We start from the raw sequence: 121,896 nt of genomic DNA, 5'->3' as shown, positions 1-121,896 counted from the left end.
CATGCACACAGTTTGATTTTGGGGTTTTTTCTCTATACCTTTTCTCCTTTGTGTGTGTGTGTGTGGGGAAAGCAGAGTCTGTGTGTGGGGGGGAAGCAGTTTCTGTGGGGGGGAGCCAAAGGGGGCTTTTGCCCATTCTGCCGAGGGGGTTGTGCCCGCTCGCCTCTGTGGGAGTGTGTGTTCTGCTTTTAAAGTTTTAAAGTTTAAAGTTGAGTCTGTTCGGTGGCTAGCAAGTCTCTCTCCGCTTGGCACCCAGGCAGCATCTCCTCCTCCTTGGTTTTTTTAACGTTTGGGGTTGAGCTGAGCTGTACTGGTTTGAGGGGGGGCTTCGCCCGTTCTGCAGATGGTGTGTGCCCCCTCGCCTCTGTGGGAGTGTGTGCTGTGCTCTGCTTTTGTTTTTTGCCCCTAGCCTGGTGTTGAGTGCGATGGTGCGGCTTGCGTGAGTCTCTCCCCGGCACCGCTTGGCAACCGCACCTCCTCCTCCTTGGTTTTTTTAACGTTTGGGGCTGAGCCGTACTGGTTTGAGGGGTTTTTTTCACCCGCTTTGCCTGCGGGGGGGGGGTGCCCGCTCACATCTCTCTCTCCCTGGTTTGAGGGGGGGCTCAGTTGTGTGTCCTCAGGTTTTCCCTCATTCATAAAATCGGTTAGGTCTATTTTGATGCTCGCTCAAAACTGGTTTTCAAATTGTGACTTAAACAATACATTTGCCCGGTCCCAAGACTCCCGACTCCCGAGTCCGATGCAAAAGGGTAAATTCCACCCCACCTGCTCCTTATGCATAGCTAGCGCGCCTCTGTCCCTTTCCATGGTTTGCAAACTGCCAAGATCGTGTCATGTGTTGCTTTGCATGGTTGTGCAAACTCCGGGTCCGAACGGTCTATTTATTTCTATTCATTCCAATGGGCGGAGGAGGGACCCCTTCTGGGACCCATAAGTCGGGACCCCCTGCCACAATCTTTACAAAACTTGGGGGTTCTTGCAAGAAGGGTCCCCTGAAGCTACACTGAAAGTTTGGGACCTCTACCTCCAAAAATGCTCCCCCTGGAGCCATGGAAAGCCACGAATGTGTTTTTATTCACTTTATTCCAATGGCGATTTTGGGGGGACCCTTTCCAGGCCCCATATCTCGAGACCCCTTAACTCAATCTTTACAAAACTTGGGAGGTTCTTGCAAGAAAGGTCCCCTAAAGCTACACTGAAATTTTGGGACCTCTACCTCCAAAAATGCCCCCCTGGAGCCATGGAAAGCCGTGAATGTGTTTTTAATGGCTTTATTCCATTGGGCAATTTTGGGGGGACCCCTTCCGGGCCCCATATCTTGGCACCCCCTGACCCAATCTTTACAAAATTTGGGGGTTCTTGCAAGAAGCTACGCTGAAAGTTTGGGACCTCTACATCCAAACATGCCCCCCCGGAGCCACAGAAAGGCGTGGATGTGTTTTTAATGGCTTTAAACAGCCGATTTTCCCCCCGAACTCCGACTCTCGCACCGAATTGCACGGATCCGAATCGGGGGAGTTCAGACTTTGGCATTTCTTAAATAAAAACAGGCTGAATTTTGCCGATTTTTTTTCCCAACAGCCCTAATGCCCACCCTCCAGTAGACCAAAACAATAGGCCGGTCCGAGCTGTTCTTATTGGTCATGAGACTGGTCTCGTAAGAACATAACATAAGAACATAAGGAAAGCTGTGCTGGATCAGACCGAGGCCCATCAAGTCCAGCAGTCTGTTCACACAGGGGCCAACCAGGTGCCTCTAGGAAGCCCCCAAACAAGGCGACTGCAGCAACATTGTCCTGCCTGTGTTCCACAGCATCTGATATATTAGGCATGCTCCTCAGATTTTAATGGACCATGGATCTGATTCAGTATAAGGCAGCTTCATGTGTTCACATGTTCATGTGTTCATGGTTTGACTGAAAGTAAGCTGTGGCAGCCATTTTGTGGCTGGCTCCGCCTCCTGTGGCAGCCATTTTGTGGCTGGCTCCATCTTTCATGGCAGCCATCTTGTGGCTGCACCCACCACACTGAATCAGATTCCCAAAAGGTGTCCATGGGCTCAAAATGGTTGGGGACCCCTGTTTTAAAGGAGCAGATTCCTTCCTAGAAAGGTGGCCTATAAGGCTCTTCTTTGAAACCTCCAAGACAAAAGACAGATGCCCGAGAGCATAAATCAACATAGATTTTATTGCCGTGAAATGTTCGTTTTAATGTGGTCATCGTCGTTATAGATGCATATCAAACGGACAAGTCATATAAGAAACAGAAATATAATGGGGGGGAATGCGTTTCCACCACCAAATTAGAAATTGGAACATTGAAACAGGGGAGGGGGAGAAGAAACAAGGTTTGCCTCGCTTGTGATGAAGTGCTTACTCACATTTAGGTACAATTACAACAGCTGCCGTACAGGACGGAACCCATTATACAAAAGGAAAGTCGTTTTTCTATATATATATATTAAAATTTAATATCAGTTAAAGAAACTCAGATTTGACCTTTATCTGACATAGGAAAATGCCCTCCTCTTCCCAGTCTCACAACCAGTGCTTCTACTGAGCCCATAGCACAGCCAGGAGAAAAAGAACAGTGGGAAACGAATGCTTCCAGTAGAATCTGTGTTGACTCGAATTTTCTTCATGCCGGTTCCTCTTGACCTTTCCGCTGGAGCAGCCATGTTCTGCCTCGGGAGGCGAAGATTACATCCAATTTGTCCCGATTAATCGGCAGCTCTGATTCTTTGTTTCTGGAGCCCATGATGGTTTTCTAAGGTCTTTTTCAAGGGGGGAAACATACTCAGGACTACATGGGGAGGGGGAGGGGGGCATTTGGGGTAGCAATTTTAAAAAAATGCCATCATGTTAGTGCTTCTATAAAACAACCATGCCTGTGACAAAATTCCAAATGAAGAGCTGAGTCAGGGGTGGTATTTACAAAGAGATTTGAGTAGATTGTCCACAGCCCCTGGACGTTGCAGTTTTATAACACACCAAGTTAGAATTGACCATGAGGGTCATTTCACCCAATATGTGGTAGCAAATCTGTTTTCACTGCCAAGCATATACTTGGCAGAGGGCTGCCCCCAAAGGGACTCATGCACTTGTACGATACCCCAGGTTCCAAACATATGTTACATTTCTAAATGTGCACTTTAAAAAAGGTTCAAATGTAAGTATTAATGCTTTCTGGCTGGAGAAAGAGAGATAGCCATCTGTTAGTACAGAGCTTACTAAGAGTAGCAAGGAAGCAAAAGATTTTTTCAGGACCAACAATGTCTAGGGCTCCAATAAAATTCTGGACAGCACTGAAGAATTAACAGGGCGCTCTTACACAGAGTTACTCCAGTCGAAACCCACTGCAGTCAAGGTGCCTAGAGTGGACTAACTGTGCATAGGATTGCCTTTGAGTATTACGAGTGGAAGATATAATTGCCTGGGGAACGAGGGACAACCCTTCATGACAAAGCCCATGAATTCCAAATAGGACAGGTCTCAAACATTCGTTCGTTTTTTCTACCCGAAAAGCTATACAGCTCGCTCATGAAGGTACAAAGGTAACCCGAGACACCTGACCATTAATGATGTTCACCACAATAGTATTGGAATGATGGCCACTTCCGGCCTATAACCGGTCCTGCCAATGACACCGTATCTGTCCGTGAGAATATCTCTGAGGGCCAGATTCCATCTTCCCTTGTTCCACAGGGAATCTGACCATTATTCCCACCAAGCAATTATTCTAAAGTCTAAGGTACTACAGCACAATAGTTTGTCCCAATGGTTTGGAGGGTAGCTACAAGATTCACACAATCGTAAATTTCATTTTAATAACGTTGACATGAGATGCGCCATGAAAACCAAGCACCACATCTTAGCTATCGAGAATTCTATTGACTTTGATGACACCATCTTTGTACCCATTTAAGTTCTTTTTTGGGAGCACTAAAACAACTGTCTGCGTCTTAAGAGCTTTGCATCTACACATAAGTGCTAAGAGTGCAATCTTAAGCAGAGTTACACCTTTATAAGTCCATTGAAGCTGATAAGCTTAGGAGGGGCTAACTCTGCTGAAGATTGCATTGCAACACAGCTGTCCAAACATGCTTGGGCCTTCCTCATCTGAGATCACGGTCAAGTTGAGCAAACTGCCCCCGGCCTCTGTGAATGCTGTGCGTTGCTACACTGAGATCCGATAATAAGCTAGTGGCTGACTTTTGCAAAACAAAACCGAATCCACCTTTCTTAGGTCAACAGCCAATTTGCTGTGCCCGGTGGGATGCTGAAGTCGTCCCTCTTCTCGCATGAACAAGCAAACCACAGTTTGCAATTTCCCAGTTCACAGAAATAAAGTTAGATTTTGAATGAGTCCTGATGTGGCAATGATTAGAAAAGCAGACCACTTGCATATGCTAGTATTTTGCAAAAAACAAACCAAAACTCAGGTGCTGGAAAATTATCAGGGCCAGTTCTGATGGTTCCCAACAGGAGAAAAGAACTGGGCGGCTGGCAAATTCTCAGGGAATGCTCTCATGGATTTAGGGTTGCTAACTTTTCCATTGGCCGTTGTTACTGCATGTTGACAAACAGACTGATTCTTTAGTCTGAGTGTCACCTGTTAATTCCTGCATCACCTGTTAAAGGCACAGTTACATGAGCTGGTTGAAAAAGAATAAGCAACATGTCAGACAATATAATCTGGGGCATGTTTCAGGGAGAGTTGTCTAGATTTGGAAAGATTTGTGAGAAGGATTTATTGTAAAAAGTTATTGGAAATCCATACTTTCTGCATACCAGGCTATCGGTGTGTTACCATTGAAATGGTGTCCTAATTTCTGCAGAAGGGAAATGGCAAGGAGGGGCAGAGAGAGAGGATGAATTATTGAATGAACAAATGAACGAATGAACGAATAAGTGGACAGACGGATGAATGGATAGATGAATGAATGAACAAGTGGTTGGAGGCTTCTAGCCCTGGTATGCATGAATGATGTCATCTGTGCATGCCAGGGCCTATCTGAAAAATTTGACTTTGGAATAGCAATCTAGTATTCCAGTTGATGCCTGAAAAAATAACCTGGATGTCCAAACTGGCTTCAAATCAGGATAGGGACAACTCTCTCGTCCTTTGTGCAGACCAAGCTCAGAAGAGAATAGCAAGAACAAACTTGGTAACATCTAAAGTTTGAAAGGTCAGAAGCATGAAACCTGTACTTCGTTTACCACAAAGTGTTTAATTATGGCTCCTACCTCTTTGGCTGATCTTGACATGCCTGTTCAGATGATGAAAATGTGTACAGTGAATATATAGGCGATGGGGAGGATGGGGAGTTGGATCATGCCATTCTCCCAGTTTGACATATATTCACTCAACTATATGAACAGTCCCTATGCACAAGTTTATGTATGTACAGTTTATACCCATCTAGGGAGTCATGTATACAATCTAGTGAATGTGCGTAGGTCAGAGATGTGAATTTTTGCCACAATCCATCCTCCCCATGGACATTCACATTACATATTTTGATTATCTGAACAGAGGTACAAGTTGCCATTTCCATTCTGAATTTCTTAATTTGCTGGCCGGTAGCAGACTCTTCGTACATGAATTTATCGTCTGGGGACACCTAGAGTCTTAGTCACATTACTAAACACGTTCTTGAAAGGGGAGGGATGAGGAAACATCATGAAATCAAGGCAACACAAAAGACCTCTTCAGCCACTTACACTGTTCCATCAGAGCATGCAGCTAAATGTGGTTTGCTGCAGAGATGGGATTAAGATGCTAAGATGAAGGGAAAGAGAGCCAGAGGCTCAGAGTAGAGGTCAGGGCTCTTCCTCCAGTGATAACCTTCCCACAGTGGTCTCCAAAGCTGCTGCTCAAAGTGGAAGGACTAATCCTCGACAGACTTTGGCATAACCCTTGTGTGGATTAACTGTGAATTCCCAGTGTGCCCCCACCCAGTAATGCAGTGTTCTGTTATTCCCCAGAACGGCAAGTTTTTTCGTTTCCATTCCAGGCACTCTTCCGCATCGTCTCTAAAGGGCAACAAGAAGAAGCACTCGTTTCTCTTTCGTCCATCCGGCGGGTGGTGTGATCGCAAGTTCGTTGAAGAGCAGCACAGCCCTGGTCACTGTATTTTCAGAGTCCCTCTTTTCACAGTCCAATAGGGGGAAAAAAACATTTCAGGGCTTGCCTGTAACCACTAGGCTTCTGCTGCTTCTTCCAAAACCAGAAGTGCTAAGGGGGGGGGGAGATGTCAGCGTCCCGATACAAATGGCCAAATGTATGTGCACACGCTCACACCCACCCACGCACACAAAACAGTTTAGAGCAATGTTTTTTAAAAGTGACAATTTCCATCACGAGTTTCCTGTACATTGCCATTCTTAGAGTCAAGTAAGGGCTAGTGTCGCTATTCTGAAACCCCGTTCTTCCCCCCCACACACACACCATTCAGTTTGGTCCACTGGAGATAATTCACCCTCAATGAGATATATATAGCGAGAGACATAGATATATATGTATATAGATAGATATATGTTTCTTTAAAAAAAATATCTGCAGGGAGGTTCTCTGGCAATAGATTCTGTTTGATGTAGCTAGTCTGTCTTTTCTGTTTTGCCCTCTTTCACGGCAGCCTCTGAAGTTTTCCGCAGGGGGGCTTTCTCCGAGTTGGCGTGTCCTTGCCCGGATTCCGCCGTGCCGCCATTTTTGTGTGCCGTGTGTTTTTCCAAGTAGTTCAGCATCTCACTGAGGACAGTTTGGAAAGTGCTTAAGGCAGCACATATTGCCGGGGTTCCAAAGCCGTGAGTGATCAAACTGCAAAAGCAGAAAAAGAGAAAGAGAGAGAGATCGAAGATTTTATTGTACGTAGATTTTTTTCCATTATGCTGCAATTCAGGACTTGGCCACTAAAATATTTATCATTGGCAAGGGAGGGGGAGGGAGAAAATCCAAGCTAGATACAACTTCAAAGGTTGGATTTCTGGTAGGAAGGGAAGAAGAGGAAGAGGAGGAAGAGGAAGAGGAGGAGGAGGAGGTTTTTATATGCTGACTTTCTCTGCCACTTAAGGGAGAATCAAATCGGCTCATAATCACCTTTCCCTCCCCACAACAGACACCCTGTGAGGTAGGTGGGGCTGAGGGAGCTGTGACTGGCCCAAGGTCACCCAGCTGGTTTCGTGTGTTGTAGTGGGGAAACAAATCCAGTTCACCAGATTAGCCTCCGCCGCTCATGTGGAGGAGTGGGGAATCAAACCTGGTTCTCCAGATCAGAGTCCACCGCTCCAAACCACCGCTCTTAACCACTACACCATGCTGGTGCAGTGTCGAAGGATGGAAGGGTAGAACTCTGTTTGGGATAGCACACTCAGTCACCCACTAGATCCTGTACGCCCTGCAGGAATTCTGCAGATACAGGAGTACTAGAGGGACTCGTACCCCTTGGATTTCTAGTTCCATTTGGGGAATCTATTGTTCCTTGTCTGATCTGCCTGCTGGGTGGGGATGACCTCGCTCCAAACAAAAAAAAAATCAATCTAGGAAAAATCTTGACATCGCAATAGAAGCGTCACCTGCCAAAACAGAAAAGGGCAGAGAGGCACGGATAGGAACCTCTCTGTACTTGAAGGGCTGTCATATAGAGGAGGGTGCCGAGTTGTTTTCTGTTGCCCCAGAAGGTTGGACCAGAACCAACGGGTTGAAATTAAATCAAAAGAGTTTCCATCTAGATATTAGGAAGAAGTTAGAGTGGTTCCTCAGTGGAACAGGCTTCCTCGGCAGGTGGTGATCTCTCCTTCCCTGGAGGTTTTTAAGAAGAGGCTAGATGGCCGTCTGTCAGCAATGCTGATTCTGTGACCTTAGGCAGCTCATGAGAGGGACGGCATCTTGGCCATCTTCTGGGCATGGAGTAGGGGTCACTGGGGGTGTGGGGGAGAGGTAGTTGTGAATGTCCTGCATTGTGCAGGTGGTTGGACTATATGACCCTGGTGGTCCCTTCCAACTCTATGGTCTATGATTCTTCTATGATTCTATGATCTTGAACTCTACTCTGACCAGCAGCGGCTCTCCAGCATCTCAGGCAGGGGTCCTTCACATCACCTACTTGCCTAGCCCCTTTAACTGGAGATGCCAGGGATTTAACCTGGGACCTTCTGCATGTCAAGCAGATGCTCTACCACTGAGCCACAGCCCCTCCCCTAAGCAGTGCAGGAAGAGACATAATCTGTTGGAGATCTCCAGCTACCACTTGGACGTTGGCAACTCTACTTGTATAGCAACTCAGCGTGTAGAATGAATGAGTTGGCCAGTGATATAGGTGGTCTGAAACATGGCATTCCTCTAAATAGAACTCTTGCTTTACAGATTCTTTGTCAGTGCCAGGTGTTGACTGCCGGATTTACTATCAGTTGGAATAAATCATTTAACCTATGAATAAAAAGTGTTGTCAAGAGTATCATGGGGAATAAGAACATTTTCTTCCCGTATCATATAGGGTGTTCTGAGCTCTTTGGATAGCAGCGAGCCGGTACCCAATGCCAGCGTTTTTTAGTCCGCGTGTGGTTTAGCATATGCAACCGTTTCTGGAAGCTTCATGGAAGAGAAGTCGCGGTCATGTTTTAATGATATACATCCATGGAAAACAAAATTAGCCAAATCGGCCCCTAGACTTGGACTCTGCTTTGGCAGCAACTACAAGGTCTCCGGTACCCCCACCTCACCCCTCTACCCCCCAGGCTGTCAGAGCTCAGAGCAATGGAAATTCCTGCATTCTCTATGGGAGAAAAGGAAGTATAAGAACGGGATGCCACCATCTGTCTACCCCCAGTTTCCAATATTGGCCAAGTCTGGATATTTCCTGTGACAGAAGTTGCTATCAAATATTTACAACAAGCTGTGCCTGATGGATGAGTTTCAAAGAGGGACAAGTTCTCCTACGCCCTGCTCATTCAGAAAAGTATTGAAACCCACAGGCAGCTCCATAGGACTTACAGAGTGTCTACCCATGACCTTAGGCAAATCATAAGAGGAAGGGCATCTTGGCCATCTTCTGGGCATGGAGTAGGGGTCACTGGGTGTGTGAGGGGGAAGTAGTTGTGAATTTCCTGCATTGTGCAGGGGGTTGGACTGGACGACCCTGGTGGTCCCTTCCAACTCTATGATTCTATGGCCCCCGCCCCAATGTTATCTTCAAAAAAACTGTTGTATGTTCTTTGCCATAGTCCATATATGAAACTGAGGCTAACATACTTTGGTCACATTATGAGAAGACTAGACTCAATGGAAAAGAAAAGCATGCTAGGAAAAGGAGAAGGTGGAGAGAAAAGAGGAAGACCCAACATAAGAAGGATTGACTCTATCAAGGAAGCCATAGCTGTCAGTTTGTAAGACCTGAGCAAGGCAGTTAACAAGAGAACATTTTGGAGGCATAGACTATTCATGGGGTCTACTTGTGAGCTGATACACTACACATTATGGCCATTAGAGTCAACAATGAGCAAAAGTGGAATATCATCTCCAGATGGTCACCTGTCAACCATGCTGATTCTATGACCTTAGGCAGATGATGAGAGGGAGGTCACCTTGGCCATCTTCTGGGCATGGAGTATGGGTCACTGGGGGTGTGGGGGGGGAAGGTCGTTGTGAATTTCCTGCATTGTACAGGGGGTTAGACTAGATGACCCTGATGGTCCCTTCCAACTCTATGATTCTGTGATCTGGAGAGTAATTGGTAGCCAGTGCAGCTGCCACAAAATTAGATTAATATGAGCTGACCGTGAGTGAATCGTAACAGTAATGTTTCTGATAAAAGTAACTTTCTTTCCAGTTTCTGCACAGAAATGGCACCAGCTGTTTTCACCAACACCTCCAACATCTCAAACCTCTGCATTCCCATCACTCCACAATTGGACTTGAAAAATCATACCTGAAATGCGTTAAATGTCTCTGGATGTCAAGGTCTAATATCGGGGTGGGTCTGGAAGATCCCAAAGGTGATCTGTCTTGGCTTAGCAAGTCCTGGAATTCTTTGCAGATTTGCCTAGAATCGGAAAGGAACGCAGAAGGGTTTAGCAAGAAGGGTATGCCGAGTTGTCAAGAAAATGGTCCGCAAACCACATCGCCCTGAGATCAGTTGTAATAGAAGGAGATCTCCAGCTGGAGGTTGGCAACCCTATGCACGAATTATATAATTTTTAAAAAAATGAAAAGAAAGAAACATTTTCAAATCATGTGGGCCACGAACTGGTTTCAAATGATAGCTGGGGTGGTTGAAATCTTGACAGCATCAAAACACAGCCCCCCAAAATCTAGTGTGACAACTGGAAGCAAAAAACGGCAGAGCCGTTTTTATCCATCCTTTTTTCAGGGGGGGTTCTGTCACAATTGGCAGGAAGAGGGAACTTCTAAAACAGGGCTGCAGTTAGTCTTAAGTAAATGTTTTAAGATTCTGTTTGGTCTTCAGAACCCCAGGAGAGCGATCATTCTTCATCGTTCCTTGGGGAAGAGAAAGGCCAGCGAGAGGCCTATTTGCCTCTGGTGTGTTTGTGCGTTTCAGAACTCCGGATTGCCATCCCAGTGTCGAAATGGTGGTTTCTTTCCTCTTGTATTAAGTCACTTGTGTGATTTTTGGACCACTGCGTGCTGGTATAGCCAAAGGGGATTCTTTGAAGAAGGGTTAAGCATCAAGTAGGAACGGAAATCCCCCTTTTCAAGGAATCAGAAAGCTCGACATTCACAGAAGCCTTTGATATGGCAGAAGATATCTGCGGTCGCCACGTCTCGTCTCTTGAGCTCGACATCTTAGCCACTGAGGATGTAAAAAAGGTATTAGGGGTGGAACTGGGAACCCCGGAAGCCTCCTTGCACTTTATCTGGAGGAATTAATTCGTAGGGTAAGCCAGTAACCAGAGGTGCTGAACTCAATTGTTACGGGGCTGGATATGACAGAAATGTCACTTGGTAGGGATGGGCCATGCCTCACCAGTAGGGCTGTCAATTCGGTTCGGCCCGAACTGAAAATCAGCCGAATTTCCCTTGATTCGGCGGTTTTTAGTTCGGACGGATCCGAACTCAAAACTGGCGGGCAACCGGGGGGCCCGAATTCAGCGAGTTCGGGAGTTCGGCGAATAAATTCGGCCAATTCGGCCGTCAGTAAGCAGCATAACCGTCAGTAAGCAGCATTCTCCTCCCCCGGCCAATCGGTGGCCAAGCTGGGTCTTCTTCTGGCCAATCAGTCAGGATTGAGTGCTGGAGGAATCAGCTGATGTGCGGCCGGCCGGGGAAAGAGAGAGAGAGAGGGAAATCCTCATGTGTGTGTGAGGGGGTGCTTGTGCACATTCGCTCCTTTCCGTGGCTGCAGGGGGCGCATTTTTTGGGGTACCGACCCCAAACTTTCAGGGGATATTCAGACAGGTTTTTTTAAGAGACCACCCAAGTTTTGTAAACATTGGGTCAGGGGGTCCCGAGATATGGGCTCCCCCCCTTTTTTCTTTCCATGGCTGCAGAGGGCGCATTTTTGGGTGTGCCGACCCCAAACTTTCAGCGGAGCATCAGACTAGGCTTCTTAAGATACCCCCCAAGTTTTGTAAACATTGGGTCAGGGCCCCCCGAGATATGGGCTCCACCCCTTTTTCCTCTCCCCCCTTTTCCATTTTCGTGGCTGCAGGGGGCGCTTTTTGGGGGGTTCAGCCCCCAAACTTTTGTCATAGCTTCAGAGAATCCCTCTTAAGAGACCACCCAAGTTTTGTAAAAATGGGTTCAGTGGGGGCTGAAATATTGGCTCCCCCCCTTTTCTCTTTCCATGGCTGCAGGGGGCGCATTTTTGGGTGTGCCGATCCCAGACTTTCGGCGGAGCTTCAGTCAAGGCTTTTTAAGAGACCACCCAAGTTTTGTAAACATTGGGTCAGGGCCCCCCGAGATATGGGCTTTCCCCTTTCCCCTATTGGGATGAATGGATCACCCTCGAGAGATGCATACATATGGATCTTATATTGGATACAAATGGAATCATATTGGATTACCCAGCCTCCCAGCCCCTCCTGCTGGAACAGAAGTCAGCCACAGTAAGACCCCTTTGGGGGCTTTAATCTATATTTTTTCTTTTCTGTGTGTGTGGGGGGGGAAAGCAGAGTCTGTGTGTGTGTGTGGGGAGGGAGCAGTTTCTGTGGGTGGGGGGGGGAAGCCAAAGGGGGCTTTTGCCGGTTCTGCCTGGGGTGTGTGTTCCCCCTCCAGTCTCTCTCTCCCTGGTTTGAGGGGGGGCTTCATTTCTATTCTTCAGGTTTTTCCTCATTCATAAGATCAGTTAGGTTATTGATGCTTGCTCAAAACTGGTTTTCAAATGGTGACTTAAAGAATGCATCTGCCTGGTCCCAAGTCCAATGCAAAAGGAGTCATTCCACCCCCTCCTGCTCATTATGCATAGCTAGCTGCCTCTGTCCCTTTCCATGGTATGCAAACTCCCAGGTGTCAGGTATTGCTATGCACTGTTGCAAAGGTTTTGCATTGCGTGCTTGTGTTGCTTTGCAGTTGTATTGTTTTGCAAAATTCTTCACACCTGCCCCGCCCTTTGCATATTTGCAAAGGGGTTGCTCTGCAGTTGTGTTGCTTTGCAAAGTTCTTAGCACCTGCCCCGCCCTTGCTCTCATCAGCTGTTTGTCGGCCGGGAGCTTTGTGCGTGGGCGGCAAGCTCTGCGGAGAGATCCACATTAAGGGTGGGGGGGACCCCTTTCAGGGCCCATATCTCAGCCCCCCCTGACCCAATCTTTACAAAACTTGGGGAGTCTTTCAATATACGTCCTTTGAAGCTCTGCTGAAAGTTTGGGACCTCTAAGCCCAAAAATGCCCCCCCCAGAGCCGCGGAAAGGCGCGGTTGTGTTTTTAATGGCTTTATTCGGCCGAATTTTTTCCCCGAACTTTGAATTCCCGCCGAATTGAACGGATCCGAAGTGGGGGAGTTCGGACTTCGGCACCTACCGAACCCACAAGGGCCAAATTCGGCCGAATCCGAACTGTACCGAATTTTTTTTTTTGACAGCCCTACTCACCAGTTCAAATCGAGAGAGGGGAGGATGGCTGCCTTGGATGGCTCGCGGGACGGATAAGAGCTCTCAAGTAGGGTTGCCAACCTCCAGGTAGTAGCTGAAGATCTCCTGCTATTACAACTGATCTCCAGCCGATAGAGATCAGTTCCCCTGGAGAAAATGGCCACATTGGCCATTGGACTCTATGGCATTGAAGTCACTCCCCTCCCCAAACCCCACCCTCCTCAGGCTCCACCCCCAAAACCTCCAGCCGGTGGCGAAGAGGGACCTGACAACCCTACTCTCAAGGGGCCAGATATGGCCCACAGGCCTTATGTTTGACACTCCTGCTGTAAACAGATGCGGAGGGGAGAGCCAGAGTGGTGTAATGCTCAAGAGTGGTGGACTCTAATCTGGAGAACTGGGTTTTATTCCCTGCTCATCCACATGAAGCTTGCTGGGTGACCTTGGGCTAGTCACAGTTCTCTCTAGGGTTGTCAGCCTCCAGGTACTAGGTTGTGAGGTAGGTGGGGCTGAGAGAGTTAAGAGAGAACTAGAGTTGCCAGGTCCCTCTTTGCCACCGACGGGAGTTTTTTTGGGTGGCGCCTGGGAAGGTGGGGCTTGGGGAGGGAAGGGAATTCAATGCCATAGAATTTGATGGCCAAAGCGGCCCTTTTCTCCAGGGGAATTTATCTCTATCGGCTAGAGATCAGTTGTACTAGCGGGAGATCTCCAGCCACTACCTGGAGGTTGGCAACCCTAAAAGGGTCTGCATGACCTAACATCACTTTTTCAAAGTAAAGGTAGTCCCCTGTGCAAGCACTGGGTCATTCCTGACCCCTGGGGTGTTGTAACATCCCGACGCTTACTAGGCAGACTTTGTTTATGGGGTGGTTTTCCGTTGCCTTCCCCAGTTGTCTACACTATACCCCCAGCAAGCTGGGTACTGATTTTACTGGCCTCAGAAGGAAAGAAGGCTGAGTCAACCTTGAGCTGGCTACCGGAACCCGACTTCCATCGGGATCGAACTCAGGTCGCGAGTAGAGCTTTTAACTACTGCAGGACTGCAGGTTACCGCTCTGCGCCACAGGGCTCCTCACTTTTTCAAAGGGGAATATCAATCTGTTGGGTTTGGACTTACTTGGTTGCTAGGATCATCTTCTTTCTGGCCGTCTGTTCCTTCTGTTCCATGTGCTGCCTGGCGAGATGTTCCCCCACTGCCTTGGCTGGGAATTCTGTTTCGCAGGTGTAGCCAAAGTCTCTGGCCAAGTGGAGAGCTTCCCCTGTGATTGGAAACAAACCAATCAACAAACCAATGAGATCATCTTGCACGCAGATGTTGCACTGGGTATGAAATGTAGAATTTACAGACAGTGGCGTTGTCAGTGGCTATTTACCAACAATCCCCAAATGGCAAAGGGAGCTTCTCTAGGCAGTACAAACTTGCCCCCTAACTATACCCAGAGAAGGCCATTTCAGGCCAAGGTGCCATAGTTATTCTCCCATCCTATTGCTTGGATCCCAGGGTAAATTTTCACTGATGGAAAGAGGTGAGGAGGGGCTTTTTGCCAATTCTTCTCACCTACCACCAAACTTAGGGTTGCCAACCTCCAGTTACTAGCTAGAGATCTGCTATTACAACTGATCTCCAGCCAATAGAGAACATTTCCCCTGGAGAAAATGGCCGAGTTGGCAATTGGACTCTATGGCATTGAAGTCCCTCCCCTCCCCAAATCCTGCCCTCTTCAGGCTCCACCTCAAAAACCTCCTGCCGGTGATGAAGAGGGACCTGGCAACCCTAACCAAACTCCAATACACCCCTCTCACTGATCTGAGGAGTCTCCTGTCCCTCAGGAGACAATATGGGGATATAGTCTCTAGGTCAGACCATTTGTGATAGGATTTTGATTGGAACATAACTATTGATCAGGGATCAGGCAGATTCATGGAGGAGAAGTCCATCAGTGTTCTGTCCCTTTAATAGGGGCTTAATGAGATCTTATTTACCTCCATGGCGTAACAAGCTTCAGCTGCCCATCTGGGCATACTTAGGCCATTTATGCTTGGTAATTAGCAGCGCATTCCAGGCTGAAGTGCCCCACATATTTTTTCATGCTGAGCCATCATTACTTAAGAGCCCCTTTAACGTGACCTTTTGTGTTTGCTCTGCCCACGCCTCGAAGAATCCCCTCAAGGAAGCATGCAAAATCACAGCCACACGTTAGCTACGCAAACGTCGGTTGCTAATGGAAGGAACGAAGGAGCAGGTGAGTTGGGGGGGTGGAATTTCTCCTTTCGCATTGGGACCGTGAATAGGCATTTTAAAAGTCTCATTTGAGCGAGCATCAAAACTGACCCGGCATAAATGGCCTTAGTCTCTTTTAAAGAGACGGGACATTTTTCTCCAGGACTGTTGGCAAGCCTATGCAGTTGTGGCATTTGCTACACTAGCGCCAGATCCCTGCAAAGTGATGCTCTGCACACAGCTGTCAACATCTCAGACTGTGTATACCAGTCCTCATTTTCCCCTTGGTGTCTGATTACCCGAGTGTTTTGTGTGTTTGTGGTAATGATTTTTCCCACCTCCTGCTTTCCCATGCTTATTGATTGTGTGAGCTACTACCGTTTCATTACCATGGAAGTCTGCCTTCAGTGAAAGGCCGAGGGATCCGCCAAAGAAACAACAGCAAAAAACGACCAGGGCCAGCAAAATCTTTCTCCAAATATTCCCTTCCCACCCAGAAAGAATGTGTACTATATGCAATGGCATTCTAAGGAAATTGTCTATTAAATAGCGGGTTGCCAACCTCCAGGCAGAGACTGGAGGTCTCCTGGAATTACAACTGTCCTCCAGCTGACACAGATCAGTTCTCCTGAAGAAAACAGATATGGAAGTTGATCTCTATGGCATTGTACCCTGCTGAAGTCCCTCCCCTCCCCTCCCCTCCCCTCCCCTCCCCTCCCCTCCACTCCACTCCACTCCACTCCCCTCCCCTCCACAGTAGGGTTTCCACCTCCAGGTTGGGAAATAACTGGAGATTTTGAGGGTGGAGTCTGAGGAGGGCGGGGCTTGGAGAAGGGAGGGACTTCAGTGCCAAAGCAGCCATTTTCTCCAGGGGAACTGATATCACCTGGAGATCAGTTGTAATAGCGGTAGGGTTGCCAGCCTAAAGGTAGTAGCTGGAGATCTCCTGCTCTTACTGTGGATCTCCTGCAGATAGAGATCACTTCACCTGGAGAAAATGGCCGCTTTGGCAATTGGACTCTCTGGCATGGAAGTCCCTCCCCTCCCCAAATCACGCCCTCCTCAGGCTCCGCCCTAAAAACCTCCCGCAGGTGGCAAAGAGGGACCTGACATCCCTAACTAGTGGGAGATCTCCATCCACCACCTGGAGGAACAACATGGACACAGTTTCGTTAAATGCAACATGAGCCACAGTGCCGATGTTGCATTTGCAAGGCTGTATTGATGGGGGCCCTAGCTCAGTCTTGTCATATCTTGGAAGCTAAGCAGGGTCAGCCCTGGTTAGAACTAGGATGGGAGACCACCAGGGAAGACCAGGATTGCTAGGCAGGGGGAAGCAATGGAGAACCACCTCTGAACATCTCTTGCCTTGAAAACCCTCCAGGGTCACCATAAGTCAGCCATGATTTGATGGGGGGAAATCAGTGTGGGTAAAGTAAAAGAGAAAGTGCCAAAGCAGGACTACAGCTGAACATCAAGAAGACAAAAGTAATTGCTACATGAGAATTACACAACTTTAAGGTTGACAATGAGGAAATTGAAATTGTTGAAGACTTTCTATTCCTTGGCTCCATCATCAACCAAAAGGGAGACTGCAGCCAAGAAATCAGAAAGAGATTGAGACTGAGAAGAGCAGTCATAAAGGAGCTAGAAAAGATTCTGAAGTGTAAGGATGTGTTGCTGGCCACCAAGATCAAGTTAGTTCATGCCATTGCATTCCCTATTACTATGTATGGGTGTGAGAGCTGGACAATGAAGAAAGCTGATAGGAAGAAAGTAGATTCCTTTGAAATGTGATGGAGGATTGTGTTACGGATACCATGGACTGCCAAAACAACAAACCAGTGGGTTATAAATCAAATCAAGCCTGAGCTGGCCCTAGAAGCTACAATGACTAAATTGAGGCTGTTGTATTTTGGTCACATTATAAGACAAGAGTCCCTGCAAAAAACAAAGATGCTAGGAAAAGTCGAAGGCAGCAGGAAAAGAGGAAGACCCAACAAGAGATGGATTGACTCTATAAAGGAAGCCACGATCCTCAGTTTGCAAGATCTGAGCAAGGCTGTCAAAGATAGGATGTTTTGGAGGACGTTGATTCATAGGGTCGCAGTGAGTTGGAAGCGGACTTCACGGCCCTTAACAAGCTCAGGGATCCCCCCCCTCGTGCCCTGCTTCCATTCATAAGGAAATGGACAGTTTCCAAAACCTGTATCTTTGAATGATCGCCTTTCACCCAGTGTTTTTCACAAGTGGTACATTTGCCATGAGTTGGAAGCGACCTGAGGGCACTTAACACACACACAAAGTGAACGGTGAAGAGCCCAGGCACAAAATCCTCACCCCACTTTCTGGCCCGGTGGTAAAGAACCACTCAACTGCCAGATTTTAACAGGACAGCAGCATCTCCATGGTACGAACCCAAGAAAAGGGGCATTGCTTTTTAAAACATACTTCAGTCATTTTGATCTTGATTAATTTATTACAAGCCATTTGGATATTTTGGGAATGTTTCCTATCCCCCAAGATAGCGTTTCTTTTTCTATGACCAACTAGTAACTTTTGCTTAAGGTATACATTAGCTCACAGTCGCATTGATAGCAGGAAAGGCAGGATAGAAGTATTTTCTTTTTAACTGTGGATAATGTAAAATCTATGGAATTGTTTGTTTTCTCTTTACAGAAAGAAACCCCTACGGGCCGGTGGCTGTGCTTCGGGGACATTGACAAGTAAGGTGCAAATGACGATTTCTTAAAAGGACAAAGTGATAGAGTCACTTCTCGGTGCATCCTGCCAACAAAAATGTGCAGTCAAGGTGGAATTTCACCCACCCCCCACCAATTATTTCCAAAAGAAATTACATACAGGTGTGCTGTCAAGTTGCAGCCAACATCTGGTGACCCCAGCCAAGGGGCTTTCAAGGCAAGTGAGAAGCAGAGGCGGTTTGCCATTGCCTTCCTCTTCAGAGCCTTCCTTGGTGGTCTCCCAAGTACCGACCCTGCTTAGCTTCTGAGATTTGATGAGATCAGGCTATACTATGCCATCTTCCCTCCCCACAACTTCACTCTTAAGTACATATGCTCTGTCAACTTTACTCTTAAGTACATATGTGCTGGTCAGTTGAGTTATGGTGACCCCAGTTTGGGACTTTCAAGGCATGTGAGGAGCAGAGGTGGTCTGCCATCACCTTCCTCTGCAGAGCCTTCCTTGGTGGTCTTCCTTCCAAGTACCAACTGTGCTTAGCTTCCGAGATTGGATGAGATCAGGCTATACCACACCACCTTCCCTCCCTTAGTGTGTGTGTATATATATATGTGCCATCAAGTCACAACTGACTCATGGTTATGGTTGCCAGGTCCCTCTTTGCCACAGGCAGGAGGTTTTTGGGCTATACCATGCTGCCTTCCCTCCATCAAAAACACATTGACTGATAAATAAGTAAATAAAGAGGAATGGTCATTTTGGAATCATTATGCAAGTACATTGGTTGGGATTTGTGGTTCAGTGGGTTGGATACTGCCTACGCCTTCTGACTATGGTAGTGCTACTATCCAAAAGCTGTTTCATGTGTGGGAGGGGATTCCCGGAACTGTGGGAAAGAGCCGTTGTTATGAGAACAGGCCCAAGGGTTGCAACCTAAGATAAAGTTAGAAAAGGCATCCATTTATTCATTGATGATTTGTTAAAATTAGCTGCAAAGCCCTTAGCTAGTCGGAACAAAAATTAAAGACAACTATTTGCCATATGATTTTCATTTGCTTTTTGCTGTTTGTTTCAAAGTACATTAACTTTACCAGGGGATTAAAAACCTCCCCTGGTCTCAATGGCACAGCCTTGAACACTCAAACGTGCGAAGCTGCCTCGTACCGAATCAGACCATCGGTCCATTGCAGTCAGTATTGTCTACTCAGACTGGCAGCTGTTCTCCAGGGGTCTCAGGCAGAGGTCTTTCACATCACCCACTGCCAGATAATCTAACTGGAGAGGCCAGGGATTGAACCTGGGACCTTCTGCATGCCAAGCAGAGGCTTTACCGTTGAGCCACGGCCCTTGCCATGATCACAAAGGTATCTGCGAGGAAAGTTGAAAACATCTCCCAGGAAAACATATAGATTGTGCGTTCATTTCGGAGAGACTGAGTGTTCTTCTTTGCAACAAACAGGTCCCCCAGAAGAGTCTCTTCCATTTGCTTCGCAACCCCGATGCAAAGGGCTCTCTGACCTCTTTGTTTTGAGATATCCTGCATCCTGTTTCATCCTCTGGGCAGAAAAATGAAGTTTGCCCCTTCCCCCTCCCCTTCCGCGAGCTTTTCTGAGTAAGACTGCACAACGGGCCAACATTATGCAGGCGAGGAAGAGAGGGTAGGAGAGAGAGAGATCAGCTTCCTCCTCCGAGGCCCACTTTTGGCTTTCGCTCAGGATAGGAACATCCCTCAATTTGGGGGGCAGCCCCAGGAGAGCTGCATGCTGTTCCTCACACCTGCCGGCAGAAGCCTGTCAAGGTACGCAGCCTCGTCCCTCCAGTGGGGCCTTTCAGAGCTCTCTGTCTCCGCTCAGCTCAGCAACTGTCCTTTCCAATCATGCAAACTTTCCTGGCCGGTTGTCAAACAGCGGCAGGGAGGGAGGGAAAATGTCTCTCCGGCTCAGCATGGGCTCAGGCTGCCTGGCTCTCCATTGGGAGGATGAACGCCGAACGAAGCGCCGAGGCGATTTCAACCTTCAACAGCAAAGTGTGCAGGCCTCCATGTGCAAAGTTGCTGTTGCTTTTCAGGGCAGCAGTGAAACTAGGCTTGCCAACCTCCAGGTACTAGCTGGAGATCTTCTGCTATTACGACTGACCTCCAGCTGATAGTTCCCCTGGAGAAAATGGCCGCTGTGGCAATCGGACTCTATGGCATTGAAGTCCCTCCCCTCCCCAAACCCAACCTCCTCAGGCTCCGCCCCCAAAATCTCCCATTGGTGGTGAAGAGGGACCAGGCAATCCTAAGTGAAACAGAACCAAAAGGGTGTGTCACCTCTGATGAAAGAGCCCCTGGGCCCATCTGAAAAATGCTGTTTCATTGAAATCAATGGGCTTTGAATAGGGTTGCCAACCTCCACATAGAGGCTGGAGATCTCCTGCTATTACAACTAGGGTTACCAACCTCTAGATAGCGGCTGGAGATCTCCTGCTATTACAATTGATCTCCAGCCAATAAAGATCAGTTCACCTGGAGAAAATGGCCACTTTGGCAATCGAACTCTATGGCATTGAAGTCCTTCCCCTCCCCAAACCCCACCCTTCTCAGCCCGCTTAATTTGTTAAAATAAGTATAACTTGCTATTGGCTTAGCTGCACGTTCATTATAGTTGTTATTATGGTCCCTTTAAATCCTACAAGATCGGTAAGCTGAAGAAGATTTCGATCGAAACGCGTCCTTGCGACAGACCCTACTGTGGACCTTCCTTGTTACAGTTATTGGTTTCGCTACTCTTTGTGATTATTTTCATATAACATATGTGTTTTTTAAACACATGTGTAGTACCTATGAGCCTTTGGCTTTGTTAATAATATTTTTGACGTCTTAAAATCAAGCCTGTCTTGCAACGGACCCTATTGTGGACCTTTTTTGTTACTGTTATTGGTTTTGCTACCTGTTGTGATTATTTTCATATAACATATGTGCTTTTTAAGCATATGTGTAGAAGTATGAGCTTTTGGCTTTGTTAATATTTTTGACGTCTTAAAATCAAGCCGGTTGGCTATATTTGAGTTGTGATTGTAAGCAATATTAGCCTTAAGCCCTGCGAGGCTACCACGAGTATTTGGTTTTGTTGTTAGTGATTCTTTTAATAATTTAATAATACATGCTTACAACTTTTTTTGGCATTTGATGTTGCATATTTCAGTTTTGAGCCACATGCTGCCCCCTCATACAGCTTTCACTATTTGCTGCATAGGTTTTCTAAACCTCCAGGTACTAGCTGGCGATCCCCCGCTATTACAGCTGATCTCCAGCCAATAGCGATCAGTTCACCTGGAGAAAATGGCCACTTTGGCAATTGGACTCTATGACATCGAAGTCCCTACCCAAACCCCGCCCTCCTCTGGCTCTACCCCCCCAAATCTCCAGGAATTTCCCAACCTGCAGCTGGCAACCTTATGTTTAACACTGCTTAGAATGGCACTGTAAGATTTCTAGGGTGGGACGCTGTGGATCCGTTCCGCCAGCAGAGGCACAACTGCAAGCGAGTCTCTTTCTTTTGTCTCCAGCTGCCCTACTGGTGTGCCAAGGCCCCGGCTCAAAAAGGTAGCAAAGATAGCATTACGGAATGGCGCTCCAAACTCCTACCTTCTACCAAGGACGTTAGGAGGGTGACGTTCGCTGCTTTCCTCCTGCCCGCTGGCAAATTGAGGCCCAGTCGGTCTAATTTCTCTCTCAAGCAACGGCCCCCGTTCTTGGATTTTGCCCTGTTGGGGAGAATGGGGAAACAAAAAAGACGCTTTTGTTCGGTTGATCACCCTCTTCCCGTTTTTCTATTTCAAAAAATTACTATTATACTTTATTACGGTCAAAGACCAGCATTAAAAAAAAAAAAAATCTCAGAAGCAAATATAAGAAATAAAATCAAAATACAGTATATTCTATATAATTAAGTTACATTGAATTATCGTTATAAAATCTAATATTGATCTAAAATCAAAACTAATATTCAACCTTCAGTTGCTTTCACCATAGAATGTCTTATCCTTGTTGCTATGAAACAGAATTTTGCAGCAAGTTTGGTGACTTTCAGGTCGTTATCTGAGAAGAGATTTTTAACATAAAATTCCTCTGTGCGACTACGTAACTTTCTTAATAGTGGTTGGATCAGCTCTCTCCAGATACCCCAATAAAACATGCAGCATAAGAGGAAGGCTGTCAAAGATAGGACATTTTGGAGGACTTTCATTCATAGGGTCGCCATGAGTCGGAAGTGACTTGACGGCACTTAACACACACACACACACACACACACACACACACACAAGAGGAAGTGACCAATTGTTTCAATCTCATCTGTGCTTCATGGGCATATTCTCTGATCAACTGGTATCTTATGATATCTGCCTTCTAATAAGGCTGAAGGGAGGGATTTTTTAAAAAATTGACTCCGGTGTCTGCCCAGAGTTTTGAATCTCCAGTTGACAACTAAAGAGGCCCGCAGTCGACAGAAACTCTCCAAGCCAAAGTCAAAAAATGAGAATGCTGAATGGTACAGTTCTATGCAGCATTGCACCCTTCTAAGTCCATTCATTGATTTATTTCCAGTATGTACTGTCTCCCTTTCTCATTGAGATGCAAGGCGGATGACACAGAGTGAGTAAAACTCAACCGACAGCCTGGAACAACCCATAATAGGGGCTGAAACAAAGCTTTGGCAATTGGCACGACCTGTCAAACTGTACAGAAATGACATGGTAAGATGGTACTTACAGCAACAGATGGTAAATACCATGTGTGTGTGTGTAAAGTGCCATCAAGTCGCAGCTGACTAATGGCGGCCCCTTATGGGGTTTTCAAGGCAAGAGACGAACAGAGGTGGTTTGCCAGTGCCTTCCTCTGCATAGCAACCTTGGACTTCCTTGGTGGTCTCCCATCCAAATACTAACCAGGACTGACCCTGCTTAGTTTCTGAGATCTGACGAGATCAGGCTAGCCTGGGCCATCCAGGTCAGGGCAGTAAGTACCATACACAGTAGTATAAACATTCAGCTAAACATTCGGAATTACTTTCTTTTGGCTAATAGTTAGGAAGAACTTTCTGACAGTCTGAGCAGTTCCTCAGTGGAACAGGATTCCGGGGCGGGGGGCTCTCCTTCCCTGGAGGGTTTTAAGCAGAGGCTAGATGGCCATCGGTCAGCAATGCTGATTCTGTGAACTTAGGCAGATCATGAGAGGGAGGGCAGGAAGGGTTGCGTCAGTGATTGGCTCTCGTGGCCCTTTCTTTCATGTCCAGGGTAATGCTGATCGCCACTTTGAGGTCAGGAAGCAGTTTTTCTCCAGGCCAGATTGTCCAGTAATTCTGGAGGGGTTTTTCCCCCCCCCCCCCATTTTCTAAGCTTGGAGCAGGAGTCACGGGGGGGGGTAGTTGTGAATTTCTTGCATTGTGCAGGGTGCTGGACTAGATGAACCTGGAGGTCCCAACTCCATGATTCTATAGTATGGAATCCTATGCCTTTATCAAGCATCTTTCTGAAACGTTTCGCTATAGTAGTTCATTGAGAAGTGCATAATGAATGAAAGTTTAAATAGGGCAACAAAGCCCTGTTGATTTGTCCATTTCATCTAATGTACGTTGCGGCAGTCAATTATCCAAATTGGATTGCTTTAAAGGTCGGGGACTGCCTGGATCTTTTCTTCTTAGGGTTGCCAGGTCCCTCTTCACCACCGGCAAGAGGTTTTTGGGGCAGAGCCTGAGGAGGGTGGGGTTTGGGGAGGGGAAGGACCATAGAGTCCAATTGTCAAAGCGACCATTTTCTCCAGGGGAACTGATCTCTGTCGGCTGGAGATCGGTTGTAATAGCAGGAGGTCTCCAGCTAGCACCTGGAGGTTGGCAACCCTATTTCTACTGTTTATGAGCCCTACCAGTCACCAAGCACACAACCATACACCAATTATTAAGCAACTTGCTACCATAGTTTTCTCTTACACTTAACTCTAGAAGCAGCTGCTTTTTCACCATGCAATGGTCGGGTACTGCGGAATTCAGATAATCAGGTATGAGTCAGTTGCCACTCCTGGACTTCTGAACAGTGACTTTTAAGTTCGTAGACATCAGTGCCTTTTATGCAGGGATGTTTCCCTGTGGTCACCTCCGCCGACTGCTTCAGTGGTCGCCTCGCTCTCCCCGCGTTTTTTGCCCGTACTTTCCAGAATCTGGAAAATGCGGGCAAAATGTGCAGGGAGAGCAAGGTGACCTCTGCCAGTTGGGAAAGGCATGCCTAATCAAAAGGAAGCCCCAAAGCAGTTGGCGGGGGTGACCATGGGAAAATGTCCGTGCATAAAAAGTCTACCCAGAGCCATTCCTCCTCCCCATCTGTTTTCTTTTGCCAAGGGGGCTCCATAATTCACCAAAACAGCTCCAACTAGCACTTCTCTTTTAGCTAGTATTTCTTTCTTGCTCAAATCATGCTTCTCAGAGGAGCTCCAAATTTAGGCATCTGCTATCTTCAAACTGGAAGTCCAGTTGCGATACTACATTGAGGTCAGTGGGCTAAGAAAGGCAGAACTCTGCTTGGAACAGAACTGGAAGTTGTCCAGTAAAGAGTTTGGGTCAGGACATGCTGGGCATTTTGTCTTTCTTCATAGAGAAGGACCCTGACCCAAATACACTACTACCCAGCAACCTTCTCCTCTTCTGGGGCCTTCTTCTGGATGCCAGGAGAAACCGTAGTTTATGCAACAAATTCTGGTTTGTCGGCCAGATGTCAGTAACACACCCTGGCTGATGCACAAACCCCAGTTTGTCTGCTCCAGCAGGGAGGACATTTCCATCTCCCTCCCACCTCCGCACTACTCAACAAACCTACACACCGTGAATTTAAGTATTGCAGCAAACCACACATGAGCGCAAACTGCTGTTAGCAAACCGGCAACAGATCCCAGCTTGAAATCCCAGTTAGGTGAAGAAGAAGAAGAGTTGATTTTTATATGCCGACTTTCTCTACCACTTAAGGAAGAATCAAACCGGCTTACAATCACCTTCCCTTCTCCTCCCCACAACAGACACCTGTGAGGTAGGTGGAGCTGGGAGAGTGTGACTAGCCCAAGGTCACCCAGCAGGCTTCATGTGGAGGAATGGGGAATCAAACCCAGCTCTCCAGATTAGAGTCCACCACTCCTAACCACTATAACATGCTGGCTCTCAAACATAACATTACACTCACATTGGCCTTACCTTCTCAAAATACCCCCCAAGAGAGAGGCATTGAGGCATTCTGGTGGGGACAAGCGTCTCTTCACTTCTGCAATGGTAACCTTATATTTCGAAGTGGAGCTGAGCAGAGATAAGCGGCCGGGAACCGAGCAAAAGAGATCTGTGGGGTTAACAACACATGTACCACCTGAAAGAGAGAGAGAGAGGCCATATATTAAGAGAGGAACTCAAGGGTCTGAGATTGAAATATCTTCAGTTCATAGTTGAGGGAATGTGTATGCACTTGTTAGTTTTGTCACATTGAAAAATGCAGATTTAAGAATTGCTGGTTTGGAATAAAAAAAAAAAAACAAGAAACCAAACATTGCCTTCCTCTGCAGAGTCTTCCTTGGTGGGTTCCCTTTCAGCATGGTGTAGTGGTTAAGAGCGGTGGTTTGGAGCGGTGGACTCTAATCTGGAGAACCGGGTTTGATTCCCTACTCCTCCACATGAGCGGCGGAGGCTAATCTGGTGAACTGGATTTGTTTCCCCACTCCTATGCACGAAGCCATCTGGGTGACCTTGGGCAAGTTACAGCTCTCTTAGAGCTCTCTCAACCCGACCTACCTCACAGGGTGTCTGTTGTGGGGAGGGGAGGGGAAGGTGATTGTAAGCCGGTTTAAGTCTCCCTTAAGTGGTAGAGAAAGTTGGCATATAAAAACCAACTCTTTTTCTTCTTCTTCTTCTCCGTACCGACCTTGCTGCTAAGCTTCCGAGCTCTGATGAGACCAGGCTATACCACGCCGCCTTCCCTCCCCTGGACTATACTACAAACAGTAAATGAGGGGTCTGCATAAGGGTGTAATGGGTGGTGGTGGGGAAACCCATAAGGGAACCATTCTTTTTAAAGCAGACACATGGAAATGAAGGGTCTCTTTGCCTGTTCCAAAGCAATGCATTAACCACCAAATCAGGGGCGATATTGAGATGGCTACTCTCTTCAATACCCAGTGTCTATACGTTACAGCTGTTTGAACTTTGACTAGCCCAAGGTCACCCAGCAGGCTTCATGTGGAGGAGTGGGGAATCAAACCCAGGTCTCCAGATTAGAGTCCACCACTCTTAACCATTACACCACTCTGGCTCTACATCAGGCTATACCATGCTGCCGTCCCTCCCATTTGCAGGGAGTCTTTTGCAACTCTTATTTCTGTTTATCCAGATTTCCAGTGATGCAGACAATGGGTAAATGAGGTTAATTATACTGGAAGGCGCAATTCTTGTTTACGTTTGTCTGTAGGCAGATAAGAGACTCGCAGGCAGTCGGAGATATTCCTATTGCGATGCAAGAGACAAAGAAAGCCTGCAGTTTGCAAACAATGAAGCGATGCCTCGATGAAATATTCATATTTCTCTTTTACAGTCCCAGCCATATGGGCACAAACAATTTGTGCTGAATAAATAATTGCTCCTTTAATAGGAAGACATTATGTTCCCACCTGCGTTGGTGTTTTCCGTGTGGGTTTCCGTTCTGCTTCAAAACACAACAACAACCCCACCTTACCATACCAGGCTTGAAATTGTCACCCAAAGTCATCCTGTTTAAAGCAATACGAGGAACTAACAAAGGGCTCAGGTGGGCATATTTATTTATGAATGGTTAGAAACAATGGCCAGAATGTGGAGAATGGGTTAAGATGCTCTCTGGAGATTTGGGCACACCTAGAAGTATTTTTTGCCATTTTCTCTCCACGCAGGAGATCCCTCTGCTGTACGACACTTCCATTTCAAGCGGTTGGTGTTTAACTTCAAAGCCCTTCCTGACCTGGGACTAGGGTTGCCAGCCTCCAGGTGCTGCTAAATATAGCCTGTGACTGCATCATCATCCCATGTTATTCCTGATTGGTAGGGTTGCCAATCTCCAGGTACTAGCTGGAGATCTCCTGCTATTACAACTGATCTCCAGCCGATAGAGATCAGTTCCCCTGGAGAAAATGGCCACTTTGGCCATTGGACTCTATGGCATTGAAGCCCCTCCCCTTCTCAAACCCCACCCTCCTCAGGTTCCACCCTAAAACCCTCCCGCTGGTGGTGAAGAGGGACCTGGCAACCCTACCTAGGGCCCACCTACTTGAAAATCCACCCCTCCTCACATTGTCCCATGGCAGGTTGGCTCTCGCCATCAAGGCCGATTGGCTATGCTCCTCCTATCTATTCAAATTTCAAATACCTTTATTGGCATAGTACAATTTACAGTATATAAAAGGATAAAAGTTAAAGTAAAATAAAATCCCTCCTATCTATAGGGTTGCCAGGTGCCCGGTGGTGGCAGGTAAAATCCCGCCAATCCACTGGGTTACCCAGAAGCAATGCGGAAGCTCTGGCAACCTCGGCTGAAACTCTATGGAAACCATAGAGTTTTGGCTGGGATCGCTAGAGCATCCGCGTCTCTTCCGGGTAAACCCGGAAGTGACAAAGGCACGTTGTGCAGGGTGTGCGCGTCTGCTGCACCATGCGTGCACGCACACCGCGCACATCCACCATGCCCCCCCAAAGCTCCCGCCGGTGGAACTGCAGGGCCTGGCAAGCCTACCTATTTAAGGATGTGCTCTGTAATAGCCTGGACCCTTCAGTGCCTGCAAAACAGTAGGGTTGCCACCTCTGGGTTGGAGCATTTGTGGAGATTTGAGGATAGAGCCTGGGAAGGGAAGGGTTTAGGGAGGGGAGGGGCTTCAGTGGTGACCAGAACTGTACACAGTATTCCAAGTGTGGTCTCACCATAGATTTGTGTACCCTCCAAAGCATCCATTTGCTCCAGGGGAAATGATCTCTGTTTGGTGGTCACTTGTAATTCCGGGAGTTCTCCAGGCCCCACATGGAGGCCTGGAATTACAAGTGACCCCTCGTAAAAGAGCTTCCCGGAGGAGGCTGGAGGATGGCTTTTAACTTCCTGGCTTCCTGGTGAGGCTGAAGAATTATTCCACAAAGAGTTAGCAGAAGACTGAAGTGGGCCACTGGGATGTTAAGCATTGAATGTGTCTAAAGTAGTGTTTTTAATGGTTGTTTTAATGTATTTATTAACAACATGGTGTAGTTTTTAAGAGCAGCTGAATCTGGACAACTGGGTTCAGTTCCCCACTCCTCCACATGAAGCCTGCTGGGTGACCCTGGGCTAGTCAAAGTTCTCTCCAAACTCTCTCAGCCCTACCTAGAAGAAGAAGAAGAGATGGTATTTCTATGCTGACTTTCTCTACCATTTAAGGAAGAATCAAACCCGCTTACAATCACCTTCCCTTCCCCACAACAGACACCTGTGAGGTAGGTGGAGCTAAGAGAGTGTGACTAGCCCAAGGTCACCCAGCAGGCTTTGTGTGGAGGAGTGGGGAATCAATCCCGGTTCTCCAGATCCAAGTCCACTGCTCCAAACCACTACTCTTAACCACTATACCATGCTGGCTCTCTTGTGAGGCACCTACCTGTTCTGGGGAAAGGAAGGTGCCTGTTCTGGGGAGAGGACGGGATTGTGATTGTAAGCTGCTTTGAGACTCCTTAAGGTAGAGAAAAGTGGGGTATAAAAACCAACTCTTCTTCTTTTTACTCAAGTTTAGACGGTTTTAGCAACCTGAATACTCCTGGCTAACCTGAGCTCCTCAGAAGCTTAAGCCGGGTCAGCCATGGTTAGTGGTGGGATGAGATACCACCAAGGAAGACCAGGGTTGCTATGCATAGGAAGGCAATGGCAAACCCATGGCAAACCACCTCTGCTCACTACAGCTTAGAAGTTAAGCATGGTTGGCCAAGGTTAGTACTTGGATGGGAGACCACCTAGGAAGAACAGGTTGCTATGTAGAGGAAGGCAATGGCAAACCCATGGCAAGCCATTCTGCTCAGTAGAGCTTGGAAGCTAAGCTTGACTGGCCAAGGTCAGTACTTGGATGGGAGACCACCAAGGAAGACTAATGTTGCTAGGCAGAGGCAAGCAATGATGAACCACCTCTGCTCATCCCTTGCCTTGGAACTCCATGAGGGGTTGCCATAAGTCAACTGCAACTTGATGGCACTTAATTATGATTTTATTGTATTTTCTTTAATTGTGACCTGACTTGGTCAAGAAACAAGCGGGCTTAGAAATATTTTCCAATAAGTTACAAACCACTCTGGATTTCTCCTGCCTTGTCCATTTTCCAAAGTGTCTTTCCTTGAGTGGAGTGCGTGGCTACTATTCCATAAAGAACCGCTTAAAGCTGCCTTCGGCATCTCTGGACTGAGGTTGCCAGCCAGCCTGGGGATCAAATGCCCTGTCCCTTTTAGAAGAAGAAGAGTTGGTTTTTACATGCTGACTTTCTCTACCTTTTAAGAAGAATCAAATCGGCTTACAATCACCTTCCCCTCCCCACAACAGACACCCTGTGAGATAGGTGGGGCTGAGAGAGCTCTAAGAGAGCTATGACTAGCCCAAGGTCACTCAGCTTATGTGGAGAAGTGGAGAATCAAACCCAGTTCTCCAGATCAGAGTCCACTGCTCCAAACCACAGCTCTTAACCACTACCTCACACTGGGCAGAGAAAGCTTTTCATGGGCTGAAGTTCAATCCCATCACCCACTAACTGCTTGCAGATCAAATTGATATTCAAGTGACAACCTGAAGGATAGGTTTGCAAACCTACTTTGAAAAGAAGTCGCAGACTAGAAGAAGGGTAAATATGTTTAGGTGTGGGTCATTCACCAATAAATTATGTTATTCTCTCCTTGACAGATTAAGAGCAAAGTGGTCCATTGAGGTTTCCCCCACAGGATGGAAAGAAGATATGGGATAAGGTCTGTCTGTTGGTTATCAGCATTCAACTCGGCAGGGCTCTCTTCACTGAACACCAAAGCAATAGTGGAACAACCCATCCATGGAACAAAGGGAATATCCGGACCTAAACCAGGGAGCTCTTGGGACTTCCAATTGATGCTGCCCTTGGCTGACTTCTTGGTAACCTTCCATGAACATCATTGTGGTCTTTGTCATGGACCTTGATCTGGTGGACCTTGGTCTGATCCAGCATGGCCTTTCTTATGTTCTTATGTCATCTGGGCACCCTTGTTTTTTTATCCCTTATAATATCTGGTCTTATTGGTTCTTGGAAGCTATGCAGGGTCACCCCTGGTTAGGACTGGGATGTCAGACCACCAAGGAAGTTCAGGGTTGCTACGAGAGGCAGGCAATGGCAAACCACATCTACCCTGACCTGGATAGGCCAGACCAATCTCATCAGATCTTGGAAGCTAATCAGGGTCAGCATTGGTTAGTACTTGGGTGAGATACCCACAAGGGAGTCCAGGGTTGTTATACAGTGGCAGGCAATAGAAAATCTCGTCTGCCCTGACCTGGATGGCCCATGCTAGCCTGATCTCATCAGATCTCAGAAGCTAAGCAGGGTCAACCCTGGTTAGCACTTGGATGGAAGACCACCAAGGAAGTCCAGGGTTCCTAAGCAGAAACAGGCAATGGCAAACCACCTCTGTTGGTGTCTTGCCTTCAGAACCCCAAGAAATATTTGGGAGGAAATGCATCGGGTTCTCCTTTACCCCTTGAATAGAACAACTTTGCATGGAATGAATGAATCACATTCACTACAACATAAGCTTAATTAGAAAATGTCACACTTCATTTTTTCATAAATTTTGCCCAAGAAGGATTTGAAACCCCTGGAGTTTGGAATATCGATATCGATTTGAGACTTTGAAGGGCAGCCATGAAGGAGCTAGAAAAGATTCTGAAGTGTAAGGATGTGTCACTGGCAACCAAGATCAAGATAATTCCTGCCATAGGATTCCCCATTACTTATGTATGGGTGTGAAAGTTGGACAATGAAGAAAGCTGTTAGGAAGAAAATAAATTCCTTTGAAATGTGGTGTTGGAGGAGAGTTTTATGGATACCGTGAATTGCCAAAAAGACAAATCAGTGGGTTATAGATCGAATCAAGCCTCAACCGACCCTAGAAGCTAAAATGACTAAACTGAGGCTATTGTACTTTGGTCACATGATGAGAAGACAAGAGTTACTGGAAAAGACAAGAATGCTAGGAAAAGTTGAAGGTGGCGGGAAAAGAGGAAGACCCAACATGAGATGGATTGACTCTATAAAGGAAGCCACAGCCCTCAATTTGCAAGACCTGAGCAAGGCTGTTAATGAGAGGAAGTTTTGAAGGACATTGATTCATAGGGTCGCCATGAATCGGAAGCGACTTGACGGCACTTAACACAAACACATAGATACAGATATGGATACACAGAACCTTTGTGTTTTCATCCCCACCACAACCCTTTGCTGCCCAAAGCTTTAAGCTCAAAACCTCTTAAATCAAATGTCTGGGCCAGGAAGTGACCGGAAGCGGTTGCTTTTGGCCATAGTTTACAGAGCACAGTGCTGTTTTCCTGCTTCCAGTCTCAAGGTACATGAGAGTTCCAGCACTGAACGCTGGTTGGGGCCAGGGTATTGCTGGGTTCGTGATGTACAAGCCCAACATTCTCCAGCTGAGTTGTCACTCCTGAGGGCTGGGCTAACTCTTAGGCCCAAGACACTAGGCTCTCAGACAAAGCAAGCTGGTATTGTGTACATTATCACAAGAGTAGACAGAGCATCTGAGCTGGTGTGGACTTCACAGGCACAGTGGAAATCAGCAGCCCAGTAGCTAATCTCTCCTCTTTCTGGGACACCTGAGTTTTACATCTGCTTAGAAGTAACTGCATGAGTGAGGTGAAGAAGAAGAAGAAGAAGAAGAAGAAGAAGAGTTGGTTTTTCAATGCTGACTTTCTCTACCAGCTAACCATCTCCTTCCCTTCCTGTCCCCACAACAGACACCTTGTGAGGTAGGAGAGGCTGAGAGAGTACTGAGAGAACTACGACTAGTGCAAGGACACCCCACAGGCTTCATGTGTAGGAGTGGGGAAACCAGCCTGGTTCACCAGATTAGAGTCTGCTGCTCACGTGGGGGAGTGGGCATCGAACCTGGTTCTCCAGTTTAGAGTCCACCGCTCATGTGGAGGAGCGGGTGTTGCAGTCTCTGACATAAACGATGATGGTTTGTTGTACATGTGCAGAATTCTTCACTACAAAACTAAAAGCTACACATACATACGATTGAATTATTATATAACTAAAGATTTAGTTACTGTTAAAAAGAAGAAACTAAAGCCTTTGGTTTCATTAAGCTTATGTTTCTGAAATACACTAACAGATGACAGGAGAAAAGCTTTACCTTCCTGGTACAGGAGAAAAACATCTCTATCTTCTTAGTACAGAAGAAAAGCTCTTTCAACTTTCTAGTGCAGAAAAGCTCCTCTTCATATGTTATCAGCTCTAAGCTGTCATTTATGGAAATATTTTCCCATTTAAGGTTATTTAATGCTAGCTAATGCAATGTAAGCTATAAATTGTGTTTTATGATTTAACTGTGTAGACATTATACTATTGATACACAAATGACAATAATGAATGTGTCACGTGCTGGAGATGAGAATGATGTTAAAATTGAGTATGTGGGGTTATTATGAAGCTCAAAGCTGATCGTTTATATTTTAGTAAAATAGACAAAGAGGATGAGGATGTCCAAATATGGTCTTATAAGTGGAGCTTTCTTGCTCCAGAGTTACATTTTAACTGTATGGTTACAGAACCATCCTGGTAACAGGTGTGCAGGATCTTTTGTACTTCCTTTTCAAAAATCATTTATACTGGTTTCAAACAGTATAAATACAGGCACAGTAAGACTAGATTTTAAGACCTCAATCAGAGTGTCTCAGAAGAAAGGCTACTGGTCTGTATGGCTTTAAATATTATTCTAGATATTGTGAATTAGATACTTTGAACTAAATCAGAGTTATTTGACTATTACATTTGAAAAGTTGGATTTTAAAACTGAATAGTATGTCTTGCTTGCTTTTACTGCATACTTTGTAACAGAGTGTGAAGACTTTGTAACTTGCATTTACACATTTTTTACTAGAAGTATATCAATAAAAAGACTTGCTTTTTAAAAGTAAGTAAAGTCGCTGAGTCCTGCTTTTGTGACTGGCTGAAAAAGATAACATATCACTTCTCAGGAAATGATCCATTCTAAGAGCCTAGTCACTTCAACAGCACGACCCGCTTCACGGGGAATCGAACCCGGTTCTCCAGATTAGAGTCCACTGCTCTTAACTGTTACACCACGCTGGCTAATCTCTCCTCTTCCTCAGATGCCCCAAGGTTAACTGCATTCATGTGATTTTTTTTCCAGACTCCAGGTTTCCATTTGGCTCCCTGTCTCAGAAAACGAGGGCCGCCGTAGTCTTGAAATATGAGCAATTCTCACGTATCACACGATTCCTCAGCAAGTGAATAGCTCGATCCCTGAGCCCTAAACAAATGACAAAAATACTCCTGGAAGGAACCAGCCCAGCTGTTTGGGATGTTCTCTGATCCTGGCCTGGCAAAACATTTAAGGATCTGCTTGACTTCTATCCCAGAATCCTAGCAAGATCCATCCAAAACCACAAATATTCAGCTATCCTTAAGGAACAAAGGCCTTTATCATATTTCACAATCCCAAACAATTACATTACAACTGTTCTTGGCTGGCTGGTAGATGGTCTATATTTTCCAAGAAAATATAAAAAGTGTCCCGGTGGACATTATGTTTTAGAAAAGCAACCAATCTTCTTAAGTGGAGCCTTGATGTGATATAAATAAAAACAATTATATAAATAGTTGTTTGTAATGGGGAAATCTGATAAATTCCTACAAAACTACTTTGTAGAAAAGAGTAAGAGTCTAGTAGCACCTGAAAGACTAACAACATTTCTGGCAGGGTAGGAGCTTTCATGAGTCACAGCTCACTTCTACAAAAATGCTTTGTAGGAATTTATCAGATTTCCCCAAGAAGCGAGCTGTGGCTCACAAAAGCTCATACCCTGCCAGAAATTTTGTTAGTCTTTAAGGTGCTGCTGGACTCTTGCTCTTTTCTAGTGCTACAGACAAACACTGCTACCCATGGAAAACTTTTTTGGTTTATTTCTGAGTAAGCACACAGAGGATTCATCTGTGCTTGGAAGAAAGCATTCTAAACAGCAAGCAGACATTTTAAGAGGAAGGTGATGCTATCCTGAAGCTCTAGAAATGGCCTGCTTTCTTCACCCGATCACCTGTTTTACCTGACCCATAAACTACACATTCAGCGTGGCGTAGTGGTTAAGAGCGGTGGACTCTAATCTGGTGAACCAAGTTGGTTTCCCCACCTCTACACATAAGGCCAGCTGGGTAACCTTCAGCTAGTCATAGTTCTCTCTGAACTCTCTCAGCCCCACCTACCTCACAAGATGTCTGTTGTGGGAAGAGGAAGGGAAGGTGATTGTAAACTGGTTTGAGACTCCCTTAAGTGGTAGAGAAAGTTGGCATATAAAAACCAACTCTTCTTCATCATCATCTTCATCTGCGGCAACATCTATGTACAGAGGCCGGTAGAGGCACACAACACCTGCATAGACCAAGAGCCTGCTTCCATCCAGTTCTCTCTGGCTTCTGCTATCCTCTGCAGTGCAACTGAGTGTTCTACCTCCCTTGGTGGCAACCAAGAATTGGGACCCAGACCATCAGGCGTTCCTGTAATCCCATGCAACATGAAGCACAGGCGCATGAAGCAGCATCTCTCTCTTGGAGAAATGCTTCATTTCGTTCATTCTGAATGTGACACCAATTTCATGATGTGGTCACATGAACACATGACGCTGCCTTACACTGAATCAGACCCTTGGTCCATCAGTATTGTCTGCTTAGTATTGTCTGCTCAGACCGCCAGGGTTTCAGGCAGGGGTCTTTCACATCACCTTCTTGCCTAGTCCCTTTAACTGGAGATGCTGGCAATTGAACCTGGGACCTTCTACAAGCCAAGCAGATGCTCTACCACTGAGCTACAGCCCCTCCCCAAATGAACACACGAAGCTGCCTTCTACTGAATCAGGCCCTTGGTCCATCAAAGTCAGTATTGTCTACTCAGACCGGCAGCAACTCTCCAGGGTCTCAGGCGGGGGTCTTCCACATCACCTACTTGCCTAGTCCCTTTAACTGCAGATGCAGTGGATTGAACCTGGGGCCTTCTGCATGCGAAGCAGATGCTTGACCACTGAGTAACAGCCCCTCCCCACAGTCCAGGGAGCAATTGGCGGAGACCGAGAAAGTCTTCTTTCTTTGTTTCCCTTCTTCCAGTGGTGGTAGCGGTGGTGATGGGGAGGTGTTACATGCACATAGTTCAGGGAACTTGTTTAAGACCAGGAGAATGAGCCTTTCGAATTAAGTCACACCACAGTGGTGTGGTCCTCTACTTGGAAGTAAACCCCACTGGTTTCAACAGAGTGCCATGGTTCTCTAGTGTTTCCCAATATCTGACCACGGCTCACTTCTCACCTTGCTTAAGGAATCAATCTCTAATGCCGTAAGATCCTGGGAACCCCATAACCCAATAACTCCCTGGTTCTATCCCATCTACTTTCCAAGGGCCTTCATTGGGAAGGGGCTGTGGCTCAGTGGTAGAGCATCTGCTTGGCATGGAGAAGGTCCCAGTTTCAACCCCCAGCATCTCCATTTAAAGGGACTGGGCAGGTAGGTGATGTGAAAGACTTCTGCCTGAGACCTGGAGAGCTGCTGCCGGTCTGAGTAGACAATACTGACTTTTGACGGACCAAGGGCCTGATTCAGTATAAGGCAGCTTCATGTGTTCCACACAATGGGCATGATCCCAGAAAAGTGGCCCACACCTAATTCTCTGGCAATTAGTGAAAAGGAATCATAGAATCGTAGAGTTGGAAGGGACCACCAAGGTCATCTAGTCCAACCTGCTGCACAATGCAGGAAATTCACAACTACCTCCCCACCCCACACCCCCAGTGACTCCTACTCCATGCCCAGGAGATGGCCAAGATGCCCTCCCTCTCATGATCTGCCTAAGGTCATAGAATCAGGACTGCTGACAGATGGCCATCTAGCCTCTGCTTAAAAACCTTTGCTTAAAAACCTAGGAAGTGTATCCTAGGTGCATTTTCATGGGACTAAGTCACTGGATTCAGTGGGACTGCAGAAAAGCAGGTAGAATTTATGTGGCATGTCACTTTACCATGTGCTGAGATCCCATTGATTCCAGGGCAATTTAGCACAGCCAACGTTCTCTGAATCATAGAATCACAGAGTTGGAAGGGACCACCAGGGTCATCTAGTCCAACCCCCTGAGCAATGCAGCAAATTCACAACTACCTCCCCTCCCACACACCCCAGTGACCCCTGCTTCATGCCCAAAAGATGGCAAACAAACCCCTCCAGGATCCCTGGTGAATCTGGCCTGAAGTAAAATTGCTTCCTGATCCCAAAGTGGTGATCGGCATTTCCCTGGGCATGGAAGAAAGGGCCATGAGAGACAAGTACTGACACAACCTTTCCTGCCCTCCCTCTCACTATCTGCCTAAGCTCACAGAATCAGCATTGCTGACAGATGGCCATCTAGCCTCTGCTTAAAAACCTCCAAAGAAGGAGAGCCCACCCCCTCCCACCCCACCCCTTTCTAGAAGTATTGCTTTCAGCCCAAACCCTAATCTATTTTGAAACAAGAGCTAGTTACTAAGAGGTAGAGAGTCAGTGTGTCAGACTGGGACCTGGGAAACCCCGGTTCGAATTCCCATACTGCCATGGAAGCTTGCTTGGTGATCTTGGGTCAGTCACATACTCTCAGCCCTGACCCCGGCAAGGATTTGGATGGGAGACCTCCAAGGAACACCATGGTCGTGACGCGGAGGCAGGCAATGGCAAACCACCTCTGAACGTCTCTTGCTTTGAAAATCCAACAGGGTTGCCATAAGTCAGCTGTGACTTGACAGCAATATAGATATCAAAACTGTTAAGAAATGTATTTTAATCATCTTCATCCTCATAACTAGCACTTTCTGTTGGAAGAGCTGCAATGTCTAGCAAGCAAAGGAACTGAGAAGACCCAGCAGGGGGAGGCCAAGCTGACAGATGGCCATCTAGCCTCTGCTTCAAAACCTTTGCTTAAAAACCTAGTGAGGGCTGTAAGGTTAGAGACCTTACCACCCTTTTTTTCACACCCCTTGTCTGTCCTTAGACTGATATTCTTAGGGGACCATTTCCTCCTCCTTCTTGGAAGTCATTCTACCCTCTCTCTCCCTCCTTAGCTAGATAGACAGCTAGGGGCTCTGTCTTTCAGCTTTCCTATCCTAAAATGTAGTTCCCTCAATAAAGGCCACTTTATCTTCAGTCAGTGAGTCTGACCCTTCTCTGCGTACTTAGCATACTCTGCCAACACTTTCAGTACCCTGCCTGTTTTATGTACATTATCTCCATAGCTCTCACAACAACCCCATAAGGTAGACCAGCACCCTCACATTGCAGAGCCAAGCCTGGCTTTATTTGTGGCTGAGAGATGGTTGAACCCAAAGACCTTCTTACCCCAGGCCCATTCTTTTTGCTAGGGCAACTCTTACAAGCCTAGAGAAAACAGTCCAATCCACACAACCTAGCTATACTCAAGTCTTCAGGGTGATGCTGCTTTACTTCTGCGTTGCAGGGCCATCTGTTTCAAATCCCTTTGGCAAAGCCCTTTTTTCAGGGCGCTTTCACACATGCCAAATAATGCACTTTCAATCCACTTTCAATGCCCTTTAACTATCGTTTGCAAGTGGATTTTGCCAGTTCACATAGTCAACTCCAGCTGCAAAGTGCATTGAGAGTGGATTGAAAGTCTATTATTTGGCATGTGTGAAAGTACCCATAGTCTTGGGAATCTGAAGAAGAATAGTTGGTTTTTATATGGCGACTTTCTCTACCGCTTAAGGAAGAATCAAACTGGCTTACAATCACCTTCCCTTCCCCTCCCCACAACAGACACCCTATGAAGTAGGTGAGGCAGAGAGAGTGTGACTTGCCCAAGGTCACCCAGCTGGCTTCATGGGTAGGAGTGGGGAAACAATTCCAGTTCACCAGATTAGCCGCTCCAAACCACCGCTCTTAACTACTACACCACTCTGGTCCCCATTTGGGGACCCAACTGTGCTGAAGGGGAGATCAGGCTACCTGTGAACCTCCAGTTCAGGGCCACCACTGTTTTTTGTATGAACAACTGGGTTCCCAAAGGTTGGGTGGAGAAAGACTAAATAATATAGAGAAATGTGTTTAAATGTGACTGGTTGATACTAGTATGCACACTTTGCATGGAAGGCTAATGTAGCCCAGAGAAGAACGACTAGGATGTATTCCATGACAGGGGGCTCTTTAATTTGATCAAACATATTGGGAACAGTGTCAGATTGGAATACAACCCCAACACACATACCTGGGCAGTTGTAATTCTGTTATAATACTGTTATACATGTTGCATAATGTGTGCATTACAAGGGATTTTATTATGCCACTGGGCCAAAAAGCGTTGAGTTTGTGGTTTAGGTTTATCAACCTGTGTTAGTTGCCATTGTGCTTTCTTTCAATACCTTATTTATTTATTCCTCATATTTATAGCCCACCCTCATTCCCAGCAAGTTGGGCTCAGAGCGGGTTATGCACAATAAAATATCAATTAAAACATACCTTAAAACCTCGTAAAAATTCTGCACTCCATATAATTAATAAACAAGATGGCATTCAATACCAATAAACAGCAACCACTCAAAAAACCTGACCAGGCAGTGAGCCCCCATAAGCCAGTTGGGGGAAGGATGGGGAGGCCAGCAAATGATGGCAAGGGGGAATAAACTTGTATATATGTCATATATATACAGAGGAGGGCGACCGGAATGGTTAAAGGTCTGGACTCTATGCCCTATGAGGAGAGTCTTAAGGAGCTGGGGTTGTTTAGTCTGGAGAAGAGAAGGTTAAGGGGTGACATGATAGCCATGTTTAAATATTTGAAGGGATGCCATGTTAATGAGGGAACTAGCTTGTTCTCTGTTGCTTCAGAGACTAGGACATGGAGTAATGGAGCTTTTGTTTTGGGGTTGGGTCTCTCTTTCCCGCTTTTTGTTTGTTGACTTTTGTGTGAACAAGACAAGGGGAGTCTTTTCCAGCTTCAGCTCATGCGGTTTTCTGACGACTTGCAGGGAGGGCTGCGAGGGGGGGGGGAAACCCCTACCAAAGGACCAGGAATGCAGTGCGCAAGTTGAAAAGGGTAAAAACAAAAACGCTCAACGCTACCGACCACCATTGAGCACTGTGGATTCATTTATGCATGGGAGGTTTTGCCCTGGATTTGCCACTCTTTATATGCACATTTATCCCATCTAGATTCTCAAAAAAATCAACAATAACCCCCCATGCAAAATCTTGAGATTTCGGATGGGGAAATGTGCATCTAGAGAGTGGCAAATCCAAGGCAAAACCTTCATGCATAAATGGCATGGGGACTTTCCTTCTGTGCAAAGACGCCTCGGATCGGGCCCGGCAGCTCCTAGACCCGGCGATCGCTCACCTCTGGTTCCATCTATACTGCGGCCATCTATACTGCGGGCCATCGGCTCTCGCCAGAACTGCTATCCGACGAGGGAGAAACGCTGCCATAGAACTGAATGTTGAACGGACAAATAGTTCGGGGCGAGTTCTGGCTGTGGGGGAGGAGATTATTTCCCCACCCCATGCACATCGAGTCGTCAAGACGGTCAAGTGCCCAAGGCAAGCCAAGGGCAACCATCCTGACATTCTCTGGAGAAGCTTTTCTCCCTCTCTCATCATATCAGAAGCGGAGACATGTGCTGAACCTGATGGGGAGAGATTCAAAACTGATAAAAAGAAGGATTTCTTCACACAACGCATAGTTAAATGGTGGAACTCCCTGCCCCAGGATGTGGTGATGGCTGCCATCTTGGAAGGCTTTAAGAGGGGAGTAGACATGTCCATGGAGGAGAAGGCTATTCATGGCTAACTAGTCAAAATGGATACTAGTCATCATGATGGATTCTCTCCAGGATCAGAGGACCATGCCTATTAGATGCTGTGGAACAGAGGCAGGATAATGCTGCTGCAGTTGTCTTGTTTGTGGGCTTCCTAGAGGCACCAGGTTGGCCACTGAGTGAAAAGACTGCTGGACTTGATGGGCCTTGGTCTGATTCAGCAGGGCATTCCTTAGGTTCTTATGGAGGAGAGGGCTATCCATGGCTACTAGTCCAAATTGATACTAGTCATGATGCAGACCTATTATCTCCAGAATCAGAGGAGCATGCCCATGATATTAGGTGGTGCTGTGGGACACAGGCAGGATGGTGTTGCTGCAGCCGTCTTGTTTGTGGGCTTCCTAGAGGCACCTGGTTGGCCACTGTGTGAACAGACTGCTGTACTTGATGGGCCTTGGTCTGATGCAGCATGGCCTTTCTTATGTTCTCAGGGTCCATATTAGCCAAACCAGCACTCCCCCCCTTTTTTAAACCACACAAAGCCTGCGTATTCCAGCCGCTGCGTTCACCGCCAGCTTCTTATAGCTTCCTTCTTTTCTCTTTCTCGCTCCCCTCCCCCTTATTGTTGTGACTCCATTTGAAACCGGCTCGGCTGGAGCTATTAATTAAACAAGCGCATTAGAGGTTTTTAATGGGACTCAAATTGCTTTCTGGAAAGAGGGAGGGAGCCGCGTTAATGACGATGCATTAAGAGCAAATTATACGTATTATAGGATTATCAAGATCTGGGCAGATAAGAGCCGGAGACTGGGGTGGGAATTGGAATAGGAAGGGTGGGAGGGAGAGACGGACTGACAAGGCACGAAAGCTGCCGCGCTTGGTTTCCAGAAAGTCGAGGGGACAGGGCAAGGCTGGGACAGCTCGGCTGGCGCGCTGGGCCAGACGCCCTGCTCGGAGAGATGCGCTCCCGGCTCATTCAAGGGCTCAGGGCGTACGAAAAAGAGGGAGTGGGTTTAGGGCATGGCAGGAAAGGGATTTTCAGGGGAGGTGGCAGGAAAACCGGTGCGGAGGGGTTTTTTTCCCCTGTGTGTGTGTAAAGTGCCGTCAAGTCGCAGGCGACTTATGGCGACCTCTTTTGGGGTTTTCATGGCAAGAGACTAACCGAGGTGGTTTGCCAATGCCTTCCTCTGCGCAGCAACCCTGGACTTCCTTGGTGGTCTCCCATCCAAATACTAACCAGGGATGAACCCTGCTTAGCTTCTGAGCTCTGACGAGATCAGGCTAGCCTGGGCCATCAAAGCCAAGACTCCAGGTTTGGGAGAGGCAGGGCTGAAAGGGGCGGGGGGGGGGGAGGAGAGAGAGAAGGAGCCCAGAAAAGAAAGGATGGAAATGAACAGGGGTGGGAAAAAAATTAACAAGAGGAAATGGGGACTATAGAATGATAGGATGATAGATCGATAGACGAGAGGTACAGAAATAGAAAGAGATATACAGAAACACACAGAGAGGGGGGGGATGGAACCTGGGACCTTCCGGGTGCCAAGCAGATACTCTACCACTGTCAGCGAGGGCATGCAATCGGACCCTGGATAGCGAGGTGACTTTCGTTTCATCTCTCCTTCCCGTGGGAAGGAAGAGGCAACAGCCAAAAGGCTCGAGAGATCTCCACTTCAAAGTGACTTCCTGATTGTAATCCTGCTCTGATCTTAAGGTGTGAATTCTCTCTCTTGGTATTGGGGAACCTCTGATGTTTTGCATTTCAAAGATGTTACTTGTAAACATGCTAGCTTGTGTACCCTATAAGAATACCCTCCAAATGATTTGGCGCCATTGTAACGTTGTGTTTCATAGGTTACTGTACCCTTCCTTTCAAATAAATTCTACTTTAAACTCTCTGCTAACGTCTGGAGTAAAGTTGATGATTCCTGAGAGGCAACGGAGTCCTAGAACCTGACAGTCTAGAACCTGACAACCACTGAGCCAGGGCCCCTTCACTAGTAGGAATAAAGCTAGAAATCGCCAAGCCGCCTACTGGTGTTCAAAGATGCTAAGTAGGGATTGTAGATGTAGAGACGACGGCTGAAGAAAGACGGTTTCAACGAAATCGAAAGTTGAAGTCTGATGGAAATGGAGCGGGGATGTGGCTTAATGTCTTCTCGAATCGCCTCCGGGACCGCTCCTAAATGCATCTGCCCGAAACTCCATTTTATTTTTGAAACCCCCCCCCCATTTGAGGACCGCAGTTTAAGCCTTACGACTCAGTAAGATTTATTCCCGAGTCCACGGGCATAGGGTCGGTTCAAACCTCAGCTGGGGGGACTCATTCAACTCTCCCCTGCATATGGCGGGGGAAGGCCTTGGTCAAGGCCGGTACTGTCTCCTCAGACCTTGGGAGTTACTTCCCAGGAAGCCTGCGCAAGATGTCTTCACCTTTGCCGGAGGTGGCCAGAGGATCTGCTTTTTTCCCCTGCGCTCCTTTGGGCAGGATCCTGCCAGAACCTCTGGCAAAGACCCTTCTGCATTTCCCTTAGGTCATAAGAACATAAGAAGAGCTATGCTGGATCAGACCAAGGCCCATCAAGTCCAGCAGTCTGTTCACACAGTGGCCAACCAAGTGCCTCTAGGAAGCCTACAAATAAGACGACTGCCGCAGCATTATCCTGCCTGTGTTCCACAGCACCTAATAGAATAGGCATGCTCCTCTGGTACTGGTGAGAACAGGTATGCACTATGACTAGTATCCATTTTGACTAATATCCATGGATAGCCCTCTCCATGAAGCACATGAACACATGAAGCTACCTTATACTGAATCAGACCTTTGGTCCACCAAAGTCAGTCTTTGTCAGCGAGGGCATGCAATCGGACCCTGGATAGCGAGGTGACTTTCGTTTCATCTCTCCTTCCCGTGGGAAGGAAGAGGCAACAGCCAAAAGGCTCGAGAGATCTCCACTTCAAAGTGACTTCCTGATTGTAATCCTGCTCTGATCTTAAGGTGTGAATTCTCTCTCTTGGTATTGGGGAACCTCTGATGTTTTGCATTTCAAAGATGTTACTTGTAAACATGCTAGCTTGTGTACCCTATAAGAATACCCTCCAAATGATTTGGCGCCATTGTAACGTTGTGTTTCATAGGTTACTGTACCCTTCCTTTCAAATAAATTCTACTTTAAACTCTCTGCTAACGTCTGGAGTAAAGTTGATGATTCCTGAGAGGCAACGGAGTCCTAGAACCTGACAGTACGTTACAATCCCAACCTTTTTTGTTTTCGGGTTAGAAGTAGTATTAGGATGTCGGCACCACCCTCGGTCCCGCTCAACGCGGGAGAGGAGCTTCGGCAGACTCCCGCTGATATTGAGGTTGGTCAAGGAGCAGCGACCCCGGAGCAGCGCCCACCCGGGCCTACCGATGTCCCTGGGAGGCCGACGTGGACCCCCCGATTCTCGGAGACCGGGCAGCGGCAGAGAGCAGCGTCAGAACCAGGAGGCGACTTCTACCGGGGACCGCTGGCCGCTTGGTATGGAGAAGGAGAAGGGTGGAAGGACCCCACGCTCGCTCACACCCCGACCCTCACTGCAGAAGCGGCCACTCTGATACGCGGACAGAATCAGATGCTCGTTCTGCAGAATCAGGACCTGCAGACTCAGCTAGATACCTTGCAGCGAGACCTGGCAGCCGTTCTAGGGGCAGTGAGGGGGCTTGGACAGCCCGTGCAACAATCCCAAACGGGTTCACGGCCGACTACAGGACCGCTCGTTGTTGGGGAGGCTCCCACGCCCAGACGCCCTACGGCCAGAGACCTGAAGGTATCTTTCGACGGGTCCAGCTCACAGTTGTCTCACTTCTTACTCCAAATCTCCGGCTTTATGAAGGACCAGGGGGAGACCTTTGCCTCGGAAGAAGCTCGGGTCAGGTATGTGATCAGCCTGCTGGAGAAGGAGGCAGTGGAGTGGGCAGTGACGGCGGCAGAAACTATGCCCCGAGTTTTGGCATCCCTGGATGAGTTCTTGTGCGCTCTACGACGCCGGTTCGAAGACCCCCACCGGGGGGAAAAAGCAAAGATTGCCATGCGTCGTTTGAAGCAGGGAACCCGCTCAGTAAGTGAGTATGCACAGGACTTTTTATCTTTGTCGTGCAAGATAAGGGAGTGGAGTGAGGCCACAAAGGTCCAGCATTTCCGCGAAGGGTTGCGGTGGGAAGTGCTGGATGGCTGTTTGACTTTGGGAGATCCAGAGTCAGTGGAACAGTGGGTAAATTTGGCAGCTCTAGTGGAGAACCGCAAGCTTACCCTCCAGTTCTCCAAGGATCGTCCTTCGAAGACGATCCCTATCCCGCCCACGAGAGGGGACAGCGCAGCAGGTCCCCGGCGAGAGGGAAGACATCGAGGAGTCTACAGTCTCGACAGGGCACGTCGGTTCAGGGAGGGAGCTTGCCTTCAGTGTGGGAAGATGGGTCATTTTGCAGCAAGATGTACCAACACGCCGTCAGAAGGGACGAGCAACAGGGCGACACAAGAGCGGGAGGCGACACCACCTCGGAACCTGGAGCACAGGAGAGCGGAGGGGACGAACGGTCGCCGGGGGGCGGCGGCCCTGCAAGCGGAAACCTCATCGGATCTCCACAACCGTGGTACCCGAGATAGCTTCCGAAGCCCCTCACCGGCAAAAAACGAGGACGGCCTTCTGTGAGGGAACCGGCACAGAGGGCACCCTTGGAAGAAACCAAACCGGATCCATGTAGGGTGAGTGACCAGGGAGAGACATTGCTGATACCTGTTGTATTACGAAATCCCCAAGGGGGGGAACCGGTGGCCGTTGTGGCTATCGTGGACTCCGGGTGCTCCCGGACCCTAATTGATCAGGCGGTGGTAGAACGTCTGAAAATTGGGACTCGAGAACTGGATCAACCCTTACATTTCCATCAAATGGATGGGAGTGACCTGCGGGGGGGCCCGGTTCATTTGCACACTCGCAAGATGTGGCTGGGGGTGGGAAACCACTGGGAACAGATCCACTTCACGGTAGTGCCTAAGATTTCCTACCCGGTGGTCCTCGGCGTTAATTGGTTGGCGGGACATAACCCGAGCATTGACTGGGAACAAAGGCGGGTGGTGTTTGGAGCTCCTCAGTGCGAAAAACACAGCCGGGATGATTTACCCGGAGGCGAAGGGGGAAGCGCCGCTGCCTTGGAGGAACCCACGTTGCCCCCAGAATATAGTGATTTCGCAGATGTATTTGAGGGGACGGACTGTGACTTATTGCCTCCTCATCGCACTACGGATTGTGCCATCGAACTGATTAAGGACGTTAAACCGTCCAAGGCCCGAGTTTATGCCATGAGTCCTCAAGAGAAAGCAGTGCTGCGAGAATTTCTGGACAAGAACTTGGAGCGGGGCTTCATACGACCGTCCAAAGCTGCATTTTCTTCTCCCTGCTTCTTTGTGAAGAAGAAAGGTACATCTGATCTCAGACTGTGTGTAGACTATAGGGGGCTTAACGCGATTACTGAAACTAATGCCTACCCCCTTCCATTAATCCCAGACCTCCTGAGTGTGTTACAGGAGGGTTGTATTTTCTCGAAAATTGACCTGGCGGAAGCCTACTACCGGGTCCGGATCAAGGAGGGGGATGAAGCTAAGACAGCCTTTTCTTGTTGTTATGGGTTGTTTGAATTTTTAGTCATGCCGTTCGGTCTGTCTGGGGGGCCCTCGTGCTTCATGCAATTAATTAATGAGATTCTACACGATCTCCTATTTAAAGGTGTGGTAGTCTTTTTAGACGATTTGCTCATTTACTCCAAGGATCCCGCAGAGCACAGGGAATTGGTGCGGGAGGTGTTGCGTCGTCTAAGGGACAATCATTTGTATGCTAAGTTATCAAAATGTGCATTCAACCAGGACCAATTGTCGTTTTTGGGTTATGTGATCTCGCCACAAGGGTTAAGCATGGATCCGGAGAAGGTGCGGGCAGTGTTAGAATGGGAACCTCCCAGAACTCGCAAACAGGTTCAGCAGTTTTTGGGGTTTGCGAACTTTTATAGAAATTTTATTCAGGATTTCGCTCAAATAGCTTTGCCTATTACTGATTTGCTTAAAACCAAAGGGAAGGGGCAAGGGGCCACTTTTGCACAATACCAGGTACCTTGGACCGCCAGGTGTCAGGCGGCTTTTGAAACTCTTAAGGAGCGCTTTACCTCTGAACCCATTCTGGCGCACCCAGATTGCTCCAGGCCATTCACTTTACAGGTAGATGCCTCGGACAAGGCGATGGGAGGCGCACTCCTTCAGAGGGATGATCAAGGGAGGCTTAGACCCTGCGCATATTTTTCTAAGAAGTTCTCTGGTCCTGAACTAAACTGGCCGATTGGGGAAAAGGAAGCCATGGCAATTAAACATGCGCTCATGGTTTGGAGGGAGCGGCCGAGCCCTTTGTGGTTTGTACAGATCATCGGAATCTCGAATCGATTTTGGGTCAGCGGAAGCTGTCCGCCAAACAAGTACGTTGGTCGAGTTTTTTCTCTAAGTTTAACTTTACCATCAAACATATGCCTGGGAAAGAAAATTGCTTAGCAGACGGACTGTCTCGCATGCCGCAATATGAGTGTCAGGTTGAGCGGCCGGTGGGTTCTCTCTTCACACGGGAACACCTGGGTTTGACTCCAGAGGGGAATAGTGCAGGAGTTCTGACCAGAGCACAAAGCCGCGCGGCGGCACAAGACTCGAGTTCGAGTCTCCCTCGAGATGTGGTCGCTCCCACCTCCTCATCCCCAGCAGTCCCCGGAGAACTTTCAACCACAACCGCTGGGGAGGGGGGGGAAAGCTCCCAAATAGAGCGAAGGGACCAGGCTGAAGGGCCGATACCCATCTCCTTGCCGGGGTCGGATGTTGCCATTCCCCGCCTCTGGGCAGTTCCAGAAAGCCTCCCGGAGGTAGTCAAGAAAAGGTGGGGGGAGGCTCTTCAACGGGAGCGGGAGGAAGAATCTATCCCAGCCCAGGTGACGGACAAAAACGGTATCTGTAAGAACAAACATTACGTGCCCAGGGAACTGAGGCGGGAGATATTGGAACGGAGCCACAGTTCAACAATAGGGGGGCATTTTGGGTTTGCTAAATCCTTACACCTAATAAGAAGACAGTTTTGGTGGCCTGGGATGCGCCAAGACATCGAAGTATTTATCAAATCCTGCCCTGTGTGCGCAACTAGTAAACGTTTGATGGGAAAACCCCCGGGATTATTAAAGCCCCTAGAGACTCCCGAGGCACCCTGGCAAGTGATTGGGATGGATTTCATAACAGACCTCCCATCCAGTCAGGGGAAGACTGTCCTGTGGGTAATCACGGATCTTTTCTCTAAGCAAGTTCATCTCGTGCCGTGTGAAGGGATGCCATCTGCACATAAACTGGCTCGCTTGTTTGTGCACTGCATATTCAAATTGCACGGATTTCCACGGAAGGTCCTGAGTGACAGGGGCTCCGTGTTTGTGTCCAAGTTCTGGAAAGCGTTCTTAGGAATTGTAGGTGTGCAGTTGGGTTTGTCATCTGCCTATCACCCCCAGACGGATGGGCAGACCGAAAGGGTTAATGCGGTGATGGAATGTTATTTGCGTTGTTTTGTTAATTATCACCAAGACAATTGGGTTGATCTGCTGCCACTGGCAGAATATGCCTACAATAACTCGGTGCACTCTGCAACCGGGGTGAGCCCATTCAAAGCAGTTTATGGAATGGATTTTGGACCATTAGGGGCTGTACCTACCCCACCAGAAGGCGATCCCCCCGAGGTGTCTAAATGGGCTCACACAGTGAGGAACACTTGGCCCTGGCTTGTAAAAAACCTGGAACAGGCTAAAGACAGGTACAAACTACAAGCAGACAAACACAGAACACCTCAGTGGGAATTGAGGGTCGGAGAAAAGGTGTATCTTTCCACTAAGAACCTCAGGTCTTTACGCCCGTGTAAAAAATTGAGCCAACGGTTTGTGGGCCCATTTTCTATCTCCAGAGTTATCAATGAGGTTACGGTAGAGCTGGAGCTACCCAAATCCTTACAAGGGGTGCACCCGGTGTTTCACGTGAGTCTACTAAAGCCCTTTCTACAAGCACCAGAATGGCACCCCGAACCCGAAGCGGCAACTCCCATCATGGTACAGGGCGAACGGCACTTTGAAATCTCCAAGGTGCTCGATTCTCGGAGGCGCAGGGGCCGACTGGAATATCTTGTGCGTTGGAAACATTTAAATTCCAGTCACGATGAGTGGGTGTCCGCTGTTCACGTACAGGCTCCAACCCTTGTAGCGGATTTCCATCGCCATTACCCGGACAAACCAGGAAATCTGGAGGGGGGGCCTTTGGGGAGGCGGAGTGTCAGCGAGGGCATGCAATCGGACCCTGGATAGCGAGGTGACTTTCGTTTCATCTCTCCTTCCCGTGGGAAGGAAGAGGCAACAGCCAAAAGGCTCGAGAGATCTCCACTTCAAAGTGACTTCCTGATTGTAATCCTGCTCTGATCTTAAGGTGTGAATTCTCTCTCTTGGTATTGGGGAACCTCTGATGTTTTGCATTTCAAAGATGTTACTTGTAAACATGCTACCTTGTGTACCCTATAAGAATACCCTCCAAATGATTTGGCGCCATTGTAACGTTGTGTTTCATAGGTTACTGTACCCTTCCTTTCAAATAAATTCTACTTTAAACTCTCTGCTAACGTCTGGAGTAAAGTTGATGATTCCTGAGAGGCAACGGAGTCCTAGAACCTGACAGTCTTGTCTACTCAGACCGGCAGCGGCTCTCCAGGGTCTCAGGCAGAGGTCTTTCACATCACCTACTTGCCTAGTCCCTTGAACTGGAGATGCCGGGGATTGAACCTGGGACCTTCTGCATGCCAAGCAGATGCTCTACCACTGAGCCATGACTCCCCTCTTCAAGCCCTCCAAGTTGGCAACCATCACCACATCCTGGGGCAGGGAGTTCCGCAGTTTAACTACAGCTTGTGTGAAGAAATCCTTCTTTTTATTAGTTTTAAATCTCTCCCCCTCCAGCTTCAGCAAATGACCCCGCGTACTGGTATTAGGAGAGAGGGAGAAAAGCTTCTCCCTGTCCACTCTCTCCAAACCATGCATCATTTTATAGACCTCCATCATGTCTCCCCTCAACCGCCATCTTTCCAAGCTAAACAGCCCTATGCGTTTTAACAGCTTCTCAAAGGGCAGTTGGTCTCAGGCTGTCTGTCTCTGAAGCGTTGACTGAGGCTCAAGGAAGCTCAGACCTTACCAGAAATTTTGTTTGGCTTAAAGCCGGACTCTGGTTTTTCCCCACCCCTTCTGTCTAGGGCCATCTGCTTCCCTCTTGTTCCCTCGCGCTTCCGTCCGCCCGGTCTGGACCAGACTTAAAGGACCATATTCATCCTAGAGTTCTTCAAGAACTCAAATGGGAAATTGCTGAACTTCTAACAAAGATATGTAATATGTTCCTTCAATCAGCCTCTGTACCAGAGGACTGGAGAATAGCCAAAGTAACACCCATTTATTAAAAAAAAAAAAAAAGGTTCCAAGGGGGACCCAGGAAATTACAGGCCAGTTAACTTAACGTCTGCCCCGGGTAAATTAGTGGAAAGCATTATTAAAGATAGAATTGTCAAGCATATAGAAGGGCAAGGCTTGCTGGGCAAAACCCAACATGGCTTTTGTAAGGGTAGGTCCTGTCTCACTAATCTATTAGTGTTTTTTGAAAGTGTCAATAAGCATGTTGACAGGAATGAGCCTGTGGATATTGTGTATTTGGATTTCCAAAAAGCTTTTGACAAAGTCCCCCACCAAAGACTGCTAAGCAAACTTCATAGTCACGGGTTAAGACGACAAGTCCTCTTATGGATTGAGAGCTGGCTGAAAAATAGGAAGCAGAGAGTAGGAATCAATGGTCAGTTCTCACAATGGCGGGATGTGAGCAGTGGGGTGCCTCAGGGATCTGTGTTGGGACCGGTGCTTTTCAACCTGTTCATCAATGACCTGGAGTTGGGGTTGAACAGTGAAGTAGCCAAGTTTGCAGATGACACCAAATTATTTAGGTTGGTTAAAACAAAATAGGATTGTGAAGAGCTCCAGAAGGATCTCTGCGTACTGGAAGAATGGGCATTAAAATGGCAAATGAGATTCAATGTGTGTAAGTGTAAAGTGATGCATATTGGGACAAAAAATCCCAACTTCACATATACACTGATGGGATCTGTGCTGGCAGCGACAGACCAAGAAAGGGATCTTGGGGTGGTAGTGGATAGCTCAATGAAGATGTCAACCCAGTGTGTGGCTGCTGTAAAAAAGGCAAATTCCATGCTGGCCATAATTAGACGAGGAATAGAGAATAAAACTGCTGATATCATACTGCCCTTATACAAATCTATGGTGAGACCACACTTGGAATACTGTGTACAGTTCTGCTCACCGCACCTAAAAAAGGATATTACAGAGCTTGAGAAGGTGCAGAAAAGAGCAACCAAAATGATTAGGGGACTAGAGCAAGTGTCCTATGGGGAGCGGTTAAGACGCTTAGGGCTGTTTAGCTTGGAAAGAAGGCGGCTGAGGGGAGACATGATAGAGGTCTATAAAATTATACATGGTTTGGAGAGAGTGGACAGGGAGAAGTTTTTCTCCCTCTCCCATAATACTAGAACACGGGGTCATCTGCTAAAGCTGAAGGGTGAGAGATTCAAAACTGATAAAAGGGAGTATTTCTTCACACAACGCATAGTTAAATTGTGGAACTCCCTGCCCCAGGATGTGGCGATGGCTGCCAGCTTGGAGGGCTTTAAGAGGGGAGTGGACATGTTCATGGAGGAAAGGGGTATTCATGGCTGTTAGTTAGAATGGATACTAGTCATGCTGCATACCTATTCTTTCTAGTATCAGAGGAGCATGCCTATTATTTTGCGTGCGGTGGAACACAGGCAGGACGCTGCTGCTGCACTCGTCTTGTTTGTGGCTTCCTGGAGGCACCTGGTTGGCCACTGTGTGAACAGACTGCTGGACTTGATGGGCCTTGGTCTGATCCAGCAGGGCCTTTCTTAAGTTCTTATGTTCCAAACACAGCATCTGCACGGGGATCCATCCTGCCGGAATCTATTGTGCGCCCCCACGCCGAGAATTTCAAAGCCGCGGAGCTTTAAAAAACATTTTTGGACTCCAGGTTCCCTCCCCCATGCCTGTCCCCCCACCCCCGACTCAAGAAACTCTCTTCTCCTCCCCACCCCCCCAAAATGAATGAGTCATTAGGCTGGAGTTCCATCATTGGGGAGGGGCCGTGGCTCAATGGTAGAGCATCTGCAGGGCTTGTGGAAGGTCCCAGGTTCAATTCCTGTCATCTCCATTTAGAAGAAGAGTTGGTTTTTATATGTTCACTTTCTCTACCACTTAAGGGAGAATCAAACCGCCTTACAATCACCTTCCCTTCTCCACCTCTGTGAGGGAGGCGGGGCCTGAGAGAGCTCTAAGTGAGCTGTGACTAGCCTAAAGTCACTCAGCTGGCTTATTGTGGAGGAGTGGGGAGAAAACTACCTGGTTCACCAGATTAGCCTCCGCTGCCCATGTGCAAGAGTGGGGAATCAAACCCGCTTCTCCAGATCAGACTCCACCGCTCCAAACCACAGCTCTTAACCACTACACCTCGCTGGTTAAAGGGACTAGGCAAGTAGGTGATGTGAAAGACCCCTGCCTGAGACCTTGGAGAGCTGCTGCCGGTCTGAGCAGACAATACTGACTTCGATGGACCAAGGGTCTAGTTCAGTAGAAGGCAGCTTCGTGGGTCCGTGTGCCCATGAAGGGCCTCAAATTAAAACCGCAGATCTAAGCGCTGCGCGGATCAAAACAGCTGAGTTTTCTCATTGCGATGACGAGTCTGGGATTTAAGTAAACCCCCCCCCAAAAAAAGAGCCCCCATTGAAGGAGGCGCTTCATTGGGTAGGCACTGTTATGGGTTGTTGTTGTTTTTCCCTTGACAGACGCCCAGGCTTTTAAGAACCCCCCTTTTTATTGCTTTTTATTTTATTTTTTTAATCAAATAAGATCTGACAACGTTCCTCGCTCGGCGGGTCCTCTCATGTCAGTCACCTCGAAGCGATTTGACAAACTCCAGATCTCCGGGAAGAAGAAGAAGAAGAAAACAAACCAGGAAGGGTTCAGATCATATTAATTCCCCCAAAATGTGTTTTGATTCAAAGTAGTTAGTAATATATATATTTTTTTTGGTTCGTTGCCGACGGCAATCGGGAACCAGAGCTCGCCGGTCGCCCGGGCCGCCTTCGTCTCTCCATGGCCCGGGGGCGAGAGAGGCGTTTAAGGCTTCTGAAATTAGCCCGGGGCGGAGGAAAGCGGTTGATCATAAAGCCAAACGAGAGCCCAGGATTCCCACAGCCCCCCCTTTTTTGGGGGGGGGGAGAGCTTTTGCCGTCTCCTAAAAAGACAGAGGAGGGCCAAATGTCACCGCCTCGACTCTTTTTAAAATCCCCCAAATATTGAATGTGGGGAGGGATCCGCCGGCCCCTCCCGAGGGTGGGTTCAAGATCCTCATTCGAAAAAACCGGTTGGACAATTTTCCAAGGCGGGGGGGGGGAGAAATCCCATCTCTACCAGGTCTCAGATTGAAAGTTACAGCTCGGAGAAGAATTCCCCAAGGGGGAAAGAGGTCTGAAATAACCCCTGGGTGGGGGCTGGTAGAGGTAGTCCCCTGTGCAAGCCCCGGGTCATTCCTGATCCATGGGGTGACGTCACATCCCGACGTTTGGGCAAAAACGCAAGGGAGGTTTTGCCTTGGATTTGCCGCTCTCTACACGCACATTTTCCCCATCTGAATTCTCAAAAACTCTGCATAGGGGCTTATTGTTGTGAGAATTTGGATGGGGAAAATGGACATTTAGAGAGTGGCAAATTCAAGGCAAAACCTCCCATGCGTTTTTTCCTTGGTTTAGGGGGTGGTTTGCCAGTGCCTTCCCCAGTCATCTTCCCTTTACCCCAGCAAGCTGGGGAAGACGTGAGGGGCGGTTAAAACACTTAGGGCTTAGCTTGGAAAGAAGGCGGTTGAGGGGAGACATGAGAGAGGTCTATAAAATGACGCATGGTATGGAGAGAGTGGACAGGGAGAAGCTTTTCTCCCGCTCTCCTAATACCAGAACGCGGGGTCATCTGGTGAAGCTGGAGGGGGAGAGATTCAAAACTGATAAAAGGAAGGATTTCTTCTCGCAAGGCGTAGTTAAACTGCGGCACTCCCTGCCCCAGGATGTGGGGATGGCTGCCAACTTGGAAGGCTTGAAGAGGGGAGTGGACATGTTCATGGAGGAGAGGGCTATCCATGGCTATTAGTCGAAATGGACACTAGTCATGATGCATGACTATTCTCTGGAGAATCAAAGGAGCATGCCGATTATATTAGGTGCTGTGGGACACGGGCAGGGTGGTGCTGCTTCAGTCGTCTTGTTTGGGGGCTTCCTAGAGGCACCTGGTTGGCCGCTGTGTGAACAGACTGCTGGACTTGATGGACCTTGGTCTGATCCAGCAGGGCTTTTCTTATGTTCTTATGGGTATGAAAGAGGGGGGGGGGGGTCACGATTAAAAACCAGAGCCCAGCCCTGTATATTGAAGGTTGCTTTCTTCGCCAGCGATTTTTTTGGTGCTCTTTTGAAAGGGGCGATCTGAATATTCCTCTTTTTTAAGGCGAAGGCGGCGCAGCTCTTATCCTATACAACATTAATATGATCTCTGCAGACTTGGGGTCCCCGGGAAGATTAGCATATCAAAGGCGGCGCCCGGGGCTAGAGAAGCTATCGATACGCTCGCAGGAGGGGAAATAAAGATTATTGGTGGTGATGGGGGGCGAAGGGCCGGGCTGCAGGGGAGATCCGGCTGCCCGTTAAGTGGAAGCGATGGCCGGGGGAGCCGGGCCGCCGAACCGGGGGAGGGCGTCGGCTCCGGCGGATCATTAGCTGGCCGCCCCCCACCCCACCCGCCCCCATTCATTCGTTTCCCGAGTCTCATTAAAAAGCAAACAAGTCGACTCGGGGGCCGCGTCTCAGCTGGGACGGGCGAATCCGGGGAGGGGCAGGCAAAGGGCGGAGGGACTGGTGAATTTATTAATATATGTACTTCCTGGAGAACAATAGGGACGTCCTACTGGCCGGGCCGGAGAAGCAGGCACCCCCCCCCCATATATATTTATTCCTTTTAGGTCGGTTTTCTTTCATTCATACTTCCCTGTTTCTTATGAGTTTCCCTCTCTGTTTCTGATCAGTTTGTAGAGTTACATTCCTCTCCTGCTTCTAGGAACTCTGGAGTTAGAATCATCTGGTCTTAAAAGTGTGAGATGGTCATAGGTTCTCTCCCTCTCTCCTTCCTTCCTTCCTTCCTGTTCCTGACACCAGACCCCACAACATATCAGGGCAAGCGCCCCTGAACCGCCCTGTATCCTTGTGACGTTTAACACGAGAGAAGCTGGGTTGGTTCCGCAGCTGCGTAAAAGGCCCTGAGCCGCGCTTTGTTCCGATTGCTGCTAAAACAGAAACCTCCCCCCCTCCTTTTTGAAGTCGTACAAAATATGTGTATGTATTTTGAATATACATTTGAAACTTCTCGGCTCTCCTTTGATATCTCTTCCTGACTTCAGCGAGCGAGCGAGAGAGAGAGAGATGGAGCCGTCGAGCTCTTAAGATCAGTCGAGAAAGAGCCTTGCTCCCCCCCCCCTGGATTTCCTTGACTCTCCATCTTTAAACCCTTGAATTACTCGATCGCCTTTTGAAAAAACCGAGGGGGCGGGGAGAGAGAGCGGGCCGGCCGTCTTTCTTAACTACAGTCAGCCACTCAGGTAATTGGGAGCTCCTTACCAGGAGAACTTCACTCGATAAGGAAAATCTCCTTCAGACGGGAGATTAGAGTCTAGTCAGGCGGCGGAGAAGCCCCCTCTCCCAATTTCATGGGCATCCTTTCCAAGAACGACCCGACTCAAAGATTCTTGTAACGAACAGGTGGCGGAATAAATCTCCCCCCCCCCTTGTGGAAGAAGGGGCGATGCATGAATGCAAGAAAGCGCAGCGAACAGAACCCAAGCCCCAGAATCCCAGGGAAAGGCCTCCTTCCAACCTGGAACCCTTAAAATCGGTGTCCTATTTTCGTCCCCCCCAACCCCAGTTCCTCCGAAGTGCGCCGATCCTGAACCACACCGCGCAGGGAAAGGGTCGAAATGCTCGCACCAAACCCAGAAAGGGACAGCCGTGTATAAAGACAGGGTATAAAGCAGTGTACAAAGACAACCATTTGCAAAACCTATTCAATGTTCGAAGGAGGATCTGGCTTTCAAGGGGATCAGCGAGTGACATCCGATCAAAGCGTCATTCGTTAATCCGCGGGTGAGCGCTGCGGCTTTTAAGAGCCCTGGCTCGCGAGAAGCGCTCTGACCTAAAGTCTTTGCGGGCTCTGGCTTTGTGGATCGGGATCTAGTAGAAAAGGCTCTGCGGGGAACCAAACGGAGCGGCTTCGCGGCTGCACTCGTGTTTACGCATGGGAGGTTTTTGCCTCCGATTTGGCGCTGTCTAGATGCACGTTTTCCCCGTCCAAATGCTCAAAACTCAAGAAGAAGAAGCTTTTGAAAATTTTATTGCTGTTTTTATTGTTTTATTGGATTCCAGGAGGAGGAGGAGGAGGAGGAGGAGGAGGAGGAGGAGGAGGAGGAGGAGAAAGAAGAAAAAGAAGAAGAGTTGGTTTTTATATGCCGACTTTCTCTACCACTTAAGGGAGACTCAAACCGGCTTACAATCACCTTCCCTTCCCCTCCCCAAAACAGACACCCTGTGAGGTAGGTGAGGCTGAGAGAGCTCTACGAGAACTGTGACTAGCCTAAAGTCTACCAGCTGGCTTCATGTGGAGGAGCAGGGAAACAAATCCAGTTCACCAGATTAACCTCCACCGCTCATGTGGAGGGGTGGGGAATCCAATCCTGTTCTCCAGATCAGACTCCACCGCTCCAAATCACCGCTCTTAACCACTACACTGCTACACCACCCCCTGCAGAGTTTTGAGAATTCGGATGGGGAAAATGTGGGTCTAGAGCAGTGGTTCCCAACCTTTTTTTGACCAGGGACCACTAGGACTTTTTTGTTCGGACCCCAAGGTTCAAAATAAAAATTCCTGGAATTTGAAAATAAACTTTAATCATAACTGTTAGTTAAACATTAAACTTAGAATTATATTTGAATATATATATTTTATAATAGAGAACTTTTAATTGAAAATATTAATTTATTATGGGTTTATAACTTTGTTTCGCGGACCTTAATTTAGTTCTCGTGGACCCCTGGGGGTCCATGGACCCCTGGTTGGGAACCAGTGGTCTAGAGAGAGGCGAATCCAAAGCAAAACCTCCCGGGCAGAAATGGCTGTGACCCGCAAGGAGCTGTCCGTTTCAGCACCACCCCTCCGCGGCCTCTCCAGTCCCGGTCTCTTCAGAGCAGTGGCTCTCAGCCTTTTTTTTTGCTCCATTCCCCCCTTGCACCATTGTTCAGAATATAATTCCCCCCTTCCAAAGACCGTCATAAACTTTATTGACTGCCGCAGATTCAATTAAAAACAAACTACCATTTTACAGATTGTACATAATCTACAGGACGTCAGACTTTGCTGAATAGTGGTCCCCATTCCCACCCTGGAACCCTAAAATCCCACCCCCGCAGGGGGGAATTCCCCCCTTGCTGAGAACCTATGCTTTAGAGCCTCCCCTCTCCCCTTTGTTTCCAACGACCCAATTCTACTAACGGCATGTTTTCCCGAGTTTTGTGAGTCGGGTTATTGAACCACACTTAACACTTATTCCAAGAACACTCTTCAACCCCCCACCCCCGCGCCTTTCTCAGATCCTCTTAGGCTTCCTCGGAACAAAAATACCCAAAACGGCGGAAGGGCAGAGAAAGGAACGGGTAGGTGCACGGGAAGGACTTTGCGCTGGCTTCAAAGTCAACCTCATCTATTTCGGGTGGAAATGCCCGCAACCGGGCTCCTTCCACGTAGTGTGTTTTGGATAGGCGCGTTAAGACATTTCTCGGCCGAGCAAAATGGTTGTCGATCAACCCGAGCGAAAATACCTACTCCCCACCGTTAGAAGAATGAAATAGGTAAAATAAAACAAACCCTATTAACCACCAGGTTTCAAAAATCAATGATGGAAATGAATCAGTGCCACTTCTAGCAAGGAAATAATGTCCGGCTCCTGTCAAATTCTAATTAACATTCGCTCTCTCCTCAATGTTCTATGGGGGAATCGTGTTTCTTTTGGCGTATACTTTGGGAGATATATACCCACACCCACACCAATTCAGGTCACCTCCCGATCTTAATTCTGAAAACAGTTCTCTTTCCTGTTTGGGTTTTTGTTGTTGTTATTCTTTGCCCATATTACATCCGATCAGAAAGGGGACAACGCCCGCAGACTACAAAGCCGACTCCTCTCTCTGAAGTCCCAAGTCTCTGGGATTCGTTCACACGAGGCGATCCCTTCACCTCACCCTTTCAGGCTGCGACTGCAGAGCCGTGGCGGAAGGACTATCCTCCCTCGCCTCCCATTTCAGGCTCCTGATATTTTCAAAAGCGGGCAGGAATAAGATCCAGATCTCTTCCCCGCTTGACTTTTACCGCTCGTGCATTTCGGCCTTAACCCGCCTCCTCGTTTAGTTCGACCTGCTGACAAACCCTTTCTAGCGTTCCCCACACACCGACACCAAAGCCCCAGCCTCGAATTGGAGTCGCTTGGAAACCAACGAAATAGGCAAGGCAAAAAGGAGAAGATGACGCCAGCCGGCAGAAAACGCATCTTTCGTCTGCCGGGTCCCCATACATTAACCCGATAGTCTCATTGAATAAAGGGCGCTTTCACACATGCCGAATAATGCACTTTCGATCCGCTTTCAACCCGCTTTGGGGCTACCGTTGACTGTCTGAAATGGCAAAATCCACTTGCAAACGATCGTTAAAGTGCATTATTCAGTATGCGTGAAGGCACAGATATAAATCAACCCGACTGTATCAGTGAATAAAGACCGGCCTAGAAACTTCAGAATGCCCCCCTTTGTTGGAAAACTCTTCTTCCCAAGTTGATTCCCAAGAGGTCTTATTAAGAGTCCACTGAAAAACAAACACGCTTGGGGGGGGGGGGAGAGATAGACAGGTCTCACCAATTTGGGGGGGGGGAAACACTGTTTGGATTTGGGGTCCCATCGGTTATCCCGGAGAGCATTTTTAAAACGGGTGCACAAGAAAGCCATGGATATATTTTTTTAAAAAAAGAAGAATTAAAAATGGGTTTTGCAATTCGCTTACCTCTCCTTATCACTCCACCTTGACCGTTCAACACCAGCCCGCACTGGGCCTCCACTGAGCCCTTGAAAGAGAAAAGAAAAGAAAATGAGATATAAAGCCGTCGAGGTCGAATAAATGGCCTGCAGGGCCTGGAATAATTTGTTGGAGAAGACCCTGAATTCTGACCGCCGTCGAGGGAGCACTGACGAGGAGATGGAATTGCAATGCCTACCTAGATCGTTACCCTACCAAATCGCATTTTTTTAAAAAGCGTCCCTGTATGTTTCAGAACGGCAGAAAGGGACAGCTCCCTCTCGGAATAAATAATCCCCGTTTCACATGTTCTCAGATATGATGATCTTCTGTTTTGGGGTGATTGACTGACAGACAGACGAAAAAGGAAGTATGGACAGACAACCGTTTCCAAAGGGGTGTCTTGGCGGGGGGGGGGAATTATTCTCAGAAACGAACGGGATGACATATCTGTAGGAAACCCCCCCCCCCACTCTCTCTCTCTCTCTCTCTCTCTCACACACACACACACAGGCAACTATTGTGTAGAGATTTCCACCTTGTTAGGTAAGTGTGGCGTCCCTATTGCTCGGAATTAGTGTCAGCTTGTAGGAACAGACAGGCCTAAAGATGGGGTGGGGGTGGGGTTGGAGACTGCACAGAGGGGGACACCCGCTAGGCGTTCCCAAGTTCCCTCGCTGATCTAAACTGCCGTATGGAACCGTGGCGCGCCGGGAGAATTTCCCCATCGACTTTTAATGGGGCGAGGATTGTCCCACGTATTTACTCCGCCGATGGGGCTCACCCCAAAGTCCCCCGTCTCTCTGGAAGAGGTTAGCGACCCTATTTCTGGATTTTCGGTACTTGTTGGGATGATTCTTTTTTTTTAAAGTCGAAATCCTCCCTCCCCCCTCCGAACTTCGACCTCTAAATCCTTTGCACAATTGCAATGTGTTAAAAGACGCGTTTTCCTTTACAAACAAGCGAGGGTGGGGGACTTGAAAGGGACCTTTAAGGGTGTTAACCTATTCAACAGCCCGTGAGGAGTTAAGTACATGCGGAGAAAGAGTCGGTGCATAATAATAATAATGGGGGGGGGGGACACCCTACTTCACAAAAAAAATCTTTACAGTCTTCCCCCAGAGCCTCGGTTTTGGCCATATTGAGGCTGGCCTAGAAAAAAAAGGGGGGGGGAGAAACCCTCCCTTTTCAAGGCCTCTTTTGAGTTTAAGTGTTCTGCCTTAAAGTGATTATGAAATCAATATGGAGAAAAACTGGGCGACTGAGCATAAATTAAAGCGCTGACGGGAAAAGGTGTGACAGTTTCCTTTGTTGGCCATGGAAAATCTTTTTAGGGGGCTCAAAGATGCCCATTCCGACTCCAGCGCTCCTTGCATCTGTTCGACTGACTTAAACAGCCGTCCCAACGCCGGGATGTTCACTTAACATTCTGAGCAGGGGGAAAGTATATTTACATTTGTTGCATCGGGAATGAGGCATATGTTGATAAAGAAAATAGACCGGGAAGGGGGTGGGGTGGAGAAAGAAGACTACAAGACTGGCCGAGAAGTAATCTTCAAGCCTCTCATACTCTTTCCACGCTTGGGGGGGTGGGGGGGAATGGCTGGCGCTAAACATTCACGATGAAATTAACAAGCGTTTTCAGGGTGAAATTAACAAAGTTTTCAAGGGTGAAATTAGCACGCGTTTTCAGGGTGACATTAAAAAACCTTTTTCAGAGTGAAATTAACAAGATTTCCCCCCCCCCCAAGGTGCAATTAACAAACCGGGATTGCTAAGCAGACCAGTCCGGGTGAATTTGGAGCCCCCCCCCACGCCCCACAACACACTTGCCCAACCTCACGACATCTGAAGTGCCAAGAGATTTTTCAAAAATCGTTTCACGTGCGCTAGCTTAAGCAAGCCTCCCCGAAAAGACCTATCGCGAGTGGCAACTGAAAAGCTTCACAGGTGTTAGTTTATACACGGGAAATCTTGTGGGACTCTGAGACCGTACTGGACTCGAATCTGCGCGCCCTCTTTTTCTCTTACTTGCTATTTTTAATACAGCTTTGGAATCTAAGAAAGGACCGAATATAAAATTATTTTTTAAAAAAAGTGTGTGTGTGCATGAATGCATATTTTTATAACGGGTCCCTTCGAATCAATCTGCCATTCTGTTCTTGGGATGGGGGGGCGAGGGCGGAGAGGGGGGGTCGGAGCGAAACGTGTTGTTTGGTCGGATGACATCGCATAAATGACCAGTTGAATGGCGCTAAGTCGAAAATTGGATAAACTACGGTGCTTTTTCTTCGCCCGGGATTTACGCATTGTCCGAGGCCTCGCAAACGTCTCTAATCCCTTCTTTTGAGGGGGGAAAAAGACCAAGCCTTTGTGCCCGGCCTTGGAAAAAAAATGTACAGCCCCCAAAAAGAAAAATCACCCGCAGACGTGGTTATATATATATAAAAAGGAGTAAATAGGTCTTATTGAAGCTAAATAGTGAATGGCAGATTTGGGAGACGGGTGGGGGCGAACATAAGGGGGAGTCCTTGTTGAGAATAGGAAGGGGGGAGAGAGAGAAGCGTAGAAAATTGTGGAATGGGTTTGGAGACGGGAAGTCAGTTTGGAGGGAGACGCTCTTCCCCGGCCCGGTTGATTTCCAGCGCGATCCTATTCAGAGTCGCTCCAGTCTGATCCCATTGGAATGAATGGGTTTAGGCTGGAGCAGCTCTCCTTTGGATTGCGCTGTGGATCTTGGTGTCGCTGCCAAGGTGAGCGAGGGGGGGGGGGGCTTTGTTTCCGCAGAGCCTGAAAAGCATTCTCTTATTCCACTCGGTTGAGAGAGGAGAGAGCGAGCTTTTGGATGGAAGGGAAGACCATTCCCGACCTGCTCGTTCTGGGTTATTTTAAGGACTCCTTAATGCCCCCAATAAAACCGAAGTCTGCCTGAAAAGAGAGCCAAGCGCGCCTCGCACCCCCCAACCCCCGAAACCCAGCACCCAACCTAACGGCCAGGAGCTCTCTCCCGCGTCTCGCTTTCTACTTGTCAGTCTCTGAACTCCAACTCGGCAATACTCAAAAAAAGGAGGGCGTGTTGGGGGAAGAAAGGGGTCAGAAACAAAATAAAGCAGATGGCCACAAAGAGAGAGAGAGACGCAGCCAGGGGAGGCGACGGGCGAAAAGTAGGTAGATGCCAGGCGGTCGTAGGGCCAGAAGGAATAAGATGTTCGGCTGGGCGAACCGGGTGCCGCATCTCCCTCGCTTTGGCCATTCACGCACGAGAGGTTTCGCCTTGGATTCGCCCCTGTCTAGATGCACCTTTTCCCCACCTGAATGCTCAAAACTCTCTCTCACCGCATCCCAACCGCCCTGGATGGCCGTTTATGCCTGGGAGTTTTTGCCTTGGATTTGCCGCTTTCTAGATGCACATTTTCCCCACCCGAATTCTCAAAACTCTGCAGGGGGGCTTATTTTTGAGTTTGGAGAATTCAGATGAGAGGGGGGGGAGCGTGTCTAGAGAACTGCAAATCCAAGACAAAACTCCCAGGCAGAAATGGCCCAGATTTGATTCAGCAATATATAATTATTAAAATTTATATATATATATATATATATATATATATATATATATATATATATATATATATATATATATATATATATATATATATATATATATATTACTTTTATATATTAAAAAATCTGAAAGAAAATCTGAGAAAAAATCTGCCTGTCTTCGTTTTAAGGAGGACGGGAGGGATTTTCTTGTTTGTTCGTTTGTTAGGGAAGGGATCGCCTTTTAGCGGCGGCGGACTAGGTCTAAAAATATGGGTTGCCCGGAGACAAAGAGAGCCCCCACCCACAACTATAAGGCTCTCATTTAATTTTTAATTTTAACATATTGCCTAACGTTTAAGGGGGCCCAGTTCACCAGGGGCCCACAGGGCCCACTTGCCGCCGGGCAAGCTGACACCGGCCATTTATGCCTGGGAGGTTTTGCCGTGGCTTTGCCAGTCTCTAGATGCACATTTCCCCTATCCGGATTCTCAAAACTCTGCAGGGGGGCTTATTGTTGAGTTTTGAGAATTCAGATGGGGAAAATGCGCATCTAGAGCAGGGGTGGGGAACCTTTTCCCCCACCAAGGGCCATTTGGATATTTATAACATCATTCCCACCATACAAAATCATCAGCTTAAAAATTAGCCGACCAAGCCCCAAGCAGGCACCTGCCCCAGATGACCCCCCACCCACGGGCAAGCAGGCAGGCATCCAACGGGTGGCACACTCGCCCACCTGGCTGCACGGGATGGTCTGTTGCACCAGCTGGGTGCCCACAGACCCTCCGCCTTGAAGAGAGGCTATTCCGCCTTGAAGAGAGGCTATTCCTATCGGTGGGAGGGGAAGATCACCAGTCTGCGATCCCTCTGAGCGAGAGATCTACCAGAACCCACCAAGGGCCAGACCAAATGATTTCGAGGGCCTGAAACGGCCCCCGGGCCTGACATTCCCCACCCCTGAATTCGAGAGAGAGGCAAATCCAAGGCAACACCCCCCCCCCCAGGCATAAATGGCCACAATGGCCTGTCTGCCACTGCCTTTTAGGACAACCTCAGGCCCGGGGAGGGGTTCGCGGCCTGCCAGACGGCGGGTTCCTTCCGCTGGGGCCGGAGGGGAGGTTGGGCGCACCGTCGGGGCGCACGAGAAGCCGGTCCCGGGGGTGTCCAGGCCCGGCCCGACGGCGGGGGCGCGGGTCCCCCCTTTTTTTTACCTGCAGCTCGTCGGCTCCCGAGGCGGCCAGGCCCAGGCCGGGTCCGGGCAGGAGCCTCTGGTCGGGGTGCATGCCATACTGGGAGCCGTGGCTCATGAGCGACAGGTCGTGGCGGCGGTAGGCGTCGAGGCAGCCCAGCTCCCGCCGCTGCTCGTCCAGGCAGGAGGACTTGAGGGCGCGGGCGTTGTGCAGGTTGATGAAGTCGGCCGGCTCGCCATGGTGGATCTGCTGGTAGTACTGCTGCGAGTGGTGCAGGGAGTTGAGGGAGTAGGCGTCGGGGGTGACGGCCGGGTGGCTGTGCTGGAACTCGTAGTGGAAGGACTGGTGGTGGAGGGGGGTGTACTGGTGGTTGGCCGAGAAGTAGGGGGAGGCGAACTCGCTGCCGGTGGCCGAGTAGGTGAGCGGCGACGAGGAGGAGTAGGCGACCGTCGAGTTGGCCACCGACTCCAGGCAGCCAAGCTGCATCAAGCGGTAGCTGTTGGAGCCGTCGTGGCGGATCTGCAAGGGAGAAGGGAGACGGTCACCCCAGGCCGGCGGCAGGCGGGACATGGGGGAGGGCGGCGAGCCCCGCCGGCCCCGTCCCGCATCCTTCGCCCCCTAGCTGGGGCGCCTCTGGTCGGAAGAGGCCCATGGAAACCTCCCCAGACGCTCGGGTGGGAGCCGTGAGGGTCTGTCGCTAGTCTTTTTTGGAAAGGGGGGGGGGAGAAAGAGAGAGAGAGAGAGGCAGAGAAAGAGAGACCCCTACATATGGGAGCCGGGAGCCCTCGCCGTCCAGAAACCCGGCTGTTCCTCCGAGGGCTTGGATCGGGGGCGCAAGTCACCCAGCCCCAGAGCCGTAAAACTCCACTTGGGTCTCGCATTCCAAAGGCTCGCTCGGATCCTCCCGCGATCCTAACCCCCTCTCCGGCTAAAGGCGGGTCTCTTCCCAGAAGAGGCATGGCCGTGCTCGGCGGATCTCGGCTCCTTATCCGACTTCAACCCTACTCGGTTTAAAAATAATAATAACAACACCCCCTGCCAAAAATCTCTCCTCCCGACCACCTGAGCAGGAGTCAATCCATTCTCTCTCTCTCTCTCTCTCCCCCCCCCCCCCCGCGTTTTCCATTTGGCTCTCTGGCCTCAACCCTACTAGGTTTAAATAATAATAGTAATAATAATATCCCCTTCCAAAAATCTCTCCTTCCGACCACCTGAGCGGGAGACAATCCTTTCTCTCCCCCCACCCCCCCGAAGTTTTCCATTTGGTTCTCTGGCTTCTACCCTACTTGGTTTTAAAAAAAAACCAATAATATCCCCTTCCAAACATCTCTCCTTCCGTCCACCTGAGCGGGAGTCAATCCTTTCTCGTCCCCCACCCAAGTTTTCCATTTGGCTTTCTGACTTCAACCCTACTGGGTTTTAATAATAATAATAATAATAATAATAATAATAATAATAATAATAATAATAATAATATCCCTCTTCCAAAAATCTCTCCTTCCGACCACCTGAGCGGGGGTCAATCCTTTCTCCCCCCACCCCCAAATTTTCCATCTGGCGCTCTGGCTAGGCTTGATATTCTCTCTCCCGCCACACCCAGCCTCCATTCCCCGAGATTATCGGGACTCCAAGTCGGTTTGGGTTCCTGCGCCTGTTTGAACGCGGCGAATGGGGCATCCCGGTTGATGGCGACAGATGTCATAACGAATTTTCGCCTTTCCCTTCTCCGAGTCCTCGCTCTGAAGCCGGATTATAATTAGACCTAACGGTCCAATGCGGATTAACGAAGAAATGGAAACAGGCGCACACACGGGCACGCTCCACCATACACACACGCACACCCGCGCGCCGTCTCCCTCGCTCGCACACACACACAAGCAGAGACACACAAGCGCGCACACACGCATATACACACGCGCGCGAACACACGCACACACAAAATACCTCCGCATCGTGGACGAGTCCTGGGAAAGTCGTTGACATTTCGGGTCCTCCGAAAGAGGCTGCGGGTTCAATCCCCGCTCCAAATTTTTACGAAAAAGGAAGGAGGCAAAAAACAAAACAAAAAAACAAAAAAACAAGAACACCGCACCAAGCACCAAAACCCACAAGAGTTGCTCTTTTTTAAAAAAGCCACGAAACGAAAGTAAAAAAAATCCAGTTTCTCTCCTGTTTCCCACAGATGGGGGGGGGGGAGAGAACAAAAATGTATTTATAAATACACACAGGCTTCTATGTCTATCTAGAATATTTCTGTCTGAATCACAGAAAGGCTTCGGCGGTCTGTCCGCATAGCTGGCCGGCTTTTTTCTGCCGCACACCCTTTTCCCCAAAACCTGGAGGAACAATTTTTTCCCTCTGCACAAAAGCCGCTCTCCGGATCAGATTTTGTACTTGCTGGGTATTTCTTTGGCTGATGTCGTAGGTCCCTTGGTAATATAGAAGTTTTGAAAATTAAGCATCAGCACCGAGAACTGGGGAGGACAATAGATAGAGCGGCTTCATCCCAGGAGACAAGGAATAAATATTGTATCTTCCCCTAATAAGGAACTGGAGTTTCTTTCAACGTTTTTATACATTTTTTCCCCTTCGCTCTTTTAGAACGGGTTTTTTTTTTCCCCTCTCTCTCCTTTTCTACCCTTAGCCTGCCTAAACAGGGGGACCTGATCTCTTCCGAGCAAGGCCTTTCAAAGCAACCGTTTATTGGGGAATAAAACAGAAAACAGGCTCGATTAATTTCCAAGCCTTTTCTCCTCGGTGGTATGGGTTGTTTTGTTTTGTTTTGGAATGGCTGACCCACAACCGATCTGGGTCGTAGAAAACGGGATTCTCTCCCCATCTCTCTCTCTCTGAGTTTAACGCAACGCGTTTATATTATTTTGTTTAAAGGAAGAATAGATGGGATTTATACACGCGCGCACACCCATAGCCTAATTCTTTTAAATGGGGCAATTTAAGATGAAATCACGGGGGTGGGGGTTAGAACGGGTATTGCTAAGAAAGGATTTCTAAGTGTCCCCCGAATGCTTTTTGGAAACCATACGTGCACATATCGGGGAAAGGATAGAGCGAAGATGTGTGTTTAAAGACAACCGAGTCAAGGAGGCTTGACTCTGGAAAGCTTACCCCCCCCCCCCCAGAATCATGTGTAAGGTGCGACTGGAGTCCAATCTCCCTATTTACACACACACACACACACACGGCTATTGTGAACCAAACACATGCCGTGAAAACTGGGGACGGGTCAAGGTACATGTACATCTCCAGGATATGGCTTTGTTTTCGTGGGTGTGTTTCGGGAAACTGAGGCAGGGCGCAGGCGAAGGGCTCCCAGACCGCGGAGCTCCACGCGTCCATTGCCGAGCCGATTTCCCATCAGGCCCCAGATACGGTTTCGGGAGGCTGGCTGCGCGTTCTGACATGCGAGATCGCACCCGAGTGGTCTCCCTTCTCTCCCCCTCCCTTCCACCCAGGCTGGAAATCTGTTGCTCTCTGCGCGCTCCGAGGGGCGAGGGGCGCCGCCTGCCAGCGCTGCTCCCCGCGGAGGGCGACTCCGGGCTGCCAGGCGCGGGGATGGAAGCGGGTGGGAAAAGGCGCTTCTTAATTGCCCGTTAATTCGGAGCGCTTTTAAGTCTTCCAAAGCGCGAAGGTGTCTTAATAAGAAGCCGCCGGCAAAAAGACATGTGGCCTGCCTCTCTCTCTCTCTCTCCCTCCCCCTAAAAAAAAGGGTCCAGGTTTGGGGAGGGCTTCTTGGTATCTGTTCAGGCAAGCTAACAGGAGCTGTCATTCAAGCGCGCTGCTCTTTATACAAATGGACAAAGGCACACGACTAGAATTGAAATGCATTGTCTGAAATGGAAAAGTGCGATTATCCAGGCGGGCGCGGGGGTCAGCCGCAAACGCACTCTGCCCCCCCTCTCTTCAACACCCCCCCCCCCTCTGGAGCGGGGCCCTGGCGGCAGAGCACTCCTTCTGAGCCTCCTTGGTGGTGAGAGAGAAAGGAAAGGAAAGGAAGGAAGGAAGGGACAGAGAGAGAAGGAATGAAGAAAGGAGGAAAGAGACAGAGAGAAGGAAGGAAGGAAAGAAGGACGGAGGGAGGAAAGAGAGGAAAACGAAGGAAGAAAGAAAGAGAGAAAGAGAGAAAGAGAGAAAGAAAGAGAGAAAGAAAGAGAGAAAGAAAGAGAGAAAGAGAGAGAGAAAGAAAGAAAGAAAGAAAGAAAGAAAGAAAGAAAGAAAGAAAGAAAGAAAGAAAGAAGGAGGGAGGGAGGAAAGAGAAAGAAAGAAAGAAAGAAAGAAAGAAAGAAAGAAAGAAAGAAAGAAAGAAAGAAAGAAAGAAAGAAAGGAGAAAGGAATGAAGAAAGGAATGAAGAAAGGAATGAAGAAAGAAAGAGAGGGAGGAAAGAGAGGGGGGGAGGGGAAGGATTTGATTTCTATGTTTTAAGGTAGTTTAATCAAACACGCGTCATAAGTAGCCACAGAAATATCTGATTTCTCCAAAGTGGCTGACCTGTCGGGGGAAAGTCTGAGCAGGTCTACTCGGCTGTAAGTCCCCCATTCTTCACCCAGATTTATTCCCAGGTGAGGGCTTGTGCAGATGGCGGCCTGAGTGAAACCGGTGAACGAGTGGAAACACACTGGTGTCAGGTTCTAGGACTCCGTTGCCTCTCAGGAATCATCCACTTTACTCCAGACGTTAGCAGAGAGTTTAAAGTAGAATTTATTTGAAAGGAAGGGTACAGTAACCTATGAAACACAACGTTACAATGGCGCCAAATCATTTGGAGGGTATTCTTATAGAGTACCCACACTAGCATGTTTACAAGTAACATCTTTGAAATGCAAAACATCAGAGGTTCCCCAATACCAAGAGAGAGAATTCACACCTTAAGATCAGAGCAGGATTACAATCAGGAAGTCACTTTGAAGTGGAGATCTCTCGAGCCTTTTGGCTGTTGCCTCTTCCTTCCCACGGGAAGGAGAGATGAAACGAAAGCCACCTCGCTATCCCGGGTCCGATTGCATGCCCTCGCTGACACTCCGCCTCCCCAAAGGCCCCCCCTCCAGATTTCCTGGTTTGTCCGGGTAATGGCGATGGAAATCCGCTACAAGGGTTGGAGCCTGTACGTGAACAGCGGACACCCACTCATCGTGACTGGAATTTAAATGTTTCCAACGCACAAGATATTCCAGTCGGCCCCTGCGCCTCCGAGAATCGAGCACCCTGGAGATTTCAAAGTGCCGTTCGCCCTGTACCATGATGGGAGTTGCCGCTTCGGGTTCGGGGTGCCATTCTGGTGCTTGTAGAAAGGGTTTTAGTAGACTCACGTGAAACACCGGGTGCACCCCTTGTAAGGATTTGGGTAGCTCCAGCTCTACCGTAACCTCATTGATAACTCTGGAGATAGAAAATGGGCCCACAAACCGTGGGCTCAATTTTTTACACGGGCGTAAAGACCTGAGGTTCTTAGTGGAAAGATACACCTTTTCTCCGACCCTCAATTCCCACTGAGGTGTTCTGTGTTTGTCTGCTTGTAGTTTGTACCTATCTTTAGCCTGTTCCAGGTTTTTTACAAGCCAGGGCCAAGTGTTCCTCACTGTGTGAGCCCATTTAGACACCTCGGGGGGATCGCCTTCTGGCGGGGTGGGTACAGCCCCTAATGGTCCAAAATCCATTCCATAAACTGCTTTGAATGGGCTCACCCCGGTTGCAGAGTGCACCGAGTTATTGTAGGCATATTCTGCCAGTGGCAGCAGATCAACCCAATTGTCTTGGTGATAATTAACAAAACAACGCAAATAACATTCCATCACCGCATTAACCCTTTCGGTCTGCCCATCCGTCTGGGGGTGATAGGCAGATGACAAACCCAACTGCACACCTACAATTCCTAAAAACGCTTTCCAGAACTTGGACACAAACACGGAGCCCCTGTCACTCAGGACCTTCCGTGGAAATCCGTGCAATTTGAATATGCAGTGCACAAACAAGCGAGCCAGTTTATGTGCAGATGGCATCCCTTCACACGGTACGAGATGAACTTGCTTAGAGAAAAGATCCGTGATTACCCACAGGACAGTCTTCCCCTGACTGGATGGGAGGTCTGTTATGAAATCCATCCCAATCACTCGCCAGGGTGCCTCGGGAGTTTCTAGGGGCTTAATAATATCCCGGGGGTTTTCCCATCAAACGTTTACTAGTTGCGCACACAGGGCAGGATTTGATAAATACTTCGATGTCTTGGCGCATCCCAGGCCACCAAAACTGTCTTCTTATTAGGTGTAAGGATTTAGCAAACCCAAAATGTCCCCCTATTGTTGAACTGTGGCTCCGTTCCAATACCTCCCGCCTCAGTTCCCTGGGTACGTAATGTTTGTTCTTACAGATACCGTTTTGTCCGTCATCTGGGACGGGATAGATTCTTCCTCCCGCTCCCGTTGAAGAGCCTCCCCCCACCTTTTCTTGACTACCTCCGGGAGGCTTTCTGGAACTGCCCAGAGGCGGGGAATGGCGACATCCGACCCCGGCAAGGGGGTGGGTACCGGCCCTTCAGCCTGTTCCCTTCGCTCTATTTGGGAGATTCCCCCCCCCTCCCCAGCGGTAGTGGTTGAGAGTTCTCCGGGGACTGCTGGGGATGAGGAGGTGGGAGCGACCACTTCACGAGGGGAACTCGAACTCGAGTCCTGTGCCGCCGCGCGGCTTTGCGCTCTGGTCAGAACTCCTGCACTATTCCCCTCTGGAGTCAAACCCAGGTGTTCCCGTGTGAAAAGAGAACCCACCGGCCGCTCAACCTGACACTCATATTGCGGCATGCGAGACAGTCCGTCTGCTAAGCAGTTTTCTTTCCCAGGCATGTGTTTGATGGTAAAATTAAACTTAGAGAAGAAGGTAGACCAACGCACTTGTTTGGCTGACAGCTTCCGCTGACCCCAAAATAGATTCGAGGTTGCGGTGATCAGTACATACCACAAAGGGCTCGGCAGCCCCCTCCAGGAACTGTCGCCAAACCGTGAGTGCATGTTTAATCGCCATTGCCTCTTTTTCCCCAATGGCCAATTGAGTTCAGGGCCCGAGAACTTCTTAGAAAAATATGCGCAGGGTCTAAGCCTCCCTTGATCATCCCTCTGAAGGAGTGCGCCTCCCATCGCCTTGTCCGAGGCATCTACCTGTAAAGTGAATGGCCTGGAGCAATCTGGGTGCGCCAGAATGGGTTCAGAGGTAAAGCGCTCCTTAAGAGTTTCAAAAGCCGCCTGACACCTGGCGGTCCAAGGTACCTGGTATTGTGCAAAAGTGGCCCCTTGCCCCTTCCCTTTGGTTTTAAGCAAATCAGTAATAGGCAAAGCTATTGAGCGAAATCCTGAATAAAATTTCTATAGAAGTTCGCAAACCCCAAGAACTGCTGAACCTGTTTGCGAGTTCTGGGAGGTTCCCATTCTAACACTGCCCTCACTTTCTCCGGATCCATGCTTAACCCTTGTGGCGAGATCACATAGCCCAAAAACGACAATTGGTCCTGGTTGAATGCACATTTTGATAACTTAGCATACCAATGATTGTCCCTTAGACGACGCAACACCTCCCGCACCAATTCCCTGTGCTCTGCGGGATCCTTGGAGTAAATGAGCAAATCGTCTAAAAAAACTACCACACCTTTAAATAGGAGGTCGTGTAGAATCTCATTAATTAATTGCATGAAGCACGAGGGCCCCCCAGACAGACCAAACGGCATGACTAAAAATTCAAACAACCCATAACAACAAGAAAAGGCTGTCTTAGCTTCATCCCCCTCCTTGATCCGGACCCGGTAGTAGGCTTCCGCCAGGTCAATTTTCGAGAAAATACAACCCTCCTGTAACACACTCAGGAGGTCTGGGATTAAGGGAAGGGGGTAGGCATTAGTTTCAGTAATCGCGTTAAGCCCCCTATAGTCTACACACAGTCTGAGATCAGATGTACCTTTCTTCTTCACAAAGAAGCAGGGAGAAGAAAATGCAGCTTTGGACGGTCGTATGAAGCCCCGCTCCAAGTTCTTGTCCAGAAATTCTCGCAGCACTGCTTTCTCTTGAGAACTCATGGCATAAACTCGGGCCTTGGACGGTTTAACGTCCTTAATCAGTTCGATGGCACAATCCGTAGTGCGATGAGGAGGCAATAAGTCACAGTCCGTCCCCTCAAATACATCTGCGAAATCACTATATTCTGGGGGCAACGTGGGTTCCTCCAAGGCAGCGGCGCTTCCCCCTTCGCCCCCGGGTAAATCATCCCGGCTGTGTTTTTCGCACTGAGGAGCTCCAAACACCACCCGCCTTTGTTCCCAGTCAATGCTCGGGTTATGTCCCGCCAACCAATTAACGCCGAGGACCACCGGGTAGGAATCTTAGGCACTACCGTGAAGTGGATCTGTTCCCAGTGGTTTCCCACCCCCAGCCACATCTTGCGAGTGTGCAAATGAACCGGCCCCCCCCGCAGGTCACTCCCATCCATTTGATGGAAATGTAAGGGTTGATCCAGTTCTCGAGTCCCAATTCTCAGACGTTCTACCACCGCCTGATCAATTAGGGTCCGGGAGCACCCGGAGTCCACGATAGCCACAACGGCCACCGGTTCCCCCCCTTGGGGATTTCGTAATACAACAGGTATCAGCAATGTCTCTCCCTGGTCACTCACCCTACATGGAGCCGGTTTGGTTTCTTCCAAGGGTGCCCTCTGTGCCGGTTCCCTCACAGAAGGCCGTCCTCGTTTTTTGCCGGTGAGGGGCTTCGGAAGCTATCTTGGGTGCCACGATCCGATGAGGTTTCCGCTTGCAGGGCCGCCGCCCCCCGGCGACCGTTCGTCCCCTCCGCTCTCCTGTGCTCCAGGTTCCGAGGTGGTGTCGCCTCCCGCTCTTGTGTCGCCCTGTTGCTCGTCCCTTCTGACGGCGTGTTGGTACATCTTGCTGCAAAATGACCCATCTTCCCACACTGAAGGCAAGCCCCCTCCCTGAACCGACGTGCCCTGTCGAGACTGTAGACTCCTCGATGTCTTCCCTCTCGCCTGGGACCTGCTGCGCTGTCCCCTCTCGTGGGCGGGATAGGGATCGTCTTCGAAGGACGATCCTTGGAGAACTGGAGGGTAAGCTTGCGGTTCTCCACTAGAGCTGCCAAATTTACCCACTCTTCCACGGACTCTGGATCTCCCAAAGTCAAACAGCCATCCAGCACTTCCCACCGCAACCCTTCGCGGAAATGCTGGACCTTTGTGGCCTCACTCCACTCCCTTATCTTGCACGACAAAGATAAAAAGTCCTGTGCATACTCACTCACTGAGCGGGTTCCCTGCTTCAAACGACGCAGGCAATCTTTGCTTTTTCCCCCCGGTGGGGGTCTTCGAACCGGCGTCGTAGAGCGCACAAGAACTCATCCAGGGATGCCAAAACTCGGGGCATAGTTTCCGCCGCTGTCACTGCCCACTCCACTGCCTCCTTCCCAGCAGGCTGATCACATACCTGACCCGAGCTTCTTCGAGGCAAGCCTCCGCCCTGGTCCTGGTCCTCATAAAGCCGGAGATTTGGAGTAAGAAGTGAGACAACTGTGAGCTGGACCCGTCGAAAGATACCTTCAGGTCTCTGGCCGTAGGGCGTCTGGGCGTGGGAGCCTCCCCAACAACGAGCGGTCCTGTAGTCGGCCGTGAACCCGTTTGGGATTGTTGCACGGGCTGTCCAAGCCCCCTCACTGCCCCTAGAACGGCTGCCAGGTCTCGCTGCAAGGTATCTAGCTGAGTCTGCAGGTCCCGATTCTGCAGAACGAGCATCTGATTCTGTCCGCGTATCAGAGTGGCCGCTTCTGCAGTGAGGGTCGGGGTGTGAGCGAGCGTGGGGTCCTTCCACCCTTCCCCTTCTCCATACCAAGCGGCCAGCGGTCCCCGGTAGAAGTCGCCTCCTGGTTCTGACGCTGCTCTCTGCCGCTGCCCGGTCTCCGAGAATCGGGGGGTCCACGTCGGCCTCCCAGGGACATCGGTAGGCCCGGGTGGGCGCTGCTCCGGGGTCGCTGCTCCTTGACCAACCTCAATATCAGCGGGAGTCTGCCGAAGCTCCTCTCCCGCGTTGAGCGGGACCGAGGGTGGTGCCGACATCCTAATACTACTTCTAACCCGAAAACAAAAAAGGTTGTGATTTGTAACGTACTGTCAGGTTCTAGGACTCCGTTGCCTCTCAGGAATCATCCACTTTACTCCAGACGTTAGCAGAGAGTTTAAAGTAGAATTTATTTGAAAGGAAGGGTACAGTAACCTATGAAACACAACGTTACAATGGCGCCAAATCATTTGGAGGGTATTCTTATAGAGTACCCACACTAGCATGTTTACAAGTAACATCTTTGAAATGCAAAACATCAGAGGTTCCCCAATACCAAGAGAGAGAATTCACACCTTAAGATCAGAGCAGGATTACAATCAGGAAGTCACTTTGAAGTGGAGATCTCTCGAGCCTTTTGGCTGTTGCCTCTTCCTTCCCACGGGAAGGAGAGATGAAACGAAAGCCACCTCGCTATCCCGGGTCCGATTGCATGCCCTCGCTGACAACTGGTCTGTCAGGGAGGAGGAGGAAGCGGGCAGATCCGGGCCCAGGTGGACGGCGTGGCGCTGTACCCTACCGAGATCAACCCCCTCCCTAAACCCCACTCTCCCAGGCCCCACCCTCACACCTCCGTTAGTTCTGAACCCGGAATTGTCAACCCTATGTCGGGCGGAAGGTGCTTATGTTGGTTTCTGTGTCACTTGGAATTGACAAGGGAGGGAAAGGAAAGGAAACCTAAACAGCAAAAAATAGCAACCCCATAGAGGGAAATCAAGAAGAAGAGGAAGAGGAAGAAGAAGAGTTGTTTTTTTATATGCCGACTTTCTCCACCACTTGAGGAAGACTCAACCCGGCTTACAATCACCTTCCCTTCCCCTCCCCACAACAGACACCCTGTGAGGTAGGTGAGGCTGAGAGTGCTCTAAAAGAGCTGTGACTAGCCCTAGGTGACCCAGCTGGCTTCATGTGGAGGAGTGGGGAATCAAACCCGGTTCTCCAGATCAGAGTCCGCCGCTCCAAACCACCGCTCTTAACCACTACACCGTGCTGGCTCCAGTAAAGGATTCGGATGTGTGCTGAAGGCTACAATCCTGTGCGCGCTAACTGGAGAGTAAGCCCCGTTAAACTCAGCGGGACCGACTTCTGAGTAAACAGGCATAGACCCGAGTAGCGCCCGTGGGGTTGGGATCTCCTGCCTCAGCCTTTCGGGCGTTTCGCGCTCGGGCAGCGACGAACCCGCCGGCCTCTGCCTCCGTGCGCTTTTACGCAAGACGGCCCCCGTCCCTTCCAGCCCCTTGTTGGGCATTCCTTGTGTGTGTGTGTGTAAAGTGCCGTCAAGTCGCAGCCGACCTATGGCGACCCCTTTTGGGGGGTTTTCATGGCAAGAGGCTAACAGAGGTGGTTTGCCAGCGCCTTCCTCTGCACAGCAACCCTGGTATTCCTTGGTGGTCTCCCATCCAAATACTAACCAGGGCTGACCCTGCTTAGCTTCTGAGATCTGACGAGATCAGGCTAGCCTGGGCCATCCAGGTCAGGACTGGGCATTCCTTGGATGTCCCTTGAAAACAAATCACGCCTGCAGAACCTTCCCCGAGCGAGGAAGGCAAGGACTGCAGGAGGTCGCCCGGCCCCTTCAGGCTGGCCCGGGAAAGAGTCTGGGTTGATTTCCTGGGCTTTTCGGTTCGCGGTGGGTGATCAGCTGCGGCAGAGATACTGGCTGGCTCCCCGGGCCAAACGCGCATGACACGGACGGGTACCCGTGGCGCTCTGCCCAATGCTTCCGTTCCCCAGCCACACAACACTCACAAATAGGCAGCCACCATCCGTGGAGGAGGAGGAGCCGGAGAAGAAGTCTAGCAGTTAAGAGAGGTGGTTTGGAGTGGTGGCCTCTGATCTGGAGAACCGGGTTTGGTTCCCCACTCTTCCACAAGAGCGGCAGAGGCTAATCTGAAGCCAGCTGGGTGACCTTGGGCTAGTCACAGCTCTCTTAGAGCTCTCTCAGCCCCACCTACCTCACAGGGTGGCTGTTGTGGGGAGGGGAAGGGAAGGTGATTGTAAGCAGGTTTGTGTCTCCCTTGAGTGGTAGAGAAAGTGAGCATATAAAAACCAACTCTTCTTCTTATCTAAGACCTTGTGAACCAGTTGAAAAAAAATCAGACAGCTGTGTAGCAATTTTCATTTGTTTTACACAAGACCTTGTACAATGCCTTGCTGTATTTCTTTAACCTATCCTATAGTCATGTCTGTGAGAAAATGTTGGTTTTCTTTTCCTGGAGATTTCCAGGGGAACTACTCAACAGCAAAACTGCTTCCCACTGACTTCTTTAGCAGTTCTCTGAAAATCTCCCATATAATACATGTGTTGTCCTATGAAGCCCTGCTCCCTGACCGTGAGGGCCCAAGCTGTCTCTATCTTGTCAGATCTGGCTGCAAAGCAGGGGCAGCCCTGGTTAGTATTTTGATGGGAGACCACCAAGGAAGTCCAGGTTCATGACGCAGAGGCAGGAAATGGCAAACCACCTCTGAACGTCTCTTGTCTTGAAAACCCTACAGGGTCACCATAAGTGGGCTGCGGTTTGTCAGCACTTCCCACCACCAATTCATAGGGTCAACATAAATCAGGAGTTACTTAACGGCACTTAACATATACACATCATGAAGTAGGGTCCAAGAAGTAAAATATATGCTATAGAGTAGCCACCAACTCATGGTGACCCCATAAAGTTCCATCCAATGGAATTCTCGAGGCCTGAGATGAGCAGAGGTGGTTTGCCATTGCCTGGCTCTGCATAGCAGCCCCGGTCTTCCTTGGTGGTCTCCCATCCAAGTACTGACCCTGCTTACCTTCCAACTGTGATAAGATCAGGCTAGTATTGGCCATTAAGGCTGCTATGAAAACTAGGATGCCCGGAGTAGAAAAGGGCAGGAGTCCAGTCGCGCCTTGAAGACAAACAAAATTTCCGGCAGGGGATGAGCTTTCGTGAGTCACAGCTCAGAAGCTCATATGTGTGTGTGTGTGTGTGTGTGTGTGTGTGTGTGTGTGTGTGTGTGTGTGTGTGTGTGAAGTGCTGCCAAGATGCTTCTGACTCCTGGCGACCCTATGAATCAATGTCCTCCAAAATGTCCTCTCTTTAACAGCCTTGCTCAAGTCTTGCAAACTGAAGGCTGTGGCTTCCTTTATAGAGTCAATCCATCTTTTGTTGGGTCTTCCTCTTTTCCTGCTGCCTTCCACTTTTCCTAGCATGATTGTCTGTCTCAGTGACTCTTATCTTCTCATAATGTGACCAATGTACGACAGCCTCTGTTTAGGAATTTTAGATTCTAGGGTCAGTTCAGGCTTGATTTGATCTATAACCCAGTGATTTGGGGTTTTTGGCAGCCCAGGGTATCCATAACACTCTCCTCCAACACCACATTTCAAAGGAATCTACTTTCTTCCTATCAACTTTCTTCATTGTCCATCTTTCACACTCATAGAATCATAGAGTTGGAAGGGACCACCAGGGTCATCAAGTCCAACCCCCTGCACAATGCAGGAAATTCACAACTACCTCCCCCCACACCCCTAGTGACCAGAAGATGCCCAAGATGCCCTCCCTCTCATCATTTGCCTAAGGTCACAGAATCAGCATTGCTGGCAGATGGCCATCTAACCTCTTCTTAAAAACCTCCATGGAAGGAGAGCTTACCACCTCCTGAGGAAGCCTGTTCCACTGAGGAACCGCTCTCACTGTTAGAAAATTCTTCCTAATGTCTAGACGGAAACTCTTTTGATTTAATTTCAACCTATTGATTCTGGTCCGGCCTTCTTGGGCAACAGTACATAGTAATAGGAAATACAGTGGCATGAATTAACCTGATCTTGGTTGCCAGTGATGCATCCTTACACTTCAGAATCTTTTCTAGCTCCTTCATGGCTGCCCTTCCCAGTTTCAAACTCCTTCTGATTTCTTGGCTGCAGTCTCCCTTTAGGTTGATGATGGAGCCAAGGAATAGAATGTCTTGAACAATTTCAGTTTCCTCATTGTCAACCTTAAAGTCAAGTAATTCTCCTATAGTCATTACTTTTGTCTTCTTGATGTTCAGCTGTAGTCCTGCTTTGGCACTTTCTCTTTTAACTTTCAGCAGTAGTCGTTTCAAGTCTTTGCTATTTTCTGCCAGTAATGTAGTATGATCGGCATATCTCAAATTGTTAATGTTCCTCCCCACAATTTTCACTCCACCTTCATCTAAATCTAATCCAGTTTTTCAAATTATATGATGCTCATACCCTGCCAGAGATTTTGTTAGTCATTAAGGTGCTACTGGACTCTTGCTCTTTTCTACTGCTACAGACAGACTAACATGGCTACCCACTGAATTTTTTTTTGGATTATTTCTGAATAAGCACACAGAGGATCCATCTGTGCTCGGAAGAAAGCATTCTAAGCAGCAAGCAGATCTTTCAAGAGGAAGGTGACGCTATCCTGAAGTTCTAGAAATGCCCTGCTTTCTTCACCCTATCACCTGTTTTACTTGATTGATAAACTACACATTCAGTGTGGTGTAGTGGTTAAGAGCAGTGGTTTGGAGCGGTGGACTCTGATCTGGAGAACCGGGTTTGATTCCCCACTCCTCCACATGTGTGGCGGATGCTAATCTGGTGAACCAGGTTGGTTCCCTCACTCCTCCACGCAAAGCCTGCTGAGTAACCTTGGGCTAGTCACACACTCTCTCAGCCCCACCTACCTCACCGAGTGTCTGTTGTGGGGAGGGGAAGGGAAGGTAACTGTAAACCGGTTTGATTCTCCTTAAAAGGTAGAGAAAGTTGGCATACAAAAACCAACTCTTCTTCTTCCTCCTCCTCCTCCTACATTGAAAACACTACTGGGTTGCCATATGTTGGTTGGGATTTGAGGGCTCTTTCTACCACTCTAAAGGGTGAATAAACACCAATCATAAAACATGTTTCCTTAAAGCTTTGTGCACATAAGGCCTAAGAAGAGGAATGCCAAAAAGCTACTGAGAGTTCAGAGAGAACTGTGACTAGCCCAAGGTCACCCAGCAGGCTTCATGTGTAGGAATGGGGAAACCAACCCTGTTCACCAGATTAGAGTCCACTGCTTTTAACCACTACACCATGCTAAACAGGAACTGTGACTTACATTCACAATGCCCGTCTGGAGAACAAGCATCTCAACTCCACTTGGTTTCTCCCCCCACCCAACTCCAACTTGCAGCCTACCACTCTGCTCAGGCACATTTGAGGCCTTCTTCTGGTCCAAGGAGCCATCACATGAACACATGAAGCTGCCTTATACTAAATCAGACCCGTGGTCCATCAAAGTCAGTATTGTCTACTCAGACCAGCAGCAGCTCTCCAGGGTCTCAGGCAGAAGAGGTCTTTCACATCACCTATTTTCCTAGCCCCTTTAACTGGAAATGCTGGGGATTGAACCTGAGACCTTCTGCATGCCAAGCAGATGTTCTACCACTGAGCCACAGCCCCACCTCCATCCTTCAATAGAAGACACTCTTCTGCATGAGGGAGGCCACTGAAGAAAGTGGAAAGTTTCCAGCTTGGCTGAGCAGAGTAGCAGGGTACAAGCCACAGTCTTCAAGGAAAAAAGGTTGGGATGGGGTCATGGACAGTATCATAGTCACCTCTAAAGAGTTGTCTCCAAGCTCTCAACTATCACATCCCTCAAGAGGGGCCAACATCCAGCATGAAGTACTTGCTGCTGTTCCATCAAAAACACGAGACTGACATTGTTTTCGAGATGCTCTTCAGTATTTGAAACAGACCCAATCATTAAACTTCTCTCTGGTAGTGGAGAATGAAAACATCTGTAGACTGTGATGTATTAAAGATGCACCTTATATTAGGATCATTCATAATTGATGCAGACATTGCAATAAATAATACAGTGTCAGCTTCCTTAGATTATTGAAGATTTAGTGTGCTCGTATATTTATGCGCTGCCAGTAACAGCAAGCATGTCTCTTCTTCTAATTAAACACACAGAACTTCCCCCTGCCCCCCGCCGGGTGTGTTTAAATAAAACCAAGATTGTGGTATAAACTCAAAAATAATTTATGCAAAGAGAAGCCTGACATTCGGCTTACCCCTGAGCCCTATCTTGAAGTCATTGGCTTACCCCTGAGCCCTATCTTGAGAGTCAGCGTGGCGTAGTGGTTAAGAGCAGTGGTTTGGAGCAGTGGACTCTGATCTGGTGAACCTGGTTGGTTTCCCCACTCCTCCACATGAAGCCTGCTGGGTGACCTTAGGCTAGTCACAGTTCTCTCAGCCCCACCTACCTCACAGGATGTCTGTTGTGTGGAGGGGAAGGGAAGGTGATTGTAAGCCGGTTTGAGTCTCCCTTAAGTGATAGAGAAATCGACATATAAAAACCAAGTCTTCTTCTTCATTTTCATTTGTGTTACAAAAGATGCACAGCACAAACCAAGTGGTGTGTTGGAAATGTAATGCTTCAGATGGACCATTTTCATGTTCGGTGGACTGGTCTGAAGCTGCAATTGTACTGTAAGAATATCCACCATGAGCTTCAAAAGATGATTCAATTACATTTTTCCCTAGATCCAAAGAGCATGGTGTTAGGCATTATGCCGTAGAAGAAAAAAGAGGGGAATAGAACCCAACCTAGAAAACAGAAGCTGCAAGAGGAAGTGGAAGTTGGGGGAAAGTTGTCATTCCTCTGTGAATGACAGAATGCCCAAGTAAATTTTGTGAAGGTCCAATAGCCACAGAGACATCCCGGTGAACATTGGTAGTCTCCGAAATGACATTGGGAAGCAATCCTATGAAGGTCTACTCAGAAGTAAGTCCCATTTTCATCAAAGGGGCTTAAATGCAGCATAAAGTGAAACTAGAATTGCAGTCTGTCCAGCTTCCGACAAATGGGGACATATACCAGTGAATACTAGGAGACCCCCAGATTCATATGGGATTGTCATAAGAACATAAGAATCTAAGGAAGGCCATGCTGGATCAGACCAAGGACCATCAAGTCCAGCAGTCTGTTCACACAGCGGACAACCAGGGGCCTCTAGGAAGAAGTCGTTTGCCATGGCCTGCCTCTGGGTAGCAACCCTGGACTTCCATGGTGGTCTCCCATCCAAATACTAACCAGGACTGACCCTGCTTAGCTTATGAGATCTGATGACATCAGGCTAGCCTGGACCATTCAGGTCAGGGCTAGATCAGGTCAGGATATTCACTAGGCAGGTATCAATATATATGAGGTTAACATAAGATGAAAATCCATGCTGGATCAGACCAAGGCACATCAAGTCCAGCAGTCTGTTCACACAGTGGCCAACCAAGTGCCTCTAGGAAGCCCACAAACAAGATGACTGCAGCAGCATTGCCCTGCCTGTGTTCCACAGCACCTAATATATAGGCATGCTCCTCTGATCTTGGAGAGAACAGGCATGCACCATGACTAGCATCCATCTTTACCAGTAGCCATGAACACCCCCCTCCTCCAGGAACATGTCCACTACCTGCTTAAAGCCTTCCAAGTTGGAAGCCATCACCACATCCTGGGACAGGGAATTCCACAAATTAACTATGTCATTATTTCCATGGGAATGCAACACTCACTTGCCAATTTCTGGAAGACAACTTATTTTGGCTTTTTGTCCTTGTGCTGTTTTTAGGCCTACATTTTACTAGTACCACTCCTTATGCAGAAATGTGGTGCTATTAATATATATATATATATATATATGTTTAAGCAGCTCGTTTCTCAAGAGTATGAACAGCTCGAACAAATCAGTTTTTATGATTAAGGTGTGTGTGTTTTTTTGTAAAACAAAATTGAACACATATTTATTCATGGGGTTTAAAACATGAGTCTTTTATTGACCCAAGAATCCAGGATGGTTGCAAAAGAACTAAAACATGTGGAGGGTTTTTTCCATCACTAATTCAGAATTCATGCCTTTCTGGCTATTAAAATGCATATGAGGCATTCCCCAGACTGAAGCCAGCTACTTCAGAGACAGTGGAGTCCATGAGGGAGTGTGTATTTATGTTTTTTTTTAAATATATATTTTAATTTTCCCCCATTCATCATAATAACCCGTGAATAAAATCAAAGGATTCTGTTTCACAAGTATCACAGAATTAACAATTAAAATGATATGGGGGAAAACAACCAACCAACCATGCAATCCAGCATCAAGATTTCAACTTAGAATGAGAAGATTGCCTTCCTTTTTAATTTGCAGGCGGAAGGAAGAGTCACTTTAGAACTTCTTGATGTGTATCCCCCATCCAGTATAATGAGGGACATGCATAGTCCGAAAACTTTGTGGTGAAGTGGGAGAGATTGAACTTTGGTTCCTACTGCAATGCGCTGGAGATCAGAAAAACCACAGAGTGAGACCTTTGCAAACAAAGTGAGATTTATTGTCACCCGGGCAGGAGAGGTCTGATTGACGTCTCGAAAGGTACAGGGACATTCAGTACATTATATAGTTCTTCAAAGGATACGTATCCTCGTACTATAGGCTGAGAAGAATAACACAATGATATCATATAAATATGTGACATTAAGTTAAGATTAAGCTGACATTAGGTTGACATAAAATATCTGAATGTAGGGGACTTTCCAGTATTTACTTTTGCTGATGTAGAGGTTACAGTTCTGTTATTCTGTCCCAGCTCCCTTAATGATTACCCCCTAAGTAAACATACAGCAGCTCTTCTCTTGCTCTAATTTTGCAACAGAAGCAACTTCCTAAAATCCATAATCTAACCCATTATTTTATTCAGTTTCTTCAATTAACTAATTCCTCTTCAGTGGAGAGCTTGCAGAGCCTTTGTCCATCATCTTCCAGACCTCTTGGAGAACAGGAGATGTGCCACAAGATTGGAGGAGGTCTTCTTCTTCTACTTCTTAAATAAATATTTGAGTTTCCATTGTGTTTCAAACGACAGATTGAAAAAAGAATAGCGAAGCCAGAATTGATCACACCAGGTAATTTTTTTCCCTTGGAGAGCTGTTTCGCCTGTGACAGAGGGAGCAAAGCTAGATTTGCCATAGAAGAAGAAGAAGAGTTGGGTTTTATACCCTGCTTTTCTCTACCTTTAAGGAGTCTCAAAGTGGCTTACAATCACCTTTCCCCCCCCCCACAACAGACACCTTGTGAGGTAGGTGGGGCTGATAGAACTGTGACTACCCAAAGTCACCCAGCTGGCTTCATGTGGAGGACTGGGGTAGCAAACCCTGTTCTCCAGATTAGAGCCTGCCGCTCATGTGGAGGAGTGGTGAATCAACTTGTTCCTCCAGATTAGAGTCTGCCGCTCTTAACCGCTACACCACTCTACAAATGTAGAATGGCATCCCAGGCAATTTTTTTATAGGAGAGGAACCTCTCAGGGGTTAGTTGGAAGTGGGGAAGCAGTAAAGGGAGGGGGTGGACCCATGGACACATGGAACTGCAGAATGGGGGGGTCCGGCAAGGTTTCTTCCTGTCCCCTATGCTCTTTAACATCTGCATGAAACCGCTGGGTGAGATCGTGCGGAGATTTGGGCGGGGTTCTATTCAGTATGCAAATGACATTCGGCTCTAACTTGCACTTCCAGCTGATCCTGGGGAGGCTGTAGAAATCCCGAAGTGGTGTCTGGAGGCAGTTTTGGAGCCGAGGTGGACCAACAAACAGAAGCTTGATTCCAATAAGGCAGAAGTGCAACTGGTGGGCAAAAGGCCCAACCTGAGATTTAAGATGTCCCCTCTTCTGGAGGTGGTTGCACTCCCCTTGAAGTGTTACCCTAAACAGGTTTGACCCTGGTGCTGTTGAGAAGAAGAACAAGAAAAAAAGGGAGGAGGAGAGAAGGAGGAGGAGAAGAAGAGCTGGTTTTTATATGCCGACTTTCTCTACCACTTAAGGAAGAATCAAACCGGCTTACAATCACCTTCCCCCCCCCTCCCCACAACAGATACCCTGTGAAGCTAAAGCTGGAGGGTGAGAGATTCAAAACAGATAAAAGGAAGTATTTTTTCACACAACACATAGTTAAATTGTGGAACTCCCTGCCCCAGGATGTGATGGCTGCCAGCTTGCAGGGCTTTAAGAGGGGAGTGGACATATTCATGGAGAAGAGGGATATTCATGGCTGTTAGTTAGAATGGATACTAGTCATGCTGCATACCTATTCTCTCTAGTATCAGAGGAGCATGTCTATTATTTTGGGTGCGGTGGAACACAGGCAGGATGGTGCTGCTGCTGTAGTCTTGTCTGTGGCTTCTTAGAGGCACCTGGTTGGCCACTGTGTGAACAGACTGCTGGACTTGATGGGCCTTGGTCTGATCCAGCATAGCTCTTCTTATGTTCTTGTGAAGTAGGTGATGCTGAGAGAGCTCTAAGAGAGCTGTGACTAGTCCAAGGTCACCCAGCTGGTCTCCTGCTATTACAACTGATCTCCAGGTGATAGAGATCAGTTCACCTGGAGGAAATGGCCGCTTTGCCCATTGAACTCTATGGCATTGAAGTCCCACCCCTCCCCAAACCCACCCTTCTCAGGCTCAGCCCCCAAAAACCTCCCACCAGTGGCGAAGAGGGACCTGGCAACCCTGTCCTCGAAGGAGGACCACTTTGATACAAAAGGTTTGTTTTGGCCATCTTGACATCACTGAGTAACTCTCAGTCACTTTTCAAGGCTGACCCCGCTTGTTGCGACCTTCCAGCAGTTCCTGTTACCTTTTATCCCCCACAAAGTTGTGAACGCCAGACACATCTGGGTTATGTTTCCATCAGACCTTTAGTTATGCACGTTTGAGCCTAATGAAACCTTTTTTTTAAAGTATGTTATTGAAAATTTCAAAAAAGAAAATAACACACTTAACAAAATCATTTCCATACATACAATATAGCCAAACTTCCAGGGGGTTCATTTTGAATTTAACGATTCAAACTTACAATAAAGAAGAAAAAGGCAAAAGCCTGCCCATCTGTCTATCAGTACACTGCTTAATCTTAGATTTTTTAAAAGTAATATTGGTCATTTCTACCATTTCTTTTGGTCTTAACTTAGCTTCCAATCTCAATTTACCATTCCATATTAAGCTGCATCATAAACCCACTGAGTTTATTATCTTTATATTGCTCTTCTAGTTTCTAGTAAGCTCAAATACACCTCGACCCCTCTTTACTAAGTTATAATCTCAGTTTTACATAATCAAAATAAGATGTCCAGTTCTTTGGGAATTCTTCCATTGATCTGCCTTTCACCAGAAAAGATTGTTTTGCCATCACTGTGTATTATATCATTTTGTCTTGCCATTTTCCCAGTTCTGGAATGTCTTCTTGTTTCCAAGATGATGCCAAAACTGTTCTTGCTGCTGTAATATATATGTAATATATCTGAACACATCTCTATGAATTTCTCTAGCTTTTCGAGCCTAATGAAACTAGGGTTTCCAGCCTCCCGCTATTACGACTGATCTCCAGCCGATAGAGATCAGTTCCCCTGGAGAAAATGGCCACTTTGGCAATTGGATTCTATGGTGTTGAAGCCCCTCCCCTCCCCAAACCCCGCCCTCCTCAGGCTCTGCCCCCAAAACCTCCTGCCAGTGGTGAAGAGGAACCTGGCAACCCTAAATGAAACCTTATGGGTCTGAATTTTTATTTAGGTCCTGGGCCATTCAGGGGATGCTTTTGGACCCAGGTCTTGGCTAAGGAGGTGGCAGCTGTGACCAGGAGAGCCTTTTACCAGCTTTGGCTGATTAGCTAGATGTGGCCTTTCCTGGGCCTTCTCTGGGCAGAAAATAACTGGCCAGCGTGGTGCATGCCCTGGCCACACTTTGACTAGATTACCGCAGTGTGCTTTGCGTGGGGCTGCCCTTGAGAAGTGTTCGGACACTTCAACTGGTGCAGAACGCTGCAGCCAGGATGTTGACATTAGAGGCCTGGCCCGGCATGGTGTGGTCATCTACCCCATAGCTTGCTGCCATTGCAATAATTAAGGGTGGTTCAAATGCTGAAATGAGCCGTTCTGCCTCCTCCCAAAGAGTTGCAGCAAATAGATGATGAAGCAATAGCAAGAGCGAGCATCCTTTTTGAGGAGGAGGAGGAGGAGGAGGAGGAGGAGGAGGAGAAGACGACGACGACTTGGTTTTTATAAACTGACTTTCTCTACCACTAAAGGAAGAATCAAACTGGTTTACAATCACCTTCCCTTCCCCTCCCCACAACAGACACCCTGTGAGGTAGGTAGGGCTGAGAGAGTGTGACTAGCCCAAGGTCACCCAGCTGGCTTCATGTGGAGGAGTGGGGAAACAAATCCAGTTCACCAGATTAGCCTCCACTGCTCTAGTGGAGGAGTGGGGAATCAAACCTGGTTCTCCAGATCACAGTCCACCGCTCCAAACAAATGTTCTTAACCACTACACCACCATGATAATGAATATCATACCCTGCCTTTCTTACCAATGGAGTCCCAAAGCACGGTACATCTTTCTCCCATCCCCCATTCTATCCTTAAAACAACCCTGTGAGGAAGGTCTGGCTGAAAGTGTGTGAGAGGCCCAAGTCACATGAACACATGAAGCCACCTTATACTGAACCAGACCCTTGGTCCATCAAAGTCAGTATTTTCTACTCAGACCGGCAGCGGCTCTCCAGGGTCTCAGGCAGAGGTCTTTCACATCACCTACTTGCCTTGTCCCTTGAACTGGAGATGCTGGGGATTGAACCTGGGACCTTCTGCATGCCAAGCAGATGCTCTACCACTGAGCTAGGGCCCCTCCCCAAGTCATCCGGCAACCTTCCGTGGCTCAATGGGGATTTAAACCTGGGTCTCCCGAATCCTAGGCCAGCACTCTAACTCAGCAGTCCCCAGACCTTTTGAGCCTGAAGGCACCTTTGGAATTCTGGCACAGTGTGGTGGGCACAGCCACACAGTAAAGATCCTTGTGCTGTGGTGGCAGTTGCTGTGGTGGCAGAGAGCCAGCATAGTGTAGTGGTTAAGAGCGGTGGAGTGGACTCTAATCTGGTGAACCGGGTTGGTTTTCCCACTCCTCCACATGAAGCCAGCTGGGTGACCTTGGGCTAGTCACAGGTATCTTAGAGCTCTCTTAGCCGTACCTACCTCTCAGGGTGTCTGTTGTGGGGACAGGAGGGGAAGGTGGTTGTAAGCAGGTTTGAGTCGCCCTGGTTTCTTTAAATGAAACAAAATCCTCTGGGCCAGATGAATTGCACCCAAGGGTACTCAAAGAACCTGCAGATGTAATTTCTGAACCTCTGTCCATTATTTTTGAAAAGTCTTGGCAAACAGGTGAGGTACCAGAAGATTGGAGGCGGGCAAATGTTGTCCCCATCTTCAAGAAGGGGAAAAAGGAGGATCCGGGTAACTACCTACCCATCAGCTTGACTTCTATACCAGGAAAAATGTTCGAACAAATCATCAGTCAGTCAGTCCTTGAGCATTTAGAAAGGATGGATCTGATCACTAAGAGCCAGCACAGGTTTCTCAAGAATAAGTCATGTCAGACTAATCTTATCTCCTTTTTTGAGAAAGTTACTACCTTGCTGGATCAGGGGAATTCTGTAGACATTATCTAGATTTCTTTAAGGCTTTTGATAAGGTTCCACATAGTATTCTAGTTGACAAATTGGGAAAATGTGGTTTAGATTCTATTATTGTTAGGTGGATCTTCAACTGGTTGACAGATCGTACCCAACGAGTGCTAGTTAATGGTTCCTCATCCACTTGGAGAGAAGTGACTAGTGGAGTTCCTCAGGGATCTGTGCTGGGCCCTGTGTTGTTCAACATCTTTATAAATGATTTGGATGAAGGAATAGAGGGGATGCTTATTAAATTTGCAGATTATACTAAATTGGGAGGGGTAGCAAATACAGTAGGAGACAGAGCCAAGATGCAGGATGATCTTGACAGGCTGGAGAAGTGGGCTAGAACTAATAAAATGCACTTCAACAAAGACAAATGTAAAGTTCTACATTTAGGTAGGACAAATCAAATGCATAATTATAGGATGGGGGAGACTTGTTTGAGCAGTAGCGTGTGTGAAAAGGATCTTGGGGTCTTAGTAGATGAAACACTGAACATGAGTCATCAGTGTGATGCAGTAACTAAAAAGGCGAATGCAGTCTTGGGCTGAATCAACAGAAGTATAGTGTCCAGATCACACGAAGTGATGGTATCGCTTTACTCTGCTCTGGTTAGACCTCAACTAGAGTACTGTGTTCAGTTTTGGGAACCACAATTTAAAAAAGATGTAGACAAGCTGGAACGTGTCCAGAAGAGGGCAACAAAGATGGTGAGGGATCTGGAGACCAAGTACTATGAGGAAAGGTTGAAGGAGCTGGGTATGTTTAGCCTGAAGAGGAGAAGACTGAGAGGGGATATGATAACCATGTTCAAGTACTTGAGGGGCTGTCATATTGAGGATGGTGCCAAGTTATTTTCTGTTGCCCAAGTAGGTCGGACCAGAACCAACGGGTTGAAATTAAATCAAAAGAGTCTCCGTCTAGACATTAGGAAGAATTTTCTAACAGTTAGAGCGGTTCCTCAGTGGAACAGGCTTCCTCGGGAGGTGGTAAGCTCTCCTTCCTTGGAGGTTTTTAAGAGGAGGTTAGATGGCCATCTGTCAGCAATGCTGATTCTGTGACCTTAGGCAGATGATGAGAGGGAGGGCATCTTGGCCATCTTCTGGTCACTAGGGGTGTGGGGGAGAGGTAGTTGTGAATTTCCTGCATTGTGCAGGGGGTTGGACTTGATGACCCTTGTGGTCCCTTCCAACTCTATGATTCTATGATTCTATAAGTGGTAGAGAAAGTTGGCATATAAAAACCAACTCTTCTTTTCCTTCTCCTGCACTGTTATAGAAAACACCTCTGGAAATCCTGGGACAGTGCGGTCATTTATGTACATAACAATTTTGACCAAAATTGGGATTTAGCCTCCATTGAGGTGCATGGTTTCATTTATACCTGTCAATTGCCTTCAGCAGTGAGGCCATCAACCTCCCTAAAGAGGTTTACCAGGAATGGATCCTCATTGATTTCAGTGGTATTTGTTCCCAGGTACGTATCTTTAAGATTGGAATATATATAATCCCAGATGTGCAATCTGCAGCCAAGTTATACCCTTCTAAACCTATTGATTTAAGAGTAAAGTGTAAGCTGAGAAGGACTGAGTCCTTGTGGGTAATGTCAGGGGAGGGGCTGTGGCTCAGTGGTAGAGCCTCTGCTTGGCATGTAGAAGGTCCCAGGTTCAATTCCCGGCATCTCCAGTTAAAGGGACCAGGCAAGTAAGTGATGTGAAAGACCTCTGCCTGAGACTTGGAGAGCCGCTGCTGGTCTGAGTAGACAATGCTGATTTTGATGGACCAAGGGTCTTATTCAGTATAAGGTAGCTTCACGTGTTCATGTGTATCAGAGCAAATATTAATAGCGGTTTTGATTTACATCAGAGATGCGCACTTTGTGGCTTCCAGAGAGCTACATTTGCCACATGCCGTCAACCAAGAGTTGTCTGACTACTGGATGACCTGTGCCCCACCCCACCAGACACACACATCCAGTAATCGTTGCGGGTTCAACTGGATGCCCTATAAGGCCCCTCCTAACTCTAGCACTCTAACTTAACTGAGCCAGTGTGGTGTAGTGGTTAAGAGTGGTGGACTCTAATCTGGACAACCAGGTTTGTTTTCCTGCTCCTCCACATGCAGCCTACTGGGTAACCTTGGGCTAGTCACAGTACTCTCCAAACTTTCTCTGCCCCACCTACCTTACAAGGTGTCTGTTGTGGGGAGACGAAGGGAAGGTGATTTTAAGCAGATCTGAGACTCCTTAAAGGTAGAGAAAAGTGGGGTATAAAAACCAACTCTTCTTCTCCTACTAACATGGGCATATTTTCCTTTGTCAGCCATTACAATAAGAACAGAAGAAGATTCCAGCAGGATCAGACCAGCAGTCCATCTAGTCCAGAATCTCATCCCATACAGTGGCTAACCTCTTCTTCTGGAGGGCCAGCGACAGGGCAAAGAGGCCCAGGGCTTCCCCTGATTTTGCCTTCTGCCACTGGTACTCAGAGGTTGACTGCCTCTGAATGCAGAGGCCCACTTCAGTCGCCATGACTAGTAGCCACTAGCCAATCCCTGCTCCAGGATGTGGTGATGGCTGCCAACTTGTAAGGCTTTAAGAGGGGAGTGGACATGTTCATGGAGGAGAGGGCTACTCCTGGATGCTAGTCAAAATGGCTACTAGTCATGATGCATGCCTATTCTCTCCAAGATCAGAGGAGCATGCCAAATATATTAGGTGCTGTGGAACACAGACAGGAGAATGCTGCTGCAATTGTCTTGTCTTGTTTGTGGGCTTCCTAGAGGCACCTGGTTGGCTAATGTGTGAATAGACTGCTGGACTTGATGGGCCTTGGTCTGATCCAGCATGGCTTTTCTTATGTTCTTATGTTCCCTCTGTTTCCTTTCCCTTGCCAAAACTTAGATGGTATTCTCCTCTGGACAGGGATTTGTTTTGGCTGATGTGTGTGTGTGTGTTAAGTGTTGTCAAGTCGCTTCCATCTCATGGTGACTCTATGAATCAATGTCCTCCCAAATGGCCCATTCTTAACAGCCCTGCTCAAATCTTGCAAATTGAGGGCCGTGGCTTCCTTTATAGAATCAATCCATCTTTGTTGGTTCTTCTTCTTTTTCCTGCTGCCTTCAACTTTTCCTAGCACAATTGTCTTTACCAGTGACTCTTGTCTTCTCATCATGTGACCAATGTACGACAGCCTCAGTTTAGTCATTTTAGCTTCCAGGGTCAGTTCAGGCTTGATTTGATCTATAACCCACTGATTTTTTTTGTTTTGTTTTTTTGGCAGTCCAGGGTATCAGTAACACTCTCCTCCAATACCCCATTTCAAAGGAATCAACTTTCTTCCTATCAGCCTTCTTCAATGTCCAGCTTTCACACCCATACATAGTAATGAGGGATACTGTAGCATGAGTTCACTTGTTGTTGTATTATAAGTTTTATATGAGGCCGAGAAATATCTATATACCCCTACTGCCTAGTGTTCAGAGTTTCTCAGATCAGTAGCTGGTGATGTACCTTTTATCTGATAGAGTCTCTTCTGCCACCCAACAAGTTGCCAGATTTTTGCTGTCTGTACAGAGGATACACGAACATCTTGTTCATACTTTTAATTAATGCTATTTTAACGTAATCCGTTTTACTTGATTCTGTAATTTTGTCCATTTATATTAATGCCTAATAAAGGTAATGAATGAATGAATGAATGAATGAATGAATGAATGAATGAATGAATGAATGAATTCACTTGATCTTGGTGGCCAGTGACACATCCTTACACTGAAGAATCTTTTCTAGCTCCTTTGGCTTATGCCACTCCGGAAAGCACCAATCCCATCGAAGGCGCTCGAAGATGACAACTGTGGGAGGAGCCCAGACAAAAAAAGGACGCCGTGCCAGATAAGTGACTCAAAATCTATCCCTGGGCCTCCTTTAAATGCACGTTTCAGGAACGCAGAGCCTGCTAAATTGTTACAGCAATGCTTGCTTGCTGCAGATTCTCTAAACCTCTTTCCTTTTCTCCGGGCTGCCCTTGAGCTAGTGTGGACGTTTCCAACAGACCGTGGGAGTAGGAAAGATCAGAAAGGATGCCCATGCCTGGCATCCTTTCCTATGTTTTCTGTAACAGGGGCTGCCTTGTGGACACATCCGATGCCTATCCCCCCCCCCCATGTCCGCCCAAGAGCAGTTGGTCTGTTGAGCATCTTAGAGGGTTGAATCCATCAAGGTCTCTTGTCTGTCCGCTGTGCTACCGGGAGCTGTCCGTTTCAGCACCAGCGACCCACGTGGCGCCTGCCCGTGAAAAAACAAAAGAAGTGAAATATTAATTAAAGAGAGAAAGGGGTGGGGGGAAGAGTGAAAGAGCCAATCTGTTCAATCCCATGCCTGCAGGCAAGTTCTAACGGAAAGCACATATGCTTCCTCTCTTTCCCCTCCCAAGAAATCTTCATTTGGGTATTAAAATACTTTAAAAGGATTAGTCGTTAAATACTCCCACATTTTGGGGAGTTTAATTTGCTCCAAACTCCGTGTCGCAAGGTTACATCAGAAAGGGAAGAGTTTTCATCTCCCCGGCAGTATTTACCGAGATGTTTCATTTCTTCTGCTGCTTGTTACAGAGGATCCTATTCCTCTCCCCTGTGTCCAAAGGAAGGAGGTTTGGGGGAGGGGGGAGGGGGAAGGAGCCGATTGCTGACTGATGGCAGGGAAATATCAAAGAGCCTTTTCAAGTCAAACAAAAAGCATTAATGGGAATCGGGTGTTCCCTATAGCAACCTGATGCCTGTCTCTTACTGATGATGTAGATGCTGTAATCGCTGCTTGGGGAGACAGTGCGGTGAATAGGGTAAAGCAGAGTTTGGCACGCAAAAGGATTGGGGTTCTGTTCCAAGAATGTGTTCTGGGAAGGTTACCATCTTTTCCCACCTCTGATTTTAGCTCTTCGTGCCCAGATGTTCCCCCAGAAAGGTGGATTTAGGCTATAGGTTCTTCCAAATCAGCCAGCATGGTGTAGTGGTTAAAAGCGATAGACTTGAATCTGGAGAACTGGGTTTGTTTCCCCTTGTCTCCACATGAGAGGCGGACTCCAATCTAGAGAACAGGGTTTGATTTCCCACTCATCCACAGGAGCGGCGGAGTCTAATCTGGTGAACCGGGTTGGTTTCCCCACTCCTCCACATGTGCGGTGGACTTTAATCTGGAGATCTGGGTTTGATTCTCCACTCCTCCACATGAGCTGCAGACTCTAATCTGGAGATCTGGGTTTGATTCTTCACTCCTCTACATGAGCGGCAGACTCTAATCTGGAGAAACGGGTTTCATTTCCCACTCCAATACATGAAGCCTGCTGAGTGACTTTGGGCTAGTCACAGTTCTGTGAACTCTCTTGACCCCACCTACCTCACGAGATGTCTGTTGTGGGGAGAGGAAGGGAAGGAGATTCTAAGACGGTTTGATTCTCTTTTAAAGGTAGAGAAAGTCAGCATATAAAAAGCAACTCTTCTGGATGACCCTGGTGGTCCCTTCCAACTCTATGATTCTTCAAAGTGCTGATATATTATTTGTTTCTCAAGCTGATATATAGAGTTTGATGGAACTGCTAACATCCCTGGTGGTTGCTATACCCTTGCTTCATTAGGGAAGAGATGAAAGGCCTTACAAAGCCTTTTGAAAAGGAAAATCTGGATTTTTGACATGTGGTGGTGTGTGATTTTAATTCATGCTTGTAACACATACCGTCCACTAAGATCTAGAGAGCCCTGCCCTAGATAGCTCAGGCCAGCCCGATCTTGTCAGATCTCAAAAGCTAAGCAGGTTTGGCCCTGGGTCATACTTGGATGGGAGACCATCGAGGAAGTCCAGGGTCATTATGCAGAGGCAGGCAATGGCAAACCTGCTCTGAACATCTCTTGCTTTGAAAACCCTATGGGGTTCGCCATAAGTCAGCTGCCATTTGGCAGCAACGACAACAACAAAAAATCCATTGATGCTTCTTCCCTTGGTACAATCTTGAATATTTTTTTTTCCTCACTGGGGCTTCAAGGTGTGACACCACTAACAAGTGGTTCCTAAGCAGAGTAGAGTCACATCTAACATTTTGTTCTCTTTGGTGTGAAAAAAAGCCTAATAACATAATGGATACTAATGGGTTACCTACCACAAACTAGAAAAACTTTAATGCATTACAAATGGTTAAAAAAAAAATCATTCCATGGTTTATCTGGGTTGAAGTTTTTGTTCTTCCTCTTTCTGTTTTGGTTTGGCTTCATTGATATGGCTACATATCAAAGCCAGCGTGATGTAGTGATTAAGAGCGGTGGTTTAGAGCAGTGGACTCTGATCTGGAGAACCAGGTTTGATCCCCCACTCCTTCACATGAGCAGTGGAGGCTAATCTGGTGAACTGGGTTGGTTTCCCCACACCTACACATGAAGCTGGCTGGGTGACCTTGGGCTAGTCACACTCCCTCAGCCCCACCAACCTCACAGGGTATCTGTTGTGGGGAAAGGAAGGTGATTGTAAGCTGGTTTGATTCTTCCTTAAGTAGTAGAGAAAGTTGGCATATAAAAACCAACTCTTCTTCTTGTTTGCTGGTATTCAGGAATGGACTGACCTTTTCTTGGAATACAGACGAAAATCCCCCTATCTCACATCAACTAGTGCAGGGATTTCAAACTCATTTGTTATGGGGGGCCAGATTTGACATAAATGTCACTTGGTCAGGCCAGGGCATGCCTCCCCAGCCCAGATTGGGAGCAGGGTGGGGGGTGGGGAGCCCACAACAGTAATAGGGAAGGTGGCTGATTTGGATGGCATGCCCATAGTGGGCTTGCCAGCCCAGATCGGGACTGGAGGGGTGGCTGCCTCAGCTGGCTCCTGGGCTGGATAACAGCTCTCAAGGGGCCGGATCCAGCCTGTGGGCTGCACATTGGACACCCCAGGACTAGTGAGTGTTTGGCTCTGTAGTGTGGAACTTTCAGAAGTACCAATCCATAGTGTACCTTCTTTCTGCTGATGTCATGATATAGTCTGGTCAATGGAAGTAGATCTATGGAGGTATGGATGACAGTGGAGTATGTGTGTGTGTGTGCTTTTCACATGGCCTTTATTCCTTTCCAAACACCATCAATCCACATCTGGATCAACGGCACAAATCTGCATATAGTTTAGTAGAGCTGTGCATATCGATAAACCCAAACCAAAAATAAACCTGGAAAAGGCCTTTCCGGGTTCTTTTGGGTTTAATTTAACCCGAATATTTAAATTGGGAATAAAGTCGAAGCCGGATAGCTGATCGCCGAATCAGCAGAATAGGTATTTGGCTTTTTTTGGCTTTGGCTTTTCTCAGGTTTTCCCCAAGGGAACTTTTTTATGAGCTCTGGGGGAGACATTTTTGGAGGTAGAGTTCCCAAATTCTCAAGGTAGCTTCAAGGGACTCTTCTTGCATGAACCCCGAAGTTCGGTGAAGATTGGGACAGGGGTCCAAATTTCTGGGGTCCCGAAGGGGTCAACCCCCTCCTCCATAGAGAAGCATTGTAAAGTTAAGAGAAAAGCCAAGTTGTCTGATCACGTGTGTGTGTGTGGGGGGGGCTTATTACATTTGAATGCAGACCTCTCTTTTCATTTTATAAACTGCTTCATTTAATCTACTGGATTTGTTTATTTCCAGGTATTTGATAGCTGGGAATGGGGTGGTGGATTCTTAACTCTTAGATATTGCTCCCAAGTTCCATTTTATTTGAGAACTCTAGAATAAACCCTACACCTCACATAAAGCTTTTTCAATCACACTGTTGTGCTTTTCTTCCCTTCTCCAAAGTCAGAAACTCTTTTCTCATATTCAAAGCATTAAGCTGCACGGCCCAGGGGAATGCTCAGATAAGGACTAGATGAGAGGGTTACATTAGGGCACATATTCAGGTCACATCATATCAAACTGAAAGCAACAGACCAGTGATGGGTTTGGCTAATAAGGTTGGTACACAGTCTTTAAAAAAATTTAAGACTCACCTTAGGAGGAGGAGGAGGAGGAGGAGGAGAGTTGGTTTTTATCTATCGACTTCCTCTACCACTTAAGGGAGACTCAAACCGGCTTATAATCACCTTCCCTCCCCCTCACCACAACAGATACCCTATGAGGTAGGTGGGGCTGAGAGAGCCCTTAATAGAACTGTAACTTGCCCAAGGTCACCCAGCTGGCTTTGTGTGTAGGAGTGGGGAAACAAATCCAGTTCACCAGATTAGCCTCCGCCACTCATGGGGAGGAGTGGGGAATTAAACCCGGTTCTCCAGTTAGAGTCCACTGCTCCAAACCACCGCTCTTAACCACTACACTACACTGTAATGATGTTAGCCGCCCTGAGCCAGCTTGCTGGGGAGGATAGGATACAAATTTGAAAAGAAATAAAAATAAAGGAATCTATCTATCGATTTTGGTATCAATATCTATTGATATTGGTATCCGATGAAGGGAGCTTTGCCTCTCGAAAGCTCATGCCCTGAACATGTTCTGGGTCTCTAAGGTGCTACTGAACTTGAATCAAGCTGTTCTACTGCAGACCAACACAGCTAACTGTGCTGGATAGCTGCCAACTCCCGGGTATCAGCTCAAAGAGTCTCTGAATTACAGCTACAAGCAGCGGGGAGAGTCTAGAGCAGTGTCAGAAATTCGGTACGTTTGTCAAAGCCACAAACCAGAGTCCAGTACTTGCCAAATCAGCATCACACTTCACTGTCCAGATAGTCAGTCCAATGTCAAGGGTCATGGAGAGTCGTTCAGGTGTAGGAGTCAGCACGTTACCCAGGTATGCACTGCGTTGCTTCCTCATCTCTGGGCTGTTCAGCTGCGGCTTTTCTAACATATTGATTCCACGTCAGTCCTCCTCCTGTGAAGTCTCGTTGTTCTGCTGCTGTTCCAGCAGACGCCGGTAGGCTTCCAGCCAGGCACTATGTCTTTTAGCCACCAGTGCCTTTCTCTGCTGTTACCTCCACCTACCACTGAGCCACGGCCACTCCCCTTCCATCTGATTCTTTGAACTGGAGGTGCTGGGAACTGAACTTAGGACCTGTGTGTAAAGCAGATGAGGACCTGTGTGTAAAGCAGATGGGGAGGGTCCGTGGCTCAGTGGTAGAGCATCTGCTAGGCATGCAGAAGGTCCCAGGTTCAATCCCTGGCACCTCCAGTTAAAGGGACTAGACAAGAAGGTGATGTGAAAGTCCCGTGCCTGAGACCCTGGAGAGCCCCTGCCGGTCTGAATAGACAATACTGGCTTTGATGGACCGAGGGTCTGATTCAGTATAAGGCAGCTTATGTGTTTTACCACTGAGTCATACCCTGCCCTCAGAGGCTGGTTTGCAAAATCAATGGAACTGGAGATTTCCGGTCACAGATTCTGATTTTTTTTTTTTAATTTTCGGATTCTATGCCTTCCACAAAGAGCCAGGAGGTAAAGCGGAATACAGACTCGGGCTCAGAAGAAATGTCTGAATTGCTAACGGAGACATACCCTCCATTTCTTTAACCTGTCTCCTCCAGAAGAGCTATCATGTTGATACTACAGATCTAAATTATTTCTAAGAACGTCCTGTGGAAGAAAAACGAAAAGGAAAAGAGATGGTAAAAGAACGTTCATTTGCATCTCCGGAGCTGCGAGAACCTGTTGAATGACATTTAAAAGAGGATTAAAGACGATTTCTTACAAGGAGCAGAATAATCACATCTCTAAGCTGAAGCGGAATTAAGGTCCTTCCATTCATCTGCAAAAACCTGTCTGAAGTTAAATCATCGTTCGGTAATTTACATGTCATATACAGGGACACTCATTCAGCCTTTAGTACCGTAAATATGATCTGAACAGCTTTTGATCTAAAGGAGCATTTGCAGAAACACATTATTGTTTTGAAGGGGGGGGGGAGAGGAAAGGCTGAGCTTTATGAAGGAAGAGGGGAATGCAAGAAGCTCTTTTGCAATGTCAAAACAAATGTGTCAGCCAAATGGTAATATCGTTGCCGGTTTAATTTATTTGAGCGCTGCGGATGTGAGGATAGTTTAATGATTGTTTGTCAGAAAAATACATTTTCCAGCAGATTGCTGAGCAAAGAGCATGTCTTTGTGGAATATGCAAACGTCTTTTTTGGTGTGAGTGCCTGTTCCGGCAGCATTGTAAGGCTTGGTGCATTAATAAGAAGACAAGGGATTGGAAGACAAAACTCCTGTTTTGTACTCGCTAACAACTCTGCCAGCCATGTTGTTCTCCCGAGAAGGCACTTGCTTTTGCAGGCAGAGGGTCAGTGTGTGCTTGAAGGGCAAAGAGATAGAAGGATTGGGGAAGATCTGGGTGAGAAATTAATGGGGTGTGTATGAACACATGAACACATGAAGCTGCCTTATACTGAATCAGACCCTTGGTCCATCATTGTCTACTCAGACCGGCAGCGGCTCTCCAGGTGTTTCAGGTGGAGGTCTTTCACATCGCCTACTTGCCTGGTCCCTTTAGCTGGAGATGCCGGGGATTGAACCTGGGACCTTCTGCATGCCAAGCAGATGCTCTACCACTGAGCCACATCCCCTCCCCTAGGGAGAGTGAGTGATTGTGCATGTAAAGTGCAGACAAGTCGCAGCCGGCTTATGGCAACATAATTAAATTGTGGAACCCCCTACCTCAGGATGTGGTGATGGCTGCCAAATTAGAAGCTTGAAGAGGGGAGTTGACATGTTCATGGAGGAGAGGGCTATCCATGGCTACTAGTCAAAATGGATACTAGTCATGATGCATACCTATTCTCTCCAGGATTAGACGAGCATGCCTATTATCTTAGGTGCTGTGGAACACTGGCAGGATAATGCTGTTGCAGTCTTGTTTGTGGGCTTCCTAGAGGCTCCTGGTTGGCCACCATGTGAACAGACTGCTGGATTTGATGGACCTTGGTCTGATCCAGCATGGCCTTTCTTATGTTCTGATGTTATGTTCAACACAGTAGGGTTTTCAAGATGAGAGACTAACAGAGGTGTTTTGCCATTGCCTGTCTGTGCATAATGAACCTGGACTTCCTTGGCAGTCTTCCATCCAAGTATTAACCAGGGCTGGTCCTGCTAAGCTCCCAAGATCTGACAAGACGGGGACATCCAGGGCAATATAACCTTGTGTGTGTGTCTGTCTGTAAAGTGGCATCGAGTCACAGGTAATGTATGGAGGCCCTGTAGGGTTTTCAAGGCAAGAGATATTCAGAGGTGGTTTGCCATTGCCTGCCTCTGTGTAGCGACCCTGGACTTCCTTGGTGGTCTCCCATCCAAGTACTAACCAGGGCTGACCCTGCTTAGCTTCCAAGATCTGACAAGATCAGGCTATCCTGGGAAGGGCAGAGATGAGCATAGGTTTTGTGCCATTGCCTTCCTCTGCATAATGACCCTGATATAATGACCCTCCTCTGATTGGAGTCAAACAAACTGGAGAGGCTGGGCAAACACTTGTCAGGGATGCTGTAGGCTGATCCTGCATTAAGCAGGAGGTTGGGCTAGATGGCCTGTGTGGCACCTTCCAACTCTATGATTCTATAATAGACTGATCCAGTAGAAGGCAGCTTCAGGTGTGTTAATGTGTGTGAGAATTGATCAGGGATGGATTTTAATAAGATGCTTCAGGGGTGAACTGAAGAGGAACAGATTGGAGGTGGGGAGTGGGAGCTGGGTGAGAAATCATTTTGGCAAGGAAATTAACTGAAGGGGAGAATGGGGGAGTTGCTGATGTGCAGAAGACTTTGTGTGTGGACCATATCTCTCAGCCTTAGTAATTTTCCATCTGCAAGTGGATGTGAAGCAGTGAAAAGGGGGTTAAAGGAGTCCAGGGGGGCAGGTTTTGGGCTTCACATTTCAGCACTGTCATGCCCTGGATCCAGCATGGTGTAGTGGTTAAGAGCGGTGGTTTGGAGTGGTGGAGTCTGATCTGGAGAACCGGGTTTGATTCCCCACTCCTCCACATGAGCGGAGGAGGCTAATCTGGTGAACTGGATTTGTTTCCCCACTCCTACATATGAAGCCAGCTGGGTGACCTTGAGCTAGTCACAGCTCTCTTAGAGCTCTCTCAGCCCCACCTATCTCACAGCATGCTGGTTGTGGGGAGGGGAAGGGAAGATTATTGTAAGCCAGTTTGATTCTTCCTTAAGTGGTAGAGAAAGTCGGCATATAAAAACCAACTCTTCTTCTTCTTCTGGAGTCTTGGGCAAAACACTGGCCTTACTCTATCTCAACACTCTATTGCTGTAGGCTCCTATGGCCTGCAGACAGACAGGAGAAAGCATCCCTTGCAAATGGAAGACAAAAGGCATTTCTGGGTTTTGATTCCCAGCTGATTTGGACAACGTTCTCAAGAGATGAATTCTTTGCCTAAGGAAGACTTCTTTCTGTCAAATAGAGAAAATACAGATCTTCCTGGCCAGCAGGGTGGGCAGAGGGAAGAATCAGTCTGCTCAAGAAAGCAGCTGGCATGTTGGAGTGGGAACCTGTCAACTGGGAGTATCCATTTTGATACTCTGATCCCACCTTTCTCCATGCTATGTGGACTCAAAGTAGCAACAATAAATGACCAAACAGAACATCAACAACAAACCATCTCATCATACCTGCCATCCACTCTGACCTGAATGGCCCAGGCTAACCTGACCTCACCAGACCTCAGAAGCTAAGAAAGTTGGCCCTGGTTAGTACTTGGATGGGAGAACACCAAGGAAGTCTGGGATTACTAAGCAGAGGCAAGCAATGGCAAATGACCTCTGTTCTGATCTGAATAGGCCAGGCTAAACCAATCTCATCAGATCTCGGAAACTAAGCAGGGTCAGCCCTGGTTAGTATTTGGATGGAAGACCACCAAGGAACACCAGGGTTGTTATACAGAGGAAGGCAATGGCAAACCACACCTGCTCATCTCTACCCTGCCATGGATAGCCCAGGATAGCCCGATCTCATCAGATCTCAGAAGCTAAGCTGGGTCGGCCCTGGTTAGTACTTGGATGGGAGACTACCAAGGAAGTCTGGGATTACCAAGCAGAGGCAGACAATGGCAAACCACCTCTGTTCTGATCTGAATGGCCCAGGCTAAATCGATCTGATCAGATCTTGGAAGCTACTGTAAATGGGGTTGACTCTGCTTAGTACTTGGATGGGAGACCACCAAGGAAGTCCAGTGGTTAGGTTACACAGAGGCAGGCAATGGAACACTATGGCTGAAAATGCATGGCTAGAATGTCCTTGGATTGTCTCTCTCTTGTCTCACTCTTTTTTATCCCAAGTTATGGTTATGCACTATCTGATGAATTGTTCGAATAATAACTTGTATTTGGCAATGTAATTGTTAGGCGAGTGAATTCAAACTTCAGTTTAGGTTTTCTGCAGGTTCTAAAGGATTAATTTTGGACAGTTTTGTTTTATTCAAATGAATATTTGATTTCTTTTTGATTATGAATTGTGTTTATTTGCGTACTGTATGTTACTGGATGTTCGTATTAGGCCCACCTTCAGTAAGTCCAGCAATCAGTTGTGCTTTGTGGATTATTTTATTGAGAATAAATTGAACAAGAGTAGTTGATTTGTAATTTAGAGAAATGTGTGGATTGATGTCGTTTTAGATTGCATATAAGCAGGGAGGAGGCATTTGGGAACATCCCTTCCGTCTAAATAACAGCCAAGCTGAGCTTCTCTTTCTCTTCCTTTTTGTAGGTGTTTAAGGCCTGGGTTTGGCCAGAGGCACAAGCTTATTGATATGAGCCAAAAGTCTCCTCCACATGAGCGGCGGACTCTAATCTGGTAAACAATGTTGGTTTTGCCACTCCTCCACATGAAGCCATCTGGGTGACCTTGGGCTAGTCATAGCTCTCTTCGAGCTCTCTCAGCCCCACCTACCTCACAAGGTGCTTGCTGTGGGGGTGGGGGAGGGACAAAGGAAGGCGATTGTAAGCCGCTTTGAGACTCCTTAAGGTGGAGAAAATCAGGGTTCCAGCTGACTGTGGGCTTCTTCAAAAGTTCTCTGAAAATCTCCCATATAACATATGTGTTGTCCTATATCAGCATGAAGCCCTCCTCCCTGAGCAGGACGGCCCAAACAGGCTCTATCTTGACAGATCTGGCTGCTTAGCAGGGTCAGCCCTGGTTAGCAGTTGGATGGGAGGCCACCAAGGAAGTCCCAAGGTTGTGTTGCGAAGCCAGGCAATGGTAAACCAGTGTGGTGTTGTGGTTAAGAGTGGTAGTTTGAAGTGGTGTACTCTAATCGGGAGAATAATATTTGATTCCCCACTCGTCCACAAGAATGGTGGACGCTCATCTGGTGAACAGGGTTGGTTTCCCCACTCCTTCACATGAAGCCTGCAGGGTGTCTGTGGGTTAGTCACAGTTCATGTGTTCACGTGTTCTCTCAGAGCTCTGTCAGCCCCACCTACCTCATAGGGTCTCTGTAGTGGGGAGGGGAAGGGAAGGTGATTGTAAGCCGTTTTGATTCTTCCTTAAGTGGTAGACAAAGTTGGCATATAAAAACTAACTCTTCTTCTTCATCATCATCATCATCATCTTCATTTATGCTTGGTAATTAGCAACACGTTCCAGGCTGAAGTGCCCCACATATTTTTTGAGTTCTTCACACTGAACCATCATTCCAGAAGTCCCTGCAAAGCCAGTGTATACCTGCTTCGCATTTCTTAAGAGTCCCTTTTACGCAACCTTTTTTTATTTGCTCCATCCCAGCCTCAAAGCATCCACTCAAGGAAGCATGAAGAAGCACAGCCACAAATCAGCTATGCAAATGAAGATTGCTAATGGCTATGCAAACAAAGGAACGAAGGAGCAGGCGAGTGGGATGGTGGTGGAATTTGTTTGACTTTCTCCTCTTGCATCGAGACCGTGAATAGGCCTTTTAAAGGTCAGATTTAAAAAAGGAGCTTTGAGCGAGCATCAAAACCAACCCTGCGTAAATGGCCATAATTTTTGGCCCTCTTGTCCCACTGTTTTATGTTGGATAAAAGATGTGCTGGTGTTATTTATAATCTGCCTAAATCACTGTATTTGTAAATCTATTCATTATTAAATAATAGCAACTTTCTTTACTTTCCTTAAAGGCAAAACTCTTTGTACGGGCATCCATAGGCAGGGCACATTTTTACATAGCTGGAACTACTGGAGGTGTCTTGTGAATAGGGTTGCCAACCTCCAGGTACTAGCTGGAGATCTCCCCTGGAGAAAATGTCTGCTTTGCCAATTGGACTCTATGGCACTGAAGTCCTTCCCCTCCCCAAACCCTGCCCTCCTCAGGCTCCGCCCCCAAAAACCTCTCACCAGTGGTGAAGAGGGACCTGGCAGCCCTACTTGTGAAGTTTCTTAATCAGGAATTCCAGCCTTTTAAAGCCGGGTTTTGTATTACTGAAATAATATTGTTATTACTAGAATTATTTGTAATGTTTCAGTTCTGTTTTTCTACTGACTGACTTTTATGTTTTGTTTATAGCATTAAGGGTATGTTGATTTTTGAAGGAGGTTCAGCATGCTCTGGCTATGCGATTTTATGCAATGTCATTGCAAAAGAAAGAAAGTAAAATGGTGAGCCAAAGTGTTTTTCTCAACCTGGATGACCATTTTAATTATTGCACGCCTCACCTTTTTCCCATGGTCGAAAGCAGATTACCAAATTCATGTCATAAGGCATGCAACAATATAAAAGAAGAAGAAGAGTTTGTTTTTATATGCCGACTTTCTCTACCATTTAAGGGAGACTCAAACCGGCTTACAATCACCTTCCCTTCCCCTCCCCACAACAGACACCCTGGGCGAAAACGCACGGTCGCTTTAGCCTCTTTTACTCCCTGTTTCAGCCAGGATTCAGCCAAGATCGAATGCATGTTTGGAAAAACGCATGCGTACGATCCTGGCTGAATCCTGACTGAAAAAGGGAATAAAGGAGGCTAAAGCGACCATGCGTTTTCGCCCCCTGTGAGGTAGGTGGGGCTGAGAGAGTGTGACTCGCCCAAGGTCACCCAGCTGGTTTCATGTGTAGGAGTGGGGAAACAAATCCAGTTTACCAGATTAGCCTCTGCCGCTCATGTGGAGGAATGGGGGAATCAAACCCGGTTCTCAAGATCAGAGTCCACCGCTCCAAACCACCGCTCTTAACCACTACACCACACTGGCTCCCCAATTGTGAGTCCCCAGCATTCTGGAACCTCCAGGAACCTTTGGAAATGCCTCAGGAGGCAGAGCCAGCCAGAAAATGACTGCCATAGCTTGCTTTAAGTCACACAGGGCGAAAACGCATGGTCGCTTTAGCCTCCTTTATTCCCTGTTTCAGCCAGGATTCAGCCAGGATCGAACGCACGTTCGGCGAAAATGCATGTGTTTGATCCTGGCTGAAACAGGGAAGAAAGGAGGCTAAAGCGACCGTGCGTTTTTGCCCCCAGTGAAGAACCTTGTGCACCAGTGGCAGCTGCTGCCAAAGCAACATTGTTAAAAATCTGCACAGCTGATCAAATCTCCAATGGCCAATCAGAAGCCTTGCTAGACAAAAGCCCCACCTGGCCCCTCCCACTTTTAAAAAACACTTGGCAGGTGACAGGAAAGGTGTTGCAGGGCACCGTGGCACCCATGGGCACCACGCTGCGACCCCCCGATATACAATATCAAAGTTATTTCACCAGACATTACAAAATATCCCTTAGCCTAGGGTTGCCAGGTCCCCCCTCTCCTCTGGTGGGGGATTTTTGGGGTGGGGATGGCACGCAAGCGGCCGCGAGCAACGTGATCCCGTCACTTCTGGTTTTCCTCCAGAATCACCACAGCACAAGACGATTTACCACTCAAAGCCAGCATGAGAGCCAGCGTGGTGTAGTGGTTAAGAGTGGTGGTTTGGAGCGGTGGACTCTGATCTGGAGAACCGGGTTTGAATCCCCACACCTCCGTATGAGTGGCAGAGGCTAATCTGGTGAACTGGATGTGTTCTCCCACTCCTCCACACGAAGCCAGCTGGGTGACCTTAGGATAGTCACACTCTCTCATCCCCACCTCCCTCACAGGGTGTCTGTTGTGGGGAGGGGGAAGGGAAGGAGATTGTAAGCTGGTTTGAGTCTCCCTTAAATGGTAGAGAAGGTCGGCATATAAAAAACAACTCTTTTTCTTCTTCAAACCCCATTTGAGTAGTAAATCATCCTGTCATGCTGCAGCTTTCCGGAAGTAAACCAGAAGCAATGGGATCATGTTGCTTGTGGCCACGATCCTTGCTGTCAGCCAGCAGATGGATTGGTTGGAAATTGCCCGCCATTCCAAGCCACCTGGCAACTCTACTTTAGTCTCATGAAGTAACATTCAGTTCCACAGCCTCTAACTAAGAAAAGGTCCTTCTAAAAAGAATTCTTTTACTAATGGATAGAGGTTTGAGCATCCCTGATTCCTGCTATTCTGTATCCAAACCCCTTCTCCAGCCACAAAATCACTAGAGGTGGATGCCAGCTTCTCAACCTAAGGAACTGCACATCCTGTTTGGGTGCTTTTGAGCTACATTGAAACAGAACGACTTCTGGTTCACCAGCAATTTAAGCAGTCGCCCTAAGCCCATGGAGAGTGGTGTGAGGCACACATGGGCCTCATGTGAAAGAAGAAGAAGAAGAAGAGTTGGTTTTTATATGCCGACTTTCTCTACCACCTAAGGAAGAATCAAACTGGTTTACAATCGCTTTCCCTTCTCCTACCCACAACAGACACCCTGTGAGGTAGGTGGGGCTGAGAGAGATGTGACTAGCCCAAGGTCACCCAGCGGGCTTCATGTGTAGGAGTGGAGAAACCAACCCAGTTCACCAGATTCTTAATCAGGGATTCTGATCTGGAGAACCGGGTTTGATTCCCCGCTCCTCCACCTGAGTGGTGGATGCTAATCTGGTGAACTAGATTTGTTTCCCCACTCCCACACATGAAGCCAGCTGGGTAACCTTGGGCGAGTCACACTCTCTCAGCCTCACCTACCTCCCAGGGTGTCTGTTGTGAGGAGGGGAAGGGAAGGCGATTGTAAGCCGGTTTGATTCTCCCTTAAATGGTAGAGAAAGTTGGCATATAAAAACCAACTCTTCTCCTTCTTCTTCTTTCCATGGGAAAAGCCCAGAGCAGTAAAGAACCCAAATGCAGAAAAGAGACTCTAGAGGCCCTCTTCCTCCTTCACTGGATGCGAAGACGTTGCATACAGGCAGGTCTGAGTCTCTGCTTTCCACACAGCAATGTATCGGTGCTGAAGGAAGCAGAGCCTGACACGTATTTTACTCTTGCCGGGAGGGGCCGGCAGCTCCTTAATAAGGACAGAAACAGTATACTCACTATACAGGAACAAGGTCACAGACAGACACAAGCTCCTCGCCCTTAAGGTCTTGGCTGCAGGCCACGGCTTTCTTCCAAGTTCAACAGCACGGCAAACGGGACTCCAAACGAAGCTTCTCAAGATAAGAGACAGGCGGCATGCAATAACATTGCTCCCACGAGGCACTTAACGGTCAGTCTTGCTTATATTGCCTTCGTGACTCTCCAGGTGTTTCAGCTCAACTGTCGGCTTCAGACTCTGATTCCTCCTGCGCCAACTTACGTCTTTTGTCCAAAAGCTGGGCCGACTTTCTCCTTTGCTGTAATGCCATTCTTCCTTTTACTCTTCTTCTCTCCACTGGTGGAGGAGATCCTGAAGGTGAAAGGCTTTCTCTTCCCTGTTCCTGTTCTCTTGTTTCAGCCGGCCGGTCTTCTGGCTCAGAGGCCCCGTCTTGCTGTTCCGGTGTTATCTCTTCAGAGGGAGGGAGGGCTTGTTCTGCCGCCTCCTCTTCTTCTGAAGAGTAACTCTCAGGCTGACTCACGACAGAAGAATTAGTTGAGTGCAAGCATCTTTCCCTAGCTAGAATGTGAACGTCAGCCAAGGACATATGCTCAACCCCTTCCTGGAGCTGGGATTAACTGCTACGCTCACCACATCAAGGAAAGCGAGGATCATAATAGGCATAAACAACCAGACCTACACCAACAAGCACAAACATTCGTTTTGTACAAAATTAACTGTCGTCAAACTCCACCAAAGTGACCAACCGCCAGGTGTGCTCCATGACACGGGAGATCTGCCTTGGCAAAGACGTCATCCGAGTATTCTTAATTCGTGTTTGTTAAGAGCCCCCCAGAGCCTTCAGACAGGGAGGGAAATTGCTACGGGAGCAATTATTGTTATTATTATTTCATTTTTTTAGAGAGAGAGAGAGAGAGAGAGAGAGAGAGAGAGAGAGAGAGAGAGAGAGAGAGAGAGAGAGAGAGAGAGAGAGAGAGAAAGCGGCAGACGAATACATCCTGACACGAATATCTCAGACAGAGGAGCCCATTATTTCAGCTGTGATTAAAGGCAGTGAGCGGGAAGGGACTGGAGCCATACCTCTCCTCTGCCGCGGAGTGCTACAGATTTCTGGCACGCGGCGAGACCCTCGATTTCATTAACAACGAAGGCCCTGAAGAAAGACAGAAAAATAAATGGGGGGAAAAATGAATGAACAAACGAAAACAACTGTTGGTTCACGAGATGTTTAAATAATTAAAAGGGTATTTACAAATGCTCCCAGGATCTTTTGTTCGCTCTCATTCGTTAGGAGTTACTTTCCTTCAGAGAGAGAGAGAGAGAGAGAGAGAGAGAGAGAGAGAGAACGAACTAATAAGTAAATGGCAAACATACATTATTCTTCACCACTCTCCAGTTGCCTTCCCCCACTGGCATCCGATCCACCAGAATTTTCTTCCATTCCCATTAATTGGTCCTTAGAGAGTCTCAGCTTCATACCTTTCGAGTGACAGTCAGCGAACATTCCTTAGTAATACTGAGTCAGTGGCCCTGTGATAGCTCGAAAAGTCACACGCCGAACTGGAGCGCGACGGCTCCCTGCCATCATGTTTAATGCATGAGGCTTTTAAAAAATGGCACCGTGAAAGGTGATGGCTGCTGCTTCGTTTTTTGAAAGCTTCGCCAATCCCTGGGTTACTCGGGGTGTGTACCGAGTGCGACCTTGTGTACTAAAAATATAAAATAAATTTTACCCATCTTACATGGGATAATTGCATGGGAGATCATGGCGGGCTGCTTTCTTATCGACATGATTGCCTGGCGCTTCAAGGAGAACAAGCTCTAAAGGGAGCTTCAGAGGGTAACTGTGTTGTTCGGCAATAGAACAGCAACATTCCAGTCCGATAGCACCTTAGAGACTGACAAGATTTGGGGGGTATAAGCTTCCGAGAGTTCCTGATGAAAGGAGCCTTGACTCTCGAAATCGTATACCCCTAAAAATCTTGTCGGTCTCTAAGGTGTTACTGGACTCAAATCAAGCTTTAAAGGGGAGGCCTTTATATTCCCCCTCTTCCCCAAAATTGAAAACCTAATGATCAAAACATTGCATTACATTCCCAGTCTTGTATGAACCTTTCTGTTTAGGGGTGGAAAGCCTTCTCTAACTGCTTGGTGCCAGCATGGTGTAGTGGTTAAGAGCAGTGGTTTGGAGCAGTGGACTCTGATCTGGAGAACTGGGCTTGATTCCCCACTCCTCCAGATGAGCAGTGGACTCTAATCTGGCAAACTGGGTTAGTTTCCCCACTCCTCCACATGAAGCCAGCTGGGTGACCTTGGGCTAGTCACACCTCTCTTAGAGCTCTCTCAGCCCCACCCACTTCACAGAGTGTCTGTTGTGGGGAGGGGAAGGTAAGGTGATTGTAAACAAGTTTGATTCTTCCTTAAGTGGTAGAGAAAGTCAGCATGTAAAAGCCAACTCTTCTTCTTCTTCATGCTGGTTCCATCTTCAAAAGGAAGCAGTGATTTACCTGATGGTTCAAAACATTCCACATAATGGCCTTGCTTGAAAATGCAGTTTGAAATCAAAATGTTGTGACCCACCACTCGTTTAAGTGCCACAAATTCCTTTAAAAGCCAGTGAGGCTTATAAGAGTTGGGAAGGTTGGTGAATATCTGAGACAGCCATAGATTAGCACTCCAATCTTCACGGCACTGCAAGCTCTTCCATTGACTAGGCATTTGGATTTTAGAAGTGAGACATTCAGTTGGATCCAACCAGTTTTTTCTGCTGGTTAAAAAAGGAAGGTGGGTTCCCCTCGACTCACCCAAGAAAGCTATGCTGGGGCCTTACATGTTCTTATGTTCTTACATGTACAAAAGTATGTTTGCCTTCGCTGGAAATCTTAAACACACGTGACCCAAAAGATATCAGGAAATGGATTGCTGATAAGGAAACTGATAATGATATGTGCCTAATACAAAAGTCCAAGTTCTCCCCATGGTATCCGTCATTCAAATCAAATAAGCTCTTCTCAAATTATTTAATGGAACCTTTGGACCCAGGGTTAAGGAGAGCATTTACTACAGCACAATTTCGAACGATGCCTTCAGCTTATACCCATGGTAGATGCTAAAAAATTCCCCATAATCTAAGGCCGTGTCTCTGTTCCACAGGTTCAGTAGAGGATCTCCCACATATTTTGTTTAGTTGCCCATTTTATGACTCCATTTGTTTTAAATTAACCCAGCATATCCCAGAGCCAGTGTGGTGTAGTGGTTAAGAATGGTGGTTTGGAGCGGTGGAGTCTGATCCGGAGAACTGGGTTTGAATCCCCACTCCTCCACTTGAGCGGCGGAGGCTAATCTGGTGAACTGGATTTGTTTCCCCACTCCTACACATGAAGCCAGCTGGGTGACCCTGGGCCAGTCATGCTCTCTCAGCCCCACCTACCTCACAGGGTGTCTGTTGTGGGGAGGGGAAGGTGATTGTAAGCCGGTTTGATTCTCCCTTAAGTGGCAGAGAAAGTTGGTATATAAAAACCAAATCCTCCTCCTCCTCCTCCTCCTCTTCTTCTTCTTCTTCTTCTTCTTCGATACAGTTGAGGGCCGAGTTAGATTTTTAATGGCAGACGTTAACTCTAAGATCACCCTTAGTGTGGCTTTTTTTTATCATGTTAGTGTATAAATTAAGGAAGAAATGTGTTAAAAATAAGGCTCCGAAGTTGCCATAGAAATAATATGTTTATACGTGACTGTAATATTTTAAATTTTTTATTCATGTAATTCTGGGTTGTGGGTTATATATTTTGTATGGTTTTAATTTGAACATTGTTAAGGTCTGTGACTAAAACATTAATAAAATTGATTGAGAGCACATTTGCAACCCGTTGTGAATGGAAAACCTTCAACGTGGCCAACAGGATCCAGCTCTGAAACAAGGGAAGGAGATTGGTTCTTGTAGGTTATCCGGGTTGTGTAACCGTGGTCACACAGCCCGGATAACCTACAAGAACCAATGAACGCTGACCATGAAAGCCTTCGACAAGGGAAGGAGAGCTTTGATACAAGCACATATTGTAATGGACAAATGAAAATGGATATAAATGTCATGATGACTTCTCCTGAAGGAGGTCTGGGGCCTGTAGTTCTTGAATGCTGGTGAGAGAGAATTCGGCATCCCCACAAACCCACAAATTCTCTGGCAGCGGCTGACTCATGGCACCCCCATAAGGTTTTCAAGGCAAAAGGCATTAGGGGAGGGGCTGTGGCTCAGTGGCAGAAAGTCCCAGGTTCAATCCCCGGCATCTCCAGTTAAACGGACCAGGCAAGTAGGTGACTTGAAAGACCTCTCTGCCTGAGACCCTGGAGAGCAGCTGCAGGTCTGAGTAGACTATACTGACTTCGATGGAGCAAGGGTCTGATTCAGTAGATGGCAGCTTCATGTGTTCATGTGTTCATTCAGAGGTGGTTTGTCATTGCCTGCCTCTGCATAGCAACCCTCGGCTTCCTTGGTGGTCTCCCTTCCAAGTACTTACCAGGGTTGACCCTGCTTAGCTTCTGAGATCTGCTGCGATCGGGCGAGCCTGGGTCATCCAGGTCCGGGCAGAGGTGGTTTGCCATTGCCTACCTCTGCGTAATACCCCTGGACTGCCTTGATGGTCTCCCAGCCCAGCTTCGCCCCATTCCATATTAATGGATACTCTCTCAGCACCTGCACACGTATATGTATAAAATGGAGCATTCAAGACAGATCCTAGTGGTGCCTTTTCATTTCATCCCAAGACTTTAGAAAGGCAAATGTTTTGATGCTGCCTTCCAACAAAACACACAAACTTGTCAAGCAAAATCAGCAGCACACATTTCTGGCATTGTGTCAGGAGAGCAGAAGTGTTGCGGAAATTTGCTAAACATGCTAGAAAAATCTGAATTTGTCAGCTGGAGGCTGTCTTGTCCTATTTTGGGGAGGGGCATATGACAAAGGCTGGCCCTTTATTTGGGAGATCTGTCAATCTGTCCAAGGATGTAATATATGTCTAACAGGGTCACTTTGTGAATGGTGCATTTGCAGGGCTTTTAAGGGTGCCGGGAAACAGACGTTTTCTGTTGGATTTGTTACCACGCATCACCAAATAATGATGCCAGACAAAAATATAAGGCGGAGGAAAAGGAAGAGGAAGAGGAAGAGGAAGATTGTAAGCCGGTTTGACTTTCTTAAGTGGTAGAGAAAGTAGGCATATAAAACCAACTCTCCTCCTCCTCCTCCTCCTCCTCCTCCTCCTCCTCCTCCTCCTCCTTCTTCTTCCTGGACAATATCTCTGCCCACACAAAACCAGTGTGAGGCAGGTTAAAAAATGTAGAGCCATAAAATCATGGAATCTTACAGCTGGAAGTGACCACCAAGATCATCTAGTCCAACCCCCTGCACAGTGCAAGAAATTCTCAACTGCCTCCCCCTACACCCCCAGTGACCCCTACTCCATGCCCAGAAGATGGGGGAAAACCTCTCCATGACCCCTGGCCAGTCTTGCCTAGAGGAAAATTTCTTCCTGACCCCAAAGTGGTGGTCGGCATTACCCTGGGCATATATTTTCCCACTTGATTTGAGAAGGAACCCAAGTGTTTCAGCTCAGCCCCAAGTGAACAGCTAATCTCACAAAGTGTTGTAGGGTTGCCAACCACCAGGTACTAGCTGGAGATCTCCTGCTATTATAACTGACCTCCAGCCAATAGAGATCAATTGCTCTGGAGAAAATGGCTGCTTTGGCAAATGGACTCTATGGCATTGAAGTCCCTGCACTCCCCAAACCCCACCCACCTCAGGCTCCACCCCAAAAACCTCCCTCCAGTGGCAAAGAGGGTTGCCCTCCTGGCAACCTTAAAGCTTTATGAAGGGAGGTAGGGTGGGACAGATTTATCATAGGGAAGCCAACCTTCAGGTGGGGCCTGGAGATCTTCAGCTATTACAACTCATCTCCAGACAATGGTATTAACTTCCCCTGGAGAAAATGGCTGCTTTGGAGGGTGGACTCTATGGCATTGTGCCCTGCTGAGGTCCCTCCCCAAACCCCACCCCCAGGCTCCACCCCCAGAATCTTAAGGTATTTCCCAACCTGGAGCTGGTAACCATATTTATCAGCAAAGGCTGATAAAACTGCATGGAGAAAGCTATTCAAATCAATCTCCAGCCCCACACTGGTTGACCAGTTAACCGTCTAGTAACCAGGTTAGCCCATCACTGACCTCTTTCTTTTTTTGCAAAGTGTGGAGTCAGCAATGAACGGATCCCAGATGAAAGCAAGCTCCGCTGTTCTCTAGAATTTTAACTTTCTGGCCTAGAAGGTATTAAGAGAAGGAAGATGTCAGTCCATCTATCCAACAGGTTTCCCCTATTATTAGGTATGCAAAACACTGACATTCCACAGTTAGGAACTTAAAGATGTGAGACGTCTTTCTCCCCCCCCCCCACCTTATGTCTGCCCAACCTGGTGTGTGTTCATGGCAGGCTGTTCTGTTTGGAATGATCTGCACACGAGTCTTCTCCTCCTGCCTCCTGGGAACTGTAGCTTTTTCTTTTATGTGTGATGAATGCTGCTGATGGCATGGGAGCAAAACGCAGCACATTCGTGGTAGGGGATTTAACGGAAACCTTCTGATTGTGCAAGCAAAGAGAGAGAAGACTTCAGGTCACCTGTGCTCGGACAGGAGTTAGTTTTAATGACATAAGAACATCAGAAGAGCCCTGCTGGATCAGACCAGCCATCCATCTAGTCCAGCATCCAGTCTCACACAGTGGCCAACCAGTTCCTCTGTAGGCCCAAGAACAGGGCATAAAGGCCAAGGCCTTCATAAGAACATCAGAAGAGCCCTGCTGGATCAGACCAGTGGTCCATAACAGAGTTGCGATAGGCCCTTTGTGATTATGAAAAGCTTGAATATCAAACAGTTTTTTAAAAGAAATTTGCAACATCCTTAGATTCAACATCACAAACAGATCTTTTCTACTGCCTGGTGTAACCTCAAACATGAAGCATCTATCTATCTATCTATCTATCTATCTATCTATCTATCTATCTATCTATCTATCTATCTATCTATCTATCATCTACATCAGCGTTAGGGCTGTTGAAAAAAATGTTAAAATTCAAATTTGGCAAAATTTGGCCCATTTTTATTCAGGAAATGCCGAAGTCCAAACTCCCCCAATTCAGATCTGTGCAATTCGGCATGAGATTCAGAGTTCGGGAAAAAAAACCGGCCGTTTAAAGCAGGGGTGGGGAACCTTTTTTCTGCCAAGGGCCATTTGGATATTTATAACATCATTCGCGGGCCATACAAAATTATCAATTCAGAACTCGCCCCCACACATTCTGGCCCTGCCCCTTTTAACCCCTCCATTGTTGCCACTTCCGCCCCCAGCCCTCTTGTAGTACAGAGGGAATACATTTCTCCACGGCCTGGGTGGGTAAGGGTTAACACAGTTTCTTGGGCGGTTCTAGCAGCTCCATAGCTAATGACTCTTATGCAAGGGGGAATGAAGATCCCTTTTCTCGGCAAAACAAACTCGAATCCGCCTTGAATAGAGGCTATTCCTGTCCGTGGGAGGGGGCAGATTGACAGTCTTAGATCCTTCTGAGCTAGAGATCTGCCAGGACCCATAAATGGCCAGACCAAATGATTGTGCGGGCCTTATACGGCCCCCGGGCCTGGCATTCCCCACCCCTGGTTTAAAGCCATTAAAAACACATTCGTGCCTTTCCGCGGCTCTGGGGGGCATGTTTGGAGGTCGAGGTCCCAAATTTGCAGCGTAGCTTCAGGGGACCCTTCTTGCAAGAACCCCCAAGTTTTGTTAAGTTTGGGGCAGAGGGGTCCTGAGATATGGGGCCGGAAGGGGTCCCCCCAAATTGCCCATTGGAATAAAGCGAATAAGAACACATTCGCAGCTTTCCACGGCTCCGGGGGAGGGGCATTTTTGGAGGTAGAGGTCCCAAACTGTCACTGTAGCTTTAGGGGACCCTTCATGTAAGAACCCCCAAGTTTTGTAAAAGTTGGGGCAGGGGGTCCCGACTTATGGGGCCCGGAAGGGGTTCCCCCCCTCTGCCCATTGAAATGAATAGAAATAAATAGACCATTTTGAACCGGAGTTTGCAAAACCATGCAAAGCAACACGTGACGTGACCTTGGCAGTTTGTAAACCATGGAAAGGGACAGAGGCACGCTAGCTATGCATAAGGAGCAGGTGGGGGTGGAATTTCCCCTTTTGCATTGGACCTGGGAGTTGGGAGTCTTGGGACCAGTTTTGAGCGAGCATTCATTCCAGTGGGTTGATGGGGGGGACCGCATAACTTCGGACCCCCTGCCCCGATCATCACCAAACTTGGGGGTTCTTGCAAGAAGCGTCCTCTCAAGCTACACTGAAATTTTGGGACCACTACCTCCAAAAATGCCCTCCGGAGCCGTGGAAAGCCACGAATGTGCACACACACACCCCCACGGGGATCTCTCTCACACACAAACAGACACTCTCTCTTTCTCTCCCTGGGCCGCGCAGCTGCTGGGCTAATGCACTCAACCGCGAATGATTGGCCAGAAGAAGACCCAGCTTGGCTACAGATTGGCCAAGGGAGAATGCTGCTTACTAACTGACGGTTATGCTGCTGATTCTGAGCCCCCGAATTTGCCGAATTTATTCAGCGTGCCCCGAACTCGCCAAATTCGGCTCATCGTTTTCACACCTTTTTTTGAATTTGGTTCCATCTGAACTGAAAACCGACAAATCGGGGGAAATTCGGCTGTTTTTCGGTTCGGGACAAACCGAATCGACAGCCCTAATGAGAGTGGTGTAGTGGTTAAGAGTGGTGGTTTGGAGCGGTGGAGTCTGATCTGGACAACCAGGTTTGATTCCCCACTCCTTCACATGAAGCCAGCTGGGTGACCTTGGGCCAGTCACCCTCTCTCAGCCCCACCTACCTCACAGGGTGTCTGTTGTGGGGAGGGGAAGGGAAGGTTATTGTAAGCCAGTTTGAGTCTTCCTTAAGTGGTGGAGAAAGTCAGCATATAAAAACCAACTCTTCTTCTTCTTCTCTATCGTCTGTCTGTCTGTCTGTCTGTCTGTCTCTATCTCTCTATCTCTCTATCTCTCTATCTATCTATCTATCTATCTATCTATCTAATATTCTGCCTTTCTCCCCAATGAAAACCCAGAGATGCTTATATTGTTCTTCTCTCCTCCATTTTATACTCACAACAACCCTGTGAGGTAGGTTAGGCTGAGAGGGAGAGGCTGGGCCTGAGGTCACCCAGCAAGCTTCTATGGCAGAACAAAGACTTACACATGGGTCTCCCAGATCCTAGTCTGACACTCTAACCACTACACCACAGTGGCTCCATGTCTAGAAGGAAGGAAGGAAGGAAGGAAGGAAGGAAGGAAGGAAGGAAGGAAGGAAGGAAGGAAGGAAGGAAGGAAGGAAGGAAGGAAGGAAGGAAGGAAGGAAGGAAGGAAGGAAATGATGGGATTTATAATATGTAGGATCAGGAATTGGGGCAAAAATTCCAGAATAACATTTTTTTTCCTTTCCCTAGATTTAACAGCCACAGGCTATACATCTACCATTTCACACTTTAAAAAAGGGGAAATGAAATTTAATTTTTCCTTGACGCTATAAAGAGAAAGGTTGTGAAATCAAACTACATAGCTAGTTATGCAGTATAATTAACTGATATAATTACAGTATTTTATAGTCATGTTGTTACATGGACAGAATTAAGTCAATATTTTTAAAATGGACCCCAAATATTTATATTTGGATTCTTAAACTTTTCTCCACGGGGCTGAATCTTATGCATTTTAAATGACAAATAGATCTAGAGGGAAGATAACACATTGCTCTTTCCTTAGAAAGAATACCAAAGCCTGGGATTAAAGCCAAAGCCAGATAGCTGATCACCAAATCTGTATTTGGCTTTTTTCGGCTTCGGCTTTCCTCAGGCTTTTTCCTATGGGAATTTTTTTAATGAGCTCTGGGAAAAACATTTTTGTAGGTAGAGTTCTCAGATTTTCAGGGTAGCTTCAAGGGACTCTCCTTGCATGAATTCCAAAGTTTGGTAAAGTTTGGGTCAGGGGATCCTTCTCTATGGGGGCATTTCTTTCTCTATGGAGGGGGCAACCCTTCAGGACCCCATAAAATCAGACCCCTTGACTCAAACTCCACCAAACGTTGGGGTCCATGCAAGTAGAGTCCCTTGAAGCTATCCTGAAAATTTGGGGGCTCTACCTACAAAAATGCCCCCACAGGAGCTTCCCATAAACTATAATGGGCCTGATTTTTTTCAGTAAACCCAGAAATAAAGCCCAAATACCCTTTTGCCCGTATGGGTATTTGGCTTATTCCGGGTTTATCAGGAAAAAATTGGGCCCAGTAAACCTGAAACTGAAATTTACCCAATTTTTTTTTTTGCTCAACCCTAGTCGGAACCCTCAGTTCTAGCAATTCCAAAGTTCTGTTAAGTACAACTACCCACTTGTGAAAAACTGCAGCCTCCGTTTGTTTTGGTGTGTGTCATTTGAATACACGGGAAATAAAAGCCGTGGCTCATCTTCGAGCTCTGATATTTTCAAAGACACCTCTCCCAGCATGAAGACACCCAGAAACAAAGATGAAAACGACGGCACTCCACCACGCTGAAATATTCGCACCTACTTGAAGAGCCAAATGGGGACAGTGATCTGTGAATTACTAAGCCACCTTCAAGCACCGTCTGTACGGGAACTCTGTACGGTGACAATTGTCATCAACAGTCTGACAGTTTCCTACCGTATTTGGGGTGGAGGGAGGGGGAACAGTAGCGTGAATGCTCCCCTGATATTTTTCACACCAAAGTGTACCATTGAAGTCAGAAAGGGAAAGGAATTGTGCTTCCCAATTTATACAGTGGCAAGAGCAGAAGCATTTTCCTGGAGCTCAAACATCAGTCCAAAGCACTGCACCGTTTTGATTTTGTAAGAACTGGCTTGAGCTCAAGGAACCAAGGAAGCCCAGGGTTGCCGTTGCTCAAAGGAGGCAGGCCACACCTCTGCCCTGACCTGGATGGCCCAAGCTGGCCTGATCTCATCAGATCTCAGAAGCTAAGCAACGTCATGCCTAGTGAGTACTTGGATTGGAGACCGGTCGTTACACAGAGTAAGGCAATAGCAAACCACCAGAGCCTTGACCTGGGTAGCTCAGGCTAGCCTGGTCTCATCATGTCTTGGAAGCTAAGCAGGGTCAACCTGGTTTCTACTTGGATGGGAAGCCACCAAGGAAGCCTAGGGTTGCTCTACGGAGACAGGCTGCACCCCTGACCTGGACAGCCCAGGCTACCCTGATCTCATCAGATCAGCAGGGTCAACCCTGGTTACCACTTGGATGGGAGATCACCAAGGAAGACCAGAGGTACTACACCGAGGCAGGCAATGGCAAACCACCTCAGAACATCTCTTGCCTTGAAAACCCCTCGAGGGGTCACCATAAGTTGGCTGTGACTTCACAGCCAAAAAGAATGCCAGTTTACTGTCCCCTGAAGGATGCTAGGAAGTACAGTTTGGTAAGGGTGCTGAGAGTCTAGTGGGACAATCCCATCTTCCAAGTTATGCCTGCTGGTGGTTGGGATAGAATTGCTCCTCGCGCCAGTGGAACACAGTCTTGTGCCACTAGTAAAAACAGCAAACCCAATGCAGTAGCATCCAACTACTGGTTGAACCCTGACATTGGCAATCGACCAAGGGGCAAAGTGGACAGATCAGGGGCATGACAAGAGGGGAACAGAGCTAAGTCAGGACTAATTCCTGTGCCACTACTAGGGTTGCCAGGTCCCCCTTCTCCACCAGTGGGAGGTTTCTGGGGCGGAGCCTGAGGAAGGTGGGATTTGGGATGGGGAGGGACTTCAATGCCATAGAGTCCATTTTCTCCAGGGGAACTGATCTCTATCAGCTGGGGATCTCCATCTAGTCATTTCCTTATTCAGCATAAGGTGTTCTTAGTTGTGCTAGACTAGTACCTGGAGGTTGGCAACCCTAGCCACTACAATGCCATATCATTACAGCTGCAAAAGAAGTGGCATACACAAAAAACTTCTCATTGAATACCCAAGCAAATGCCCTGACTTCTCATTCTCCAGCCCCACCACTCTGACAAAGAATGGTTCTCCAGCCTCCCCCTTTTCTTTTCCCCTTCCCTTCCCCCTCCCCTCCTCTCTCTTTTTTTTACCCCCTTCCTGTTTTCCCTCCTTTTCCCTTTTCCCCCCCCTTAGCTGATTCCTTATCTTCTCCTGGATTTCTTCTGTCTCCACCCCCTGAGGATGGTTGTCCATTTCATTGTTGGTCCTCTGCTTATGACCATTATGAACCACCTCACCATCACGAAAACATTAGTGTCAGCAGTAGATTGCCATCTTTCAATGGATTTTGTGAAATGTTTTTAATCCCATGTTTTAATCCTATGCTTTAAAAGAAGAAGAGTTGGTTTTTATACTAGGGCTGTCAATTCGGTTCGGCCCGAACTGAAAATCAGCCGAATTTCCCTTGATTCGGCGGTTTTTAGTTCGGGAGGAACCGAACTCAAAACTGGCGGGCAACCGGGGGGGCCGAATTCAGCGAGTTCGGGAGTTCGCGAATAAATTCGGCCAATTCGGGGCCGTCAGTAAGCAGCATAACCGTCAGTAAGCAGCATTCTCCTCCCCGGGCCAATCGGTGGCCAAGCTGGGTCTTCTTCTGGCCAATCAGTCAGGATTGAGTACTGGAGGAATCAGCTGATGTGCAGCCGGCCGGGGAAAGAGAGAGAGAGAGGGAAATCCTCATGTGTGTGTGAGGGGGTGCTTGTGCACATTCGCTCCTTTCCGTGGCTGCAGGGGGCGCACTTGGGGTACAGACCCCAAACTTTCAGAGGATATTCAGACAGGTTTTCTTAAGAGACCACCCAAGTTTTGTAAACATTGGGTCAGGGGGTCCCGAGATATGGGCTCCCCCCCCTTTTTTCTTTCCATGGCTGCAGAGGGCGCATTTTTGGGTGTGCCGACCCCAAACTTTCAGCGGAGCATCAGACAAGGCTTCTTAAGATACCCCCCAAGTTTTGTAAACATTGGGTCAGGGGGTTCTGAGATATGGGCTCCACCCCTTTTTCCTCTCCCCCCTTTTCCATTTTCGTGGCTGCAGGGGGCGCTTTTTTGGGGGTTCAGCCCCCAAACTTTTATCATAGCTTCAGAGAATCCCTCTTAAGAGACCACCCAAGTTTTGTAAAGATGGGTTCAGTGGGGGCTGAAATATCGGCTCCCCCCCTTTTCTCTTTCCGTGGCTGCAGGGGGCGCATTTTTGGGTGTGCCGACCCCAGACTTTCAGCGGAGCTTCAGTCAAGGCTTTTTAAGAGACCACCCAAGTTTTGTAAACATTGGGTCAGGGCCCCCCGAGATATGGGCTTTCCCCTTTTCCCTATTGGGATGAATGGATCACCCTCGAGAGATGCATACATATGGATCTTATATTGGATACAAATGGAATCATATTGGATTACCCAGCCTCCCAGCCCCTCGTGTCCGCACTTACCATTTGCGGCGCTGGCTTCCGCGGGCTTTCCTTGCATGTCCGCACTTACTCTGTTCGAAAAATCTCTGAAGCGTCATCAGAGCGCACTTTCTCCGCAGTAAGAGGATCCGCTTATTAGGCGAAGTAAAAAAATAAAGCGACTTCCTCACGGGGAGCCTTACAGTGGGATCATGCAATCAGTGCTGAATCCACTTCCTGCTGCCAGCCCACTTCCTGCTGCCAGCCAACCACCCCACTCCTCCCGCCTCCCTAAGGGAAGCTGGACCTATCGCCGTCCTCTTGCTTCCAGAGCCGACTGGGCATGTGTGGGAGCCCGTTGCTCCCAGCTTATCACATGCAGCGAAGAAAGGCAGAGCAGTGCGAGCAGAAATTTAAAAGCGAGTTGGATTCTTGTGTACTGGACACGTTGCAATTACGAAGTAAGTTGCTAGTGCGTAAACGGGCCTGCTGGAACAGAAGACAGCCACAGTAAGACCCCTTTGGGGGCTTTAATCTATAATTTTTCTTTTCTGTGTGTGTGTGTGGGGGGGAAAGCAGAGTCTCTGTGTGTGTGTGGGGAGGGAGCAGTTTCTGTGGGTGGGTGGGGAGCCAAAGGGGGCTTTTGCCGGTTCTGCCTGGGGTGTGTGTTCCCCCTCCAGTCTCTCTCTCCCTGGTTTGAGAGGGGGCTTCATTTTTATTCTTCAGGTTTTTCCTCATTCATAAGATCAGTTAGGTTATTTTGATGCTTGCTCAAAACTGGTTTTCAAATGGTGACTTAAAGAATGCATCTGCCTGGTCCCAAGTCCAATGCAAAAGGAGAAATTCCACCCCCTCCTGCTCATTATGCATAGCTAGCTGCCTCTGTCCCTTTCCATGGTTTGCAAACTCCCAGGTGTCAGGTGTTGCTTTGCACTGTTGCAAAGGTGTTGCATTGCGTGCTTGTGTTGCTTTGCAGTTGTATTGTTTTGCAAAATTCTTCACACCTGCCCCGCCCTTTGCATGTTTGCAAAGGTGTTACTTTTCAGTTGTGTTGCTTTGCAAAGTTCTTAGCACCTGCCCCGCCCTTGCTCTCATCAGCTGTTTGTCGGGGCTGGGAGCTTTGTGCATGGGCGGCAAGCTCTGCTGAGAGATACACATTAAGGGTGGGGGGGACCCCGTTCAGGGCCCATATCTCAGCCCCCCCTGACCCAATCTTTACAAAACTCGGGGAGTCTTTCAATATACGTCCTTTGAAGCTCTGCTGAAAGTTTGGGACCTCTAAGCCCAAAAATGCCCCCCCCAGAGCCGCGGAAAGGTGCGGTTGTGTTTTTAATGGCTTTATTCGGCCGAATTTTTTTTCCGAACTTTGAATTCCCGCCGAATTGAACGGATCCGAAGTGGGGGAGTTCGGACTTCGGCACGTACCGAACCCATAAGGGCCAAATTCGGCCGAATCCGAACTGTACTGAATTTTTTTTTTTGACAGCCCTATTTTATACACCAATTTTCTCTACCTTTAAGGAGACTCAAACCAGCTTACAATCTCTTTCCCTTCATCTCTTTACAACTAACATCTTGTGAGTTAGGTGGGGCTGAGAGAGCTCTGTGACTTGCCCAAGGTCACCCAGCTGGCTTCATGTTTAGGAGTGGAGAAACCAACCCGGTTCACCAGATTAGCCTCCGCCGCTCATGAGGAGGAGTGGGGAATCAAACCCGGTTCTCCAGATCAGACTCCACCACTCCAAACCACCACTCTTAACCACTACACCACCTACTCAGGGGTGGTCCAATTCATCCCCAAGGAGATTTGCCTGCTCCTTTCTATCCTGGCTGATCCCATCACCCGCTTTCAGCTGTCTTCATCCCCCTCACTGTGAAAGGGTGCCCACTAACAGCTCAGGCATTGGCCACCTTCTCCTCTGCCTGTCTGGTCTCTGGCCTCTCCCCCTCCCTGGAATGTACCAACAGAGCTTTTATATACCCTCGAGGTTCTGGAGAGCCGATGTCAGCCTGCAAGATGCTGACAGAGGTCTTTTTCGGTCTGCACCAATTTGCTTCTAGTTGGATCAGGACCTCGACAGCTGCCTTCGCCCCCCCTCCAAGCGCCCCCTTCACCTCAAGTTACGTTTGACACCGAGCTGAAAGGGATGACCTTTGAAGCTTGCAAAACATTCCCTTTCTGCCTCTCACAGTGGCAAAGGCAAAAGCCGTTTTGGTTTTCGACACTCCACTCTGTCTCCAGGTAACTCTCGGAAAGTACGGGAGGTTACCAAGCAACCAGGTGAATTCGCCGAGGGTTCCTGGGGTACCTTCACTCCTGACACAGGCATGTCATCGCATCTTGTGTTCAGGTATGCGGAGGTGATGGGTTTGCCACAGTCATTGTCAAGCATGGACTTGTTCCGCTGTCGAAAAAGTACCTGACATCAGAAACCACCAAAGAAATGTGTCAGCCGGTAGTTAGAAAAGAGAAACAAACACACTCCTGCAGTTGAGAGCCTCATATCCAGAGAGGAAAGTCACATGTTGCCCTTGTACAAATCTATGGTGAGACCACACTTGGAATACTGTGTACAGTTCTGGTCACCACACCTAAAAAAGGATATTGCAAAGCTTGAGAAGGTGCAGAAAAGAGCAACCAAAATGATCAGGGGGCTAGAGCAACCGCCCTATGAGGAATGGTTAAAACTCTCAGGGCTGTTGGAAAGAAGGCGGTTAAAGGGAGACATGATAGAGGTTTATAAAATTATGCATGGTTTGGAGAGAGTGGACAGGGAGAAGCTTTTCTCCCTCTCTCATAATACTAGAACGTGGGGTCATCTGCTGAAGTTGGGGGGAGAGATTCAAAACAGATAAAAGGAAGTACTTCTTCGCACAACGCATAGTGAAATTGTGGAACTTCCTGCCCCAGGAGGTGGTAATGGCTGCCAACTTGGAAGGCTTGAAGAAGGGTGTGGACATGTTCATGGAGGAGAGGGCTATTCATGGCTACTAGTTAAAATGGATACTAGTCATGATGCATACCTATTCTTTTCAGGATCAGAGAAGCATGCTGAATATATTAGGTGCTGTGGAATAGGGCTGATGCTTCGGTTCGGTCCTCCCAGCTGGGAGGCGCAGATCTGTTTAAAGGGCTCCCCACGCGCCTTCAGGGAAGCCCCCTGAAGGCGCGCGGGGGGGCCTTTAAACAAGCCCCTCTGAGCTGTCTGCGCAGGCAGCGCAGAGGGTTTCCAGACCCCCCCCCCCAGCCCTGCCGGGAGTCCCGGAAGGACTGGGGGGGGCTTTAAATAGATATGTGCCTCCCGG

The 121,896-nt window shown here is 47.9% G+C and overlaps 1 protein-coding gene and 1 non-coding gene across 2 annotated transcripts; both read right to left on the bottom strand.

Moving 5' to 3' along the window:
- Positions 1–6,554: 6,554 nt before the first annotated feature.
- TFAP2D (transcription factor AP-2 delta) lies at positions 6,555–65,153 on the bottom strand. Its single transcript, XM_056856687.1, has 8 exons — positions 65,074–65,153; positions 63,151–63,648; positions 58,388–58,448; positions 25,182–25,347; positions 21,593–21,711; positions 14,161–14,302; positions 9,926–10,039; positions 6,555–6,819 (listed from the first exon to the last, which is right to left on the bottom strand). Exons 1-8 carry the CDS (start codon positions 65,110–65,112, stop codon positions 6,600–6,602), a joined length of 1,359 nt encoding a protein of 452 aa, XP_056712665.1. The 5' UTR covers positions 65,113–65,153; the 3' UTR covers positions 6,555–6,599.
- TRNAV-GAC (transfer RNA valine (anticodon GAC)) lies at positions 8,123–8,194 on the bottom strand. The gene has a single exon. It is a non-coding gene; the product is annotated as a tRNA-Val (tRNA).
- Positions 65,154–121,896: the final 56,743 nt, after the last annotated feature.

The sequence above is a fragment of the Euleptes europaea genome, chromosome 10 (genome assembly GCF_029931775.1).
Source record: "Euleptes europaea isolate rEulEur1 chromosome 10, rEulEur1.hap1, whole genome shotgun sequence".
Classification (NCBI taxonomy): domain Eukaryota; kingdom Metazoa; phylum Chordata; class Lepidosauria; order Squamata; family Sphaerodactylidae; genus Euleptes; species Euleptes europaea.
Note: the sequence above shows the minus strand (reverse complement) of the source record. Positions and strands in the feature narration are given on the sequence as shown.

Bases quoted from the DNA above. Each gene is read 5' to 3' on its own strand.
- TFAP2D (XM_056856687.1), bottom strand. From the start codon at position 65,112: ATGTCAACGACTTTCCCAGGACTCGTCCACGATGCGGAG. The intron at 63,649-65,073 runs GTATTTTGTGTG...TCTCCCTTGCAG, and splicing joins GACTCGTCCACGATGCGGAG to ATCCGCCACGACGGCTCCAA. The intron at 10,040-14,160 runs GTAAGTCCAAAC...TTCCGATTCTAG, and splicing joins AAGATGATCCTAGCAACCAA to GCAAATCTGCAAAGAATTCC.